Raw genomic sequence first — 115,525 nt, forward strand, 5'->3', positions numbered from 1 at the left:
GGGTATTGTTAATCTATAGCTGCACAGTTCAACATGAGCCCTGAAGAAAGATAGGTGCAGTCACTGATTCTTATCATCAGCTTAATGCTTCTTGAGCAGATGCAATGCTGGTTGCATATTTTCCATACTGCTCTCTTATGTCACAATGTTTCACCTTAACATTAAAAAAAAAAATTATATAAAAAAAAAAATATATATATATATATATATATATATATATATGTGTGTGTGTGTGTGTGTGTGTGTGTTTCTGAAATCATCTGTATGTTAACAAGAATTTAATATATTTCTGTTTTGATTAGGTGCTGCCGAAACGCCTCAAATGACATTTTCACAGCATATCATCTTGCCCCAGATACGTCTGAATCTGTGCTCAGAGTAACGTAATACTCCTGGCCTGTAGCTGTTGGAATGTAGCATTGTGCCAGCAAACGTGGTACCGTAGCACACAACACTTAGAACTTGAAAAGGGAGGATCCCCGGGTCTGAAATAAGTTTTAGGTTAGAAGTTATTTTTCCACACCCAGGTTTAGACATCACAGCTGACAGGAGCCTTGATGGTGATGACAGTGTTATGGCAGATGGCATTTAACTCCCCTGTTAGCCTTAGGCAGAGTTAGACAGATGATTTGAATGAAATATTACTACTAATACTGCAGTGTGTGAATATTTTGAAAGTGCAAATCTAAACACTATAGTTAAATAATGAGTTGAAAACAATGATACCTGGTGATTTTTTATGTTTGAGAGGAAAAAAGAAGAAAAGAAAATCTATGAATTTAAACATTTGCTTTACAGAATGATTGGATTACACACAGAACATATACTGGACATCCATCCAGTATATAACAGTTCTAGCACAGCTAATCACTTCATGTTCATTGCCTTTTGCAGTTGTTAGTTGTACTGGAGAGTTATTGAAAGAAGGAAGGAAAGGTTGGGTGAGAGGCAGTTTGCACAAATACCAGTAGAGGGCAACAACTCCTAAGAAATGAATTGAAATACTATGAATGAGCACAAGTAAAAACCTCTGTATTACTCACACCTCCATGAGACTATTATTATGAGATTATTATATAGAACTATTTGAGTGAATTGTCAACATCTACATTGAACAAGAGGGTTAAGTATGTGAGTGACTGATAGGAGCTAGATGTCTGTACAGAATATTTACGTCAATTGTGCATCAATTTTGATACAAATAACATTGGACTTGACTTGACCTGCACTCCTCTGGTGAAGATCTTGTCTGGAGAGCGACTCTACAGTCTTGTGCTCTGCAGTGTGAGGTAGTTGGTTGTATGGTTTCGCATAATAAACAGCACGGAGATAACTGTACAACCTTCTAGCTTTCCCTGCGGAGTCACTTCTTAACACACCTAACACTGTCCCAGCAGAGCGGTAAGTATGTTGTTTCTCTGGCAGAGGTTCTCCTAGTGGTTAATGACATGACTTGTCCTTTTTAACTGTGATGCCTTTCATCCTCCAACTGTCTAAAGTGATTCTCCTCCCTTTGGGAAAAGTCCTCATCAGGCCTTTGTAAAATCAGCATGAGCTTGTGTACCAATGTGTGTGTGTAATAACTATGACAACTGCACCTTTGTCAGGAGTACCGCCTTCTGCTTGACAGGTACAGTAGTTTGTTGTAAACTAGCAATTAATGGTTCTCACTGCAGCAGTAATACCTTTAAGAGAGGTTGCATTTTCTTCCTATGACCTCTTTAGTGTCACATAAGTGAATGTAGGCAGATAAGATCAGATAAGCAACTTTATGAAGTTATATTTTTTTACACTGCCCCTTTTCTGCACCCCTGAATTTACACACAGTCCCTAGTAAAGTAGAGTATGTATAACATTTATTGTATACAAAACAGTCTTGCTTTGAAAATCTACAGCTCCTTGCCTGTGCTTGGCAGTAATTCATGAGATCCATGCATTACTGTTACAGGTAAAGAAGCTTTGTCTGACATATACTTTTACACATATTACTATTAATTCCATGTTGCCACTTTGTGCAGTCTCGTGCATCAACAACACAAGTTATCACACTAATTTATCCTGTTTTATTTCCCCCCCCACCCCCACCACCACCACCACCACCACCAATCCCCATCCCCCCACCCCCAGTATGTCAGACTGCTGGTTGAGACAGCAGCCATCTGCAGTGCGTTATAACTGGCTCTCCTCCTCTCTTGGAAGGCGAAAAAAAGGGGGCATACATCAGAATTGTGCTGATTTGGCACTGTCAGTTGTAGGGTTTTTTTATCATACACCAGCCAACCCTGCTATCCTGCCCGAACAGACAGCTGAATGTTGCAAGGTGTGCAGGGCAAGGATATTATACATGGAAGAAAGGGATATCTGCCCTGCCTTTTTGTTTCTGTCATACACCAAAGATTGTTTGTAGCAGTGAGTGGGTACAATTGGCTCATTTTCCAGTCTGACAGATGCTGCACACTGTGCATATGTGTGAACAGATTGTTATACGAACATATTCTCATACATCCACATGCACGGGTGCTAGTCTGCTTTTTGACTTTTGAACGATGAAATGCTACAGCATCTGTCAGGAAAAAAACACTGTTCCTTGAAGCAGTCTAAAATGACTCTCTATAAAGCCTGTACACACATACAATAAGTTCTAAAAACATTTGAGATGAATACGGATGTCGTAAATGATGCTATCTTTAGTCACTCAAGACATAAGGGTGAACTACAGCATCCCGAACAGGAGACAGACACCATCCCAGACTGATGATGTCATCCCTATAGAGCACTTCCAGTGCTTTGTCTCTCAGTGGCACTGCAGAGAGCAGCCGCAGGCACACACACAAATACACACACATACACACCTGTCTGTGACATTGTACATTTGTCACTCAGGTTCGGACACTCATACCACTGAGATCTGCTTTTTCTTAGTTTATAAGCCAAAATGGCGCCCAGATAGCCCACCGTCTAGGACAGCCGTGCAGTCACATAGTGTGTTGGAAAACAAAAGACATGAGGGGAGCAGGCAAAAACTCCTTCAATCTATAATTTATTCACAATCAGAATTTGGAAGAAATGTACAGGAATTTGTCTTGGTGACATTAGTGCAGGATGGGGTAGAGAATATGTGCTGCACAAGCACATAATGCACAGGAGCACACATTGAGGGCAAAGGGACAGAGCAGAACAAGCAGCAAGCGGATCACAGCAGATCGTGTAAACACGTTCAGCATGTTGTTTCTATGCTAATTTAGATGGCATGGAATTACAGTATGATGGTGGCTATGGGGAATGTGTAGAGTCCTGAATTGCATGGGAGCTGTGAATAAGACAGAACAGGATCAAAGCAGGAAATAAATTCAGCTGCACAGAGTATGTGTCTTATACCTGCTTCTCAAGTGACTCAGACAAGTGTATATAGGCAGTGTGGGTACATCATGAATATTAATCAGATATTATATATGTATGGTGCATTGTTTTTATTCTAACCTACATTTCTGAAAGCTTGGACCCTCATCTTTATATTTATGAAAAAGAAGCTTCATCTGAAAAAGGTGAAGCTGAGTTTGTCTTATCTTATCATTTTTCTTCAGTTCTTGATTTTAGAGCAGTTTTTCACAACAGGTTAAAACAGGTTAGTGTGTTTTTTCTGTTTCATAGCCTGTGTTTTGTTTTTGCTATTACCCAGAGTGTTACATAGCTATCCATCTGAGAGGTTTTATTACAGGCCCCTCATCCTGTCTAAATGTGTGACACATTGGTGATAATCTGTGTTGTACAACATGGTCAGAACACTTTAGGTGCTTACACATCAAGTGTAGTGTTTATGCTCCATCTTGCTGAACAGACAGCCAATCAGTGGGTCTAAATTAGATTTACTTTCATTTCTGAATTTCCCTCAGGGCCGTATGATTCTGTTATCCAACAAACACAACTGCTGCTCTCTGTCCTCTCAGTGACTAGCACAAATATTTGATTCAAACTGCCTTCAGACATGTCAACTGACTGAAAAAGTAAACGGAAATATAAAAACATCTAAGGTTTGGAAGATATTACACAACATTACATATCTACACCTGTTAAAACTGCATTTTGTAAACACACATCACAAGCATGGAGGTGCATGCAGCTTGAATGTGTTTTGTGCACCATTTGCATTAGGTTGATTTTACAAGACACTCTTGTAATTCGTGAAGCTTACCATGATGGGTTTATTTAGTGTGTTTGATGTCGCTCCAGCTGCAATTTACAGTTGTGTTGGAGAAAAGCTATAAATCCTGTAATCAATTTGATGATGGTATGATTGCTGTACACATAGGAGGAGGCAGTAATGTCAGGCTCTCAAGTTCATGAGACTCCTGGGCTTCATATTTTCTCTCTATTCTCATCCTATTAGAGATTCTGACCCTCCCCCTCCATCCCGACTTTCTGCTAGCCTTTCTGCCACCCACCCTCCCCCATCATCTCACTCTCTTTCACACACATGCACACACACACACACAGTTTCTCGCTTCCGTAGATACACACACATATAAACATACACACACACACGCATGCACTCACTGCACTCTCTTTTTCCACCTCTCTCTTTTCACATAGTCTGTGAGCTATGTGTATGTGTGTGTGTGTGTGTGTGTGTGTGTGTCTGTGTCTGTGTGTGTGTGTGTGTGTGTGTGTGTGTGTGTGTGTGTGTGTGTGTGTGTGTGTGTGTGTGTGTGTGTGTGTGTGTGCATAGAGGGGGTTACTGGGCTAGTAGAGACGTGAGGCTTGGAAAACATGAGAGGAAAAAGGGAAAGATGATGAGCAGAGAGTGTAAAAAAAGGGAGAGAGAAAGGAAGAGGCTTTCAGGGACAAGGAAAGCATGAAGAGACGACTGGAGATCATGAATGCAGCATGGAGAGTAAATGAGTATGTGTTTATGGCGTGTAAGTGTTGGATAGTGTGTGCACCGGGCGGTTTGGTGTGTGCATGCACAAGTAAGCAAGCTTTTTCTCTCTTCTCTCGTTTGCAGCTCTTGTGTGTTTGTGACAGCAGCCCTGCAGAGACAAAAGGTGAGGAGCTGTATAGATGTTGGTGTTACTCAGATGGGTAGGTAGAGAACAGAATAATGGAATCAATACTATTGTCTGTAACCTACCTGCCGCTGGGCTCTCTGTCTGGCCCCAGTGTAGACCAAAAGAGAGAGAGAGAGCCAGAGAGAGAGAGAGAGAGAGAGAGAGAGAGAGAGAGAGAGAGAGAGAGGGCTGAGAAGAAACACACTCATACTCTGTCTGGGAAAGAAAAGAAAAGAAGAGGCGGACTTTCAGGTGACTGTCTTTTTTTAAATTTTCATAGGCTGGATGTATTATTTAGATTAAATATCATATTTGTGTTTTTACGTAGAGGTGACATGCATTTTTATCTGAAACTTTTTATCACAAATTGTTTGCATGGATTTCTCAATTAATCAAGTCATGTTGAATGTGCATGAGTGTGTGTGTGTGTGTGCGTGTGTGTATGTCTATGCTTTAATATCTACGACACTCTGCCTGTGTTTGCACACACTGAAAAGCCTTAATTAGTGTAGACTGCATGTTGACGACAGATCATGTCTACATTTCATGATTGATTTGCACCTTGTTTTAAATCTTGCTTTCCTTCAGTGCCTTATTTCTAAGTCTTTTAGGAAAATTAGCTTTGGAATAATTACCCTTTTTTGCATCAGCATTTAAAATAAGTAAAATTAGTAGCTGTCAAGGAATTGTGATGTTGGACAATGCACATTTACACCAGCTGCAATTATCATGTATGCATCCAACACAGAAATGTTGTTGTGACAATGTGGTTTGCTACAATTAATTAAAAGTTTTTTTTTACTGATACTGAAAATAATTATAGTGATTCAAACAAATCTAAAAATCAAACCTCTACTGCAGACAAATCAATAATAAATTTCTTGCAAGTTATGGCAAATGTCATCTTTTCCCTATGGTCTACTTTAGCTGCCATAACTGTCACATGTGACATTAACTAACATGATCTAAAAATCACATTTCTGTATTCAAAAATCTCGAGGCCTTTGACTCACGGAGTCAACCTGTAAGTAACGTTTTATATGCGTTAGTGCTTTTCAAATCGGTGCAGGATTTGCCGTAAACACGTTGCATCTTCGTTCTAATTTACAGTTAAATGTTTTACATGGTGAAATAAGGCTTCCCTAAAATATGAGTCCAAAAATCGCTTGTCCACAACATATGAACATATTCAGTCAGTCCAGGTAACATGTGTCATTCTATCTGTCTACCAGTGAGTGGCATTGTTTTCTAGAATTTCTAGGCAATTATTTTTTCTTTTAGCACCAAAATATGCATCAGGTTTTACACTAAAGTGTCTTATTCTGCGTCAATTACAGGTATATTGATGTCTTGTATGCCATGCTGATACTGCACTAACCATCGGAAAATAGTTTTACATGGTAAGTAAGAGCACAGGTCCTGCTTTGCTTTAAATACTAGACTGACAAAACATAGTATGTCAGAATAATAAGATGTACTGCATGAAGATATTTTCAATCCTGTAATACCAGAATACGTATGAATTGCCTTTCCCTGTATAATCGTCTAGAATGTAAATTACCTTTTTAGGAGATTGTGAAGGTTTAAAAGTTGTTGCTCGGAAAAGATCATTTATTAGAATTATTGAGTAATGATTCCTTTCTGTGACTTTTTTTGTTATGTTTTAGGTTATTCATGTGTCTCAAATAAATGAAGTGTCCATTACGAATTTCTTTTCCATAATCTACACTATAATACTTCCACTGGGGTTTTTTAAACGGCAGATTTTTAAAGCCCTTTTAGTTCGCTGAACTCTGAAAAGCTATTAGACATTGTATTTTCTCAGTGCTAGCTCAATAAATCAAGTTCGAAATGTCTATGACATTAAACAACAGTTTGAAATTAATTGCTTTTCCTGAATTAATTGTGCGTCCTCTACAATGTGCTCAGCTGCTGTGCAAGATTATTTGTGCCTGCTGTGAAAAATGTTGCTTTGCCTCTGATTGCTTCTTTGTGAAACAAAAGATTAGTGTGGGTGAAATGTAGACAAATATGTCATGATTGTGGGACAATTATGTTTTAATTGAACTGATCGGTTTTGCTTGTGATCTGCAGCAAACCAAGAGACTGGTCGGGTCGGTGCCGCAGAATCCAAATGTCAGATGAGGTCATGTCTTTGTCTGAGTGCAGCAGCTCTGCGGTTTTTTTTCATCTTAGTATGGTTTTGCTGGACATTAACCCGATTTGGTTTTAAATCCTCCCTGTGTATCTTCATTTTACAGTATGCCCCTCTGTCCCTGAGACCCTTAACCTGTGAGGTCAAATCAGGTCACAGGTGAGGTCCTCGGGAACAGGGCTGCATTCAGTGTCACCGTCCCATGAAAAAGGAGCATTTTGTGAAATAGTTTTACATGATAAACATCAGTTTTATTGTTTGAAGCTTCCTTTGTAGATTGTTTGACTATATAACTAGATAGAAGAAAGCCTCTAATGTATGTTAGTATCCAGCTGTATGTCTGCTAAGACTTTCAGAATGTTTACACATCACAAGACAACTTGTCATGTTGGACTATAAGAAGATGACCGCTCCCCCTGCAGCAGTGAAACTCAGGGGGCTAACCCTTTTGGCTGGCTTTGTGTTATAGCCCTGAATAGGGGCCAGTGGGAAGACAGCCGAGGGTTGTGACCCCGTCATAAATGTCACCAACAATAATGGTACAAAATGTGCATGTCTCTGTATTATTTATTAGAAATGTTGGCCTGTTTTTTAAATCCCTCTAGCTAAATAAATACAATTCCACCAAATATTTCTAATGTAAGAATTTATGAAAAAAAAAAAAAACGCATGTTTCTGTCTGATACCCCAAATATCTCTACAGGTGTGAAATTGGAAATGTCACAGTTTCTCTTTAGTTTAGTTAAAGTGTCAGCTCTTAAATATCATACAGTATGCAATTGGCATCTTGTGAAGATTAATCCACTTTCTCTGAATGAAACAGAATGTCATCTTTTGCATAAATATTAAGTGTAAAGCTATGAATGGGCTTGTAAATGCTTGGGTGTGTGTGATAAGATTTTATCAAAATGCCCCATCTGCCACACACATGCTGAATACAAGTAGACACAATGAAATGCACTTATACACACATATTTGGGATTTTCCATGTCCGACCATCTGACAAACTATCTGACTTCGGCGGTCCTGGAGCAGATGCTTGCCCGGTATTGATTGGCTTGTCTGCACGGAGACAGATGAATGCATTAGTACCCAGCTCACCCTGCCACTGGAAATATATTAAGTTCATGTATTAGGCACCCTGTCTGGTTGTCATGGAGATGCACTGGGAGTGAGGGACCAGGGAGGGGTTGGGGGCGTGGGGCTGAGAAGGATGGTAGACGAGTGGGGGATACAGGATGCGATGAGGCAGCCGACTTGATTTGTAGTCCCTCTCTCTCTCTTCCTCTTTTCCTGCCTGTCTGTTACTTGTGTGTCCTCTCTTACCCCCTGAACCTTTCTCCAACATTCTTTAAACACCACTTTTCAAAAATGTTAAACTCAACCAGCAAGAATGTGCACTTTCTCCGTAGCATGCTCACAATTGTGTGGATTTTGTTGCCCCTATTGTTCCTTATATTTCTATTTTTCCTCCTCGTTCTGGATCATCTTCACGCCACCACTTACACTTTTGTTGTCTTGAATATTTCTCTCAGTCTTTTTGTCGACAAGCTCCACACTTGATCCTTCTATGTATGTAAGCATTTAACTCTCTCTTCATGAGCCCTGCTCCCCCCACCACAGCTGCCTCCCTTATTGGCTCACTCCATCTCTGTGCTCTGCAGTAAAACTGGTGCATTGAGGCAGCAGGAAATGGGGACTACAGACAATAGAATGGAAGTGAGCCTGTGATGCTCTTCTTTTAAACACAAACACGATGAAAAAACTTCAGCATGACTCTCAAAATCACATTTAATCTCATGAAGGACACGCACATAAAATTCATATTTAAGGCTTTATTTTTCGAGTTTCTCTTAAAATATAAAGCCTTGGAATGTTTACATTTACAGTTACTATATGATCAGTGTAGAGGCAGGCTTACTCGTGTCTGGTGGTCCAAAATTTAAACACTGAACATTTAATGAATTCTACATTCCACAACTGAGCTGATAATAAAGTAATTCCTTTTCTCAAAAGAATCCCACAGAACACAGTAAGAAACCGTGTACTTCCACAGCTATACTCTCAACTTTCCACCTTGTTGCACTCCCCCACTACCTTGGAGTACTAATAGCTGTACCTTGTAGCTCCAATGCCTTTAAACAAATAAAGGGTTTCCTGACAGCTGAAAAGGCAAACTTCAAAGGCAGCTTTTTGGTGTCAATGATCAGTACACTTTTACAAACACTTCTTAATTTACCCAACCTGTCAAGACACAGCGACCAAAGAAAAGACAAAGCAGAACAAACACACATAAAACAGCCATTGGCTCAGACATACCCAGGCCCTAATTGTTCTCCAATATTAGACTAAATCAATATTGGAAAAACTACTAAATTACTTATAAACAAACATCAAAAAAACCTATAACCTATAAACATCACGACCAGTCTTCTATGGTGTTCTCTTTTTTTCTTCTAGCGTCAGAAGTTACCAGCACTTGACCAACTGTAGGAGATCAGTCTTTACCACTGTCTCATTCTAATTTTAGGAGGCAACAGACCTTTGTTATGGGTCATCAAAATCGTTGGTCTTTGTCTTGATACGAACCTGGTGGACTAGACCATGTTCGTCTTTTATTGTATGGATGATTTTGCCTAGACCCATGAGCCTTGAGGTGCTGACTCATGGGAAAAAATTGCAAATTGCATGTTTCCATTTTTGCTGACTTTGGAGCTTAGACTGAATGTTTTTTAGTTTAACATATCCAAAAGAGGTCTGCCATATATTGGACTTGTCTCCATCTACGCCATGCATCCTCTTTGTGGTAAATTCCAGGAGGCATAGATGGTTGGGTTTTTAAAATAAGAAGGTGATTTGGCTTTAATGCCTCCAAGTCATTTGAATCATTGGAAGATGTCATTATCGGCCGACTGTCTATGACGGTTTATGATCAGCTTCACATAGTAATGTCTGCAAAACCTCTTCATCCAAACATTGATTTTACAGTTTAGCACCAAGTAGTTTCCTGGTGGAACGAATTAAACGCTCCCATAGCCCTCCATAGTGAGAGCCAGATGGAGGATTTAATATCCACTTGATGCCATGCTGGATCAGCCTATTTTCTATTTTGGATTTATTTTTTATGTTCCACTGTTCTAGAGTCCTTTGAGCTCTTGTTCAGTTTGTTCCGTTTCCCAAACCTGACCTTTTCTTGCAATGAAGTGTTGAAGAGCATTAATAAACAATTCTGTGTCCAATGATGCTGCTACCTCTATGTGGACAGCTCGGGTAACCATACATGTAAACATGGCACCATATCTTTTTGCACTTGATCTTAGTCGTTTAATATTTAAATGATCACAGCATTCTAGCTGTGATACTTGATCCTTAGCCAGAATGGCAGGATGTTTGCATTCCTCAGGCATGGCAGCTCAGCTGAGCCTACCACCTACATGGAGAATTCCACGTGTTTGTGGTTGCTCCATTTCACTGGTTCTCCCTTTAGCAGACTAGAGATTTCCTCCTGAAAATTCTTTTGCTGGCAGTCATGAGTTATTTCCACCTCCGCTTTCTTGAGCTCATCCACATTTAGATTTTTCTTAACAAGTTGCTCTGTAGTTCAGCATTCTTATTTGAAGCTGAAGACATTGTCTATGTTCGTGGTTTTCATTTTGGGCAATACGTTCCAATAGCTCCTTTCTCTTTCTGGACAAAGTTAAAAGTGTATCGTTAAATCTGAGGAGCCATGCTACAGCCCTTTTATGGCGTGTCCAAGGTGAGTAGTACTCCGTAAACTTTTGCATTATGTCTGGGTCTTATTCAGCTGCAAGAACATTCACTGTGACATTTCTGCTTTCTGTCCCTTATGTCCCCAAAGAGTACAGTGCAACCTTGGCTTGTTTGTTTACAAACTCCACTAAGCCTTTGAACGTAGCCTTTCACTCACTTTTCTCAGAAATGTCAAAAGCCACATTCTTCCACTTCCAGCCTTAGCTGATAAAGCTGCCCTTTCTAATTCAACCTTACTTCTTTAACTATCTGCTATAACACCCACTGCTATCACAAGACTCACTAAACAGTTGGTTGAACTCAGTCATCAGATTGGTTTCCACCTACTCCAGGCAGCATCATCATCCATTAAACGAAGCATCTTGGTTTTTTTACGTCAGCAGGGCTAATTTGGCCTTTCTTGCATATATCCAACTTTGCAAAGCATTCTCCATGTCCTGTCCTTTTTCCACCCTAGCTGGATCAACTTCCCCTTTATTCTCTTTTTTCTCACCGAATGTTAATCCACGTAATTAGTTTTTACTAATGTAAAGGCAGACTTGCTTGTTATCCACTACAGAGATCGTTGTATGAAAAACACTTAACATTTATTGAATTTCACGTTCTACAATTGAGCTGAAGTAAGTCATCCGAAAATGTTTGTCAAAATAATTCCACAGAACACGATCAGAAACTGTGTACCTCCACAGCTACGCTCTCAACTTTCCACAACTACTTTGTGTCCCGCACTACCTTATAGCTCCAATATCTTTAAACAAAACACAGTTTCCCTGACTGATGACGAAGCAAACTTCAAAGGAATTCTCATCAAAGGCAGTTATGTGACGTCATTGATGACATCATCGACACGCTTCTACATACATTTCTTAATTTACGCAACCTTTCAAGAAACAGCAACCTCAGAATAAAAGCACTTTGCTCTGTGCCCTTTGTTGAGTTTGATGCTCATTTTGGAAAATGAACACATCTGCTTTGTGGCTCGTGTGTTTTAGCTCGATGTTCAGCACATCTTTAAGCTGCTATGAGTGCTTTGTTGATGTTAATGACAGCCTTCGTCTGTGTTGGGGTTACTTTTACACTGAATATGGTGTTAGAAATGTTGACACCTGCTTCAGGACACTGGGCCGCATATTCACCAACAACGAGGACGTAATTGAGGCTGGCCGAGTGGGTGTGTAAATGGAGGCTTTTTTTCACAGAAAGTAAATCTAAACTGAGTAAATTAGCTGTTAAAGCCATTGTTAAACATTTAGTGATAGCATGTACAGGTGTATGTGATATGGTGTGATATGTGTCCCTGTTCCAGGTAACGGCTATGACAAGCAGCTGAAGGAAATTCTGGATGCTGAAATCTTGCCCATTGCAGAAGAGTTCGACAATCAGCTGAATAACGGTAGCTAAACACCTGCTCTGAAAGACAAGCAAATTAGTCTTTAGAGGGTCAGAAACAGAGGGGAGTCAGAAATGAGACATGTCTAAATGATGCCCCATAGCACATGATTCACCAAGATGTGGTGAATATTTCTGTCTTTCTCCTCCTCCTCCTTTCATCCAACAGACACAGTGTATGAGGAGAGGTTGCAGACAGCAGCAGACAATTTCATTGCAGCTGCCTCCAAACTGCCCAGAGGTGAGACGTGGTCTCTTCGCTTTTCCTTCATCTTTTCATCTGTAGTAAGGCCTGTAATGGGTCATTAAGACGGCCTCTGTATTCTCACTCTGTAATAAGAGAGTTAAATTATTGCAGCCTTTAAAATACAATGGTAAAAAAAGCAGTTGAAGTGAACTGACTCCTCCTCCAGCCAGCAAGTCACCTGACTGAAATTAAATTTGATAATGTAAGTTAACTGTCTTGCATTCTTTTCACAGTGTCTGGGTGTGTCCCTCCATGTGGTTAGTGCATTTATTTTTTTCAGAATTTCTATTCATTTTCATGTGTGCTTCATCGTCAGTTTTGTGCAATCAGGTTTCCAGAGTGCAGGTGCAGAGTACAACTGTATTACCTGCCAGTATGATTCCTGTGAATTCCCCCTGGACTGCCCAGGTGGGTGCTCATGTCCAACTTACTAGATTACTGATGCTGATACGTCACATTTTTCAAACTGTAAAAAAACGGTGCACTAATCTAGACTTGACACATCGTTACATAACTATATTTTCACATTCATGAGCATCCACTCTTAATTCCTGAAATGCTCTTAGCAGAAAGACAGGATTTGAAAACGAGACCAGGCAAGGTTTTATTTCCACGCATTATATCACAACCCCCAAGGTACTCTTTAAGTCCTTGGCTTCTTTATGCAAGGTGACAGTTGACTCCCACACACAGCTATACGTATCAACCCTCTACAGCAGAGCCACTGTTTAGCATATCATCACTTTTACTCCACTCCTCAGAGACTGGGCTTAAGTATTATCATTAAGGAGGGCTCAGACTGCAAGAGCTGCCCCCCTGTGAATATTATCTTTGTGTGTGTGTGTGTGTGTGTGTGTGTGTTTGTGTGTGTGTGTGTGTGTATGTATTTGTTCTTCTGCCTCTGTGCATGTGGGTGGCTTTATGTTTATTTCAGTTGAAGAAATTGAGGTAATGGAGTACAACAGAAGCAAAATGTTGTGCAAAGTGCCATTTCAATTACCAGACAATATCGAGGTGATCTGGAGATTTGCAGAAGAGGTACGTATAGCATAAAGTGGGCAAATCAGGGCCTCTGTAATACATTTAAGGATAATAGTTCAACATTTTGGGGAAATAGGTGTATTTACTTGTTGAGAGCAGAGAAGATCAACACCCCTATGAATTGTTTCTGTAAAGTATGGTAGTATATATAGTAGTAAGCTGAAGCTTAAATACCTAAATACCTGAAATGGATGACTTACAGTAATAAATTTGTAAAGCAGGAATGCATTGTGTTTTTATAGTGCTCAGTTGGTCATACATAGTGACTTTACTGTGTCAGAGCCAATCATGGTGGGCCAAACTCTAAACTGACCAATCCATGACTTCTGTTACAATCCATACAATAAATGTTAGCATCTTGTTTTTTTTTTGTTTTTGTTTTTTTTGTACAACATAATTTATAACATGTTGATTAGTGAACTTTAGAGAGATTGAATTACACTGTATTTCCACTCAATCCTAAGGTGATCTAATTAGCTGTTGTCTGTAGCTTCACATATATGAGTTTTTATATCTGACTCTCAACAGGAAAGCACATAAAGCTATAATCACAAAATGTTAAACTATTCTTCTATCATTGCAGACATTTTCTATTGATTAAATCAACCCTTTTTATGCAATCATTGCAATAAATGATTTCTACAGTATTTGTATGTATTTGTTCGTTCAGGTGAAAACCCAACAAGTGGATCAGTTTACAGAGGTGACTGCAGGGCTGGACTGGGTTTATTCTATCCCCTCAACTAGCTTGCAGCATCAGGGCACCTACCAGTGTGAGATCTACTCAAACCAACGCTCCATAGTGAGACTGTACTACTATCTCACAGGTAACAAGATATTAAGCTTCTGGAGGAATAAATGGGAAGATGTGATTGACATTGAACAGTGGGAGGACATTTGAATTGGGAGACACAAAACAACTTCTTCACAAACATTGACAGATTATACCCTAAAATAATGGTCTCTTTCATCACAGTGTGGGAAGGAATGTGGAGGTGTGTTTGATTTAGTCTAGATTTCATTTTATTTATCTTTTTAGATGGTACTGTTCCCTGATATAACACTTAAGTAATGAATATTTGTTCTATAATTAACTTCTTTAAAAGAAATTGGAAGCCACACACACACACACACACACACACACACAACTCATAGTGAAATACTGACTTTCTGAAACAAGATTGGCTAATTGGCTGTTTGAATCTGTACACATATGTGTAAGTGAGTGGATGTATATTCATATTTCACACATATATGCATATTAATATTTGTATGTGTTTATTTTTATCACACACACACACACACACACACACACACACACAGGCACACACACACATACACACACTATCTCACTCAATTATAATTATGGCTATAAAAATCCCTCTGTATGTGCTCATAATCACTTTATTTGCGCATCACATCTGTATATATATAAGCTAATACATATACATAAGCAATAAAAGTAATAAAATGTTATAATGAGCCGTTATAATAAAAACCTGTAATGCACCTATAAATTTCTATTTTTGTCCTCTGAATAACATAATAATCATTACTTCTATTGCTTGTATTGACTTTGTGTTGATCTGCCATCAATAATAGTTTCTTCTGAATACTTTCTGGTTACTTACTTTTCTAAATCATGCATTGACTGTTGTCTCACATATTTTTCTACTGTGGAACTCTTACAATTGGTTCTCTTTCAAAGTCACATCGTAAAATTGGCTTATTTAATATAGTCTCCAATGTTAAAACTTTTAAAACATCCTTGGGTATAAAGCTTTGCAGTACAGCATGACATGTGTCATCCCCGTTTTATGTGTTAATGTAACTGTGCTTTATTGTAATAAGAAATTTTTTTTATTTCATTCTTATTTTCCTGGAAAGATTTGACAAATGATACTTTTTTACCAATTAACACTTATTCATCCTCCATTTTCAGTTCTCAGTTATTTGAGTTCACATTTTCTCTTGTATTCCTTCTCTCCTCCACTCTAAGTGACCCCCCAGGTTGAGGCAGGCCACACAGAGCTGCAGGAGATATTCGACCTGTCTCTGCTCCCAGGAGGGCAGTTACTCCCTGCGCCTGGTGATTCTCCCCACTCTCCCCTCTTCCCCTTGGCGCTGCTTCTCACTGCCTGTTTAACTGCTTTGCTACTGCTGCTGTTCCTCTCCCTGGGGTAAAACAAAGCCATTGTTTGCGCAATATGAGACACCAACAGTAATGGAACCTATAAATATGTATATATTAGTATATATTACTTTGCATTATATTTCCTGCTTTTTTGTTGGTTGTTTTAGGGCTCTGTATTTGTCAACAATGCCTGAGCGAACAAGTCATTCTGAACAACATGCAGAAGGAGAAGAAGACTTCTTAGAGTTAAAAAAGATACATTTAGTGCAATAAAGGAGTTTCATTAAGTCTCAAGTCAAATTTTCAGTAGAGAATACTTATTACCATTCATAGCTTCTAGAAAACTTGCACCGGACAACTTTCACCACCAGAGGGCAGGATGCAACCAGTCCACACCATGTATTTGAGTGCTGGTAAAAAATACTACTATCATTATGGTTTCCCAGTTACTGTAAGTACGTGCTTATTGGGAACTGATGGGAACAAAGGCCTGGAACTGATCACAGCTGCCATTCGTAAGGGTACATCCCTGAACTAAATATTTGTTCCACTAACTGTATTAAATTTTAATGTCCAGTTGCTATTAAATTTACTTTGCCTTTGTAAATATAAATGTAAAACAAGTCAGCTTAACATGAAACATATTCCTACTTTTCTCTATGTATACTATTAAGATAAAATCTGTGAAAGAGTGGCAGTCCTGGTTGCAGAGGTTTACTGTAACTTTTATTGTGCACAAATAATGTCTAGGCTGTGTTTCAGTGACATTTCCGTAAAACGTAATTAAAATTTTTAAATTGAATTTTAAAGTCAACAAATGCATGTAGGTATACATATTAAAGGGGTGTCTTATGGCTGAATTGTAAAAAACAATATGGGATTGCATCACTAGTTGTGTAAAGACGGGAGATGCTGAAGTGCGATTTCTGGCAGGACAGAAAGTGAAAAAGTTGCCATGACTTCAGAAGTAGTATTGGAAGATATTAGGCAGAAGTGGGAAGGATGACCAAAGTGTCAAATCCTAGTTAAAAAGAGACTAAAGTCTGACTAAAGACTATTTTTGGACATCAATCCTTCAGTCAGGAAGCAGGGTTGTGTTGAAACAGGAAGATAAGGTAAAGGTTGAGTAGGAGTTTATGGAAAAGCCTGGTGACAAAGAGCGATGGATGACACCCAGACAGTTGAAGTGATATAACTGAAACTTACATTTCATATTATTAAATAAAGAGAGGATCAAACTCAAATAAGGCAATATGAAAATTAGAAACGTGATTTTTTTTCATGCCTGTGTGGCGGTGGCTCAAACGAGCTTCAGATGATCACAAAATATAAAATTAATTAATATTAAATGAATCTAATTCACAAAAGGTTAATACTTATGTTTAGGTAAATAGACAATGATTTAAAAACTTGCTATTCTATTTAGCAAGGTTAAATGATTAAACTGAAAATTTAATGAACAGAGAACAAAGATATTTGACAAAAAACTATATTTAGATTGAATTTGCATTGAACTTTGTTGTCACATTTATGCAGTGTCACAGAAGCTGTAGTCCACAGAATATTTGGTTGCTAAAATGAACGATAACAACCACCAAAACAAATCTGAATCATATGAGACTATGGAAGTACTTTATTGCGAAACTAGATTTTGAAATAAATGTGTCACAGTACTCAAATGGTATGTCTACCAACCTAATTATTGTTGTATTCATTAGAATTTGCTGTCACTTCTGTCACACGCTGTGGAAATTGTTAAATTTTTGTAACAGATTCTACATTTTCTATTGTACTCAAGTAAGTAATCTGAAACATCTCCAAAGTAGAAAATGTCCGAAATCAGACACCTGTGATGTTTGCTGAAGTGACCCAAAAGAGTAACAATTAATTACTTTGTTTCTCCTCCAAAAGAGGAGATGTGGGGGGGGGCTCAAATTGTGGAGCTTCAGGTGATCACAAGGAAAGAGATGACAGTGTGGGAACGTAGCATGGTGGGTTTTGCACAAATATCATTAAATATTGAATGTACTTTCCAGTTTTTAAGATTTGAAGTAAAGTCAAAATCAAAAGTGCACTAATGCACAATGGGGAGGGTAATGTACACAGGCAAAAGAATGTATTGTCAATTATTTTATTTGCATTTGACGTGATTTATTTAGCCCAGAAAAAACTGACAGATCCTGCTGGCAAAAAAACTAACAAAATAATAAATTAATCTAATCTAAATTAGGGAAACATATAGCAATAAAACACAATAAATACTAATCATTTGGAAAAACAAGCAGTTCTTACATTCACAAAAAGGTAATACTTATGTTTAGTTAAATAGACAATAATTTAAAAACTTGCTATTCTATTTAGATTAAACTCTATTATGATTAAACTGAAAATTCTATGAACAGAGAACAAAAATAAACATATAAAACTATATTTAGATTGAATTTGCAATGATCTTTGTTGTCACATTTTTGTTGTGTCACAGAAGCTGTAGTTCACAGAATATTTGGTTGCTAAAACGAACGATAACAACCACCAAAACAAATCTGAATCATATGAGAGACCATGGAAGTACTTTTATTGCAAAATTAGATTTTGAAATATGTGACAGGCTGCTGACGGCTTCAGGGCAGAGTGACTTACACAGGCATGTCCATATGCACACAAACCTCTCGCTCTCTTTCTCTCATTGATCTCATTTTACACAGTGATCTTATATTCGACATGCTGCATAAAATTAGCTTGAGACCACAGGTTCTTTCTTATAAACAACTGGAAACATACAGTCATCTGCCACAGCATTAAATTCACTGAATAATACTACTGAAATGTTACGCCAGTCCTTCATCTATAGCACACCCTCAGTGCAAACCCTGCAATTAGCTAATGCAGAAATATATGCAGCAATATTTTTTTTATCTTTCAGGATTCAAGGAGCGCTATTTAAAGATTAGGTATGTAGACTTTTGTTTTGGATATATTTTTGATTTCTGTTTTCTCATCACATATCAAGTAAGAGATTGATTGCCAACAAAGACAAAGTCTTTATAAAAATGTAGAAGAGTCTTCAGATTGTCTTTGTCCCTTTGTTGGCAAAGAGATATTTTTTGAAAATACCCACCCAGCATAGACACTGTGAATGAGAACAATGGCTCATTTTCACTGCCCTTCTATGTTCAATGCCAAGGAATTATCACATGACATGTGATCTGAAGCTAAAATTGCACCGGTTTGCACACAAAGAAAGAGATAAGGGTGGGAGATTAAACATTCCCACCTGACAAGAAGCTGCTGAGGGATAGATGACAATGGGGGTGGATGCCATAAGAGTAAAGTTTTAAAACAGACGTACAAGTATGCCAAACATGCAGATCCCCACATTTCTCATTAATAAACACTACAGACACTACAGAATGCCTTATCCACTGGCATTTACTAATGATGAATATAATTCAATTTATTTGCCAGCCTCTTTTTAACAATGACCAAAGTAATCCGTCAAATGACAGTCTGACTGGTAAAGCATAAGTGTGAATAAGTGTTAAACCGACTAGATGGCAGAGAAAAAAAGCACAACCTTCTCTTAGTTTAATCAATCTTGTTACAAAACCAAATGTTATTATTCATCACTGATGTTTATTACTTGAGTATGCACAGGTACCAAATTGTGGTTGTAGGCCACTCATTGTACTGCAAACAGATGCAACTTATATTCTTGAAAACACATTTTCAATATTATGTAGTGTTTTTTTTTTTCAGGAGAATTAACACACGGTGTGATTATCATAGTTATAATGTTTTTTGTGTTGCATTCTTTTTAACTGGATTTGTAGGCAGGAAAAAGTAACAATGTTTGGCATGTCTCAGCATGGAGAGAAAATGCAAACAAAAGGGTGAAAATGGGAAAATAAGATCAAATTTAAAAAAGAAAAAAAGCTGCTCAAAGCATTCGAGAGCAATGCCTCTGAGTACAGAAAATTACTTTGTGGCAACCAGCATCAGAAGTAGGTTTACAGGAAAAAACTCAGGGAGAAGGATAGAGTCAGACATTGTTTACATTATTTACATTTTTTATTATCTTATCTTATAAATGGTTTATGTTATATCAGGAAGCCAGCTGTATATTTATGGTCAAACACTAGACATTCTCAGGCACAACGCCAGCAGTGTGGCTCATTTATGGAAAATTTGTGTTAACCCCTTGGTACATTATCTGTGAGAATGCAGCCTGTGGTATATCTATGGTACATTACAATAAGGGCTTTGAAACATTCTGAAACATCACACTATAGAAACATTTCTATCATGGGAAATGTTTAAAGTCTTTAGATTGTAAATATTCAACTTTCCGTTTCTGAACACATAAAGAATGAAATGAAATGACGTGAAATGAAACGAAATTTTATTTGTTTAAGAATACATTTGTCATTATTTTCTAACTAACCAGAAAATGACCTGCTCAGAAATCTAATAGGTCATTTAAAAAAAAAGTTTGCATTCCAATTCTTTCTATAACTCATTAAAGGGGATTTACATTTTGACACGATGAGAACGATAAAAAGGTATAAATCGTATTTAGTCCTGCTGAGAATTTGAGATGTCGGTGTTTCTCTCTAAAACAATGTCTACTGGTGTAGAAAACACAATGTGAAGAGAGGAACGGATCTACCAGCTTTATAAAGCACTTGTGGAATATCTAAATATAGTCAGACATGACTCAACACTCAGCTTGTCATTTAATGGGCAGATTACATGTATTTTTTCCACAGACTGTTGCCAAAGCAACTAGGGAGGCATTGCCACTTATTTGTGGAGCACGCTAGACTTGATGTAATGTTTCTAGACAAATTTTCTCTCATTTGGACCCCAACCCACTCCCTCTATTTAAATAGGTGACAGGCAAATGAGAGGAGTGTCCGTGAAGGGAAACAAAACATTAGGGTTCTACATCAAAAAAAGGTCTTTCAGCAAATCTCACAGTTGACAGAGCCATAAATGTTTTCTTTCTTTCTGAATTAGGTGTGGATTTAAGGTGTAATTGTGTTGGTTAACCAGTAACTTTGAACTGTTTAAGCCTTAATTACTTAGTTTGTTGCAATACTGACTGCTGTAAATAAGCTATTATCTTTTACAGTGTTGTACAGTTTTTCTACTACAGATGACCTTCGGCAATTATGTGTGACTATCATGATCCGGTCTATAAGCTCAACTTCCTGTTCTGGACTTTTATTTTGTAGTCCTTTTCTCCCACTTCTTGTTATTAGTTCACTCCTCCAGCTTCACTACTCATCACAAACCATTACTGTTTTCACCTGTTGTCCTGCCTAATTAGTCTCAGCTCTCCCCTCATTTTATGGTCAGATTCTTGTTGTGTTTTTTTGCTCTTCTGCCCAGGTCCTGATTCTGTCTGACTGTCTATTCCCCTAGTTTATTTTCATTATTGTCTAGAAACCTCAGTTGTCATAGTATTCTGACATACCGTTTCAGCTGCTGTAAGCCCACTGGCTCTTTGGTTCATTAACCTTGTCCTTCTTAAATATCTTTGTTATGTCACAGTGTTCAGATCCTTCGTTTTCCCAAGTCCTAATTCATGTTTGTTTCCTGGTCCCTGATTTAGTTTAAGTGTTCTAATTCTTTAGTTTTCATAGCCCAGGGCTGTGGTTATTTTCAAAATTATGAATTAGCACTCCTATCCATAGTCTTTGTTTCACCACTTTGGTTCATGTTTGTTTTAAATTTTGGTTCTACGGCTTGCCAGCTCTGCCCTTGTTTATTCCCTTAGTTTATGTTAAATTCTTTGACTTGTTTCCTACCCTTTTATTTCTCGTCAGTTTTTGTCCTCTTCATTAGAGTGAGATTCTGATCCAGTCTTTCCTTGTCTCTTTTCCCCCCCTGTATTTATTTATAAAGTAGTTATCTTGTCACATTTCCTCTCATCTTATTGCACTTGGTTCCACCTTTTAATACAAAACCTAATCATTCTTTTGTGTTGTCCTGTCTACAGTTTATATATTACTGTATTTCATGCAGAAATTGTCTTATTTTGATAAGGCAAATAACTGCTCCTTCCTAAAATGTACAAAATTACACTGACTGGGTATAAAGACACAACATTACCTGTTTAATTGTGCCACAAGTTATTTAATTCACACAAGTCAATTAATTCACACATTTTGGGATTGATGGTCATTTTTGTGACATTCCAGCACAAAAACGTGATTCTGACAAGTCGCAGCGCCGACATGTGACATTTTTGGCACTGAGTGCTCCGTACAGTAACTGTATGAGGAAAAACTGGATTGGATTGAAAACTCTGATTGGGGACTGCTGATATGCAGCTTCAAACTATGTGTATTTGCGCACATTCCTGTAAATGTCGGTATAGCTCCACCAGTATGAGCTCATTAAATGACAGTCATCGCACCAGACTGAAGGAACACCCTTAACTTGGCGTCATAATATCGTGTGCCAAAAATAACTATGTGATTTTCCACCGCTATTCTTTACATTAGTATATTCTCTTACTTCCTCCCATTCAGATTTCTTTTTTTGTTTGTTTAATTTTTTTGTTTGTTTTTTGTTTTTGCTTGCTTGTTTGTTCTCACATAAAGAAGTAAAAAAAAAATTGTTGGCCATAAATCCAAAGTGTAAAATACGTCACCACTAATGAAAACCACAAACCCTGCATGCAACATTGTTGGTTGTTTGTAGTGTGTTGTCATATAGAGCTAAAACATGTAATTATTTGACTTGATTTTATTCATAAATATTCATATCATAAATATTAGAAAGGGTTGTACTACTGGTAGCCTCTTGGTAATATGGTATCTTTTGATATCATGCTGTATTTATTTTAATGTCAGCTCAGGCATTATAATCGAATAAATCATTATTGTGACTCCTGTGGTGAGCTCCACTGCAGTTTGGTGGTAAACATCACACAGTAAACACTGGGGAATTACCGCTTCTTCCCAGACAAAATGAGCTACTCATACTGAAAGAGAGCAAAAACCACGTGTGCCAGCTGAAACTCCTAACTGATATCAGGGAGGAAGCAGGAGGAAGGCGTTGGGAGGAGTGGGGGAGGACTAACTAATTGAAAACAGATTTGAGGGGAAGCGATGTTGGCTTCATCAGATTTTTAGTTTGCTCCTAAAATCTCTTTTTCCCCTTGCTCTCCTCTGTCTAACTCATAAAAAAATAACAACTTTTTCAAGTAAATCACCTTAGAGCTATAAGATCGCAATGGCTGGTTTACAATTTGGGAGGAAAATGTATGTCCCAGATGTTGCTTTTAGAGACCGAACACCAGTTATTACCGTGAAATGTGATGAGCAATGTTGCCGCCGCTCTTGAGGAAATCCAGAAACTTTTACTCATGTGAGAAAACTTTCTTACTTGCCCACATTCAGTTGATCCCACCATAAAAAGTTTTGAGTCACTGAATATCTTCCTGATAGTCAGGCATGTGTAATTACTACCTGGCAGATAGTCAGACCGATTGTGTCTGCTGTTTAGTATTTAAAGTGGACGGTAGTGGCTTGTGGTCATGTATGTATTCATTGTGCACTATTGTAAAATCTTTCACTGCTTCTAAACTACAGCTGGATGAAACATAATACATTGTTATAATCATAATATTTTTGACACATTTGTTGCTATAATCTATTTTTTACACTTAAAAGAATCAGTTCTACATAGATCCTCAATTGACAGTTTCATGAACAGGAATGCAATAAATGCTCTGCAAGGGAGAGCAATATAGAAAAATTGTTAGTTGAAGCTGATTAAAAACCTGTCATCCCACCCAGCTCATTTAAGTGGTCCCTTAGACCACTGTGAGAAACGTCAGACGTGTGCACTGTGCTCATGCCAGCATCGCATCCATCCAAGTTACATGGTTGATTAAAATAATTAAATTACAGCATTTACAGGTCTGTTAGAATACTTTTAATTAAGTGCTTCAGCCCACTTACAAATACAAAATTACAAAAATCTTGTTCATGGCCTGTGTATTATATTAACGCTTTTGGAAGTATAAATATTTAATTTCAACTATGGCAAAACATGAACTGCAAACCAAACCAAGCCAACTATAAACTCCAAATTTGAAAACACAATTCACATTTTTATTATAAAGCTCTGACTTGTATTATGAGTATGAGGCAGTGCGTGAGACTGTCCTACTGTGGTCTGGGAGAGAGTCCTGTAACTCTTTGTACAGTACATAATGATTATTTGCATTTCTACTACTCATAAACTTGTCACAGTATTTAATGATCAATATCTATCAATGAAAATTGTAAATAACTTCCCGTTCGTTTTGCCATTATTATTAAGGGTCAACATAAGCAGCACTTTGCATCATTAGCATGTCTTCACTCCACATTGGCCGCACCGCTTTTCCAGCTAAAACACCGGTGCCGGCGCATAAGGACGCTGTCACAGCCTGTCAATGACGTTGAATAGCTGAGTAAATACGTATGTGAATCGCATCATTGGCTGGAGCGGCCAGTCACTCACTGAATCACATTGCAAAAGAGCACAGAATACATTGTTATGTGTTGAAATGAATTACAGTTTAACAGTGTTTGTTTCAACAAAAATTTATAAAACTTTTTTCAGGTCCTTTTGAGGTCTTCTTTACAGCACACTTACCAAGCCAAACCCACTGTAGTAGGTTGATAATTCTGTTAATGACATGTATGTTTGCTGCCAACCACAAATGGCAAAAAGACTCAATAAGATCTACTTTGAAGAAAAGAACACTGGAATGTTTGCAGCTGTTTAAAAAAATGCTAAATGTTGTAAAAAGATCCAGCAAAATCAAAGAGATTCAGAGGTTCAAGCTCTAACTGTGAAAAATCTTCTAATTGTGAAAAGTTAAATGATCATGTCAAGAATAAAAAGGGTAACTATGGCACTGAGCCCATTTCAGTCCTTACATTTCTGCCTGACCCTGCCTGTACAGATTATTAAGAAATATGATAACTGTAATTGTAGCAAACATGAACAGGAAAGTGGACTGCGTCATCCTCATCTACCAGCCAGGGAACATGAACAGACAGGGCATCGGCTGACTTCTTGGCTTCATCTTGAATGTGAGCATTAGTTGAGCCATGGGCGGGATTATGTGACGCAAGAAGAGGCTCTCGAAGGAATGGGGTGTGAGCTCTGGCATGAACAGGCCCCTTTGGTGGGGGGGGGGGCTGTTGCTTAACAGACTCCGGAGGTCGGCCTTGCAGGGTTTACAGACTGTGAGATTCCCTAGGCCTGACATTTCCAGTAAGGTCGCCCACTGTTTTTCACCAAGACAATGACTTTGTGAGGAGGGTCCGCATCAGGGGATCCAAGTCTTTGTAAGGTGGTAAAGAAAAAGTAGGATGTTGAGAATTAGGTCTGTGACTTGAGATCGCTGGGGGTCTATAACTTTGCATGTGTGATAGTGGTCCAGCATGGAGAAAAGATGATGATCAGTGCCTTTAACTGGGCCCACATACTTTCAGCCAGTTCCACGTTAATGTCCAGGATAGAATAGAAAGCAAATTTTCAGCTTTGACCAAAGTTGAGAAAAATGTATATTTAAAAAGATTTTAATCCATAGTTAATGAATATTTCAGGTATCCCATAACTCATAGCAGACACAGCCACTCTCCAAACATATTGCAAAATCAAAAAATAAAACTGATTTGGACCCATCCAGCCTCTCAAGCCTACCACGCTTCCAAACCTCATGCATCCAATAACTACAAGAGGTTGTCACGGATTGGGCCATTCAAACTGATTGTCGCCACCTAATTGCGTTTTCCTCCTTATACCATGGATGTCAGCACCCCTCGGTGGTCCATGTCTGCCACTCCCAACCAAGCTAGCATCCTGTTTGGACTCGACTAGAGAGTTTCGTAAATTTTGTGTTTTGAAAATGCACTAACACAGTCTACATTACATGTTCAAATAGTTCTCCAAGAACAGGAATCGGTCATAGTGGAGCAACAGGGATTAACTGATTGGGTTTACCAGAGACTTGGCAGGTGTGGCAAGAATGGCAGAGCTTTGCAACATCGGATTTAAGTACAGGCCAGAAAATATAACGAAGGATACCATTGTAAGTTTGTTACTTGTAACAACAATTTGGCACACGGACTCATATGTGGAACCAGAGCTCGGTAACCAGTGGCGCTTTAGAACACCATCATCTAGCAGGTAAGACACAAACTTTTCACATGTTAGATTTTTCATTCGGGACAAACAGTGAGATAAATTTGGATCAGATCCCTACGCTCTAATTAACTGATATCTGTCTACTAAGAGAGACAGCATCTTGTCATCAGGCTGTAAATCAATGTAAACAGATTCATTACTGTCTTTACATTCTGATGGCAAATTTGTGGGATCAGAGATGCTCATGAATGAGTCTCTGAGATCCACCAAGATTCCAAGCTTTCGTTCTTGTGCATGGGTTACAGCACAAACGGGAAACAGGGGGTGAGTTTAGCACAGCAGAATCAGACACAAACATCAGTGCTCGGAATTTCAGTAACATCCAGAGATGGAAAAACATTTCCTCCAGCCAAATCATTTCTGAGTATAAGATCTACTAGCACAGCTCAGTGTGTGTCCGCATGGTCTCAGCAGATGGTAAGTTTGACCCCTTTTTGTCCCAATAGTCTTTCAATAGTCATTTAGAAACCAACTGGAATTCCTGCCTCATGATTTTTTGGCTCCACCCACCAGTCAAGCTGCAGTTTGAGTCCAAGTAGATGTTTGTGCCAGATAGTTAAAATCCCTGTAGGCATTGTAAAGATATTGTGTTAATAGCAAGTGGACAGAAAGGATGGGGAGCCAAAAAGCATTCATTGACTGCAGTCAAATATTTAAAATACTAGAAAAGGTGCAGTTAGGGAATAATTTTGATATAACATGTAAATAGAATGAAGTGATGACTTGTCTTTACCTAGTATTTGGACTCATTCTCAGACAATATAAATGCCTATTAAAATTATATCTACAAACGACCAAGCAGGGATTTCACTCGCACCATCTACAAAACACTCCTAGACAGACAAACATTCTACAGTTAAAGAGGGGCCCAATAGGGAAGTAAGCACATATGGGAGACTCTTGTGTAAAAAACAATAAAGCATTATGGACAAATTGAATTTTCTACCTCGGTTACTTAGCCATTGCCCTGTGGCAATAAATACAATTAATATTTGTTAATAATTGGTTAGATATGATAAAAGATAAATAGGAGGCAATGTTTTTATGAAATAAAATGTTTTGTTTTATTGAACTTTTCTAACACACACATTTGCTTACAGCACAGCATGGCAGATCACAGCATATAGGCACTTTGATTTCAATTAACAGATGTTGTTGGTTCATTACAAATGACTATAAACCCTGTGTCTACTTAAGAAACTTTTAGCGTACAAATATTAAAATTTTTTAATATGCCTTAAAACAAGTTGAGATGCCCTCAGCAGCCTCTTCAATTTGATCTAAAAACCTTTTTACTATTTTATTCAGTGCGTGTTTTACAGATATACATGTTTGTGCTAATGCATGGAAAAAATGATTTAAGCAATCCAGTTGTACAGTACATGGAAACTGTTCGCTATGAACCAAAGAACAGAACTGTGCACATCAAAAAAACATTTTATGTGTTCATCTCTTATCAAACTCTTCAATTTTGTCACAATTTCACAGTATTCTGCAACATATCTCAGAAAGTATGTGTAAACTTGTTTTGTCTTTTTCTTTGTGGTAAAAAAAATTATCAAAGTGCATCCTACATACTTCACATATCACTTAAGCAGGTGTAAGCAGGAATACAGACATTTTTAAATGCTATACCTACTCCATATAATTAAGTGTATACTTCAGTGAGTCTGCAACACTGCAGATTGTGCTGTCTAGGATCCAGTGCAATAACAACAGCAGTAGTGATGTCAAATAAAGATACACAGTGAAACGTGGATGTCTTTGTAAAGTTATGTATATACACATGGACAGAGTTTAAATTATTCAGAAACCTGATTCCTTACACATGCAATTGAATACAAATATAAAAATACAAAAATATCAATTTTCTATTTTCAGATATCATAAATAAATGTTAAATATCTGATGGAAGACCGAAAATACCTCATGTCATCAACTGATAAAGAGAAACTTCAACAAGAAAGTGCAAGCACTCGGTACAGCCCCCAGTACAGTTTAATTTAAGCATGCAACAATATCCCAATAATGATCAAATATTTTTCTTTATTATTGATATTTTTGTTACCTGTTCAAAAAAAATTATTATGTAATATGAGGGCTTTCCATTCCGTTGCCAATATTTATTCCCTTTTTTAAGATTGGTGGCTCCATCAGTTTCTGCAATATGAGTCAAAATAAATAAATGAAATCAACTGAATACACTGAATAAATTCTTTCTTTCTTCATAGTCCATCACAGGACAGATCTACACACTCAGTGTGTAACTTCCAGAGCGTTTTCTACATAACCTGCGGAACCACACCCAGTAGAGCAACATCATAAGCAACCAGTAACATACGTAGGCCACACTGCCAAAGATAAGAAACTTGGTCTCCAGAATCTTGGCTGGAGTTAACCAGTCCAGCTGACTTTCCCTGTAGATTGTGTAGCTGAGCCCACCTAATAAGATGGCTGCCCACACTGAAAGAGGGAGGAGGGGGATGTAGTTTCCTACAATATTACGCCTACCTGATGTCCCCCAGCTACTTTTGTTCATGGTAAGAATTGCAAAGTATTTAGCAGGAAGCAGGCTTGTCATGTACAGAGCTGAGTAAAGAGACATAAACACCATCTCCAAGTCTCTGCGTAAGACACAGGCATACATCGCTTTAACCAGGCCGATCAGCTGGATGCAGCACAGAATCCAGAGGATGTCCCACAGGGTGCCTGTCCAAAACAGCTGGATGATGGTGGCAGTGACAAAAAAGGGGAAAACACCTGAAACGATGGACTCATAGGTCATCCATAGGTGGTGCTTATGCCACCACATTGCATTGTACAGCCACTCGCGGAAGTACGATTTAGTCCAGCGGGTCTGCTGGTTGAGCCAGCGCAGAAACTGAGGAGGTGTCTCTGTGTAGCATTTGGAGCGGGCTGTGTATCTAAAAAAAATATAAAATCGTTTGTATTCAATCTCACTACATGATTTGAAAGTAATTGTGATGTATCTTTCATGACATAGTTATGTTTGGAAATGTCTTACTTTGTGGCATATCCCATGCTCAGCATACGATTGGTGAGATGTCTGTCATCACCAAATGTGCAGTGAGTCCCCAGAAACTTCTGGTTGTACCAAGACTCCAGAAACTGCTGGAGAATATCATTCCTATACAGACCTTCATGAAGAAACAACCAAAGAAATATCAGTTCCAAATTGCAACTCTGCATTAAAGCCATCACTACAGGTGCCTGACATTTGCAATTGTTACCTACCCAAAGGACCACTTATGCAGGACACACAGTTGAAGAAAGACTGGCAGGACCTTTCAATGTTGAAAGCCATCCAGTACCTGAGGCTGCTCATGAAGCTGATGTAAGAGTCTTTCAGGTTGAGGATCATCACATCTCCTCCGACAGCACCATACTTGGGATTACTCTCCAGCACCTTACATAGCTCCACTGTGGCCAGAGGGTCTAGTTTAGTGTCTGAGTCACACACCTGTAGAAGATGAAAGAGAGTCACATCATTAAGACTGAGCTATGCGTTGATGTTCTTTAAGTAAAACAATCATAATGTGATAAATATTTAGGAGAAAATAAAAATAGATACCTGAATATAGTCAACTGATGAGCCAAGTGCTTTAAACGCTGTGTACATCACCTCTCGCTTGCCACCCCACTTCTGCATGATGCACACACACCTCTTAGTCTGGATCAGGTGCTCTACATATTTTTTCTCCGAATCCTCTTCTATTACATTATCAGTATACACTTCCAAGCCTATTGCTGTAGCTATTTGTACATCCTGCTGGGCCTGGGTGGCGTCCCATGCATGGTAGTTGTTTGTCCATACATAACAGCCAGGATCCTGATCTGCAAACACCTCCATGAACATGTCCATCATATACTTGTCATTCTGTGAGTTCCCGTCTACCACCATGATAATGCGCAACAGCTCAGGAGGGTACTTGAGGGCTTTGATGGAGTTTAGGCACTCTCTGAGATAGTCGGGGTCTTCCTGGTAAGCTGATATGGTAAAGCCGATGGTTTTGGTAAAGGTGCAAGGATTTGTCCGGGTTCTCATGCGCCAATGTTCAATAAACGCAAACAAGCTCTGGACCAACACGTGAAGTGAGAGGAGTAGTCCATAAAATCCAAAAGAGATGATTCCATACGTGGAGGTCACCAGCTGAAAACCCTCAACATAAGCCCACACCATCACAGCCAGAACCAGCAGAGCAAACAGGAAAGTGAGGATGGCACGGAATATTGAACCCAGCTTCTTTAATAAATGTTTCAGCTTCATTGTGTCTCTTCTTTTCCAAAAGAAACAGAGACAACATGTTAGTATGGCTTGTACATGCAAAAAAAGATTATTGCATTGTGGTTTGGAAATATTGTACATCAAAGGAAACTAGGTGGATTTTAAAAAAGGTAAAAATCAATAAAACTTGGAAAACAATAAAGCTTCACTATATAATATTTGAAATCCCAGAAAACCAGACTGTTTATCCATGAATGTGTATTACTGACAACTACATTTAGGTCCATATATATTTGGACAGAAACACAATTTTTTCTCATTTGACTTTCTACACTATAATAAAGGGTTTAAAATAAAACAACCAAGAACAAACATATTCACAAATTAAAGTGATACTTTTAATATTTGATTGAAAATCTTTTGCAGTCAATGACGTCTGGAGCTCAAAGACATTACTAGATGCTAAATTGCTTCCCTGGTGATCTACTGCCAGGCCTTTATTGTCGCTGTCTCTAGCTGGTTGTTCTGGGGAAAATAAAACCAATTCAATCACATCTTTATTGTTTCATTTGACATGATTTGTTGTGGCATACAGAGCCAACATGATGAAAACTGTGGCACTGTATAAATTATACTGTCTATGGACCTAACTGTGTCACTCCACTTCATGTGATTTTATAGAAGACACAGCTGACATTCATTCTTCTGGATATTTGGACATAGTGCTTCTAAAAGACTGAGAAGTTTCTTACTTCAAAATTTATTTACTTTGGTTATTTAAACTGAATACAAAATTACAGTGTATAAATGCTTGAAACAGTGCAAGTTAACTGTAAACAACCTATTCCACACTCGCAAACAAGCACAATTTGTTATTGTGACAGAAACTGTATCTGACCTAAAAAAGCTGCTACACTAACCAAAAACCTTGTTCATAATCTGGTAACTTACAATCAATAATAAATAGTCTAAAGAGTTAATAATCGTTTATGCAGCAAAACTGTAAACAAAAATAATACCGCTAGCAGAAATTTTAAATCATTATTCATCAATAACATAACATAATAATATCCAACAATAGCACTAAGTTTAGATTTAATTGCACTGCATTCGTGAGAATTTCTGAGTAAAACCGCAAGAAAAACGCATTTTAGCGTTATTAATTTGAATCCTACCTCGTGAAGTTCCCCTGGCTTTAAATTTTCGAGACATCCACTCTGTGACTTCTTGTCTGGCTACTTGTTGGCTGTATGACTTACTAGAGTAAAGACGGGTTGGAGCCATGTGCATGCTTTTTATGTCTGGGGAAATATAAATTACGCGCGGCCCCACTGACTCAGTTGTGCGTCAGGAGCAAGGCGATGGTCGTTTTTTTTTTTTTTACCATGAGATGTTCAGTCCGGGAACCTTCTACAAAACTATTGGGAAAAAATATCTGAAGAGCCCCGTGTTTTTTCCATACCATGCATATTCGTACATTTTTTTTACCTGTTTTTTAATAATAACGACAATCACAACAATATTTTTATCTGATCCAATTTTCTAATAATTTTTTTGTAGGCTTGAAATAAAAAGAAATGCAGTCCTGGGACTGATATGGTTTTGAGGATATGAGATATTAAGTTTGGAAATGAAACTGGAGTATGTTTGCCAGAACATGTTCAGCCAGATGACAAAATATGGAGGTATTTTTTCACGTTTTCATTAAGAGAAAAAATAAGTTACCATGAAGATTTGCAATCGTGCTTTTACAAGTTAAATGTTGCCCTCTGCTGGCTCTTATCTGACAGTTCAGACCAAACCAAAGAAAAGCGGGAAGTAGGGAGGAACGCAGGTATTTGGTTGTGTGGTGTAATAGAAGAGGATGTAAACGCCGTGTCAGTGTAAGGAGGCCATGTCCCTGTTCTCTGATGCTAATCATTGACTTCAAAAGTCAAAGTCTGTCCTATATGGTACTCTGAGTTTGTGTTAATGTCCTAACATAACTGTGATTTAATCTCTGGAAGGTTTCTCTATGGGGAAATCTGTTGACTGTTCACGAAGGTCCACACCCTTAGCCACAAGAGCTGGCCTGAGCTGTCAACATGCTTCATGTCAAAGCTAAATAGAAGCCACCAGGCAGATGATGTCATGTACAGAGTTCATGCTAGTCAATGTGTTTAGCTGATGAACTGGCTTCCCTTACATTTATTATATTTGGGTTTTTTATAGTGAGCTTGTCCTTCACAGCCCTGACCTGTATAGGTTTCCTATTTTATTATTGTTGGAATCTTGGTCTACTTTGATTATATGATGAGCTAATGGCAAAACTGCTGGCATGTCCCAGGCTAATCCCTGCCTTTGCAAAAGGTTTAACTGCATAATTCTGTGCCCACATCAAGAACATGTCCTGTAAAATGCCAATGCATGATGCCATAACATTTTTGTAAACATGGTTTGTGGAATTATTAAAATCAAAACACAGACATCTGTATTGCCAGAATCAACATTCTGTCCAAGGTCATGTTTTCAAAAAATGTCTAGCATTCAGCACGTTTCATTCCAATAACAGCTATTTTTTTCTCTTCAGAAACCTAGTCAGCCCACAGTCTTTAATTGGTGGTCAAGCAAATGCCTAGTGACTTGCTCCTCCTGCCTCTGCCCCACCCAAGCAACCATAATCCACTTGAATGATTTTGTGATTTTGTGATGTGTGTGAGTATTCCGTGCCCTTACTCACAGATGTTATGGACTAAAGTCCTCGGAAAGGATTTAGGACATGTGATTACTTTTTTAGGAGCTCAATAATTTTCCATCTGCATTAACATGAGACTTACAAAAATAATATTAAGACCTAAACTGAACCAGGACATCGTGGATCTCCAGGCGCTTTAACAAACTAAAGAAGGTTACTGAATAATCAACTGGATAAATTCCACTTTTCCATACCCAGTGATTATGAAGCGTGGCAAGAGTGTGCAACGTGCTTCACAGTTTCAACCCACAGAGAGCACTGTGGCAGCATTTTGTGACCATGGTGATTTACTGTTGGCTCAGTGTAAATTTCAGGTTTGCCTTTTACTGAGGCATTCTTCAGTAAGAAGCTTGTCTCCTCATTCATATTACTCTGAGTCCGAGCTTTGAGTAGAGCGAAATACGGGTCTTGTATTTGGCTCTAGATCTGTCACACAATTTATTACACCCTGAGATACTTTTGATTTACTGACATACTAACCAACGCTATGAATTATGGGACTGACACAAGGTTTTGCAAACACATATTAATGAAACACTTGTTTTACACACTTGTTGAGCAATACACTGGTGTCACAGTTTTAAATTCTTGTAGAAGTTTTCACTACTGTGTGTGAAAATGTGAAGAGAAAAGCAGATGTATATCTGCAGGATGTAATATCACACACCTATAAACCAGTAAAGCTAACACTTTACACAGCTGACTTTACCAGTTTTGCCAGTTCACATTTGAATTCTTTAATATTTTCAGCTTAACCAGACGCCATTGTGTTCTTGATCCAGTAGATGTAATTGCAAACTCTGGTGTACACTCCAGGCTTCTTTCTCTGAGCACACCCATGTCCCCATGATACAACACCCTGGAGCTCTCCATTACAAATCATGGGACCCCCAGAGTCACCCTAAGAAGAAAAAAGGAAGAAATAGGCTGTCGTTCCTGGTGCATTCTTTATATCAAGAATCAGGAAAACTGTATTGTAGGTACGAGCTCTGTATGACCTGACAGGAGTCCTTCCCTCCCTCCAAATAACCAGCGCAGATCATGTTTTCAGTGATTTGGAAAGGATATGCATTAAAGCATATGTCATCACTCAAGAGAGGAGCTTCAAGGCATTGCAACTTATCGGGGTACCTCGCTGGAGAAAGAAAAAGAAATACAGTATAAAGTGCTTTATTGTGTAATCATGGCATGAAAAAGAGGGGGAAAAACTCACAGCCCTCATTGCTGGGGCGCAGATTCCCCCATCCAGAAATCTGGCACATCGTCCCATCACTTGCACATCTCGATGGAAGTGATGCAGGCCGCACAAAGCTGTTAAGAGTCGCAGGTTGACTTAGTTTGATGAGCATGATATCATTGTCCTGCGTGCGGGGGTTGTAGTCAGGGTGGATGATAAACTTTGCCGATATAATATGCTGTTCAGTCCCTTCAAATTCCCAGATGTTGTGCTCTCCCAATCGAATTTCTGCATTTGACCTGAAACAATTAAACCCATTATTAAGAGAGAGATTAAGAGAAGAAGTGTCCAAGCATAAGATAAACCTATTAGTTTAGCCTTACATCATGTTTAAAGAGAAAAAGGCTAAGTGCTCAGTCTTCTTACTTTGGTTTGCAGTGTGCAGCAGACAGGACCCACTCATCAGACAGAAGAGTTCCACCACAGAAGTTGTATCCACTGAAGAGAGACACTTGATAGGGCACAGAATTTTTTGGGCACTCATACCCTCCAACAATCCTGTCATCCTGCAGGGCAACTATTGTATGGAGATTTTAAAAAGTGTAATCTTTAATCATAAAATATTGAATCAAATATGTGCATCAATGCTGTATCATACCTGCCCATCCGAAGAAAGTAAAGTATGAAAGTATGAAATGCTTCATGCTTCTCTCCATCTGACCAGCAGGTTAAAGTGCTGTCCCTCTCTTACATTCAGGTATTTTAGTCCTCTTATCTGCTTTTGCTCAAGGCCTTCGAACGTCAGAGGTACACATTCTAACCTTGAACATGTGTTTTGTTTCCACAGGATCCTGGTGTAACGTGCAATATATAAGATTATAATATAACAAGAAAATCATAAAAATCCGTCAAAAATTCCAAAAGAAAAAGCTCAACAAAAGAAACAAATGCAAAAATAACATTTGGAATTTCCCATTGTCATTTTGAGTTCAGTCAGAACATAAATCAAATCTGATGTGGACAATGTCTGTAGTTTAATGTCCTGCATATTATCAGTAAATTATCACTGATGTCCCCAATGTTTCTTTCCTGGTTGAAATTAATTTGTATTTATGCTGTTCAAATAAATTAGTCACCAGTATACTTTTTCAGATAGCTTCATCATACAGTGCTATTTTGAAATTTAATTTGGTAAGCAGCTTGGCAAACAAAAGTTTCTTCTAACACTCTTGTAAATATTCGGATATATTCAGCGCTGTTGTTAATTTAACATATCAAAACTGACAGCAAACTACTGCAACAACTTGGTGAGGCAAAATAAAAATAGTTTGAAAAAAAACTGAAAAAAACTCTAGAGTTGCAGATAGGCTTACCTGTCCTTGTTAGATTACATCAATAAATTCTGAGTACATTTTCAACAGAAGTCTGCAGTAGCCAATAAAGTGTCCCCTGAAGAAAATGCTTTTGATAGCTTTACATGTGACACCCAGATGTTTGTAAAGTTGCACATGTGCAAAACAGTGGCCATATTGGAATACTTTGGATTAGTTAAGTAACAAGAGAATGACTTCACTTTGAAGACTGCTGTCCCTGCAAACTGGAACTACCACAATCAACATATTGTTCCTGTATTTTTCATCCCAACTCTTAGTCTCAATATGCAGAAAGATAAATCTTTCTTTTTTTCACACCATTTGACATTCCCTGCATGGTTTACCAGTTCTGGTTCCTCTGAACCCATTCCACTGTGCCTAAGATTCCCTCAGGCAAACAGAGAGAGTACAGTGTTAAAGATGTGTACTATAAGACTTGCACAGTGCCAGACTTGTTGGGACACAGCTGGAACAAGCTTATTACTCATATCCTTTAGGTCTCCTAAAGAAGGACCAGGAATTGTGGTTCTAAGTGTTCACAAAGTAAGGAAGTGGTTTAAGTTATTGAGGTTCAGCTTTTTTCCCCTGTATGTGGTGGATTTTATGGAATAAAAAAACGTCACTGAGCCACATGGTTGAAACCCGATGGCACCCATATTGCCTTGAAAAACAAAATTCCTGACCTCTCCACACTCATGAGACAGAGGGGTTTCATTTCCAGTCAGCACCGCAACAAGATCAACAAACCTTCGAGGTTTCACCAGTAACCAGTAGATTCAGTAGATTGCCACTATTTGGGTCAGTCCTTCTGTAGAGATGTTTCAGCACAACAGCTAGTGTACCACTCTTCTCCCTTACTAAAGAAGCAAAGGGTTTAGAAATAATGTGAGCTCACAGTGTTTTGCTCTAAACAGCGACGAAAAATACTAGGTATATTACACTGACGCTGATGCAGGCGTATGTCATTAGTACTTTACTGTCCCACAAACAAAGACACACACAGACACAGATACATTTTGTTGTGTCTTTCAGGTTCCACTCCCACCCTTCCAGCCTGTAGTGAATAATAAACCCCCAAACTCCAAATGCGTATATCCCCCACCACAAAACTAAATTCCCTTTAAACCTCCATGAGTTGTTTTACACACCCAAATTGGTATTTGTGCAGCACACACATAATTGTACGTTTGCATGGTAAATCAAGAACTGTGGCAAGCCCTGGGTTCTGAAGGCTTCCCTCAAACTATAGCCTTGGGATAGCTATTAATATCCCCTACAGACACCAGCAAAATGCTCTGCCTTTAAGTTCTAGTACAAGAGTCTGCAGCAAAATTAAACAAAAAACACATCAGCACAGAAAGAAAAAATGGAGAACCAATTGCTTAAGAGGATTATTATCAAATTTAAAGAATAGACACACTATCTACATTTTAGCTAAAACAGGCATGTCATTTACAGAATAGCACAGTCACACTTGTGTGACTTGCTCAGTTCAAATGAAAAGGTATCCTGTAGTCAGATTGAGTTGGTGTTGGTCCTCATTTAAATAACTCTCAGTGGAGATGTTTCTCAGATGCTGAACATCTAAGTATCAAAAAAAGGGAATAATAACAGAAACATGAGTCCTCCTACACACTCAAATATGAGTGCATGGCACTTAACTCATGCAGGGGCTGGAGACATGGACACAGACACATCAGATATTTAATGTCTCTCATGCTTTTTCTCGCTCTCTCTTCCTTCTCTTTTTCTTCCTCCCCCTCACATCTGGACTCCTGGCAGGACACAGTTCCTGTGTAGGGTGTGTGTATATGCATCCCTTCAGATTCATTTTTAGGGTTGGGCAGGTTGTAGCAGGTCACATTTTGCAAATCTGATCAGTTCAGCATTTTGAGCCTCATTGTGTTTGATTGTGTAAAAAACCTAAAACTAAAGACCAGCACCATCACTAAGGTGCTTTTCTTGTTTTATTGTTTGCCAGTGTGGCTTATTAACCTCCTCCTGGAGCATTGAAGAAATTTCTTATTGCAATATAAATTCAGGATTATCTATTTTGATGTCTAACTTTGAGTTTATTTAGCCAGTGGATTAATCAGATAATCACAGTACACAATTCAGCTGTAGTTTTCAACATACTTTAAATTTTAAATGTCAGTTGAAAATATGAAAATATATTTCTCAAACAGGTATTGTCAGTAAACATTTAGTTATACAAAAGTTTGCACAAAACAGCTGTTTTCAAAGTTTGTGAAAGATTTTTGCATAGGTTTTTGAATCCTCTCTTTTATTTCTGTTGATGAACTTTGCTGTGTTACTGAGATTCTGTTCCAAGATGTCAAACTGTGCCCCATAATAAGAATTATATTTGCCCACTGCTATTTTTGCTTTAATGTCAGTGTTTATACATTTGTAATGTGAACCGAAATTACTGACCCATCATACAAACTTTTTGTAACTTTCCACAGGAAACTCTGCAAAATAAAAGGGAAGAAAAAGAACGATCTTACCAAGTGTATAAATGTGTGGGTGGAAGGGCAGCTAAACCTAGAGTAAAGATGAACAATGTGAGAGAAAATATATGTATGTCAGATAAAATCCACAAAAAACAGCTCAGCTGGGGACATGAGAGCAAACCTTCGCCATATCCACATTGTTGTTACCCTATCTTTCTGTTGACACATTTATTTAGCTGTGAGCCAGTCAGGTTTAAAATGAAATTGCAGGGAATTATTGTTTAGATTTGCTCCAGGGTGAAAGTCTCAACCCCCATGCTCTGCATGAGTCTGCAGCATAGTTGGTTGTACTCTGTGCTGATCAAATGTCATTTTTGCTGTTCTGCCATTCTATCTGTGCTGTAGTACTGTGTTGAAGTGCTGAAGCATAACTGCCCTTTTTGTTATGATGCAGGGCGGATATTTGGCTTTTGATTATTTAATGGTGTGCAATAAAGTGCAGAAAATAACTGAAAGTTGAAAAAAAAACACGCTGTGTATTTGATGTTTGACTATTACAAGGTCGTGTTTCTGTTGCTTAATTTTCACATTTGTTTCTTAAAATGTGCATCTGATACACTTGCACTTGTACTTCAAACGTATTAAGAAATGTCAAAACACATCTTCCAGTAAAACAGGATGAAAACGAATATATTGCAGAACGTAGGTATACTGCATCAGTGGTGACACTCCTTCCAGAAATCACAGATCAGTGCTTTTTGGCTTGTCCCTTCATGGGTCACCACAACGGAATGTGTTCCACACATTGATTTGGCATGAGTTTTTAGGCCTGATGCTCTTTCTGCCGCAACCCTTCCATTTTTATATCTGGGCTCGGGACCGGCACCAAGGTGGCCCTTGGTGGCTAGGCGGGGACACACCAGGTGGGATTGGTACCTGTGGGCTTCTGCATCCCAACCCAATGCTCTACCACTGAGCCACCAGGCCCCTGAAACTTCCAGAACAGGGTAAGCAAAAACATTCACCAGAAGCATTTTCCTTGCAGGTTTGGAAGCTCACACAGGTAACACAATTGTGTCTATTTTCAAGTTAAGAGTAGCAAAGACGAAGTCTATAAAACTCCTTATCAAAAAGTTAATTCATCAACAAATTTTGCTTTGCCTTTCTTTAATCAAAGGCTGAATATAGGGGACATTAAAAATTATGTAGCCTACGTGTCCAGATGCCAGTTTAAACAGTCAACACAGAGTAATTAGACCTAAGCTCAACCACGCTGAAAAACACATTACACAGTAGGATCACTGGTGCTGAGAAGTCACTGCCCAACTATTTCTCAGGTAGTCATCTCAACAACCCACAATTTACGCAATCAGTTGTTTGGTTTCCCTGTGTTTTCACTTTTGGAGTTTCCCTAAAAGAAAAAGGTTCTATCAAGTGGCAAAGCAGACATGCTGTAGCAGTTGTAAAGTTGTTTCAGACTTTAGATTATCAGCACTGATCATTAAAGTTGTTAGTCAGACAGCAGCATAATCTGCAAGGGACTATTTTTTGTTCTTACCAATATTTGAGCAAACTCTTTCACATGCGAAGCACTCTAGAATTAAAGCTCAAAATAGTTTTTGAGTATACAAAATACATTATTTCCAATAATTGAAACAGGAAAAAGAAAAAAAAAGAAAAAAGAAAAAAAAATCAAAAGAAATATAAATGAGAAGCAAATTAGAGGAAATGTACAGGAATAAAAATGATGGGTTATGCAGACAGAGGTTGCTGTCTAGCTGTCTACAGAGGACATGAGCAGAGTTTCTGCAGGTGTAGTTAAAATGGCCGATTTGTGGGTAATTCCTACAGCAAAATGACTGTAGTGGAAAGTAACACTGGGAACCTTAAAAGCTGCTGTATAATGCCTGGGACATGAAGGATGAATAGGGATCAGATTACTAGAGAGGAGGATGGGAGGACAAACAAGGAGATGCTGGCATCTTCAAATAGGTAACCACAGAGATGCTACAGATATGTTAGCGTTGCTGTAACATGTTTAATTGCTCATTTAGCTAGGTTAGTGTGTGCTTTGCGATTGTATCTTCAGTAATGTTACAGTGGTCTGAATGCCTGGTAACCATGTGTTGTTGTATTTTTATAGTAGTAGTAATTAGTCGCTGCTGCAGCTGTTTAAATGGGTGAAAAGTGATATCTTTATTCAAAACTAAAGCCTATTGTTTTTTTTTAATCATTTGACCTGTGGTTTCAACTATTGGCTAATATTAAAGCCTAATTTGAATAACTTAAGTTCCAAAGTTTAGAGCAGTATGGAGGCTGAATTTCTCAGGAAACTTGACAACATTCTAGTTTGACGCAGGTCAGACAGCTAGTGTGGGCCAGCCTATAGGCATCCTGGACAAACACCTTTTTTTCTTTTTAATCACAGTTTTTGCACTTCTAAGAATTTCGCACACAGACATTGATGCAACAGCAAGTAGCTTTTCAAAGTCAAATGTAGACCTGATGATGGCAGTACTGATGACTGCAGAGCTGGGTGTTCAAAATGCAGCTGTAATGGATTTGAAAGAGGGCAGTGCCCTTCAATCGACGAGTCAGAGGCCCTCCCTCGATGTGGGCGGTGACGTCACATATTTAAGGTGTCCCATCTGCGCTCCACGGTTTCCACAGGCTGCTCGGATTTGTGCGGAGTGGACTTTATACTCATCGAACTGGAGCTGTGTGCAAGGTACTGAAGCCAGAAACTTTATCTCAGAGACAAAAAGTCTTTAATATCAACTAGATTACCTGGTATGTCTTGACCAGAAACGATGTCTAATATTTGAAGTTCGTTTCTGATATTTTTTTATTCTTAAGGTGATGAAGGTCTAAGCGGAGTGTTTTTAGTCTGTGGTAAAACTCAAAACGTTTGCATTTTAATTTCAGTTATCGTTATATCGGTAATAGGGCCAGTTTTGCATGTTTTGTGAAACTTGCAGACATAAAGGTTCTTACGTTTTTATTCATCACCAGACTAGCACAGAAACCAGAAACAAAGAGTATCTTCAAATTGTTATTATGTTCATCCGAATGTACTAATTCATTTAATGCAGAAAAATAATAAGATCGTCGTTTTTTATTTTCTTTCCCATTAAAGCGTGTGACAGCATAAACAAATCAAATTTCTATCTTTAACTTTTGCTGAGGGAAACACACTAACCATGCATTAACCTTAACTATTTAGGTCATATAGTGCCAGACTGAACACAATTTGTGAAGTATCATAGACATTGCAGCCTAATGATATTGGATGACAAGCTACACATCATATAATATTACTTTTTGAGATCATGAGAGGTTTTTCTTGAATGAAAATAACGAAATTCTAATCCTTATTATATTCTTATGGTTATTTGAACAAACCGATTCTACATGGACATTTACACTGGAAAACAGAAATGTAATCATAAAAAGCGCATGTTTGAATATAGACAGTTTTTGAGCTCTAGGTAAACAATTGTTGTTGTTTTTTTCTGTTGCAGAATCTAAGACAATGATGGAGCTAATGACCACTACCCCTTTGTATTTGATCAATACAACAGATATCAGTGGAAGAAATAACTCTTTGTATGACGACTATGACTACGATAAGGATGAGCACATTGAGCTAAGACAGTCTCTTAACATCATGTCTCTTATTGTTTACTGCCTGGCCTTTGTTCTTGGTGTACTTGGGAATGGAGTGGTCATCTGGGTGACCGGGTTCAAGATGAAGAAAACAGTTAACACCGTTTGGTTCCTTAACCTCGCTGTGGCCGACTTCCTCTTTACAGCATTCCTTCCCCTGAGTGTGACATACACCGCTTTGGATTTCCACTGGCCTTTTGGCAAGTTCATGTGCAAATTGAACAGCACCGTAAGCTTTCTAAACATGTTTGCCAGCGTCTACATCCTGGTTGTCATCAGTGTGGACAGATATGTGTCTGTGGTTTGGCCTGTCTGGGCTCAGAACCACAGAAGTGTATGCAAAGCGTCCTGTGTGAGTATGGGTGTTTGGATACTGGCTCTGATTCTCAGTGCACCATATTTCATCTTTAAGGACACTGGACCAGCGTATCATAATGAAGAAATTATTAACTGCTTCAACAACTATGCTCTTTCTGATGACTATGATACACTGTCTGTGAATCAGCTGAGACAGTTTCGTCATCAGGCCATGACCCTCACCCGCTTCCTCCTGGGATTTGTTGTCCCCTTCTCTGTCATTGTTTCTTGTTATGCTGTGATTATCCATCGTTTGAAGAGGAGCCGCACCCTGGCAAGCCAGTCAAGTCGCTCCTTTAAGATCATTGCTGCTGTTATCACCACTTTTTTCCTGTGCTGGGCTCCTTATCACATCATGGGTTTAATCGAAATGGTGAATCACACAGCCAATCATGCAAGTGAAACGTTATTCCATGTCATCACTATCGGAGTCCCTATAGCCACCAGTCTAGCCTTTCTCAACAGCTGCCTTAACCCACTGCTATATGTGTTCATGGGCCAAGATTTCAAGGATAAAGTTCGTAAGTCCATTCTGAATGTATTGGAGACTGCTTTCCAGGAAGAGGTTTCTCGCTCTTATACCTACACAAACTCAATGGTCACCAGTCGGAGTAAAGACAAGTCTGTGTCTGATGCAGAGGTATAAGATTTCTCGTGATAAATAAACAAATACTGTACCTGTACATAGCAAATGTAACTGTATATAACAATGTTAGCTTTTGTTTTCTTCTTTAAATATCAAAGCAGTCTAAAAATAATGGACTGAATCGTTTAACCTTTGTTCCAGTTTTATTGATGATGAGCTCTGCGATTAAGCTAATAACAGCATCTAACAAAGAAGCGTCTTAATTAGACACATCTGATAGACAATACTGTTGCACAACAATGTGTACATCAATTTGCAGTGAAGTATATGGTAAAAGCATTTTGATGTAATGAAAAAGTCAAATGTAATTTGTAATAATAAACTTAGGACTTGTAAGACACAGATTTCTGAATATATTCCAAAGGGACACAGAAAGAGAACAGAAAAAGAAAGCAAGTATATTGTAAAAGGTATTTGTTTCTTCATTATGCAGTAAGAAAAAGTTCATAATTGCAAAACAGGTGTTACATTACTGTATGGCTAAATTTGTGCAACTCACAGATATGGCACAATGTTTCTAATAAAGGGTAAGGGAAAGTACTGGTCCACAACTGGGGGCTATGTTAGTTACGTATGCTAATACATCACCTAAATGACAGTGATGAGGGTACTGTGATCAAGAACATGAATTTCTTGTAGAACAATATGGTATGCTGCAAACTAGTATAAAGAATTGTGAAATAGTGTTGTTGGAGCACTACACAATCAAACCAATAGCAAATTAACAACCCCTCTCACATCTCCCTCAACTGGCCACAGATGCAATTATGATTGTACATGGGATAACTCGTGACTATCATGACAGTGTGTGTCACCATAGAAACCTGAGGAAAAGAGCTACAACTGCTACATGTCTACTGCATGATTTAATTACTAAACTTGTTATTCAGCATACAGGTCAGCTAATATAAAACTAATACACAAATATGATAGTGACTATGACATTTTTATGCTTAAAATAGCAACTGCATTGTTTACTCGGCTTAGTTTGATCTTATAATGAGGGAAAATGTCTTTGACCATCACCCTGCGAATATGTATAATCAAACAAGTTTAAAATAATTTTCCACAGTATTATTAATGTTTATATAGCCACACCTAAAATGTGTTTTCATTATTGATTAATCAGCCTTTTTGTTTAATTTTAAATCTATAAATTACGTATTTTGTCTAATTAATAGTATTTCAGAAGTCAGAACCAATTGATTTTTGGCAGTTTTGTTCAGAATATGTCCTGGAGCTCCGTTAGTTACAAAAATTGTTTTTGTCTGTCTTGTGGCTAATTAAATGGGAAAAAATGAAATGGCAAAGTTCCTCAATGTACCGTATGGCTTTATTAATGTAGCAATGTGTGGCATAACATGAGTCTAAAAATGCATTTATTCAGAATGAAATTATGATTTCATCATTCTTTCAGTAATGATGATCATGATCAATGATGACTGATGATAATTGTGTTACCATTATTAAAATGTTATTTGCACTTGACTGTTTTTTTACTTAAATGTTCATTGCAAAATCACTTCATAACACTTAACCTGGATTGTCATATAATAATGAATATTTATATACAGAGAAAAGGTTGTGCGTATTAAAGAATCCACTCATCTGATGTTACATCCATTGATAAATTACTGAATGGGCCTACATGGCACAGCACCAGAGGCCAAAAGAATCCTTTGACCTGAGGCTGTATTGTAAAGTCAACCTAATGACAAGAACGTGGAGGTGGCCCATTGTCTCATATTCAATCCAAGGTAGCACCTACCACAGAGTGCAGTATTAAATGTTGTTTCTATTCATAATATACCTGACCACTAGAGAGAGTTCTTTGCATACCGGTGACTTCTCACAGCAGGAACAGCAGCAAACTTTATTACAGACTGTGTAACATTTTTGCATGGAATATCTGCGTCTGCTGTCAGCCAAATATGCCAGTCTGTTGTTCCTTGCTTATGTGTATGCCAGTCACATTGTCAGGAAATAAATTGTGATTACAAATTTTTAATAAACCTTTTTTTAGTTATTATCAGCATGTGCATTTTTTTTGTAATCCACCCTCTTGCTTGACATGATCTTAAAACAAACACCTGTTTTGGACAGTACTATGCTGCTAAAGGTAAAGGGTAGTCAGAACAGTAGGAACATCATGGACATGATTCTGTTAGTTAATCACTCCTGTAATATTGAAGAAGTCAACATTTTAAGTAGGCTCTGGAACCTCATTCTATAGTTGGCTAACTGATTAATCACTTGTTAAACATTTGGAATATCTGGACATTTTATTGTTCATAATGTATTGGGGCAGCTGTAGCTCAGTTGGTACAGGCAGTCTCACCTCAATCCCCTATATGTCGAAGTGTGTCTGGGCAAGACACTGAACTTTGAATTTGATTCACAGTTAATGTGCTGTGACCTATGCATAACTTTCATAACTCCCCTGATATTCAAAAACATTCTTTAAGAAAGTTCCGATAAAGAGCCCAAACACTCTATGCTGTATTGTCCTGTATTGACCTAATGGAACCAATAATGTTTTACCCTAAAAGTTTTCCTACTTTTTTTCCAAACCTGTTGTGGCACTAAATCTGAAGAACCTGCGTCAAAGTACAAAGAGTCACTAGTCGGTTTTGAGAATCTATAAAATGCCTTGCAAAATTATTCAAAATCCTTGAACTTTTCCACATAGACCAACACAAAATGATAAATGGTTGTAACCAGACTGAGCTTGAGCTATTTTGCAAAGAAGAATGGGCAAAAGTTTCATTCTCTACATGTGCAAAAGTGGACAGGTTGTCAGTCTGTCTTACGGCCAACTCGGAGAGACATACACAGACAGACAACCATTCACACTCCCAGTTACAGGCAATTTAGAGTCACCAATTACACTATCATTTATATCTTTGGATTGTGGAAGGAAAACATCATATCTGAAAGACACCCATGCAAGTCCAGGGAGAACATGCAAGTTTCACACAGAAAGGCTGCAGCCAGCTGAGGGTGCGAACCCACCATCTAGTTGTTACCTAACCACTACAGATGCAGTTTCACGCAGTTGCCTATGAGAGGCCCCCCCTGATATATTCATACCAAATCACACACACAGCATCAAGATATGTGGTGAGTTTGAAATTGAATCGTATTGTAAGAAAGGGAAAATTATTGCATGCTTAAAAAAATTTTATGCAAAAGTAAAGTGAAGTACATGTGAGAGTGTGGATGAAAAGGAAGTTAGTTGGATAAAGGACAGTTTTAATCCTCAATCCCTGAGTGGCCTACACCATCAGCATTATTTTGATATTTTTCAAGATCCGTTTGTGGAAGTAAACGGCAGTGAGTGGTGTTTTTTTCCAGCAATGCAATGGAATGTGTTCATAACATTATAGCGAAATCTGAAATTATTTTGGTAAAATTATTCTATCAGCTTAATGGATACACAAAGACAATTTATTCTTTTCTCCCAATTAACCAGCAGTTAGGAGGGAGTAACAAAGATTTGAGTAAGCTGAAGGCCTTATATACATTTATTTGTTCTATTATGGTGAGTATTTCTAATAGGTAATAGGTAATTAGATCAAGTTATATTCTTTGAATGCACAAAGGGTTGAAGTAGTATTGGACTCTTGGACATATGGCTTTACATATGCAGGCTATAACAACAGACTGCAGTCAGTAAAAAAGCTCTTACATCAGAAAACTATTTACATTAGGAAATCCAAAGAAAATTCAGATACAATCTATTTATTGCTCTATATACATTTCTTAAAAATTGACATGATGATGACAAAGACACTATGTTTTCAACTGTGCCAATGCATCTTCACAACAACAACACAGTTGTGGGCAGAGCTGAATCAACTTCGGCAACCTCTTCACCCTTATTAAAAATGAGGGCATACTGAATTCCACAGATGAACTACATTTTGTCTCCACTACATCTACATGCCAAAAGTCTTGTGGGTAGCTGCAGAGCACCAAAATCAGTGGAATAACCATGGATTATCTACAAAAGGGAGAACAAACCCATCTCCAGCAGGGGCAGTGTAGGGTTCTTAACAGTGCTGGAGCTAGGAGCTTTGCAAATGATTATATTTTTACAGAATGAGACACTTGAATTTGATGAAGAAATCCTCCCCACAGTTAGAGACTGCAAACAAAGTATTTGTTACAGTAAACAACTTTAATTACAATTAACCAGTTCTGAACAGGATTATAGAGGGACTGAGTGATAATGGAAACCATGGTATTGAATTATTTATAGCTGTAGTGGATTTTGTTATTAAACTGTATTAAAGTTGATCAGTGGACAATGCAGCAAATATCTAGCACACTTTTGGTTATTTAGCATAAGACTGAACAGTGGTAACATTGGGATTTCCTTTGCGCTACTGTGCTTTTATTTCCCCCAAAAATCTTCCAACCACTTATTCAGAACTAGTTGAAATTTTGCTTTAGTTGATTAGGCAGTAATCTGAAATGAGTTATTTAATACGAATGCATCTATTGTAAAATATCAACAATTTATCTCTGCAAAACTTTACCTTTCTGCATATTGCTTATATTTTAAAAAGAAAAACAAGCCTGTCTGTGTTAACTGATGCAAAGTCCATGCTCTCACTGAAATTCCCATATGTGTCAATCAGTGGCAACTTGAGGTAGTCGATGCAGGTGTTTGCCAAAGGCAAATGGAGTTTGGAGCTGAAGGACTGATCGTGCAGGAATTCAACTGTTGGCTGAGATGAGAAGCTAACTAGAGGGATGACACCTGCGGCATAGGATTTTAGCCAGCTTTGATGGTCCCACTTGCACCAACACAGAGAAAAACAAGCAAAAAACTGAGAATTTAGGTCAACCACACCCAAGTAAAATATACCACATAGAAAAACGTCAAAAGATGAAAAGACAGTGAAAAATGAATGTGGAAAGAATGAGAGTGTAACAGAAATTGATTGATAGAAAATGAGGGAAAAATTATGAATGCAATATTAGAGAAAATTGAGAATTTCTAGAAAAGTCATAAAATATGGAACAGAAGGAAAACAGTGCGAAAAAAGGGAAATTCAACCTCCCTGAAAACTACACTCAAATATTCTTCCTTTTTCAACTTCCACCACTTCGTCCTCTGCTCTTCCTTTGTCCTATTCATCTTCCTCACCAGTCATTTTACACACGACCATCTTGTGTTGTCTGGTTACACTCTCCCTTATAGATACTTTACAGTCACTGATCTCCTTCAGGTTACAACATCGGCATAAGATGTAGTCCACGTGAGTGCTTCTACTTCCGCTCTTGTATGTCATCCTATGTTCCTGCCTCTTCTGGAAGAAAGTGTTCACTACAGCTTTTTCCATCTTCTTTGCAAAGCCTACCACCATCTGTCCTTCTGCGTTCCTGTCCTAAAGACCAAACACATTCTCATCACCCCTGTTTCCTTCAGCTACATGTACATTGCAATCTGCACCAATCACCCCTCTCTCACCTCTGGGGATGCTCTGAATCACTTCATCTAAGTCACTCCAGAATTTCTCCTTCTCTTCTAACTGACATCTACCTGTGGGGCATAACCACTAGCAACACTGGACTCAGCTTCAGACTCATCAACCTGTCTGATACTCTTTTCACCTCTAGAGAATTCCTCACATACTCCTCTTTCAGGGTAACTCCTACTCCATTTCTCTTCCTAACTGACCCATGGAGGAACAACTTGAATCCTGCTCCTAAGCTTCTAGCCTTGCTACCTTTCCAACAGGTCTCCTGGACACACAGTATATCCAACTTCCTTCTCTGCATCCAGTCAACCCACTCTCTAGCCTTCCTTCCCTGTGATAGTCCCAACATTCAAAGTCCCTTACTGTCAGTTTTACACTCTTGGCTTTCCTCTTCTGTCTGCCTATGAATAAACCTTCCTCCTCTCCTTCTTCGACCAACAGTAGTCCAATTTCCACCAGTAGTCTGTAGATTAACAGCACCGGTGGTGGTCGTTGTTAACCTGGGCCCCGACTCATCCGGTATGGGAGTCATTTTTGGTGTGAAAGTCATGATTCATATTTTTAATTTGGCATGTGTTTTGATGCCCTTCCTGACACAACCCTCTGAATTTATCCAGACTTGGGACTGGCACAAGAAGACACTGGCTTGTGTCCCCTTGTGGTTGCATAAATAATATCCACTTATATACTATATGCTAATTGTCTGTTACACATATGCTGCTGCCCACACTTAAATTTTCTATTTTAGTTAAGTAAATATACTATCGTCTTCTTTTTCACAAACCATCATGGAAGAATATAACGTGCGTGTGAATATAGCTATCTATTTTAGAGAAAGTAGTAGCCCTAGCAACTGAGATGGGATACTTCTGCTTTTATTCAATCTTCACCACACAGGAGAGCTTTTAAAAAGTATTTTACCTTGGTGGTTGATAAATACCACAATAAAACACAAAGAAGTGAGCTACTGAGCTGTGCACAAATGTCCTTGTTTAAGTTAATTACATTTCTGTTTTATAATGTCAGTGGGTTTATATTGTTTTTAAGGTACCCCACAGATTATAATATTCATAAGTATTTCTCAGGTTAATTCACTTCATTGTAACTTTGTTTGTTTGATGTAATTATTTATTTAGAAGTGATCGAACAAGTGGATCCTGGCTCATTTAACTGGATAAGGTTCATAATTCAAACCTGGTTTTAGTATCCAGAATAACCAATGTGTTTTATGGTGTAGAGAAGATGTACACTAGATGTTCTGTACAGCTGTCACCATTGGTACCTGGTAATAAGAAGATATAGAACAACAACAACAAGAAGAATATAACAACTCTATATCTCTATCTATCGCTTATTTTATTGCAGCCAAGCCAAGAGTAAGATGCTAGTAGCTTTATCAGCAAAGTGAAAGTGTGCTGGCAGGCTGTAGCTAAAATAGGGCTGCACTGCTTTGCTTTGCTGTCTGGCTGCTTCTTAAATTAAGTTTTTAATTGCAACAAAACATTATTCTTTTTCCCGAGGAATCTAGACAAACTTCATCCACTGCTTCTACAACTATGCTCTTTCTAATTAATATAAACCTTAATCTGTAAACCAGCAGACACATGTTATCCTGGTTGTCATCAGTGTGTACAGACACATATCTGTCTGGGCCCAGAACCTTAAAAGTGTATGCAAATCATCCTGTGTGTACCTCTTGTTGTCAAACATGACATGGTGTAAAAAATACTGGAATCCTTAAAGCCACCACAGCTTTTCTCAACAGCCAGCTCAGGCCACTGTGTGTCAAGAGTGCAAGGATAAAGTACATGAGTCTATTTTGAAAGAACTGGAGCCTGCCTTCAGTATGTGGACATCAGTCCAAGTAGGCTTAAAACTGAGGTATAATGAAGGCAGTCCTTGAAATAAATATTATAGATATTTTGCTTGTATTAGGTGGTTGTGAATTATAATTTTTGATATTGTTTTAGGGGAGGCTTTTTAGTTTTGCCTGCATATTTGTTAAACTTATATGAATTTACATGAGTACCTTTCAATTTTATCCAACTCATTTGGCTTTGTTAGTGTCTTACTCTTGATATATTGTGCAAATAAAGTAAAGCAACTTCATAAAACTACATCTACAGGACTTTTCACTGTGGTAGAGCAGACATTAACGTTGAGCAATAACTTGGGTTGCCTGATGTGGATGAAATCTGTTTGGAGGAAAACAGAAGTTTTCAGTATGGGAAAGTTGCTATATTATCTTAGAAAAACCCAACAATAATTTCAAAATATGTGTTCTTTTAATTTGTGGTTGGCATTGTTACACAAGCAACAAAAGACATGGTTTAGTTGAAAAATGTTTTGTTCGGTAAAGGGAACATCTCTTCAACTCTCAATTACACAATAATTAACCATAACCATTCACTTGGCTTTATGTTACAGCCACTAGTTTATAGACAATGATTTAAAATATATATTGATAATTAAAAAGATGGAACATTAAATCTTGTATTGAATCTACAAGTATTATTTGTAACCTGCTGAAACAATAACTAGCTTATTTAAGTGCCCATTGATACATGGTGCAACCAGGGGCCTGGTGCCTCAGTGGCAGAGCATTGCGTTGGGATGCCGAAGCCCGTGGGCTCATATTCCTCCCCACCAGGTGCAGCCCTGCCCACCCACAGGTCCAGAGACCTGCGCCCCGATAAAATGGGAGGATTGTGAAACTACTTAGAGAATATCTTTTATTTAATATGGAATATCACTTATCAACAACTGCACAAATAGGTTTAGCCTATAACATATTTGTCTACCCTGTGTATCTTCTTTTTGGTTTTTACATTTCCTCTTCTGGCCTGTAATTTTTTTTCTACTTTTTCTTCTACTAGTCTTTATCCAGCAGAGAGAACTGTTCTACAAATTATGTTGGGCTATGCTTTTACTAAGGATGTGGGAGGTGCTCAGTCATTTGTGATTATCTGTACATATTTTACATACTTTTCATAGTAGAAAAGAAATTTGGAAATATTGTAAATCTAAGTACACCAATTTAATGCATATAATCTATGTTTTTATTATTTCTGTGGATATTGCAGATGTTTTTTATAACCCTGTCTTTTCTTTAAAAACTGTTATTATTCTATTTATATACAATACAATCTTAAAATAAAAGTTCTCAACTCAACAAAAAAATATTAAAAGGCTATAGCCCTTTGGTTTAATTTGTAGCTCAAATTCAGTGCATGTGCTGAAATAATATATGTTAAGAAATAATGACTAAAGCATGTAGAGTGACGAAATGCTTTTTACAATAGGATTTCTTTTTGCATTTTGGTATAAACGTCATAAACGTATGTAGCGTGCGTCGTGATGTCACGGCGTTACCATCTGGGATAGACAGTCCGGGCCTGCACCATTGGGAGCAGTATTAGCGGGACGCTGGAAATGTTAACTGTGTTCTGAAATGTCATCCTTTTTATGGTAAGTAGTTTAAGCCAACTGTTAGAGGTAACTACCCGATACCTTAATGCCTAATTGTACAGAAATCATTTCTTTCCCCCACTTGTTGTGTAGCGTTAGCTAGCAGCGGCTAACGTCAATCTGTACTATCGTCTGACCAAAACATTATTTCACAGTTTTATTTTAACTATAAAGACGTTATGAACTGCTCTTAGTTTAAGTCTTTCTGTAGTTTTGTGTTCAAGAAGAGCTTGCCAGCACCCGCTCCCTCACAGTAACGTTATGCTGTCGTTTACTAGCTGCCAAAACACAATAGAGGTGTGCTAGCAGAATGATCCAGTCGCCCCCTCTTGGTAAACAGTTTTTAGACATACACGGCTGCTCATAATAAATGTAACTGTCAACACAGACATAGAAAACTTGTGCTTTATACATTTTTATCCAATACTATGCATTCCTTGACAATTCAATTCCAACATCTGAATTATTAGTTAATTCAGATGTTGTTGATGTTGATGTTGAAAAGCTCTTCATTTAAAAATCTTCATTTTCAAATCTATTTCCTTTACATTAATATTGTCTGTCAGGCTTATTATTTTATGATATGTGGAAAGAAGGATCAGCTGTTGGACCAGGATTTAAACAGCTTATCATAACTAAATCCGCTGCTTTGGTTGGGTATAGGCAGTTTTCAAACAGTGTCAATATGGAAGAGTTATTTTGATGCAATATAGCATAGCTTTTGGCTTGTCCCGTCAGGGGTGTTCTGCACGTTGATTTGGCATGAGTTTCACAGGGGTTTCATTGATGACATTGGATTCAGCCATAGTTGTGATACTGCAGATTTCTTTGAGGCATCCCCATCTTGATTTCAGACTTTGTTGTGGCAGAGTTATCTTGAACCTTAATTTTACAATTATAAGGGGGCAGTACATACATCTACACATTACATGGCTAATGACATTAACTGTGCTCTCTGTGCAATGTTATGCTTGTATGTGACTCTTGCAACAGATAAGGCTCTTTGAAACACATGGGCAAATGTTTTGTTATCTTCTGCATATTTAATCTACTGTTCCGTCTAGTATACTAATGATGTGCTCAGTATTATGAATTAGTGTTATAAACACAGACAAAGTAAGACAAAAATTAGTTTAACTGTATTTTTTAAGCGTAAGACAGATTCACAGTATGGTGTTTATTTATTTAAGTTTTTTTAAGGTTTTTGGCTTATTGTACTGTATAGAATTTAAAACCTTTTAATTTCATCTTTGAAACACTTGCATTTATTTTGCAGACTTAAAAATAAAAAGATATGCCAACCAGTGTTGGGATCGTTAGACAAAAAAGTAACATGCATTACATGTTACTTGTTAAGTTTTAAAATGCCTCACTTCACTTAATTACTCCAAACAAAGTTTGACAATTTATTCTTGAAGTTAGTGCTAAACTGCGCAAACGTTTTTATAGCTTCTTCCAGCCATGGCATTGTTTTTTCTTTCAAAGTGGAGATTTTTCAAGACTATGTCTGTATGTCAACACACCTTAAGTTTATTTTAACCAGAAATAGCATTCAAGCAAGTGAAGCTACCCCATTAACATTTTCTACATGTTATTAACAACATAAATTCAAATACAGTATAAAGTTGACTTTATACTGCAACGTTGTTGATCTCCTTCAACGTGGAGACCGTGATTCTTCAGACATTAATGCAGATCTATGTTATTAATGCTTTATGAAGTACTGGTGAAGTTAGAAGAAAACTGTTTTTTGACTTCTCTCTCTCCCTTTCTCTCTCTCTGCGTCTCTGTGTGTGTTCATGTCACAGCAGAGTGACACTGCAGGGGGAGAGAAAGGAAAGACACCTGCAGCTGATCCAAACATTCTGACTTTTTAATATCCATGTAGTAATGTGACTTATTTACACTTCAATGAGACAATTTGTGCAAATTAAATTTTCTGTCAGACCTTACACAGATTTTGTTTTGAAAATAAGGCGGCACTGCCCTGTTAATGATCTCTGCTTTCATTAATGTTTTTCACTCAGCTGCGTGCAGGTTACTGCCTGCAGCCTTTGGTTGCGCACATGTGCAGTTGGAGATAGCATTAGAAACTTGGTTACGCATATACATGGCAGTGTAATTGGCATTCTCTGAAAGAAATCTACCTGAAGAAACTGGGTTTCCCTTATACCCTGTGTTATGTATACATGACACTTAAGAAATCATATTTCCAGAGAAATCCAACTGGTTATGTTGTTTGGATAAACACAGAAACATCTTGCCTTTTGTTTAGTGTTTTAGTGCAGTATTTAATTGCCTAGAGTTTTAGGCAATTAATCTCAAAGTTGTTGCTGCCAAGAGCATCCACCAGGACTCAAGGATGAACAGATTTTTATTGCTTAAAAAAATCAGTCACTTTGAACTCACATCCATCCCATTCTCATCGGCAAGATATATCAGAAGTGCTTCTAGGAAATGGTGGATTTTCTTGAACTTATCTCCTTCTTGGCATAAACTAAAAAAAATTATTACAATTGCCATGTCGTGCCCCTTACAAAACCTTGTCATAATAAGACTTGACATGATACACTTAAGGGTCCATGCAATTTACCCAAACACAGAAAGTTGTCTGCGTTAGTGTTCACATATTTTTTGGTGTAGTTGGTGTATGTCTATAGGATTTAAAAGTTTTGCCATATAAGGGCTGACTTGGGCCTAATTACCTCTGATTGACAATGGCATTTATTCCTTGTGAACTACTTCTTTTCTACAACATAAACATAAGCCATGGCTAGGTTAATATTGAGGTCAGGACCGAGAAAATTGCTGGTATGTAGATGCAATAGCTGTGAAGAGGCTCAGTAATGTCCCCCCCCAATTTTCCACTATTATCTCTGTAATTTGAAACAGTACACAGGATTTAATCTTGTGCAACCACATCGTTAATTTCTGACAAGGTGTAGAACAGACGCTCCAAATCAACACGGGCTGTGTGAGAGCACAGGCATAGATATTTAATAACTATGTCTTGAACCTTAGATAGCAGATGATGCTGGGTAGAATCTCACTGAACTGAACTAGTTACAGCTGCGTTGTTTTTGTACTAACATGAGCGGATGACATAACATCATTAATATCTTTAGAAAAATCATACTTGACTGTGAGCAGCTATCATTCTCTTCTTCCAGACTCTAGGACCTTGATTTTTTTTAAATGAAATGAAACGATTACATTCATCTAAAAAGAGGACTTTAGACCAATGAGAAAAGGTCCATTTCTTTTATCTCTTGCCCATGTAACACATTTCTGAGCTTCTGGTTGAGGAGTAGCTTGATATTCGAAATGCATCAGTTGTAGCCAATTCCTGAAGATGTCTGTGCTTCTTGGCTATTAATGGAATGATTTCAGCCTAACTCCCGACATTGTGAAGCTCTCCCAAGTTCTTTAATCAGCTTTGCTTGACCGTCTTCTTATGCGTATGGTAATCCCGGTTGCTTGTGTACCTTTTCCTATCACACTTTCCCTACCAGCAAACCTTTAATGATTTTATATGCAAAAAGTGTGTGTTTTTAATGAATTTGTAACAATTTTATATGAATTGTTTCTATTCATTATGTATCAACCTACAAAGTTGAGAGGCAAGTTAAATGCACAGACATTTAAACTTTTGGCACCAATACTGTGGTGCCAACTTACAGCAGATCTTAGCTGGTCTATACTGACTGCATAGTGATCCAAAATATGTATCCAAATTTTGTAATTTGAGCTTTAGTGGTTTGAGTTCTTATTTGTTTATTTTTGGTTTCCCCAGGTGCTGAAACACATCAGTGGAACACAACATGGAAATCTCAGGAGAGATGTCAACATAAAGCTTGGAAGGACATCTTTTTAGAACCTGTTTGTTGAGCCTGGAAACATCGTTCCCACATGGAAAACAATTTTGCCTGTGACTGCATAGAGTTTTACTTGCCGATTGAAAAGTGATGCCATCAGCTCATGGGCAAAGTATCATCATGGAAAAGCAGAAATCATTAAATAGTGTTGCTTTATCTCAGTTGGGTGGAGAATCAAGTACCTTCATCTGCACGGAGTGTGGTGACGGGTTCAGTCAGTATTCTAACGTGTTGGCCCACATGGTCATTCATGGACCTTTGGAATCATTTTCTTTTGATGGCTCATCCAATGGATTTGAAGTTCCTCGAGAATATGTACTACAAGAAAATGGCACACTGATAGTTAGGAATGGTTTCATGCCATCAAATTCTTCTGTGAAACCAATATCTCCTGAAGTCCTGCCATCACAATTACAATCCCCTATTAAGCCATTGTCTCCATCTCTAAGACCAAAGCCTTCCTCTCAGAGAAATGTGTTAAGGTCAAGACCATCAGACTTAAACCTAGACAAGTCTCGTCAGGGCAATTACCGTTGTGAAATTTGTAGCAGGTCATTTAATAGCCTGCAGAGTTTACATCGTCATCAGCAGTATCGAAACACAGAGCGTGGTTACAAGTGTACTTTGTGCTGTAAGATTTTTGAAGGTAGACAGGACCTTAAGAAACACCTTAAAGACCATGCCAATGAAAGGTTTCATTGCTGTGGTCATTGTGGCATGCGATTCCTCAAATTGGATGCATTGAAAACTCATCAAAAAGAAACTCACCTCTCCCTTAAGGCTACAGTTTTAGGTAAATCTGAGAATAAGCCAGAAAGAAAGTTTGACAAAACATATCCTTGTAAGAAGTGCAAGTTGAATTTTTTCTGGATGTCAGATTTTCAAACACATTCACTGTACCATTGCAAAGGAAAAGAGCCTGATGCTTCTTTTACATCTGAAACTGAAGTTGACATGAACTCTTTGACTCTAGAAGTCACACCACTTGAAAACTGCCAGAGCAATGGCACATCTGTAGATTTTAAGAATGGGGACAGTAAAATCTCTAGGGAAAATAGTGATGATATTGATACAGGCTACTCTTTTACACCATATAGATGTGGTTTGTGTGGGGATCGTTTTGATAAGTTAACAGCACTTAAAGAGCATCATCTTACACATCAAACTCAGGAGGAAATAGATCAGTTAAATCAAGAATCACAGCGATCTTTTAAGCGCAGACTCCAACCTAAAGGTAGGCGTAGAAGAGGGAGTAATCCAAATGGTAAGCTGCATCCTTGCAAGCACTGTCATCGTGTTTTTAATCATTCAAGTAGTTTATCTCGGCACATGAGATACCATAAGGGTACTATGCACACGTGTGTATTTTGTGGTAGACATTTTCCACAACGCTGTGATTTGAGAAGGCATGTAGCCATGTATCACAAAGCTGAATTGGAAAAGAAACCAGGTTTGACAACTCCCCAAATTGGGCCTTCCCTCAATTCTCTTAACAGTCAGAAAAACCTAAGCACTCCTGATAAAAAAACCAAGAGCCCTACTGAAAATGAGCTAATGTCCTCACCAGAACAGATTCCATATGGCAAGTCATCAGGAAAAGTGGGCCGAGTTAACTACAAGTGTCAGGAATGTGGAAAGAGATTTGGACTGTTATGTGTGTACCAACGGCACTTGCGCTATCACAAAAAGGAACCTAACAAATGTCCTCGATGTCCAGCTCAATTTAGGAATTCTTCATCCCTTGAGCTTCATCTTCAAAATCATCCAAGCACTGGAGAAACAGATCATGATAGACAAACATCTCACTCTACTGGTACCAGTGGGGACCCTATCCCTGAAAAGGGCAATGCTTTGGACATAGAGGATGACTATAGAGACCATACTCAAAATGATAAAGGAAATTCTTCAGAGGTTCTTTATGAATGCACTGAATGCACTGAGACATTTTCATGCTTGGAGACATTTCTTCAGCACCAGACTTCTCATGGCTCAGAAAACAATGGGTAACTATCATGTCAGACCCCTCAATAATCGTTATTGCCAACAATTAAGCTCTCAGGAGTTGAATTTTCCTTTTACTTTTTGGAATGCAAATATTTGATTTGTAGGCGTTTATGTAAAGTTTGTAATTACTTTTAAATGCATTTCGTATTTAAGAAATAAGAAAACAATTTGTTTGTGAATCCAAAACTATTGAGAATCATTAAGAAATGCACAGATAAGGAGCATACCAAATTACTTTTTGAATAAATATGAAGCTCAAATTTTCATAAACAGTACAACACAAAATGGGTAAAATGCATGTTAAAAGCTACTATTCTTCCACTGTCTATGGTTAACTTGAAAGGCCCCACTATTGTTCAAGTTATTTCTGTGTCCATTGTATTTTTAGTGGCAACACATAAAACATTTTTTATCTGCTGCATTTTTCATCATGTTTTACTTGCAAAACAAAAGTGATTCTGAAAATTATTAATGTGTCTTTAAAAGTGAATATCTTTTTGAAAGAACAGCATTATCACAGTAATTTTTAATTGTGCCATTAAACATATACAGAGAAAATACTTATGTGCTCTCAGTTTTGGTCCTTAACAAGAGATGAAGTACTGCATAAAAGTGTTTCCTCTAGATGGTAGCTTAGATATCTTGGTTAATGTTTTGGTTAATGTTTTTATGCAATGTAAGCAGTGCAAGTTTTGAACAACAGCACGGAGGTAAATCCTGCTGTTAAAAAAATCAGATGGGCAGTCTCTAATAGCTCTTCGATGGCAGAAACATACTGCCCTGTAGTCTCGAGTTTCCTATATCCTGAATTTTTGGGGGCAAAGTTGGTCAAATCTAATTTGTTTGTCTATTGTATTTTTCTTTTTTGTGATGATTGATGTTTACACCCCTAAAGCCAGAATTGCACTCCGGCATTCAAATGTGGGTTAAATTTGGAAACACTGCCAAACTGTATGTCTGTTATACTTGCATAGTAGACGTTCATGTCCACAAGGTTCACAGAGTTGTGTTTAGGAAACCAGTATTTACTGACGAAGTAGAATAAAACAGGAATTTATAAGTGGTAAGTAACGTTACTCCAGCATAAACAAATAACTACAATCAATCGCTGACTGGACAGGAGACCAAAATGGGCAAGTTTATTTATTTATTTTGGTCATCTGCTATATGCTCCCCTAGCTGTTGTGTCTTTCTCTTAGTGTCTTTTCACATTGGGTTTTTTTAAACTGATGTCGATTTAACACAGTGATTTGGCTAAAAATCTGGGTCTAAAAATGAGGGTCTGAGCAGTGTCAAGGGTACAGGACACCAAAAAAACTAGGCGATACATTCAGTAATGTTCCTACATCTGACAACAAGTGACTTGATGTGTCACCGGCTTAAGGTCAGAGGTTCTCTAATCTGACCCTCACGCCCCCCTTCCTGTTTATTTTCAAACTATCTTTACCCTACCCATTGCTAATAAGCCAGATAAGCTGTGTTAAAAGGATAACACCCTCATCTTAGATGGTATTGTCTTGCTTCTGATTGACTGAACACACCTGATGCAGGTAATCAGCAGGAGATGTTGCAGTAGTATTTGGAAAATAAGCAAGGCAGGGGTCCTTAAGGACCAGGGTTTAGAACCATTGCATATTGAAGGGTCAACACAGAGAGACATAAATACACAACCATTCGTGTGCACACACACCTATGGGCTATTTAGAGTCACCCGGTAATCCAACATTCATGTCTTTGGACTTTGGGAGGAAACAGGAGTACCCTGAGAAAACAACACAAGCACAGGTAGAACATGCAAACTCAACAGAGAGGCCACAGTATCAACGTCGCCATGATACTAACATATAGTTAAAAGAAAGTATATCTCCAGCCCTTCTTTCAAATAGTCACAGATGACCACGTACACTCCCTGCGGCCACAAGTTCCTGGAATTCAAAAGAATACGATTTTTTTTCCTACATTTAATTTACTAACCTGTAACCAAACATTTCTCCCTTGGTTCAGATTCTCCTTTTGTTTTCCCTACCCTGCCTACTTTGTACCACCTCAAGAGGTACTACCCAATCAAGTTCCAGGAACTTGGTTCAGTAGGGGGTGAATGCTTGTCTGGTAGGTGTTTGTGATTTGTTAGGAGCTGGTATTATGACCCCTTTAAATAGTTTTAACAAACATATTTTAAACATCTTCGACGTGTTTTTTTTAAACATTTTACCTAAAGTTGTAGAATTTCGAAATCTATCTTTACAACAGGTCAGATTCCACTCTGTCCTTCATTAGGTCAATTCAGAAGAAATTAACATAACTACTCTCCTTTCGGCTTATCCCGTGAGTTCGGGGTCGCCACAGCGGATCATTGTCCGCATGTTGATTTGGCACAGTTTTTACGCCGGATGCCCTTCCTGACGCAACCCTCCCCAATTTCTACCGGGCTTGGACCGGCACTGCATCGCTGGGGAGGGGGACAGAAGAAATTAACATAAAATGTGCATTATTCAAGAGCGCTAAAGACCCGATTGCCTGAGGTAGCCGAAGGAAATCAATGCCGAAGGAAGCGCAACCCAATGAAGAATGTATATTGCCTCACTCTGCAGCTATATTACATTAGTCATTCGGTACACTTAAAATACAAACGGACAAATTAGGGTTCAGTGTTTTACCTAAGAACACTGACGTGACCAAAAGGAACTAAGAGTCCAATCTTAAGCTTGTGGTTCTTGAAAACTGCTTTAAAAACAGAGCTACCATTGTTGCATAGCAATCTCTAGACCAGACTCTGATCCTGAAAATAAAGGGGATGATCCTGGTGTTTGAAGACTTAAACAGCATGTTTTACAACATGGTACAAAGATTGATTGTGTTTCCCTACAAGCCACAATTTTTGGGGGGGTACATGGCTAGATTTTGCAAGTGCAGTTTATGGGAAGTTTTAGTTCTTGGGTTAGTAAGTTCTTAACTGATCAAGGGTTTTTTTTTCTGCAATTCTTAAGAACCATTGCTGTGATTAATGTTCAAATATTGTTCTTGCAAACCCCTGGGTGGTAAATCAAAAGGATTCCTAGAAAAATATGGCCACTACTATAGCTAGTTTATCCCTTGAGTATTTCATCACTCATAGAACCTGACCAGCCAGTTTAAGAAACTTTTCATATGGGGCAACTTTGGTGCAGGAAGGTAGCACGGTCGTCCACCAATCAAACATTTGTTGGTTCGATCCCCGGCCTTTCCGGTTACATGTCGAAGTGTCCTTGAGCAAGACATTGAACCCCAACTTAGTGGCCCCTGGTGAGTGTTGGCAAGCTGCATGGCAGCTCCCCCATCAGTGTGTGTGTGAGATTCTGAGTGCGAATGGGTGAATAAGAAGCGGTGTAAACGCTTTGAGAATAGGTAGAAAAGCGCTATATAAGTGCAGACCATTTACCATAACTAAAGCGATATATTGGGTAGATGTGGTCCTGTTGCTGGTACCAGAGTGGTTGATCTGAGGATTTTTAGTGTAGTCCAGTTGCTTCAATATGTTCCACTATGTGATGCCACTTGCTTCCTACCATGGAAGATAGCTAATGTCAGTCACCCACGTGATTAATCCCATTAGTTCTTACACATTTTGCTCATGGAACTAGATGGTGCTCTATTGTGATTACAGGCTCTGACTGACACGTCCACATTGTGGTATTACTCTTCTGACCAAGGGAAGCTAGACAAGTTGAATGGCACAATGAGGTTTGACCATTCTTTGACAAGGGTAGTGATGCCTACACCTACCTTTTGTACTTAGCCAAGACGTTTTAGTCACTGCAACATAAAACGCACATGCAACTCGCATAATTTGACAGATTAGGAAACTTGGCATCAGCCATGGTGTGCACCCAAATATGATCCATTACGTCATTTTTGGAGCAGTCGGCAGAACTAGAGCTATGAAGTGACTATGGCTCATGAGGTAGAGCAGATATCCACCATTTATAAAGTTATGGTTTGATTGCTGGCTTCTCTTGTCATATGTTGAGGTGTGTCGAGCCAGTTGCATGGCAGCTCCCCCAATCAGTGTGTAAGTGTGTGGGATTATGAGTGAATGGCTGATTGAGAAGCAGAGTAAGGTGCTTTAAGTGCCATTAAGGTAAAAAAAAAAAAGTACTATAGACGTAAAGACCATTTACTTTTTGCTCACCAAAGTAGTAGGACATTACTGGGAATTACAATAGGCATATGTTTTGTGTCCAATGCAAAGGTCCGCCCTAGGTAATTGACTACAACAGAAGCAAAAGGCAAGGTTGTGGTTACACCAGAAGGAAATGCCTTAGAATGAAACATTTGGCACCTGTCAAGAGTGACTGATATATCATACAAGAGGCAGTCAGTGGGTTTCCTTGCTGTCTCTTGCTTGGCAGAACTGCAATACATTTGTAGGGTTAAGTACTCATTGTCAGCAGAGTTCAGTGCTTAATAGAAACAAAGGGCCTGGATTGTAGTACTCAATTTTGGCCAAAATCATATAAGCTACCGACAGCTGACATTGATATGGTGATCTCTGGTATTCACTAGCTACCCATCAATGTATTAAGAAAGTCAGATGGCATATTACAAGGAGGTGCCAAATTAATTCTTATAAAAGTTGCTCAATAGGCACATATGCTGAAATGGTCTCCATATCCATTTGTGTCTTTCTCTCCCCTAACCATTTAAGAGCATTCCAATTTGAGACTTTCTCTGACCTCAGCCGACTTCCTGTTGGGTTTTTATACAATGAATGGTATAAAATGTTTGTCAGGTGACTTTTCCAGAATTTCCCATTTTGGCTGGAACAAATGGAGCCAACCATAACAATACCAATATGAATATGTTTCTGATGCTCCACTGTGCCATGTGATTGAACAATACCAAATGTGGCCACTATGTCAAAATTGTGACCTTTTAGACCCGTTTTCGAGGACTTGCTCTAAACCAAAGTAGACCAAAACATTTGGAAGCTAACAACTGGTCAACAGCAAGTTTAAGTGTGATGTATTCATGCTGACTGCAATTAGGACAATCTGACTTTTGAAGTTCAGGACATAAGGGGTCAGTATAGCCTACCTTTGGATCCTCAAGAAAAGGGTAGTTTCAAGGCTACCCCAGCCTTTAACCTTTGACTATACAGCAATAGCGTTTTTTTCAAAAACAAATAATGGTGAGCTGCATTTTGGAAAAAATGGGTGGGTTATGGCTGGGTTTAGAGTTCAGCTTGAAGAATGGATCCTAGCTATAGTACTTGTTTTTTTTCCTTTTGTTTTTTGTTACTGCATGAAAGAAAACAGGGTTAAGGTGTTAGAGGTTATTGCAAGAAAACATCAATTGATTCAATCATACAAAAGTGTGATATAACTAGTTATTCTATATATGTAGATTTTTTTTTAGAATTTTTTGACTGTCAAGTTTAAAATATGAGAGATGCATATGAACTGGCTTGGTCAGAAAGTTGTTCCATATTCATGTGCATAGTGTTTATAATAGAAAAATATATTTGGGGACCTGGGATCAGTTACTCTGTTCTGCAAATTCTCAGGTAAAAGCAAAGGAAGACTCGATAGGTACATAAATGCACTTGTCAGATGAAGTAAACTATATGCACCCAGAACATCAGACATGATCAGAAAATTATGTTCATCCATCAGATATATATACATATATAAAGCTTTGAGTTGATTTATTTTCTTGTCTTCTGTATTTTAAGGGGGTCATGTTCTTATATGCACCTCAGCCAAAGGGGTTTTCTAGAAAATCGGGATAGGGAGATGGCGCCATTTTGTGGTAAGTCTTGCTCACAAAATGGTTGTGTGCTACTTATTAACCCTTTAAAGGCCAACCACTACAAGACCAGCAGACAAGTAAGCACATCAGGTTGAGGACCACAGTTACTTTGATGGTAGACTATTCATCCAGCAACAGCGTGGTACCTTGCTGAAACTGCACAAAAGAGCACAGAAGGCCCACGTAGGATTGCATTGTTCAGCACTGTCTGCACAACCAGTGGTGCCTGTCGGTCGCAGCACGTATGGAGTGCAGGAGCAGCTGCTACAGCATAGAGACAACCGCGGCGCAGTCGCCCGGAAGGACTCGCGCTACCGCCTTGTCAGGCTCTGGAGGTGTCAGCCATAGAACATGGAGGGGCGGGCTTTCCTGGAGTCTCAGCACCTTGTTATTGGTCGTTATTACACGGTGGCACAACGTACGCGCAGTTTTCGGTACATTGTCTGAAAATGCGCAAAGGAAGATAATGGAGGCGGATCGGAATATAGCGCCCGTGTACATAACTGTGTAGACGACTTTCACACAGTGCAGCTAGGACAGGCTTTTTGACGGAACGACCTCCATCGACTCACAGTCCACAAAAGAAAAATAGGTATCCTGGCGGTATTTTGCAGGAAAGACGGAAGGCATCGAAACGGAGGACAGTCGCTCTTTCTGCGTATATTGGATAAGAAGGTCGAGCTTTAATGTCTTTGGAAGAGGTCGGTTAAGTGTTAGTCATTATTATAGCGAAGACCATGTAGCCGATAGACCACAGAGGGAATCAGGCGGTGCATCACACGTCAACAACAACACGGATCACTTATCTGGTAAGGGGTCCAGCTGCCCAGAAGCCATTACCTATTGGTCATCAGTGCTAGCTAGCATTGTACTAGCTGTCACTGTGGTAGCTAGCTAGCTAGCTTCATCCAGGACATTGACGGATGTCTGCGCGAAATTATCTAACACGTGGCTGCACCGCTGCTGTATATTTGTTTGTGCTATCCTTGTCGTTTTGTTTCCGTCTTCTGTCCACTGTCATGACCGACTAAACGTACAGCATCTAACGTTAACGATAACACAATCAAGACAACGAGAACAACACACAACCCTCAGACGTTCACACAGCTGTTTACTAAAAAGTCATTTAAAATGTGAAATTCTGTCCCAAGTTATTTAGAACAAAGTATTTGTAAAGAAGATTTTTCTCATAATGGTAGACAGCCTACACCTGGTGTTTGTCATTCATAAGACCCTGGCTTGTACACCAATTGCTTTAAATTGTTTACATGACATTCTTAAACAACTTAACTAAGTTGTCACTCTAAGTCAAATTTATGCCGAGTAATCCAAATCTAAACACAGACTATTTTACATAAAAGTTTTATAATCTCAGATTTGTCTTTCCGTTATCAAGTCAATCCATATTCCTTGGCAAAGTCCCACACATCAATTTTGAGTAGTCTATATTTCACCAACTTAAGCAAAACGTTGGATTATGTAAATGTTTCATCGATCTGTAAATTGTATAATGGATTTAAGGGTTTCTCTGTCCATATACGTAGATAAAATAAATAGTCAGAGTCAACAGTTGACTTTTTGCTACAATAAAAAATCATTTAAAAAGTTTATGATACAGTTACGGCACAGTTAAGTTCAAAATATTGATCAAATGTGTCCAGGTTTTACAGGTGATAGGTTGAGTGCCATTAAAAGTGAACAGATTTTCTTGTAAAATTTTCTGAATTATTGTAAAAAGCTTCTTTTAATGGGTGACCAGTAGTAACTTAGTAGGAAAAAATATTTATAATATGTGTGTGTGTGTGCACACACACACACACACACACACACACACACACACACACACACACACACACACCTACCTAGTAAAGTGGCCTGTATATGTGTGTTGTTTTCACAAGAAACATAACTCAACAATAGATTTTAATTCTTGTAACTATGAGCTGGTAATCACAAATGAAATTCTTGGATAACAAAAAGTTTTTTTTATTTTTTTCATTAGTTACTAACCTGTAACCCGTGTACAATATTAATTGCCAATGTTGTAATTTGGTCTGTTGTTGTACCAAGGTTGGCTTGAAGCTAATTGATAGATAGCACCACAGTTAGCTTAAAATCATTGTTTTCTGAACTCTCATGTTTGCCAATGAACAGAACATTCAGTAAATTAGAGGGAATTAATACATATATAAAGTGCTTGATGCTCTGGGCAATTTTAACTAGACGCAAGAAATTCCACTAACATGGCATATAGTACTCGCATTACACAGACAGCTGTTGTGCTTTGCTGAATCACGGTAAGCCTCCCTGTTGGTAAAATTTGGGGAAAAGTAAAATGTTCATTTTGGTTGGTTTCAGCTCCACCACAAATTTTGCTTTAAGTGTTTATTATTGTCTGTCAGAATGAATTGCATAACAAGTGCATCCAAAATGTGCATGACCAGAATTAGGGCAGTGTGTATATCATGAAGTCCTAATCCTAATGGTATGTCTGAATGTTACAGGTATGTGGGCCTGCTTTGAAAATAATGTTAGCAGGTGTTTTCTCCTTTGTTATATACGTCTTCTCTAAGGGAATACTATCTATGTATATGGAAATGGGAAACTGTAGTTTTTCCTTATGTATTGGCGGTTATATATCCTTTCCTCATGTAGTTCTAATGAAACTGAAAAAGTAGGCTGTGTATTAGCTTTTAGCAAGAATAAGAGAGAGGATGGGAAACCTACATACCTAATAATACAAACAACTACTTAAATTTATGTTACACAAACACTTTGTGGTCATGCAGAATGTATGAATTAACCTTTACTCAGGACCTTTACTCAGCAGGAAGGGCATCAAACTGTCAATGACAGACTGTCAATGACCATTTGATGTTACATTCCTCTGTAGCCTTGCTAATGTCTCTGTGCAGAAAGAATTTTGCAATTGTTTCATTTTTCTAGAGTTGTCCTTACTGCTTCTAATTGTTCTTTAGTGATAAAAGTTGCATGGCCACATGTTCATCCAACTCTTCTTTGTTAGACCTGGGAAGTGTCCTTAGCACTTCAACTAAATTATCATGCCACAAAGCTAATTTAAATAACTAAATCTGTACTGTTTACTAAATCATTGGATTTAGTGTGAGATCCCTCAATCAAGAAGAAATTGTTTGCTAAGCTGCACAGAAGGCCCTTTTTTTTATATTTATTTATTTTTTTTAAACATGAAAATGTGGTCAAAATCCCCAGTGGGTATAACACATTTCATGAAGCACACTGGGCTGCAGGAGTCTGTAATTTCTAAATGCTATTCAGGATTTATTTTTTGTCCTTTTGGCTTATCCTTTGAGGTCAGGGTTGGCGCGGTGGATCATTTTGTCTGCATGTTGCAATTTATATGCCGGATGCCTTTCCTGATGAAACCCTCCCCAATTTCTAGCAAGCTTGGGACGGGCACTGCGTGGTTGGGTATAGGGATGGGTTGTAATAGCTTGGATTACTTTATTGTCAAATACTTATTCACTGCACTCAGGTTCACTATTCTTTGTCACTGTTAAGCATTTGACTGATGACTGTATCAGCAGTCATATGCATCCGAATATATTGCCCTAACTTGTAGAATTTTCCTATTTTCTTGAAGTTTGTTGTTACTTGAAGTTTGAACTCCTTTCGGCTTATCCCGTGAGTTCAGGGTCGCCACAGCGGATCATTGTCCGCATGTTGATTTGGCACAGTTTTTACGCCGGATGCCGTTTCTGATGCAACCCTCCACAATTTCTACTGGGCTTGGACTGGCACTGCACAGCTGGGGATGGGAATGGGCTGTTATCCACAATATAAAAAAGTTGTCCTAATTCCTATTTGATGAATTATCTCTTCAGGGTTTTCCCTAGCATAGAGAGGTTTCAGCCAGGGATTCTCAAACCCAGTCCTGCTTGTTTTTCAATGTACCCCTGCTGATTACTTGAATCAGGTGTATTTAGTCAACGAGAAACTGAAAGATGCCAATTCAGTCTTTTCCCAACCACCCCTACCCTACCCACTACTGATTACCAGGATCAAGTGCCTTATGTCATAGGATACAAATTGGAAGCTACCAGTTCACTTTGTCTGCCTAACTTCATCCTAAGTTAAAGCCTGTTCACATATAAACTCCAGACAATGTCAGGAGAAGTCAGCATGTTGCGATTCACACGTGTAAAAAGCTGCAAAACATTGTCCAAGTCTGAAGAATTCTCGTGGGAGAAACTGCTTGAATACAGTGCAGGGTCAGCACACTCTAGAGGCACAACTTCATAGATTAAATTAGGCTGTTGGAAATAGTGTTGTTTACAGCACATCGGAGCTCTGCAGTCGTGCGGTAGAACCATCAACATGCTCACTATAAATCCTCAGGACAATTTGGGACAGAGCAGCATTTAGCACATGGGCTCAAGCTCATAATACAGAGTGTGTACTAAGGTGCTTGCAGGATTCTAGAATGTGTGAAAGAGGCTTGGGATGGTGTCTTTTAGCTTCTGATTGATTGAACATACCCAAACCAGGTAATCAGCTTTGGGTAATTGGACAAATAGCAGAGCATTAGACTTTAAGAAACAGGGTCGAGAACCCTCGGCTCGGTATAACTGTTTTTGCAGAGGACCTTTTTTCTTATTGTAAAATAGCATTTAGCATTCCTAAATCACAAATGACCTACACTCTGCTCATGATTCATTGAAACGGTAATGAATGTTTGCTTCAGACAGCTGAAGCTGTCAGGATGCTAATACTTGGTGGGGTTTTTTTCATGTAAACCCTTTTCACAATGCCAAACTGTCATTAAGACTTTTGAGCACAGAATAATTTCCAATCAGCTGTTTATTGCTCTGTCATACCCTAGTCAGTCATGCCAATGCTGGTTGTTAGGCAGGTCATTCCTGTTGCAAGTTTACCTTTTGGTGGTGTTTGAAATCATGCTACTTTATTTATTACTTGGTGTAGGTCAATTTTATTTAAAAAATGCAAACGGAACAGACACGAAAGGCAGACCCCAGTGACTGGACTTGAGAGAAATTAAAGGAAGCTGGAATTTTTGCAATTCTGTTGTAATCTAAGTTCGGTGAAAGCCACTTGAGCATCCTGATTTCAGTAGAAACCAAAGCAAAAATTTAGTATGCAACCTGACACGGGTGTACTATAAGTATTATAAAGAACATGAAGGACAAACTGAAAAAAAAGTTTATTCATTGTCAATGGAAAGCCTTAAAAGCTGCAGCTGGTCCAGATTTTTTTTTTCCATTATCTGTAAATTCCTAGTAAGACAGCTATAGTGTATCTGTTTGCTACTGTTTGCACAGGAATCATGATGACTGTGATTTGTCTTCTTTCAGTTGAATCGCTGGATTCCTTTTGTCTTGGTTTCACCCAGTGTGGTGTCCTCAGTGACGGTTGTCCATTGACGATGGATGGCAGCTGTTCTAAGCCTAGGGATTTTCCTCTGTCTCTAGCTTGTTTCTGACATGAACTGTTAGGAGAATGTTAGGAGGATCAGGTCCTGACATTGTCTGTAGTTTCCCTTTTAGACATCTAGCCAACATTTGGAGATGGTTCGTGTGAGAAGTGTTCTCACTTGCAAAGAAATACTCTGTAATTGGGCAAAGGGTGGTGCTAGGGCACTTTGACTAGGGGGCAGAACATGACGCAAAAACAAAGCTGCGGAAGAGACAGGGTTTTGCTTTGTAATCTGGCCGTATACCAAAGAATCTAGTGCTGTTCTTTGTATTTGTTTAAAAATTTCCAGGTCTGGCCTTACCAACAGAAGTTCATACATTTTGTTGGTTTTCCTGTTCGATATTGTTATGTTTGTTTGAATAAATGAGTTCTCACACCTTCGGGTGTCTGTATTTGCCCAGTTTTGTAGCGGTCGAAAGAAATGGACGTCATCAAGACACTTATGGTAAATTCTCCAGAGTATTACCTCCTCTGTTCACACATGATTTCAGTTGGAGATAATCCAGACTTTGAACTACGGGGCTGGCTGGGTAAAATCCGAGTAATGTCAGGGGCAACAGACTTGGGTGTCTGCGTTCACACGTACACCCACCCCAGACAAAGTCTGGAAAATGTCTGAATTCCATTGCATGTCTGAAAGGGGCTTCTGTGTGAAGGCTGCAAAAGCTGAATTTATGCCCTGTGCTGTGTGTCACAAAACAGACCCAATGTTTAAGTCGTCCTTGCCTGACTGAGGGCCCCATGCAGGCATGGCATATGCCTTTTTTGTTTGTTTGTTTTGTTTTAAAATTTGTTTTTTTTTTTTTTTTGTTTTTTTGATTGTCAGAGTGAGCTCCAATCCGTTTACTTTCTTCTCTACCTCCTTCCAACTTACACCCTCCCTCCAAGCTAGACAGAACCCTGCTCTTCAGCATGCACACATGAATGAAAGTTAGTCACACTACTGTTTGACTTATCAAGTTGAATGTGTGCTGCAAGAAAAGCTATTTAGAATTTTTAGATTACCTTTATACTGGCCCATCCTTTTTGTTTAGTAACATCTGTGCTTACTTGATCACATGTTCAGACTAGCGTTAAGAAGTAATGGTAATTTATAAAGGACAATCAAAAGTTAATGCCTTTTCTTTACCCATTGAGTTTTTACTCTGTTTACTACAGAAAAAAGGAAATTAAGCTGGATTTACCCTCATTGCAGACAGTGTTGCAAAACCCCTGCACCCGCAATTATGTCAATCTAACCCACACCGGTCATTTCTGCCTCCTTGTAGTGCATGCTTCTTTGTTGTTCATGATTGCCTAACTGTTCAAAAGGAACCTCAACAATGGATGTTGAGTCATTAGTGAATGTTCTGAGTTATCCAGGTGTAGTTATCTGGAATTTGAGTCATGAGACAAGTCCAGTTGACTTAACTCAACTTCCAAACACACCCAATCTCTTCCTTTCTTTCTTTCTTTTTTTTTTTTTTAAATAAAACCAAAGAAAAGTAAACAGGACAGGTTCAGGAATGAACTCAGAACGGTAACTGATTTAGGAATTTGTTGGAAACACCTGTTAGTGATGGGAAGTTCGGCTCTTTTCAGAGAGCCGAACTTCGAACAGCTCTTTCGACTCCTGAACTGCTCTTAATTTAGGATTTTTTGTAGGCCTTTATTTTAACTTTGCACAAATTAATGATTTGTGTGTTGAAAACCCTTTCGTGTGCAGTGGTTTTATGAGAATCCTTATAATTGCCTAATTTTGTGCATTTATTCTGTTACAAAACCGTTCTTAAAATTTTAATCAAACATTTTATTGCACAAATTAACAACAAAACAGCAAATAAATCCATAGAACAGAACTAGAACCAAACTCAAGCAAACAGTATTAATGTCCTCAGAGCAGGTTGGCATTAAAAAAAAGTCAATGCCTCAGCTTGGATGGACCGATCCTATTTCTTCTCTCTGTGAGTATCTGTCCTGTTTTTTGAGAAGATTCTCTCTGAAGGAACAGATGTTGCCACAATACGCAGTCTCCCCTCCATCACCTTCACCAGGTGTGGAAAGACTGAGGCCTTGGCTTGCCACCATCTCATTGAGTCTTCTGATCGTTGGATGATGGGCTCCTCAAGATAAGACCTCACCTCCATTATAGCATCAGCTGTAGGATTTCTTCTTGTAGCTTCTCCTGTAGCTCTTTCATCAAAAAGCCTCCAAACAACAGAGGTTTGTGGTTCCTCATCCACCTGGCCTTCTAATGGCGGAGCTGGCTGGCTGCTAGAGGTGCATTTTGCTGCTGTTGCACTAACTCTCTGAAGTGCCTCATCAACAGCTCTGTTGTCATGAATCCAAGTTTTTTTAAACCTAGGATCCAATAATGTGGTTTCTGAGAGGACAGTGTTGTACTCTATACGCAGAAATTTCCAGTCCATGGCTGAACAGAGATTTGCAACCAATTCCTTCACTTTCTGCATGGTTACAGTCTGTTGGGCTGTCACCTGCTGCAAACCTTTGCAAAGCAGGACCATTTTTAGGCCCAGACATAGCTGAGGGAGAGTAAACAGCAACTTTTAAAATTAAGCATTTTTTAAAGTATGTGGCACATTATACTGTATTGTTTCTGCAATGTATAATAGTTACTGACTGGTGGTAGTGAAAAAAAATGGTTCAAGGTACCTATCTGCACTTATTTCCACAGTCACCTCCTCAAATGGTTGCAGGATGGTGCAGACCTCTTTCACCAGCTCCCATTCCTCTTGACATAGAGCATCAACTGGTGCATTGATGAGGGCCAGGGTGGAGATGATGGCATCTTTTGTTTCAAGAATTCGTTTCAACATATGGAACTCAACATTTTGAGTTCCACCTGGTGGCACACTCTTGTTTGGGCCTCAGTTCAGACATCCCCATCTGGCACTGTGTGGACTTTAGCCTCTGTGTTGCAACTGTGCTTTTGTGGAAAAACTCCCCAACAGCCTTCACCTTATCCACGGTTGGTTTGACCACCTTCAGGGCATCTCTAATCATGAGGTTTAGTGTATGTGCCAGACATGGGTGGTGGGTCCACTTCAGAATTTTTATTGCTTTGGTGATGTTTGCAGCATTATCACTCACACAACACACCACTTTGTCCTCTACTTTCAACTCTTTTGCCACTCAACTAGCTACTCTGCCAGGTTTTCTGCAGTGTGTCTGTCTGTGAATTCAAAGCAGTCCAGAAGGCAAGATTACATTTTGTAATTTTCAAAAAAGTGGCAAGTGACACCCAATAAAGAAAGAGCAGGTTGTTCTGGAGGTCCAGCAGTCAGTTTTCAGGCAAACTGATTTAGCTTTTTTCACCCTTTCTTGCAATAATGCGCGTTCTGTGTCATATATTTTAGGTATTGTTGTTTGGGACAATGTTCTTCTACTGGGTAGAGTGTATGTGGGATTTAATGTTTTGACAAAACTTTTAAAACTTCTGTCCTCCACAATGGAAAAGGGTTGGAAATCAGTAGCTATCATTTTAGCCAACTCTTCATCAATGCTGTGCAGTTTGGATGGGGTATAAACTGGCTTATCTTGCTTTGAGTTGCAGTAGGAGAGGTTATACCTGCATGTGTGGGGAAGCCAGTAGATGCTGCTGCAGTTGTTTTTTTTGGAATGGGACACACCAGGATCTGTAGATGGTGCGCTAGCTTGCCCGCTTTCTTCTAACTGCACTGTAGGATGGACAGTTCTCAAATGTCTATGCAGGTTTGTGGTGGAACCTGCTCTTAAAGTAATTTTCATCATGCAGTGAACGCACTCTGCTTTGTTGTTTCCATTGTCTTTAAACTGGAGCCAGATGCTGCTTCTCTTTCGAGTTCTTTCACAGTTTCAACTACGCCAACAGTACGCTAACTCACACACACTCTCCTCACCGCTATCTGACAGACGGTTAACTTGCAGTGGATCGCCGCGCCACTTCTCAGCACCCCCCCTCTCTGTTTTTACATAATGGTATGATCCCATATCCTCCCATCTGATTGGCCGCGATGTCATTGCTGACCAATCAAAACAAAGTTCTGCCTTGAGCAGAGCTCAGGCTGAGCACTGAAGTAAGCAGCGAAAGGAAAAAACTGGGAGCGGGCTCTCACTCAATGCGAGCCGGCTCTTCTGATTCACTACAAAGCATCGGCTCTCAGAGCCGCATCTTTTGCGCATGACACATCACTAACACCTGTGTTAAATAGCTACTGAGTTTTAACTGACGCTGCTCTCTGGAATACCCCTGATAATGTCAGTAGCCTTACCTAACAAAACAAGTTAACGGTAAAGTGCTCTTGCTGTTTGTCACTATAAACAATGGCTTTTGGCTTGTCCCTTCATGGGTCGCCACACATGTTCCACACGTAGAATTGACATGTGTTTTTACACCGAATGCCCTTCCAACCACAAACGTACCATTTTAACTGTGCTTGGGACTGGCACCACCAGCGTGTGGCGGGATTCAAACCACTGTCACGTCTGCAGCTTTCAAAGTGCCCAAGCGCCAGCCCTTGCCCAATTACACAGTATTTCTTCGCAAGTGAGAATGCATCTCACACGGACTATCTCCAGATGTTTGCTACATGTCATTAAGGGAAACTCCAGACAATGTCAGGATCTGATCCTCCTGACATTCTTTAGAGTTCATTTCTGAAGAAAGCCTAGAACAGCTGCCATCCATTGTCAATGGACACTAAGAACACCACACTGTGATCAAGCCAAAAGGAGGCCAGTGAGATAACTTGGAGAAGAAATTTGTGACCATGATTCCTGTGCAAAGAGAGACCCTATAGGAAAAAGGCACTGGAGGGGAAAAGTAGTTGCCTACTTTACTTCAATGAGATTATTTTCAACAACGATGGAGGAGAAATCTACTCTCCTGGTTTCTGACTTATCCTTAGCAAGACAAAAGCTGTCCAGCAGGGAATTCACTAAAATGACGATGTAACCTTTTGGTGTCTTACTAGAAAATTCCAGATAATGCTAAAACAAATCTGGATGCACTATGCATCCCAACCCAGTGCTATACCACTGAGCCACCAGGTCCCCATCTGTGCGTCACTACAAACACCAAGCTAATTTCCTGCATACAGTATGTGGCCTAAACACACACTAAGCTACTAGCAAGCTTTTTAATGTTAAAAGTATCGGTAAAGTTAAAGTATTTTAACATTGGCTGCGGGAGGATATCAGTTGAAAAGGTTTTTCCAGTAAATATGGGAACTTTTAGAACTCAAGTTATACAGTTGAGTTTGAGGAGATTAACTTAGCCAGCCAGCTAATTCTCTGCATATAAAGTAATAATTACTTCAAGGTTACATAGTTGATGTCTAATTTATTTGTTAATTTATTATTTGCTTTGTTTTTTTTTCTTTGTTTGTTTTTGACCATCTTCTTCTGTTTGACGAAACAAAACTAAAATGGTTGTAGTTTGCTTCATCATTGAAGATGGCAGTAGTAGTTAAGTGGGGTCAACTGCTGGCAACTGTTTCCAGGTTCAACTAGTGCATCAACAACGTCTCAAATAACCTCTGCACCAAATTTCCATTTCCATCTGTATGCGCAGTTCAACACATCATTATAATTTTGCCACACTAATTGCAATGAGATGCATTGCTTTCGTTTGGTGCTAGCACAAAAAGCTAAACAACATTAACCAACTTTACTGCTGGAGACACTTTGGAAACTTTGAAAATCAATGATTTCAGAAGGGGGCTTTTAGTTTGTTCTCTGTTTCAATTGTTGGTAGACTGTTAAGATCTGTCAACTCAGCTAGCATGAATGAATGCATTGCACATTTTCAACATTCCTAATTTGACAGGTACAAAATTTTATTCTAGTGTTGGCCTAATCAATGTCCTACAAAATGTGTTTTATTTTACAGGCAGCTAAAATTGAGGTCTGTCAAGATTTAAATAGCAGCATATATTTTAACACCAGTTACAAAAATTTGGAAATTGTCAAGCATTTTCACGTTTAATTCTGCTTGTTTTCAGTGGATTCGGAGCATACAAAGGGCATGACATGATAGAAAAACATTCGTAGAAAAAAAAATGTCTTTACAAGCACATCAAAGACGTGTCAAAAAAAACAAAACTCAACATTATCAACACGCCCATTCACTTGTTTGATTTCCTCCCGTCAATTGTAGATTGAGCAGCATGATCTATCGATACACAGGCTCACACACATAATCCAAATTTTGTACTAGGGCCCTCAAAATAAACGCTGGGTATTCTCTGGAGCTTCTTACTCAGTCGTAGCATTCTCACATACATCGCCTCTGGGTAAAGTGCAGCCTTCCAGAAAAAGGCTTGAGAATCCAAATGTTTTCTCAGGCTTGTTGTATTACACAGGCAATAAAACATGTTTTGGGTCTATCCTTTGATTGCCCCCTGGGGCAGGATAGCCTTGGCTGAATCATACCCAGCCTTGAGCCAAACAGAAGACCAAAGTAGCACTGTACAGCAGAGTCAGAGATAGACTTTAATACTAAAAATTACCATTATTGAAACTAGTACATAATTTGTTGCTATGATCACAAGGTATATCCTCCCCAGCTGCTTAGGTCTTTCTGATGATAGTGGAAATTAGTTATGTCACCTTTTGCAACATCACCTCAGAACAAAGTTCTGTTTGCGGTGCCCTTGTAGGGGTCAAGCATTCAGGCCAATGACTACCATTCTCTAGTCATTGTTCCAATTGAAGTACTAGTCAGTTGAGTTGCCTATTAGTGCTTTTGCATTACATGATCTCGACTTGACTGACCTTTTCTGGCTTTTCATAGGGCAGCTGAAAATAAGGAGGTTAAGGGGCTTATCTAGTAGTCAGAGTTGACAGTTTAATCACTAGCTCCTGTGGTCCATAAGTGTTTGTGGGAAAAACAACTGAACCCCAAGTTGCTACTGATTTGTCTTGTAAGACGCTTTGGATAAAATGGTCTGCCAAATCACTGAATGTAAATTTCCACATGACCTAAGGATATAAAAAGGTAGTGCGAAAACTATAATTAGTCAATGCCACTACTAATTCATTGCCATTGAGCAGCTACAATTGTCTCATCTGTACTCTTAGGGATTGCGTCACTGATATCAAACCTGCTTCCTTTGGTTCTAGTCTCAGTAGTACATGTAAATGAATACTAATAAAGTTCCTTCTGACTTCCTTACATTAAAAAATCTCTTTACATCTTGCAGAAAATCACCTTCTAGCTGACTTTTTCAGCTAGAAGCAGAGAAATATTTGAATATAACTCAAAGGTAATTCTTTTTTTACAGCAGATTTTTTTTAAATACAATTTTTTGCTGTCTTTAGCCATTTCTGAAAACCAGTTTACTACCTTGCTGTGACAAACAGCCACATACCTTGAATCAAGACCAGCATTCCTTCGATATCCCCCATTGTTCCTGTATATGGCAATGAAGATGATGTCTCAGCAAGTTCATGTGGTGTTGCTATGTCCAGTTACATTGAGAGGGTACTATATCTGCTGGGGAAAAGGTACCTGATCCCAAGAGGGAGTAGAGTTAAGGTAAACGGAGTGGGTACTGTGCTGTGGAAAAGCATGTTTGAAGCTCCTCTTCCTGTGGTAAGCGTATTGTCGCTTCCTGTTTCTGCACACTTTTTTTGGGTTTATTAATCAGTTTAAAGACTGTAAACTGATTAATAATAGCTCTTTATATACAAGTGATTTCTCTGCACAAGGTTTACTACTCAAGACATTACACATGCTCGTATTACTAATGTCAAATATATATCTAGCTAATGTAAAAAATTTTCAAATTTAACCTCTTTGCTTTGCTACTTTAGCAATTAGCTGTTAGCAATGGCTTCTCTGTCTTCCTCTGTCTCTCCTTCTTTCACTTGCTCAGTGTGTCTCATGTTTAGTTTTACCTATGCCTCCTTTAGTGATAATGGTATTTATAACAAGTGTAAGGTTTTTACAGCTTTGGAGGTGGAAATGGAACCGCGGCTATGTACCATGCAAAATAATTCAGCTAGCCAGGCTCAGAGTGGCTGGTGCGGACTGACCTAGCATAGCACCCTGTTAGCTGTCTCCCAGCATTTGCCGAACAGCCGGGAAGCCAGCCCGGTTGGGTGACTGTTTGTAAGAGCTGTAATTCTCAACAGACAGAAGGTTCATTACTATTTGGTTAACATTTCCAATCAATTTTCCCCTCTCAGTGACATCCCCACTGAGAAACCAACTCTGGTAATTGGCAGCTCTATAGCCAGAAATGTGAAGTGACTCCAGTGGCCAGTGTCAAATATCTTCCTGGGGTCAGAGCAGGTGACGTTGAATCATATTTGAAACTCTTGGATGAATAAACTTTAATAACGTGAGATTATTATCCACACAAGAGTTATTGATGCCCAATTACACACCCATGCCAAATCTGACCAGTGACCAGTGTTGTCATTCAGCCGCTGGCTGTCTAGGTGGTGCAAAGCAAACAACGTGGGCTACATAGATAATTAGAAATGTTTTTGGGAAAAACCTAGGCTGAGTAGGATAGATGGCATCCATCCTACTTTAGATGCTGCAGCTCTCCAATCAAAAAATATGGCTAGTTTTATTGGACAATCAAAAGTCTGACAATCCAGAGTTGAGCCCAGAATGCAGAGATCCAGTCCTACACCCCTCTCTGCAGTGTCCTTACAGCTGTCAAACAAATTTGTGAACAAATTTTAAGGAAATGATTCTTCCATCATTTGGTTCACCATGTGTCAATACAATGGAGGCTAGCCACATTACTTCACTGCTGTACAAGTTGATTATCTTATTAATAATTCTGCAGCTTCACTACGTACAATACTTGATACTGTTGCCCCTCTGAAAAAGAAGGTAGTAAACCAGAAGAGGTGATGGTATAGTTCTCAAACTCGCAACTTAAAGGAGGCAACACAAAAGTTAGAAAGGAAGTGGCATTCCACTAATTTAGAAGAAACCCATTTAGCCTGGAAAAACATTTTTAAAAACTATACCAAAAAGATCTCGCTGAAAACTTAAATTACCTCATCAAAACTTACAACCTGTCTGTTAGACCTCTTCCTATTCCAACTGGACTTCTCAATTATGCTTTACCCTTAATAGACTCATTCATATTAGATGTCATCAATCTATTTTTGGAAACAGGATATGTACCAAAGCCTTATAAAGTAGCTGTAATCAAACTGCTACTTAAAAAACTTTGTCTTGACCCAGGTTTTTTAGCCAATTACATCTATCCGATATCCAATCTGCCCTTTATTTCTAAAATCCTTTAAAATGTAGTTGTAAAGCAATTATGCAACCACATGTACAGGAATAATTTGTTTGAAGACTTTTAGTCAGGATTTAGAATTCGTCATAGTACAGAAACAGCCTTGGTAAAAGTCACAAACGGTCTTTTCTTGGCATCCGATAAAGGAGTCATCTCTATACTTGTTCTGTTAGATCTTAGTGTTGCATGCAACACTTGATCACAACATTTTAGACATTAGACTGGAATAGATAATTGGGATTAAAGAAACTGCACTGCATTGGTTTAAACCTTAATTATGAAATAGATTCCAATTTGTTCATATTAATGATGAATCTTCCACGCACACAAAAGTTAGTGATGAAGTTCCAAAAAACCTCCTTTATGCAACATTATTATAAAACACATTTTCTAATACATTTTCATTGCTACACCAATGACACCCACTTATATCTATCTATGGAACCAGATGAAAAATTCAATTAACCAAACTTCAAGCATGCCTACAGGACAGGCCTGGATGTCCTGCAATTTCCTACATTTAAAATCAGACAAAACTTTAGTCATAGTATTTGGGCCTAAAATCTCAGAAATATGCTGTCCAACCATATTGTTAGTTTAGATGACATAACCCTGGCCCCAATTACTACTGCGAGGAATCTCCGCTATTTTTGACCAGCATTTGTCCTTTACCTCACATATAAAACAAATTTCTAGAACCAGCCTTCTTCCACCTACGGAACATTCCCAAAATTAGGAGCATCCTGTCTCAAAGTGATGCCGAAAAAACTACTCCATGCATTTGTAACTTCGAGGTGGGAGTGGGACTGTAATTCCCTACTTTCAGGATGCCCCAATAACTCTCTAAAAATCCTGTAGTTAATCCAAAATGCTGCAGCAAGAGTGCTGACTGGAATTGGCAAGAGTTCATATTTCACCTTCAAAAGCTTCTCTGCACTGGCTTACCATAAAATCTAGAATAGAATTTAAAACCCTGCATATATTGTATGAGCCAACCAAGGTTTCCTCTGTTTTTGTTGATGATGTGTATTGCCTACTGTACTGTATTTTGTGTGTTATGTTTGTGTACTGATGATGTCATTAGTAATATTATATAGCTTTGATGGTTGCCTTTGTAGTTTACCTTTTAAGTTTGTTGTCCAGTAGTCAAGGGAGCAATGCATAGCAAAGGTGTGTTGCAAGAGGCTCATTCAGCTCAGCTAGTGAAGGGAGCAGACGTGACACAGTAACTGAAGCACAGGGACTGACTACAAAGTACGGGGGGAACAAGGTAACAAGGTAAAAGTGAAAGGTTCAGTGTGTAGCTGTGGAGGCATACGGTTTCTTTCTTTTCGGTTTCAAAGTTTGGCCATACTTTGGAAAACGGGTTTAGCTATATTTTCAGAAATGAGTCCTGTGGATTTAGCCATACTTTGAGATGCTTGTTTGATGAAACTGTTTGTGAACGTGTTTGTGACATTACTGTACTTAAACTTGTATGTACAATTGCTCCGTCATCGGCTAAGTTGAAAAGCAAATACAATAAATGTTCAATGTTCGTCATACAATGATCTCCGGAATTAAGAATTTGCTGGACAGCTTCGAGTAAGATTGCCTCTACATATATAAAGCTCTAAACGGTCAAGCTCCATCATATCTAAAAGACCTCATATTACCATATCATCCCAACAGACCACTTCAATCTCATAATGCAGGCTTACTTGTGGTTCCCAGATTTTCCAAAGTTATACTGGGAGCCAGAACCTTTAGCTATCAAGCTCCTGTGGAAGCACCTCCGAGTTCAAAACCTGGTCTGGATCTGCCAACCTGCCAGATGTTTTGTTGGTGCTTTTGTTGCTCTTATCTTTTCTCTCCACTTTCCACTCGCCCCAACCCATCAAGGCAGATGGCCTCCCACACTGAGCCTGGTTTTTAAAGGGAGTTTTCCTCTCCCATGTTGCCTAGTGCTTGCTCAGTGAGGATTTGTTGGGGTTTTCTCTGTATATATTAATAGACTTTATTATGTAAATTGCCTTAAGATGACTTTGTTGTGAATTGGCCCTATATAAATAACGTTGAATGGAATGTTGCATTGTATCTTTTCATTGACCCCTTGATCTAAAACCAGAATCTGAGCCAGAGCCTGCTCATCATTTTTGTACATGCCACAGATTGATGATAGGATGTAATAGCTTAATTGTTCCATTTTTTTTTTTTTTGCACTAAAAGTATCTTAATTTGTTATGATTTTCTAATGAGTCAACTTGGTTTTTCCTTTTAATTTGTCACTTGACTATCGTTATTGGCACCACAACTGCATCTGTGGATTAGCCCGGTTCAGTATATGAGAGGGCTACATTCTTATAAGCCAAGGTTTTAAATGTTTTTTGGGGGGGTTTCCCCATGGGTGCACACTTGGCTTCCAGGTGCTTGTCTGCAGGGCACCCAAACGTCTGTTAATTACCAAGGTCTCGTCCTTTGTACCATTTGAGTTCCAGGAGTTGTTGTTCCCAGCAACATAGTTGTTAGCCTTCAAGGGACAAACAAATGCACCCAGTACTTATAAGGTTGGGCTGTGTTTGGATTTTTTTTTTTTTTAAACTAGTGAAATGCTCAGTAACATAGGGGCAACTGTGGTTTAGGAGGCAGAGCAGTTGTCCACAAATCCTAATGTAAAATACTTGTGGTATCAGTAAGGTAGAAAAGTCCTATATAAGTGCAAGACCATTTAATAAGTGAAACCTATGTATGTTTTTACAGCTTTTCATACAGATGTGACTCACATCATTCTGGATATTTACATATCCAGCAAAAGGTCAGATTTTTCTTTTCAGTTATTTGCATTTTGGTATGATACTGATGGTACTTTCTTTTCTAATTCTATGTTTGTGTGTTTTCAGGATTGGATAAAATAAACCTGATCATCAAGTCATGGCTCATGGGTGGGATTCATACTTCAATATCCACCCACCTCTATCACCTGATTCAGGAAGTTTGAGAAGGAAGTCAGAGTCAGAAGGAGGTCTTTCCAAGCATATAGAGAACTTCACTGGTCATCATGACTTTGCCGGAGCAGAGGCTTCACATGAAGCCCATGCAACAACCTCAAACTTTAACACAAACTCTTACTCAAATCCCAATATTGAAAATTCCAGTTCAGACTGTGTTTATCAAAGCTACTACACAGAAACACCATGGCAAGCAGATGGGGAACAAATGGAAAAAGAGTACTTGCCGGAATGTGGAAATGGCGATATCTCAGACTTTGCAACAGATGGATTATCAACATCGGGGTCTTTTCCTTCAACTTTTGCAACAGATTTACAAGAAATTAAGCAAGACTGCGGAATAGTAGCTACATCATTTCTTGAGGACTATTCAGATGTCAGTAGCTGCTCTGATGCAGATGTCACTGAAACAAGACCCTCTTGTAAATTTATGGCAAATACTTCAGTTCAAAAACTTAAAACTGGTGTTACAACAAAACACAGTTTACCAGAATGGCTATTCAGTCAAAGTGGGAATGCAGTGTTTCCAACTGAGAGCCTGTGCCCCAATATGTCAGAGACTAATATAATTTTGCCAACCTCGTCAACTGTAGAAACGAAAGAAAATATAGCAAAATGTGCACAAGAGGAGATGGAAAGTCCAGAAAAAAGTGTTAAATCAAGTCCAGAACATGATCAGTCCTCTGCTACATCTAATGTAATGTTAACTATTAGTACTGAGACTGTAAAGAACGGAAATAATAGTGATGGTTGTGAATATCAGAAACCAAAAAAGGAAATGGAGAGAGTTCTTACACCGGAAAACTATTCAGACATGACAATAAGTGGTTATAAAAACTTATCTGATGGTATAGAGGACTACCCAGGTGGCATTCAGGAGGAGCAGATCACTGCAATTACTCAAAGTATCTTGACTAAATTTCGCAAAGAACAAGATTATGTAGATGAAAAAGCTTTAAGAAACGAAATTGAGGAGTCATTGAGCCCTAAAGATCAGGGATATGGTAATGTCAACTCTGTAGATTGTCAAAAGAGAAATGCAACAGACGATGAGCCAGCCAAAACTGAAATCCTTCAAAGGGAAGCATTAGAATCATTTGATCAGCAGAAATTTCTAAATCCCAACTTCATGGGTGATCAAGATCAAAAAATTGAAATTGAATGCGAAGAGACAGAGTTAAATACAACTCAATCTACAGGTCTGCTGGGTATCCGGGTGTCTAAAGATCGTATTCATAAACTTACAAATTTCACAAGTCCTTTAAAAAGCAGTCATGATGTAGATTCTAGTTTGCAGTTACCTAAACAACAATTTTACAAAAGTATAGCTGGTCATTTGAGTGATTACAGTGATAAGGACGAGCAAAGTGTTTCTAGTCATGCAAAATCCTGCTTACAATCGGTCAGCTTTAACGCAGGCATACTTCCTTGCCTAAAAAAAGACTGGACAAGTACAGGAGAGAAGACAGTCACTTTTTCAACTCCTGATTGTAATGGAGTCACTAGCGACAATCTTTTCACTGATACTAGTGACATGAAGGGACAAAGTGCTATTGATCTTCCAGAATTCATCTTGCAAGCAGACAGCTCAAGCACAGACATAAAACCTGATTTAGAAAAGGAATTGACAGAACCATCAAGGAGGACAAATGCAACATCCTCTACAGTTCAAGAATGTATTGGCCCTGCTGTGACTAGTGGCAAAAATGAGCCGAGTGTTTCTAGTCATGCCAAATACCACCTACAGCCAACGAGCTCAAGCACAGACATAAATTCCTGTTTAGAAAAGGAAATGATAAGTCTGCTTGAGAAAGAAACTACAACCTCTTTTACAGCTCCAGATTGCAGTGGTTCTGGGGAGTTCGGATTACAGACACAGCGCCCAAGCACAAACATAAATCCCTGTTTAGAAAAAGACTGTACAAGAACAAAACAGAAGACAACCACTTTGTCTCTAGATCCAGATTGTAATGGCCCAGGTGCCACTAGTGACAAAAACAAATTAGATGTAAAGACAGGCAGCATAGGCATAAATCCCAGTCTAAAAGAGGAACTGACATATCAAGCAGGGAGGGTAAATGCACCCTCTTCTGAATATAGTAGTTTTGCACTAACTAGTGACGATAACAATGGCAGTGTTTCTAGTTACTCAGAATCCTGTTTACAGCTTAATACCTCAAACAGAGACATAAACCCCTGTCTAGAAAAGGACACGAGTTCTAGAGAAACATCTTTTTCCACAGAGAATTCAACAAACCTCCTACATCAAAGTTCAGTGGCTCTGGAGCCACAAACACTTGAACTAGATGTTTCTGAAAATGCAAGAGAGTCATTTGAAATTTTGGAAACTACAGTGGAGGATGGGTCAATGCTTGGTATGCTGTATGGTGAACCTTTGTCGAGAGAAGAGTCTTCATGTGATACAAATGAATCAAAACCTGACACAAGTGAATATAAGGAAATGCCTGAGGCCAAATATGATGGGAGCACCATGGAAAATTCAAAAGGGCAAGCACTCCAACGAAACCCTTCTGGACAAAAGAGAAAAGATCTGCACCCTGTTGTAATATTGAAGACATTGGAATCAATAGATGGAGTGAATAACTCATACCACTGTGCAGGTTGCAAACACACAACAAACAGCATTGATAACCTAATTGAACACCACCATTTTTGCCATTCAGTGCCCAATTTTCAGTTTTGCAAGACTTGTAATCTCTACCTGATAACAAATGAAGAAGCAGAAAAGCACTTGTGTGGTGTAACCGAAGAATCCCCCAAGCTCTCCTCTGCTTCTAGCCCACAGAAAAAAACATGCCGTGGCAAGCACAAGTGCAATAGGTGTGGACTCCTATTTTCTAAAATTGTTCAATTTATCAGACACATGCGGATTCACACTGGCAAAACACCGTTTAAGTGTAATAAATGTGGACTGTATTTTGCACAGGCTGGTACTCTACAAAGACACCTGCGTATACCCGGTAGATGCAAGCAGACAAATCATCATGTTATAACTTCTAATGTTGTTTCCAACAAAGTTAAATCAATGCTACCACCTGAGGACTTGATACAGTACAGAGCAAATTTGCCTGAATGTAATGTAAAGCTTGTTGACATCTCCAAGACTAATCTGTGCAGTTTATGTGGTAAATACTTCTTAACTGCAGAGAAGACTGAAAAGCATGTCTACAACATACACAAAAAGAGCATGGCAGTTTCAACAAATCAGTTTTCCACAAAAGTTAGTGGTGAGAACACTCCAAAAGAAGAAGATGGGACAAGAGGAAAATATAAGTGTCCCCTTTGTCCAAGACTTTTCAAGTACTCCTACAACAGGGCTCGACATTTGCGTGACTGTGTCAGAGATTCAGTATATGGTGGCAAAGAAAAGGTTGGTGGTAAATATCGGTGTCCTTTGTGTAGCACAACCTTCACTTTATCATCCAACCGATATAGGCATATAAAAGCATTTTGCCTCAGACAGTGTCTTAGTCGGCTTGCAAAAGAGAAGGCAAAGTCTGATCAAAAGGCTGAAGAGAAAAAGTCTAACGAACTTGAGCAGAAAATACCACCCAAGGAAAATGAAGAGATAAAAATGCCTAAGGCAAATGAACAGAAAAAAACAACAGACGCTGGGACTCTTCCACGTTACAAATGCAGTCTTTGTCCAGCAGCTTTCTGCCATGCTTCTGGAAAATACAAACATATGAAAAAACATGAGCTTTTTAAACTCACTGGAAAAATGTTCAGGTACAGGATTTCAGTGTTCTCGACTATGTCCAAACCAGCTATCTTAACAAGTACAAAGAATGAAAAGATCAAGGATAACTTGAATTCAACTGAAACAAATAGTTTAACACTGAGCTGTCATTTTTGTGGAAAATTTTTTAGCACTTCACAGTCACTAAAGAAACATGAGCGCAACCACAGAGGTGAAAGACCATATCGCTGTCTGGAATGTGGTAAGGGATTCAAGAAACGTGCCCATCTGTTTGGTCATAAAATTGTTCACCAGAGGAGGATACAGTGCACAGTCTGCAGAAAGATACTTCCAACTATTGGAGAATTGATTCAACACAGAAGCTCACATCTTAAAAGAGGAATGCTTCAATGCCCAGATTGCGATCTGCAGTTCCAGTATCCTGCACATCTCCTTAGGCATCTAGATGCCCACAGAAATAGAGAAAATAAGGCACCTCAACTTGAAGAGAGTACACAATTAAAACCACAGCAGCCTGTGAAATCTGTGAAAGAGGAATCTGGACCCAAGCAAGTACAGTGCTCTCTGTGCAAAGAAATATTCAATGATGCCCAAATACTAAGAAAACACTGTCTTACACACATTTCTGGATCCTCGTCGAACCAATGTCCATTTTGCAAACATAATTTCAATAACCGTCGGTATTTGCTGCGCCACATGATTAAACATACTGGAGACAAACCCTACTCCTGTGAAAACTGTGGAAAACAGTTTTATCGTCACTTGTATCTTAAACTTCATAATGAGAGTTGTTTCCCTGCTCAAGTCGGACATCCCGTCACAGTGGAGTCTTACACTAAGACTAAGAGACCCTATCATTGTTCTTATTGTCCACGGACATTTTGCAAGAAAAACCGCTTGAAAAATCATCACCATGGCCACAAAGCAAACACTCTGCTTCTATGCTCAAGATGTGGGCAGTATTTTGGATTTAGAAAACTAAATCAACATCAGAAAAACTGTGGAGAGACTGAAGACCCCCTCGCTGATTCTCCTAATATTAAAAGCACTTCACAGATAAACCAAAATATCCATAACATCTCTTTGCAAACTAATACCTCCAAGGTGCTGCAGCTTAAATGCCCTCATTGTACACAGAGGTTTAAGTATAGATCATTACTCTTGAGACATCTTGTTTCACATACTGGTTTGCAGCCCTATGCATGTATGCACTGTGGCCACAGATATGGAAGTCAGACAATGTGTTTGCAGCATGAAGCTTTCTGTGATGGCGTTTACAAAGAGGGGCTGTCAAAGGTCAAAAGCAATGCTGCAGCAAAACTTTCAAGCATGCCTATCATTGAAGAGGCAACACCAAAGCCCCAGGCAGAAGGTGAGAATGAATACAAGTGCAAATTCTGCACAAAGACATTTATAAAATCACGAAACCTGAGACATCACATTTTGACACACAATGAAGTGAAGCCTTATCGGTGTAAGGCCTGCGACAGCTGCTTTTCAAGGTATGATCATTTGAAAGTACATCAAACTCGCTGTAAAGGGAAAAAACAGCGCTTGGAAGTCTGTATTCCCAAAATCAGTTTAGATGACGTTGGCAAGGGTTGGCAAATTAAGTTTGGCAACGAGCCTGCCAAAAAGCAGGAGTCATTTGAGTGCAAAGTCTGTCTAAGAAGCTTCCCAACTCAGTCTAGACTTTCTCGACATGTCACTATGTTCCATGTTACAAAATTATTTAAATGCGCACGCTGTGGCTCTTCATTTGCTCATGAAAAATCTCTGAAAAAGCACAGGAAGATGAACAGATGCAGGAGAATCTCGAATGAAGCCAATCCTCTACAAAAAGGACCTGATCCACTAACAGAAAATCTGACAAATCCACTTCAAGGAGTGAAAAGTAGAATTCTTCAGAGGATCAAGCCTTGTTTTAACAAAAAATACAAATATGTATGTAGTTATTGCCCACGTGCTTTTGGAAACAGTTGGCAGCTGGGTGTGCACACGCGCCTGCACACAGGAGAAAAGCCATTTGCCTGTGACTATTGTGGTCAGAGTTTTATAAGAAAAGACTATTTGCAGCGACATTTTGCAAAGTGTACCAAGAAACAACTTAATCAAGTGCTTTGTGACAGATGTGGAGGGTTTTTTTCCAAAATGAAGCTTGAAAATCACAAAAAGAATTGTACTGTAGTCCCAAGCATATCGGAGTCAAAATCTTGCCAAGACGAACAATCAGTCTCTCAAAGCCCACCAAAAGGCTTTTCTTGTGCGTACTGTAATTCTCGTTTTTTGCTGTTTTCACAGTTACAAGAGCATTTTTTAAATGCACACAAATTAGAAACAATGGTTCCACTTGCATCTACTGCACCCCTACAGCACCACCTGTCAAACATGCCAAACATTAAAGAAGAGCCTTTGGATGAGAGTTATGACAAACTGCATAATGAAGATGCTAATTTAACTTGTAAATTAGATACAGATGTTAATAGTGAGGTAACTAAACAGTTTTTCTGCCCAGAGTGCTGTATATCTTTTGCCAGTAAATCTGGGCTATCTGCTCATCTTCGTGGACATGCAAGGAAGTATCCTTTTAAGTGTAAAACATGCAAGAAAGGCTTCTGGAATAAAAGTCTTCTGCGTAATCACTACAGGAAATGCAGATTTGGCCCTACTTCAGAGAGGAATTCTACACAAAATTTGGAAATACCTTTGAAAGCGGAGATAGATTTTGCACTCAATGACCCTGTTCTTGTGTTTAAGGAAGGCTCGAAAACAACTGGAACTGCTGTTCTGCAGACCAATGTCCCATGTAAAGATGACTCAATGGACCGGTCTTCACAAAAGTCAAAAGAAGTTCAGAGCAGCTCAAGTAAAGAAAAAGCTGTGCAGTACCAATGTTCAGAATGTGATAAGAGCTTCACAGATGGCTTATTGCTCATTAGTCACCTTGAAGATCATGGAAGAGAAGAACAAGAGAAAAAGCGCAACACATGCTCTAAGTGTGGGCGGGTATGCGATAGCCAAAGCAGTCTTGATAAACACATGAAAATGCATGGAATTGATAAGAAATACCCTTGCCCCGACTGCTCTAAAATGGTTTACACTTCATCTGATCTTGAAATCCACAGAACATGTCATGACACAAATAGACCTTTTGCTTGCAAACTTTGTAATCAAAGGTTTTGGACAAGGCCATCTTTGTGTAATCATTATGGCGAAGACCATCGAGATGATGCATTTTTTTGTCTTTTCTGTAACAAGGCCTATTCAGTCAAAAAATCCCTAACACGGCATTATAGAAAATGGCATCAAAAAGAGCAGAAGGACCTTGGGGGTATTGTACAGGGAAGGAGCAACATAGAAGAACAGTCCATAGGTCAAGTCAGTACAACTGGTGAAAGTGATGAGGATGAAAATAATGGCAGTGGGGAAAGCGATTCAGACTCCGCACCGTACTTCCCATGCCATGTATGCGGCAAAACATTCACAACATCAGAGAGTCTTGAAGATCATCAGCGGTGTCACCTAGGTGAAAAACCACATGAATGTGAAGAATGTGGTAAATGTTTTTTCCAGGCATCACAGCTGCAGCAGCATCAACGAATGCACAAGTCTGAATTTCAATGTCAGGCATGTGGCAGGGGTTTTGTGTCTCTCTTTGCACTACGTAAACATAAGCACACCCATGGCAAGAGCCGCCCATACCGCTGTTCTAAGTGTCACCTTAGTTTCACAGGTCCCTCACAATTGGCAGAACACATGTCTACCCACCGTGAAGAGAACTTCCCATGCGATATATGCAATCATGTGTTTCTTTCCAAGAGTAGTAGAGCTGAGCATCGGAAAAGCCACTCCAAATCAGGTGACCAACACCCACATTCAATTTTAAAGGAAGAACATGAAAAATCTTCACCTTTAAAAAATGCATCCATATTAACCAAAGAACTGAAATATCGCTGTGGTGTTTGTAGTGAGCGGTTCAGAGACCCAGAGGAGCTTTCAGAGCACGGTTGCATGGCGGCCAAAGAGCGGCCATACTCTTGTTCAGACTGCAGTAAACATTTTCTGCATGCATCTCACTTAAAAAAACACAAGGCCACCCATCAGCCATCATGGTCAAGTAGTGAATATCCATGTAATAAATGCAACAAATGTTTTTCCTCCTCTCAGCATTTCCTTAGCCATCTCAAAACCCACATTGACACTGCAGCATCATTTAAGCTTAACTTGGAAGAAAGAGATGAAGGACCATCACACAATTTCATATGTCCAGTATGCCATCAGTTTTTTGCCAGTGCTGCTGAGCTGAGTTGCCATTTTCCCACACATCCTGATGGTACATTTGAACGCAAAATTTGCAAAAAGTCAGTTCCCTCTGGAAGCAAGGTTTACAAACTTGAGCGGCATCATCTGACTTTAGCTACTGAATTTGAATGCACAGAGTGTGGCCAGAACTTTTTGGAAAGTGATGCTTTCCACCAGCACATCTGTTCTCATCAGCAGCACACAATAATGGAGAATAAATACAAAGATCCATCAGCTAAGGTATCCTCTTCAAGTTACTCTCAAGCGGGAGACGATGAGGAGGTTGATGTTACTGGAGAGGACTTGTACAATTGCCCTCATTGCTCAAGGCAGTTTACATCCAAAAGTAGTCTCTTGGAGCATCAAAATAAACAGCACTTCAATGAGAAGCCATTCAAATGTGAGCTTTGTGGGAAAACTTTTGCCTTGCGGCGGTATCTCAGAGAGCATGAGCGAAGGCATCAAATTAAATTGACTTCTCAAAACACAAGTCAGTCTCCAGAAAAAAAATTCAGATGTACCCAGTGCCACACCAAATTTAATACAACACAAGATCTGTCTGTACACATGAGACTGCATGCTGAAAAGGAAGTTGGAGAGTTCCGCTGTGATATGTGCTACAAGTCTTTCAGCCAGTGGCATCTTTTAAAACTGCACCAAGAAAGTCATGTTGGTGAAGTTGTATATGAATGCACAGAATGTGACAAAGCCTTTGCCTTTCCTCATTTATTGGAGGAACATCAACGGACTCATGCTGGTTCCTCACATTAATGATGTTATAGATGTTATCTACCTTTTCGTTGAATAACTAAAGGATCTTAAAATCCCATGCCTTACACATAACTGTGTACCTCCATTATAACAATGTAGATCGGATTTGTATTTTTTCCCCTTTTTACAGAATTATAAAGCTCTTGGCTCATGTTACTAACAGAGCATCTTCTTCTCAGTTTCTATTGATATTGTGTCTAGAATTATTTCTAATACTGGAATTTGTATACAGTAAATTAGCCACATAGTTTCTTGACCATTTTGTAAAGTGTTTATTTTTCTGTGATGAACACAGATAAAGCATGGTTGAACACCTATAACATTTCTCAAAGGCTGAAAATTCTCAACATCTTTTTTGATGTTAGACATTTATTTTGAAATAAATTTTTGTCATGTCTGTAGGCAATGTATAAATTACTTCAGCTTGGTGGTTGCAGTCTAATGTTTTTATGGTATAATTATTTGTGTATTGTAAAATAATTTTTAATTTTGAGTTTATCATTCCCTGTATTTATGTCATAGGTTGCCCTTTTATTTTGATATATGTTGTTCAGATGTTCTAATTGAATATTCTTTTCACAACATGAGTTAGTTTACTTCTTAATTGAATTTCTTACAAGTCAAGAAAATAATTTTGGGGCCTTGTTTGTAATTCTGTGTACTTTTAGGGAAGCTGTAGCAAACTAAGGAAATGTAAGCTTGTTGCAAAAAGCCTTACTTCCTTTAGCTGTAATAGTTTATTGTAAGTACCATCAAACCAAATAAAAAGTAAAATGCTGTTTGTAAAAAAGATGTCATAAAATAATGTATTTGTTATATTTGGATAATTGTGCTGCCTAATATGTAATGTAATTTACCGGGACTAAGATCTTAGGTTTGAAAATTGCTAGGATTGATAATATCTTAACAGATTTTTAGTATTTACTGTTAACATTTAAGTTAAATCCTTGAGCACTTGGGTTTTAAAAATATAACAGATTTTACTAGAAACTGCAAAAATTGTTGGAGTTTGCATGTTCTTCTACATTGCTGTAAAAAAACCACTGTATCTGGTCAGGTCTTCAAACAAAAGTCAACAAAAAATATGCCCTTGGAAAGCTCAAATACTAATTATTATATAATTGTGTTTATTAAAACAAAAAGACATGAACGTTATCAAATGAGGCTTTCACATGAGAGTTGAACTATTCAAGAACAACAAGCAACACTCCAGTTGACAATGACATAATCTTATAACTGAGAATCTTCACATAGCTTTAAAACCCCTACCAGGCTGACATATTTCAGCTAGTTAGCTTTTTGAATTGTAGTTTTATCACTGTCCTGGTTGGTATTAACATCACGTTTTTAATGCATTTAATACAATTATCATTGATTGCTAATGTTCCCTTTGTTAGATATTGTTTGAACATCTTACAGTTTGGTATAGGCGCCAGCCTTTTGACAAGGTAGGTCTACAGAACATAGACTAGTTACAGTGGCTTCTGCAGATCTTGACATGCAACAGAGGTCTTCCAGCATGGACATTATAGGTATGCCACATATCTTGGCCAGTCAACTAGTACATGCCCCTAGGAAACATTTCTACTATATAAAGAGTTTGTATAGTAGGTTTAATCAAAGGGCTAATTTTCTCCCATGATATGGTATGCAGGTTTGACTAAATTGCCTGTAGATGTGAATGAAAGTCTGATTGTCTCTAATGTGTGCGCTGTGATAAACGGAAGGTTAAAGGTGGTAAACATACACTCCAATAAGAAAACAATGGGTTTAAACACTTAAATTGTAACAAACAAATGTTAAGTGAGATAATACTACATATTTAGTAAATAAACAAAAAGGAAATAGTCAAGTAAATTAGAAGTACCTTAAAATTGTACTTTGGTATAGTTGGTGATAAAATGTACTTTTTTACTTAACACCTCTATGCGAAATGTACACTGGCTGTTGCCCAATGACCGCTGAGCCTCGGAGAGATGTAAGGAATTTTTCAAGCTTTGTTGCACAAAGCTGTAACTGTAACTTTGTTAAATACCACAGACAGTTTGTATAGACAGTACCTACACTTAGGTTTAGAACTTGTGCATATGTAGGCTTTTATTAATGAGGCTCCTATAGGTGGAAAGTTGATGATATTCTTCCTGGCAGACCCTCTCCAATCCTATTCAAAAGCATCTTTGAGCTGCCATTTCAGGTCTCCCCACAGATGTTCTATAGGTTTTTGGTCCTTTTATCTGGGCTGTAGCTGGGCATACAGAGACAGATCCATTGAGGTGTTAAAAAGGATCGCTGTGTCTGTTTCTAGACATTATCAAGTCTGTCAGAACCTGTGGGAGCTCCTATAACGTATCGGCGCCTCTAATAGACTATGCAGGGAAAAAGACAATGCTTACTACTTACTAAGACCTCCTAGTTTCATGAATGTTTTATTTTATAATTTGTCATTGCATTGAAGAAATCATTTAGGAGAGAGTAACGGGTGAGATGAGAGAGACCCTGCTGAGCTGAATGAGAGAGAGTTGAGGAGACTTGCTTAGACTTAGCTCAAAAATACTAAAATACTAAACTCAAAAATACTAAACACTGAAGTAGAAAAAGTAAAAACATTTTAAATGGCTAATTCCACAACGCTGAATATGATATTATTGGGTTATTATTCTGCATTAATGTGTTCAACATTTCAATGACTTACTGCTGGTTAGCCTGTGAATTTTATACAAGGGATCAATAAAGAAGTCTACTGATGCAGTGCAGTTATCAGCAGCGTCCAAACCTCTGCTGTCAGACATTGCATCTCATTTACCTATTAGTTAGCGTCATGTCAGCAGAGTTCTTTCCTTCTTCATTCTCTGTGTAAGATTCCAGCTCAGTACACTTTATACGTATTTTGATGCTTTGCAGTGTGTGCTCTGTATGCATTTTCTGTGTATCTGTCAACAATCTCCAGTGTATTTCTCCCCTTATAGCACACTTGTCATGCTGATAGAATTTTTGGCAAAAAATTTGCATGATCCAATTTGCCCAAGATGATAAACATTACTTTGCGTTGTTTTGATTGTTTATGGCCACTGTAAAGTTCTTGCTTTCCCCCTGTAGCTTTAGCTCTACAATAACAGCAGAGAACTTGACTTGCGGAAAACAGAGTATGCATACAAGAGCGTTGCATCAGTTGTCATTGATATGACCGTGGGTCATTAGTGTTAGTGTTATTATTGTTGGTGGTGATATTTGTTTCTCTCTGGGTGCTTAGTGTGTATGGATGTGTCTGAAGGATGGGCCACAGGTGGTATCCACGGATTGGCCTGTTTAAATTAATTGCTGTCACAGGTTTGGACCAGCTGTGACTACAAGCTTCTTATGTCCCAGATGACAGCAGTCTTTCTCTCTCCACCTCTGCCACTCCCAACCAACCCAGTAGCAATGTGTCCTTTGCAACCGAGCCAGCTGTAAGAGCCGATTCTTTGTAATGAACTAGAACAGCCGATTCTTCAGCCATTTGGTTCTCCGCTTCGGGGAGAACAAATTCTTCACCACTCCTGCTCAGCTCTAGGGTCGAGACTTTATTTTAATGGGATCATCAAGCTTCAACTTTGTTGCTGATACTCTCTGCTGGGGGTGTTCATATGTGTATTCCTATTCATGTTTAGCTTCTCTGGTTTCTCTTTTTTTGGTCATATTTAGTTTTTCTAGTTTCTTATAAGATACTCATGTTTAGCTTCTCAAGCCTCCCTTTATGTTGATGTTTAGTCACTCTGCCTTTGAGCTGGTCTAAGTAGGTTTTGCCTAGGTAGACCAGCTCCCTTCTTGCAGTGGTTTTTAGTTTGGACTTGCGTATTTGTTCTGTTGTCCATTAAACCTGCCTATTTATCACAATCCTTGTCTGTCCTGCTCTGGGATCCTCCACTTGTACAAAACAAGACCACGTGGGTGGCTGCACATTTCACAGTGCCATTGCAACATAGTATAATGTTTTACAATAAATACTGTAGTTTATGCAGTTAACGTTTTCAAGTCTTTTATATTATTAAACTATGTGTTGTTAAACAGCCCCAGTTAGACAGGTCGCTTTCAGGGCAGCGTGCAAAATGCTTCAGTGCCTATGTAAAACAATTACAAAACAAAACCCGCCCTGTGTGATTACGCCCTAAATACTATTATTCATAGCATTGATGTTGATTCAATAGCCTAAGAGATAAGAAATATGTTTTTTGTTTTTGTATTTTTTTAGGTCTCCTTGACCTTTCCTTTTTGAAGTGTGTGTGTGTGCGCGCAAGCACACACCATTCTCAAGTACTTTTAGAACAGTAAAATACTATGTTATCTGATATAATTAACATATCGAGGTGTAAATGGCATTAGATGAAAGTTGAAATTCTGAGCTTAAACCCAAATGGCTTCAAAAGACTGCAAAACAAATTAATTTGCTTTGTAGTTCCAATCATTTTGAGGCGTACTATTGTTCCCATACCTTGTTCCCATTCTTGTTAAGCTGTCATGTCTGACTTTCACTTGTTCAGCCTCTCAGCTCTCCTGCTTGTGCACCTGTTACAATCCAAAGAAATCCAATATTGCAACTGTATTATACAAGGTTATAATTTCTTAGTATTTCTTTCAGGTGATAATTCTTTGTTTATAATTGGGGTCATAGTAGGTTGTTGGGTTGTACTGGAGTGCATTATATTAAGATGTGGTTCTAATGCTTTTCTAAAGTTTTGCCATTTATTTCAAATAGAGTAGCTACAAACCAGCAGAGCTACTGTATTGGATTGAATGGGATTGTATGAGATTGTACAGGTGCACCTAATGAAGGGGCCAGTGAGTGTATACCCCTATTGTATTTACAGAAGCAAGAGTGCGTCAGCTGTCTGCATGCAAGATCCACATTCATCCTGGTCAAACCAATGCACATAAGGAACCCAGAGATAACCAGGAGCCCAAAACTTATTGTTGCTCCAGGTGGCTTAATAAAATGCCGTTTTAAGTGGTTTGCACTGTTTGCACCAAAGCATTTCATGAACTAAACTGGGTCTTACAGTGACAGTTTGGGATTACTGACTTAAAATCTAATCAAACCTAATAGGGCTATAAGTACTAGCCATGGCTACTTCATGGTGTCTGTGCCTGCGTGGATCTTTTATGTCAGTAGATTCTGCAGTTGGTTAATTACAGTACGTCCTGGTTATTTAACAAGTACAAGTGCAACTTATAGTCTACTGGACGGTTACATTTCCATTACATTTTCTGTGTACCTGAACAGGAAAATTAGAGCACATCAAATATTATGAAGTAATTAAAAAAATGGTCACTGACTGAATGAGGTCTGTAGCTGGACCCTTTTAGGTCTTTCGTGGGATACAGCGCTTCACACGACTTGCACTTTGGCCACAGCGTCAAATCGCAGCGCAGACGCCGCGACGCAGAGCAGACGCACTTGGCGTAGCCCTGCACGTTCCTGGAGGGCTCGCGTTAACTGCGCATGCGCTGTGTGAATCTGTGCTTGTCGGTGTTTTCCGCGCCTGCTGCAGTTGCTGGTCTCAGCTCGGTGCTCTTCCTCCTCCTGGCACAGCATCACATTTGTTCACCCCAGAGTTGAGCAGAGCCGCGTCTCCCATGAGACTTTATGCCTATGTCTGACGAGCCATTTCTTCTCCTCCCACCCAGCCATTGTGACTATTCATTCAAGAATAACGTTGACGCTCCTATGGCTGGTGAGTACATGGAGAGAGATCAGTGGGTTTTGGTACAAAAGCTGCTCCATAGGTCATGATTGCTAAGCTTGCTAACGTTAGTTAGTCCTTCTCCGGCCTTCCTCGGGAACGTGGTCGGCAACCCACCCACTCCGCCACCGGTTAGCTTTCACTAGCAACCCTGCAGCGATATTTGAACGAGCCATCGGGGTAATGTCTGGCTTAGTTAGGTGCCAAGCTAGCAAACGTAGGTTCGATGAATAGCGTTAATGCTCATATGAGAAGCTCGTTGCTCCGAGGTTGGGGCTCAGCGGACGTGTGTATCCTTAGCTTTTTATTAACATTGAAACAACATCATTATTTTCGTTAGCAACGCAAAGCTAACATAGCTGAAGATCTGTAGCAAGTGTTTTTTGGTTTTTACAGCTGTGTTTATTAGTCGCTATATTCAGGTCCACCTTGTGTTTGATGGCTTTGTGGCTCGTTGTTGAGGTCTTGGTCAGAAAACGCAAATCTCATAAGGCTCTCCTCCCCCTTAAATTTGAACCTCAGCTGGTAGGGTTTACAAATAAGTTTTGAATAACTTTATTTCCCTAAACAGGGTTCTTTTTTAAAAGGGACATAACTCTAGATGAAGGTTAAATAAACTGTGTGGATGTCACTAACAATATGTGAGAACTACATCACTACGCATAGCTTTTAATATTAATTAAATATATGATCTTGCCCTATCCTTAGGCTACCCGTTGCACTATAAGGCTGCTAAATCTTGACTGACAGATCCTTGTAATGCCTCCCTAAATTTTGGACCTTCTTGTAGTGAGCTAGTCAGATTTTGGACTCAGGAGGAGTGAGCATCATATCCACAACTGATTAAATCATATTTTGTCTTTCCCAATTTTATGACCCTTTTCTTTGAAACGACACAGCATCTTTGTCACACCCAACATAGCCAGGATGAAATCGGTGTTTTTTTTGTTTGTTTTTTTAGTTGACTGTATGATTATTGCTTTTTTTAATAAAGTTATTATGAGTGACTGTATCTAAGTTGGTAGACCAGTCGTCCATGAACTCTGGAATAAGTTATTCGGTTCCTGGCCCTCTTGGCTACATTGGGCAAGACACTGAACCCAAAATTGTCTCTAGTGTATGCTAGTGTAAGTCACTTTGGATAAAAAGGTCTAATAAACGACTTATTGTATTTATTTCTTTATGATTTTAATCTCAAACTTCCATAAACCCCCAAACTTCTACTATTAATGCAGATGATATTTTACATCTCTTGTATTTTTATTACTAGTTGGAGGTTTAAGAATTGTTCCAGTTGTAAAATACATGATCTCTGAGATTTAGCTTTTAACTCTACATAAAGCTGCAGTTTTAGGGCTAATTTCTCGCATATGCATATGATAACAAATAACTGCACTTCTGATAGCTTCTTCACAATAAACTTTGCATTTGCCATATGAGTGGGCTTTTTTAATGTGACACAGCTATGTCACATTTATACCATTTAAACACAGACGATTGATGATATGGCATTGACAACTAATTTCTTAGTTTGAAAATACAAGTCAGAGCTTTACTGGGAAAAAAACATTACCTTTGAATAAATATTTGGTCAACAAAGAATAAGGTAGGACAAGAAATTGAACACTGCATTCATGAAGAATCATTAGAATGATGGGAAACAATCTCATATTTCAGCTGTGCAGTGTTTGTAATAATGTTAAGTTTTACTTTGATGTAACTGCCACTTGTGGTGCATTTAAAGCTTTTGTGCATCCAGTTTGTTGCCAAATACTTTTCACTAAATTAAAGGAACACTGTTGCTGTCAGAAATTCCAAACCATTTGAGATAATAATGATAAACCTGTAAATTGTCACAAACAAGCAAGTGCAACAAAAGTACATAGAACTAGTCAAACACAAACTATGCTATACTATGCTGCTATTCAAAGTCTTTAGAAAGCGAACATATATCTACAGCTGTGGGACATGATCTGGTTTCGACAGAAGAACCTGACCAATAGCAAGCAGTGGACTTTGAGTCTTCAAGTTGGAAACCAGGACATCTGTAGGGTTTAATGTGGAATTAAACATGGGAGAACATGAAAGCAAAGGCAGCATTGACTGATCAATGCCTTTCTGCTATATTGCTTGTTGGTTTAAATTTTGGGCATTTATGTTGCATTGTTCAAGTTGAGCTGTGTTGGATGATACCTCGCCTTTTTGTAATGTCTCATTGTACAAATTTCTTTGCCTGTTATTTACTTGCAAACATTTTTTTTCTGCAAAGAAGACAACTTAGTTTTCTTGTGCCTTTATTAATTTCCACTTTTGGAACAAGTTTGTATATTAATCAGTGAAATTATTGTGAAAAGATTTTGAAATGTACATAAGTGCTATTAGAACAGAAAGATTAAATCAAATTTATCTTTAAATGTGTGAATAATATGAAGAGTGTGTGTTTAATACCATTGTGTGCGTTGTGTTACAGGAAACTGCCTTGCTTGACCAAAACACCAGGATTGCCTTGTGGCTGCCATGATGCTTGGGCTGCAGGGAAATGCTTCGTCCTCCAAAGTGTATCGTTGTGTGGCATGTTCAGCTACTTTCACCGGGCTGGCATCATTGCTAGTACATCAGGCAACTCATGCTAGTGCGCTCTCCAAGGCCTCTGCCCCTCCTCCGCAGCCTAACATTAGCCCACACGAAACACTGTTTGCAACCACAGATGCATCCACTGCGCACTCCAGACCACCATCAGTCTTGCCTGATAGCCCGTCGTCTTCTTTTTATATCTGTGATTGTGGAGAAGAATTTCAGGACTTCAACCTTATGCTGGAGCACAAGCGTTCACATGTCTCTCAAGTACAGCTCCTGCAGCCTCTGAATCATAATATTGTCATCTCTAGTGGAGCAGGTTGTGATAAAATGTTTCCTACCCAGCAATTATCACTGAGTCCAATGGCAAACCAGCCAAAAATGGTCCTTAGTTGTCCCTCTATCTCAAAGTCCCCACTTGTTGAACTACCCACATTAACAGACCGTAAAGCAGATGCTGGCTGCGAGGATGACACTTCCATAGTAACAACTCGAGGCCAGTGTACACCATCTAAAAATGACAGTAATATCAAATGTGACAAAATTTCAGCCAAAGCAGAGCAAGGGAAGGAGACCTTAGACAACATGCATTCCCAGGACACAACAAATTGTCTTCTCAGCAGTGAAAAGACTGAGAATTTGCCCAAAAATAATGCCCTAATGAAACTGTTGGCATCAGCGTACATGAAACGCTTTCCACCTCCAAAGGCTCAGACTCAGAGTGATAACACCGTTACTCCTAAACAAGAAGTTGTCCCTGTTGATATAACAACGGGAGCAAAAACAGAGGTGTCTCCAATCAATGATCTTTCTATTGCACAGTTGAGGCGCTTGCTTTCAAAACCTGGTATAAAGACAAAAGCTCCTCCTATTAGCAGAATTCTTGAGTCTAGTAAGAAGAGAGTTGTCTCTCTGACTAAGACTTTGTCACCAGTTGTGGTTCTTGAAACACGTCAAAAGCTAATGGATCCTGTGGGTAATGGCTCATATGGGCGATATCAATGTGGCCGCTGTCGTAGAGTCTTTCAAAATTTGGACAGATTGACAGAGCATCATTTCTTGCACAAAAAGGAAAGAATTAAATGTTGCCGTCGCTGCAAACAGCTGATAATTGGGCGTCTACCTTTACCTGACAATCATGTATGCCCTCAATTGGGAAACAGGGCCAAACAGCCATCAAGCTCATTTAAACACAAGTTGCCATTTTCCCAAAAAATAGTGCCATTCCATAGCCTTGGCAATACCAAAAAAGTTTTCTTTTGTCCGCTGTGTAAACACAGCTATGCACGGAGGTGGAACCTCAAAATGCACAAGTGTCAAGGCCCAAGGTCTGCCTTCTCTCTACAAGCACATAACCCCATTCAGAAAATGCTAGTACTGAGATCAGACAGTAAAACCAAAACCGATGCAGAGGATAAAGCTGCATCTCAAAGTGCCAAGAGCATTGCTGTGGGCACTGAAGTTACTGGTCGTATTAAAGTAGAAGTGACCTCTCTAAATTCAGAACAATCTACCATTTCACAGTTGGCCTGGACTCATCCAGCAAAAAGCTTCTCGCCATTCTACACCAAATCTTCAGTGCCAGAGCAGCATAAGGATGCCTCTCTGAGTGGGGTTTCGCTGCAAAAGGAAGAAGAAAGCAGCCTGGTTGCAGCAGATGTTGATAATGAAAACAGTAATGAAGGGCAGTGGACAATGCCCTTGGATGATGAAATGGAGATGCTTAACACTATAGAGAAAACAGGTGATGATAGAGAGGTGAAGTCTGTGTCAGTTGAACATGCAGAAATTGCTCCCCCTGGCCTGCGCTATTTTGTCAGAGATGGTGTAAAACGATATCCTTGCAACAGGTGTCAGAAAACCTACAGTCGACCATCTACATTAAGGCGGCACCTACGGCTGTGTGGGTTCAGGCCTCGTGGACCTGTAACCGCAGCAATAAGTAATAGTCAGAGTGTCATTCCACTAAATGCAAACAATATGAAACCTATGTTTGCTTGTTTTGTCTGCGGGAAAACTTTTAACCGCAAGGATAACATGATGGTTCACAGAAAGAGGTGTCAGTTGCAGCGAACAATGGCAGATGGCGACAGAGGGACTGTGCAGCAGGGTTTGACAGGCAACACAACAGACAGTCAAACACAGGAAGATGAAGGAGGCAAATGGGGAATTATGTCATTGCCCTCTGTACTTCCGAGGAGGGTGACATGTGAGTGTGGAGTTGGGTTCACATCTCCAAGGCTTCTCCTGGAACATCTGCAGAAGCATGCACAGGAATCATACACATGTCCAACTTGTGGAGAGACTGTTAGTTCCTGGGCAGACTATGAGGTTCATCTGCAGATCCATATGCATCCTCATCACCAGTTACTGAAGGGACTACAACCCCAGCGATCACAACCTCTTCTACTGCGATTTCAGCAGCAGCCAGCTCAGCAGCAGCCAGCTCAGCAGCAGCCAGCTCACGCAGAGGCACATCACCTTCCACCGAAGCCGCCATGTCCAGAGCAGCTTCCAAATCCTACAAAAAAGCAGCAGCGAATTGTATGCACGCGATGTGGTAACACGTTTGCCACTCGCTGTTCTCTTCGAAAACACATAACCTGGAATCGATGCAAAGGTGTACGAGTTACAAATCCACCCACAAATCCTCCAAAAACCTATCGCTGTTCCCACTGCAACTCCAACTTCCCGAACACTATCAGCCTTCTATTTCACCAGAGGAGTGGGGCTTGCAAGCCTGCCATCAAGCCTGTACGTTGCCCTGTTTGTCTTCGTTGGTTTGGCACTGTGGACGGTTTGCAGAAGCACTTGCTTACACACAAACAGTCTGAGTCCTATCGTTGTGATGTCTGTCAGGGTACTTACCCAAACCTTAAATCGCTCAAAAACCATCGCAGAAGGATTCATCGTATTTTAGTTGGAGGCACTAAGCCATTATCTCAAGAACAGCTGACTTCTTAATAACACTGAAAGATGTCTGATGTTGGAATGGTGCTGTGAGAATAGAGCGCGTTTTATTATAGTCTGCTCTTTCCATATTTGCCAGTAGTACTTTTTATTTTATTTTATTTTTTACTTTCCAGGAGTCATTTCAAGATTGTATAGCTACATACGGTGATTTTTTTTTTTTTAAGTAATTCTTAAGAGTGTGTCATAGCTTGCCACTGTAAAAACAAAAGCCTAATCCCTATATTACAAACTCCTTGTCATGTTAATGTTTCCAAGTATTTGGTAATCAAACTTTTATCACAGAAGTTGTGGTGTATCTTGGTGTTGTTCCTGGTGTTAATAAACATACTAGTATGCAAAACGTGTTACGTTGTTTTGTGTGATATGGTCGGATGATCTGGTTCATTTTGGAGGCTTCAGAGTAAAAGGTGCAACATCATGGTTTACCATACTTTTTATACTGTTATTTTAAAATCTGCCAATTGTTACAATTGCCATGTTTTTTTTTTTATTTAGACTTGATTGATGATTAACTGAAAGTGTTTTATATCTGACTATTTTGTGTGGGGTTTTATTAATCAAACTAAGGCACACTGGGTAATTCTTTATCCTGCTTTTTAAGTCAATGTTTTGCAGTAGTATAAATGTTTCAACAAGCAAATAGAATTGTCAGTGTGAGAAAACTAATACTATACAAACATAACATACATTTTTTTTAATTCTGTTAGGTTTGTTAAAAGTGTATTTAAAGCACTTTTCTTTAGTAATAATAATAAGGGGGTATGCAAACTTAAGATATCAGATATTGTCTACATAGGCAGCATTAATAAGCAATGTTGCTCGTTATCCAGAGGTTTGGTAAATGGCTGATGAAGAGCTGAGCCTTGTATTGACAGTCACTGCTTAAATATGTAGGTCTGCAGTGGTAAAGATAAAGTAGGTTATACAAAAACCCAGAACAGAGAAAAACTGCACAGGCTGGGATGGAAGTGTATGGATACAGTTGTTTAGCACCTTCTAAATGTAGACAAATGTTTTGCAATACTCTGTCAAAGTAGTCAAGGTTTAATCAGTTTGCTGTTCAGCGGCTTTCATCTGTGTTATAGTCCTCATCTGCAAGTGATTTGAGACTGTTTTGACTGACTGTTTCCACAGACGAGAAAACCTCGTTCAAATTTAAAGTTAACACTGGACCTGTCCCTGTGAACTGTGTCAAAAGCAAATAAGTAGAACCTGGCTCCTGTTTGTCCGGTTCTTGTTAAACTTTTAGACTCTATGCTAATAACCATGTTTTTGTATGTTTCTGTCAGGAAACTACTCCTAATTAGCCACGTAATAACGCGGGAGGTAAATGCAGACCTCCAGTCGGCAGGTGTCGTTAAAACGAAGCAAAACCTGCACGCAGGAGGTGCCATACGTAGAGGAAGAGAGGATTCCCTCTTGTTTTTGGTATGGTTAACGGGCTATTTGCGAGATGTTAGTGCTAAATACCGGCAAGTCAGCCCGCTAGTGCGTGTCTATTAAAACTGGATTCGACGAGCTGTTTGTGGTTTGTTGCATGGGGCATTTCAGAGCACGGACCTGGCGATACCTCGATTTTCACATGAAAGTAAGCTAACGTGATTGCTTATGAGATGTGTAGTTGGGGCCAACGTTAGCATGTGGGCATGTAGCATAGCAAAGCATCCACGCATCCAACAAAATAATGTAACAAATCATAAAATTGAAGTGGGTATATACTATTTCAAGTGTTGGGCTGTAACTCAGAAATCTTGTAGAATAAATATACCATCACATTATTTTGGTTGGGCGATTGCACAGTATCTATGTCACAACCTGTGTTGTAAATTAAAGCTAAATGCTGAAATGGGAGACTTACCGTGATTTATACACAAATTAAAGCAGCCTCATACTAGCTTAGGTTCCCGTAAGCAACTAAGCTAACTATTTTTAGCTTCTTAAAGCATGATGGTGACCACTGTTAAATAAGGTATGACTGAAATAAATATACAGACACTTCACTTATATTCTGTTAACCCAAAAATGTTCCGCAATCAACAGGAGAGGAGCTCTAGAGAGCTCATCATCAAGAGTGAACACACCCATGCCTAGTGTAAGAATGGAGAGAGCAACGCAACCCCTCCCAAAGGCTCTGGATGATGATTCAGGAAAAGAACTGATTTATGCTGCCCAGTTTTGTTTCAGCTGCGAGCAAATATTTGCAGATCGTCAATCCTTGGAGGAACATGTGTGTTCTGCTGCAAGTTACATCTGCTCCTGTGGAACTGAGTTTGCTGAATACAAAGACATGCAGAAACACAGCACTACTCATGAACCCGGGCACCAAGTGCTTGATCATGAAACAATAAGGAAACGCAGAATTGAGAAGTGCATAGAAGAGGAGAGGCAGCTGAAAAGATTACAGACGGGTGAGGTTGTCTGGAAGATACACAAGTTGAACAGTGTCCCATCCGATTCTTTGCCAGTGAAGCCTAAGCTGCAAGCACCCATTACATTAAGTCATATGCCAAAAGTTCCTGTGCAGTCTGCCCGAATTTCAAAAGTGCCTGAGTTGTACCCCTCTCTGTCACAAGCATCTTCCCTACCACATCCTGTAATTTCTGGAACAGATATGAAGAATATTTTTGAAGATGTAGGTGCACCAACAGTGGATCTTTGGACACTTTACCACCCAGTTGTGTTATTGCAAACAATGCACAAGTTTAACAAGAAGAAGCCATATTCTTGTGGTAAATGTGGGCAATGTTTTCTAACGAAAACATCTCTAATTTCCCACTATAGCTTCCACGTCACAGATAAGATTTCTGGTTGTATCGGATGTGGGCTGCTGCTATCCAGCAAGAAAGTAGTGCCTCGCTTCCATGTGTGTAACTCGCCTAGCAATGCTACCAAATTCAGATTCATTACTGCTAGTCCACTGAGTTACACGAGGCAAAATGAAGCCAGTACAGTAAGGAGTCAGGACCAGGGTGCTTTGGGGCCTCAGCCCACAACATCTCTACAGTTGAAAAGCCATATTTCCATTGCAGCCAGTAACGGCAGTCAGACACCTTCGATCACTTCCACCCTGCCCTTGAAATATGAGAAAATTCGAACATACAGTAAAAACAAAGGCCGGTCTCATGGCCCTTCATTTCTGCCTTCAAAGACTCAAAATTCCAGTGCATCTAAGCTTCATGTTAATGCTAATGTGTTGAGTCAAAATCTTGCAGCATCTGTTAATAGCAGACAGGCCCTTTCTGTCACCCCCTCTGGGCACTCGATGTCATCCACAAACTCTCTATTGAGCAACCCTACACAGATATCCTCAGCAAAAAATGGATACACATGTCGAGTCTGTCGATTTCCTTTTGAAACTACTCAGCTCCTTCAGAGGCACAAGTGTTCCAAAGCACAGGAGTTTATGGCACAGAATGTCCGAGGTGGCAGGAATTGCAAAATAAAAAGAGTGACCCCAGTGGCCAGTTCAATTCCTGCTCATATGAATGGTGAAAGAAAGCTTGGCGTGACCGCATTTGGTAATGTAAAGAAAAAACAACTTCTGGCCGTCACTCTGAACAAAGAGCACAGGGTTGATATGGATGATGACTGTTACATTGTTGAAAGTAGGCCAGATAAACCTGCTGAGATGATTTACCAAGTAACATCTTCTGTTCCTATTAAAACATGACAGAATTTGAGCATACATCAAGTTTCCATGTCAAGTTTTAATTTGGTTATGGACCGAATGCATAAAGATGGCAGTCTCCTGGTTGAAGAGCCGCTACTTATTTAGGCCGATTCTGCAAGCGGAACAGTGGGGGCCTGGTGGCTCAGTGGACCCACCCAGGGACCAAGGGTCACCTTGTTGCCAGTTCCAAGCTCGAACAAAATGGGAGGGTTGCAGCAGGAAGGGCATCTAGTGTAAAAACTCATGCCAAATCAACACTAGAAAAACATTCTGCTGTGTCCAACCCTGAAGCAACGAGCCGAAAGCAGTTGATCTTTGACTCCAAGCAGAACAATGCTCAAACTGTTGTAAAAGTTATGCCAGTGTAGCTAAATGGTCAAAACAAACAAATCTTAATTATCTTTTGTCAGGACAGAAAACACCCCGATATTTGCTCTAGTCTAAAAAGTCTGAAGTGTGGGCTCACTGGGTTGGTTAGATAAGTTGTAAATGAATAATTATCAAAAATGTACATGGTTTGCCCATACTTAGTGGGAAAACAGCTACTATATTAGATTTAAATTTTTTTTTTTAAATATCTTTTAGTATGGTCAGAGTATGTTGTAAAACCTAGGTATCGCACCTCAATACCTTGTATGTTCTTTACCAGCTTTGTGAGAGTTCCATATGTACAGTATATGTTGTAATAAACTATATTTTCAAACTGTATTTATGGAATAAAGCATCACTAAGGTTAATCGCATGATACATTGAAATACTTAAATGAAATATCAGTTCATTGTACTGATATAGTACAGTAAATGTGTTGAATTGAAGTTTCATTGTAAGAAGTCAAATACAATATTACAATGAAGATATTAGAAGATTAGATATGTAAAAAACGTTTGGCAATAATACCATTGTGGAAGTAAATAGTGGAGTATTTGAATTGGTGGAAGAAAAATAACACTGAAATTATAAGTTTGTTGGAATCTAGTGATAACTATCATAAATATTTGTTGCCTCGTTGATTTTTTTTTTTTTTTTAATTCATCTTGATTCTCAACCACAGATTGAGTAGTTTCCAGAAGAGGGGGCCGTTATAAACCAAACGTGAAGCGATGCTGTGTGTCCATTAATGATGATGTAAATAGTCATGGCTAATCTCCAAGTACATGGATGAGGCATTCGCGTGCTGTTTGTGTATTTGTAATGTACTAATTATATTGGCGAATCGGTTGGTAATCATCTTGGGTTTAATAAGATGCAATGTGCTTGATGTTTTAAGAAAGGACACTGACTTAATTCGCAACCAAAACTAGCAGCTCATCAGTGGTGGGTAGTCTACCTGCCAACAAACGACATCGGGTTTTCCAGCATTCACTCTCTCTGTTCAAAATTTCACGTTTCATCATAAATAGATTGGTGTTGTCCATCCCACATTCTTCGTTATACTGCAGAAGAAGCCACCGTTCGGAAATTTCCTACAGTTCGTGAAGTAACCCTTCTGTGCGCTCGGTGTGATTGACACTTTTCGTGGTGCTTTGTGCATGGATACCGAGCGGCTCACTGCTGCAAACTGCTCAGAAAAGAAGAGAGAGGCAGGTCCACATGAACATCTCAGCTTCCCGATTAATACACGCCTGTAAAAAAAGTCTGTAAAAACGACAGAGCATATGCTGGTTTGGAGCTAGCCAGTGCTAGCTTGTTGAGCAGCGGTCAGTGCATGGCTACGCAGAGACCAGTCTTGACTCTCCCACGCAGGCAAGCAGATCGTGTTTACTACCACCCATCGTATTTCATGACCACAGTTGATATGCGTAGGCGCTATGAGCTTTAAAGAAAGGCAGTGCAGCTGATACTGTATTTAGCAACAATACCCATGTGGCCTGTAATGTTAGTGATCCGGGGCTAGCCATCTGGCCTACCAAAAAGATAACGCCTACATTGTTGGCTATGCTGTTGGTAGCTTTTCATGAAAACCGATAGCGGGATGCGGACGCTGCCGGTTCGGTCTCATGTGTGAAGTGACCCACTGTGGCCTGCCTGAGTTCTGTTACGTTTGTGTGTGAGCATTGATATTGAAAAAATATTTGCTCTTGTTTTTGAGTCAGAGACCGAACATTAGTTTAAATGTGTGCGCAGTGGCGATGAAAGGGAGGCTGTCACCGTCCATCCACAAATAATAGGGATTTGTTTTTATTAAGTATAATTTATTTATTCGCGTATTTGCACTAACGTTACACATCTACTGCCTTTTTAAATGGCAACAAATTATTTCAATCCCTCGAATAGCAAAGACCTCTACAAAAAGTTGTAACTTGTGCTCTGTGCTGAACAATAATGGAAAAAGTTCACTCAAGTAAAGTTTGAAGCGTTGCGATCTGAAACTTCTGCAGGGAGATTTTTACTGAAGGGAACATGTTATCAGAAAAATGCCATTTTGCAGAATAGCTTCTTTTATAGTGTGTTGTTTTTTTGTTTTTGTTTGTTTTTACAGTTTTATCTTTATTTTTACTGGGGTATATATGAGTGAATCATATTCATTAAAAAAATAACAATTTTGCCACTGTTTGTATCAGTTACAACCTCCTTGTCATTGTTTAATTCGCAGACTCTTGTCATGGGGAGTAAAATGTCCTTCAGCAGAAGAAGCAATGACCAAAATACAGTCTCTGAATTAAGCTCTGTGACAACTCATCCTTGCAATCCCATCCATGGTCCTTCAGACTGCAAGCAGGTAGCTAGTGATACATTTAGACATGTCACTTCAAAAGATATGCTGCCTGTTATAACATAAATTCTGTTGACTTTTTGACAGTGCATTTAATTTTAATATTATGTTGCTTATGTCCTATATGCATAGTGATCAAATTGGGAATGTGGCTGTATATTTGTATTTTACTAGTAATAAAAAATTTTTTTTATTCATTCCACAGATACCTGAAGATAACATATGCAGTGAAGAGGACCTGGACTTTAGGTGGAAAGAAAAAATGAAAGCAACACAACTGACTGAAACTGCCACTGAATCCCGCCCATTAGGGTCCTTGGAGTCTGATCATTGTGTCAACTCTGAGACAGGCAAAGCAAATATTCAACAGAGTGAACACAGTTCTTCACAGCAAGGGATGGAAGCAGAGCATCAAAAAACACCTGTGAGTGTGTGCAGCTCTACTACAGACACTCAGGGACAACCTGCAGAGGTCCGCAGGAAACGCGGTCGCCCTTGTAAAAGAAAACCACTGTCAACTGAAGGCAAAACAAATCCAAATACTGCTGGTCTTGATGCAGTTCAACATGAGGGGATCAGCACAACAATATCTTTGCCATCTTGTTTGCAAGACCACAAGAGTGATGATGTACCCAACACTATAGGGGTACATTTAATTGATAACTCTGATTCTAAAATTGGCTCTAATGGCGAAGCAGAAGGTGGTGGTCATTTGATGCCAAAAAGAAAAAGGGGAAGGCCAAGAAAAACAGACAACCCAGCCTTTAAGAACATGGCTGTTAAGCCTGCTGCTGTCAGTGCTGCTGTTGCTTTTCCTCATGCTAATAATGTTAGCGGCCCTGCACGGAGACTGAGGAGTAGAGGAGAGCAGCAACCATCAACAGTAGATGGAAAGACTGAATCTAAAAGTAATAAAGTGCCCAAACAAACAGAATTAATCGATACAGAAAGAAGTACTCCAGCTAATGTTCAAGCTGTTAAAAGAAGAAGGCCTAAGCTGTCTGATCAGCAAGTTCCAAATAAAGTGTCCAGACTGGATGATTCCCAGGAGGCCTCATTAGTGTTGAGCAATGACACAGACTGTGAGGAGAGAGCAGTGACAGATAAGCAGGTGGAACTGAACACTGACAAACAAGAGACTGATACAGATGGAAAGCAAGGTCAAATTGCTCCACAGCCTGGGGAGGAAAAAGAGCAAAAGGAAATTAGGGAATGTTCTTTACCACAAAGAATATTGCATTCCCAGGCACCAGCTGAGCCTAAAGTTATTCCTTCTCAGGGTTTGACCAGTTTGAATAGAGTAAACCTTCCTCAATGTGATGATCTTCAAACAAAACAGTCAGTGGACACACATGGCAGCGAAGAGTCGCAATCAAAAAGCAGTCCTAACCATTCAAAAAATATCAACATCCTACAAAATACAGAGCCTCCTTGCACAGATGTTTTAAAGTCCTCTGAAGAAACACCTAAACCTGTTGGAAACACCCCTGCTGTTAAAACTGAAAATATGGAGATAGAGCTGGATGGTTTCAAGCCTGTGTCAAAGGCAAATAACCATAAATCCTTACAACCCAGTTCTAACACCACAGACAAATCTGGGGTCCCAGACACTAAGAAAATCTTTTTTAGGCGCAAGAGAGGCAGCAAGAGGAGGAGGAGAATAAGTAGTGTTGTGTTACATAGAGAGGAACCTATAGAAATTAATCAAGGCAGCATTGACACTCAACAAAAAGCAGACTGTGGTGATGTTGACAAGCAGGGCAGCACAAATGCCAACACAAGTGTCATCTGCACAAAGAAAGGAGGGAAAAAACTGTTAAAGTGTGGTTACTGTGCTCGTACATTTAAATTTCTGTCTCAGTTTCTTATCCATCAACGCATTCATACAGGAGAAAGACCTTTCAAATGTCCTGAATGTGGCAAAGGTTTTAGCAAAAACTCAAACTTAAATCTTCATCTAAAGACACATAGAAAGAACAACATATATCAAAAATGTCCATTTTGTAAGCTCAAATTCTCTTGCTCTGAGTATGCCTCTCACATGAAGTTGCATGCACATGAACTAGACCAGGTCTATGAGCACAACAAAGCTGAAAAACGAAACAGAGCAAACAACCAGGAAAAAGGTCAGGGACTTTATACACCAGTTTCTTCAGAAAAGAGAGAAAAAAAAGTGTGTCAATATTGTGATAAAACATTTCCTTTTCAGTCTGCCCTCATAAGACATGTGCGTGTCCACACAGGGGAGAAGCCTTATAAATGTGATATATGTGGCAAAGCTTTTGGTCAGGCATATTTCCTTCGTGTCCACGAGCTGACGCACTGGTCTGTGAAGCGCTACAACTGCACACGCTGTGAAAAATCATTCACACATTATAGCAATGCAAAAAATCACACATGTAGGCCTACGGGAAATGAAGATGAGTCAGAACCCAGTCGGCGTGTAAAGCCTTTACTAACGTACACATGCCACATCTGCAAGAATGTTTTTGACCATCTGCAGGAGTTCAACAGTCACATGAGAGACCACACTGGTGCAAAGCTTTATCGCTGCTTGTATTGTGATAAGCTCTTCGGTGTGCTGTCTGAATTTAATGCTCATCGCAGTGAGTGCAGAGGAGAGAAAAATGCATCTAACTCTACAATAACGGACAAAGGAACGATGTCTTTAATTCAGTACACAGTACCTGCTCTTAGGTGTTCATCAGGACAAAATTTAGCTTCTCTCACAACCACAAATTCTGAAACACTGAAAAAACAGTTGCAGAGTAGCCGCAAAAAACGCTTAGCTAACCTAAAGAAACCATTCCAGTCAAATGCTGCAGCAGCTCATCATCTCTCACACATAGTTTCAAAGTTAAACAATTTAGATAAAAGATCAGACCCCAGGAAATATCTGTGTCCGAGCTGTGGGCGCTTGTTCAGACACATGGGCAGACTCCGAGCCCACATGCTCACTCACGCCACAGGTCAAAGTTACACCTGCAGCTGTTGTGGTAAGACTCTTGAAAACTGGAGAAAACTGTGGCATCACCAGAGAATCCATCGACAGAGACGTGGACGCTTCATTTGTCCTCATTGTGGGCGAGGATTTCGTTTTGTGGAGCCTTACAAGAAACACATGAGCGAGCATCCAGAGTTCCAGTGGATTCCCATTAGGCCTAAAAGAGTGTTTCTGCCCTACCAGTGTGAACAGTGCAGATGCAGCTTCAAGACCCTAGACTTGTTGTTCAGTCACCAGCTCTGCCATTCCTCAATTGCAGACATGCACAGGGACTCTGGTTTCGATTTATCCATTGATGATCAGTCCAACAAGAAAATGTTATGTCCCCCCACGAACCATATATCACCATTACGTGAAGAACCTGAGGAAAGCATCTTTGCATTGTCCCCCTTATCCAAAAATCTAGACCCAGTTCCTCAAGAGTCACCTCTAGCACCCATGATTTCATTTGTCCAAAATCAAAGTGTTGGTTTGGCTAAAGCGGCCTTAGAACACTGCAGCACACATTTGATCCAAGATGTGGAATCCAGTCAGGGTAGAACAAAGAAAAATGCACTTGGAAAACCCATTACACCTTTGAGGACTGTGAAAAGACAAATGGCCCAAAAAAATAGCAAATCAAATGAAGGGTCAGATGTAGTAAGTTGTGTTGTGTGTGGTGATGCTTATCCTGCCATTTCAGACCTTTATCATCATTATCTGCAGCATGCTAGAGGTCAGTTGTAAAAGTAGCTGTGATGCCTCTGTATGTACATTAACTTTTTTACACAGTTTAACATGAGTCCAGCTGTCATAGAAATCATAGAAACATCTTCTGTTACACTTGTTAGGAACAAAGGTGATTTGGAAAGTTGTTACAAACATTTAATCAACCAATTCATCAGTTTCCAAACACTGAAGTTAATTAATTAAATTAATGTCCAAAATGAAGCACTTATTGTTTTCATGAAATTAATTAGTTAGGGCTCTTTCTGTACCTACTCTTAGTTATTGATCTTAGGCCAAGGTGGCCTGCAGCTCAGTGTTACAATGAAATGTACTTAAGTAACTGGAGTACTCGGAGAGAAATCAGCTTTCTTTCTCTTCCACCTCAGACTTATTTTGGGAGCCTGGCGCACATGTTTTAACTGTATAGTGACAGAAAATGCTGCTTTCTCACTTTTCTCTTTTTGTGCGAGTGTTCATGTTGCAGCAGAGCAACAGTGCAGTAGAAGAGAGAAAAAACAAGTGGAGAGAAGCAGCTGATCTACAACAGGAATTGTCTGAACGAGAAAGTGACTTATTTAGATGTCTGCAGGGCCCTTTGCGTTGGTTAAATTTTTTGTAAGACTTTAGACGGACTTTCTTTTATAAATGAGGTGCCATTACCCTGTTAATGATATTTCCTTTTTATTCAACCTTTCACTTAGCTGCGTGTTCCTGTCTGCAGACTTTTGTTACGCACATGCACAGTTGGAGAAAGCCGATAGAAACCTGGTTACGTGTATATGTGGCAAAGAAATCTGTGTTCTCTGGCAGCAATCTACATAGGGAAATTGGGTTTCCCTAATCACCTACCCCAGTTTTGGAAACCAGCTTTTCCATTTGCATGGCACTTAAGAAATCAGCTTTGTCAAGAAAGTCAACTATAAGCTACTTAACTCCATTTAAATGAGTGTCCCAGATGTTTTCAGCTTTAGGTGTAATAGTGCCTAACCAGGAAGACCCCTGGAAAGATATAATTGGTTATAAAATGAGAAAGAAAGAATCTATAATGATTTAGTAAAATACTATTTTAAGGTCTTTGTTGCATGTATCATCCTGCAATTTTTAATCACACTTTGGAACGTACACTGAACATTTAGCATGGGACAAATCCACCAACTGACAAAACTGTCGGGTCCACGCTGAATTGTTTCATAGACTTGTTATTGGTGTGAAAGCTTTGTTACTTGTTTGTTGTTACAAAATTACTTGTTTAAAACAGTAAATCAGCAGTATTCAAAGATAAATTGCTTTTGGTTTGTACCTTCAGAGGTCGCTACAGCAAAACACGTTCCGCATGTTGACGTGGCATGTTACACCGGATGCCCTTCCAGCCGCAGCCCTCCCGTTTTGTCCAGGCTCGGGACCAGCACCAGGGTCGCCCTTGGTGTCTGGGTGGGGCCACATCTAGAGGGGTCACAGCTGGTGGGGTGAGTTTCAAGCCCACTGCCTTCTGCATCCCAACCCAATGCTCTACCGCTGAGCCACCAGGCTCCCAACAGGAGTTTATGTATTAATTCATTATATTGTCCCTGAATAATACAAACAATTACATCAACAATAGCTGTACGGTTTAGTAAATGCTCACCTCATTGTGAAACATTCATTCAGTGTATGCCCACTGTGAATTTCAAATTATATCTAAACAATTAAAATTGTTACTCAAATGTATCAGCAGAAGGGGCTTTTCTGTTCATACAGGTATACAACTGCATTTTGTGTTGACATTATATTCTGCACATTTTGTCAGTGAACTTGCTCTTGTGGAATTTAAGTATAGTGGCTGAAATCGAGTTATGGTCTCTATTTTCTAGAAAAATGTGACACAAACATTCAGGACCTGCCATACTGACTAGGTTTTTTTGAAGATTCATTGCTGTTGAGTGCTTTTATTTTTTTTTGTATATAAATATATGCTATAGTTTGTCTTTCAACAATAAAGGTCATTTTCATATTTAATTGTTTTATCATCTTACGTTAAGACTTGTGCCTATACAAAATTAATTTTGCATTTATGATCATTTTTCTAGTGACGGTATGAAAGTTACTGCAAAACAATGTTGATACTGCATTTAATACTTGGTTCCAAAATGAATAATTTGAGGATAATGTTTAGTATTCTGTCAAGATATTTAAAAAATTGAGTGTTGACATTTCCTCATCCTACAGGACCTAAATGTAAAATAATCATACTTTTGATATAATTTTTGTTTATCTAGGAAAAGCCTTGGTTAATCCTATTGCAGACTTGGTTCATCCCATCTTTTCAAAACTTTTTATAGATCGCAGCTGCGCATATAAACTGTTCTATCATAATGATAATATACTTCGTAAACATGTTAGATAGGTCTCAATGCCAGGAGTTATGGGGAAAACAATGAAAAATAAATATAATGGAAAATAATTTTATTAGCTTAATATCTGAATGTGTACACGGTGACTTTTGGCTCCATTGTTGGTATTTTAAAGCCCATGGTGTAACACATGGGATCCACTGCCCATTTTGACAATCATCCATTTAGTTGGAGGACATGGTGTTGCGAATCCAGGTGTTGTAGTTGCAGACCTTGGTGTAGACTCCAGGCTTGTTCCTCTGGGCACAGCCATAACCCCAGGACACCACACCCTGCAACTGACCGCTGCACACCACAGGGCCACCAGAGTCACCCTGATAGGACACAGATAAAAAAGATGTGAGCTGACGGCTACTGAAGTTCTGTGTGTGAAGACATGACATGACTTTGTGTGGTACCTGGCAGGAGTCCTTTCCTCCCTCGAGGAATCCAGCACAGAACATGTTGGCGGTGATCTGTCCAGGGTAGGAGTTCTTGCAGCTGCTGTCACTCAGGATGGGGGCATCAAGACACATCAGACGATCAGGGTAGTTACCTAGAAAAGAAAAAGTTAAAATATGCAAAATTATTTACAATAAATATATTTACAAATGTTCTCTTTGTTTGCAGTGTTCTTCTACTGACTTGAAGAGCTGCTGGTGTTTCCCCATCCAGAGATCAGACAAGTGCTGCCTGCACTGGCACAGCTGGAGGGCAGGGACACGGTCTTTACGTAGCTGTTCAGGGTGGCAGGTTTGCTGAGCTTGATCAGCATGATGTCATTGTCCAAGTTGTAGCTGCTGTAGTTGGGATGACGGATGACCTTAGCAGAGCTGATGAACTGCTCTGTGCCCTCGTTGACAGCAATGTTGTGCTCACCAAGACGCACCTGGATGCGGCTGCAGAGAGAATTAAGTATGGCCGTTTGAACCATAGTTCACTATGAATGTTAACACAACTGTGGTGTCAGTTCAAATGAACATCGAATGTCTGTACTCACCTCTGGTAACAGTGAGCAGCAGACACCACCCAGGTGCTGGAGATCAGGGAGCCTCCACAGAAGTGGTAGCCAACGTTCAGAGAGACCTGGTAGGGCACAGAGTTCTTTCTGCACTCGTAGCCTCCAACAATCTTGTCGTCCTCATCCGCATAGGGAGCAGCAACTGAAATAAAGATCTTACTTTAATTCATGTCTTGCAGGAAAGCAGTGTTCAAAAATATCTTAAGTTACTGGTCACATAGGTGAATGTTTATACAAACAGTTTGCAAGAATTAAGGTCTGTTTGGTCGTCACACTCACATGCCACTGCGAACAGAGCCAGAAGAATGAAAACCTTCATGATGGTTTCAGTCTGAGTGTCGATGTCAGCTCAGCTGTACTGGAGGCCTTTTTAAACCCATCCTGTCTCTCTGCTCTCTGATCAGCTGAGGACACGTAGCCTAACTATTTTAATTATTTACCATTATCTTCCTGAGTCCAGTGTGTGAAAACGCATCTGGAAGACGTGAGGCCACGTGTATGATAATATATCATGTTCTTCCACTAACAAAATGAATATTGATACACACATCTTTAAATATACAATAAGAAGCTTGATTTCATATATTTAACAAAACAATACAATCAGTTATACTGTTACCTTCTGATTGTGTCATTCATGTTGTTACTTAAAGTATTTTTTACATTTGAAATATTAATTATTTTTTTAAGTCATAATTAACTGAAATAAATTTACCTTATTCATAGAGAAACTAATTTCACATAAGCTGTTTGTATCATATATTACATATACAATTAATTTCTGAACATTGATTAGTATCGATATAGAACATCTTAAAGAAAGATCATATCAACAAATATTGAACTTCCAAGTTGTTCCTTTGCTAAAAGGCTCTTTCAATAATATTGAATGGGACATGGGATACAACTGGAGAGACATTTGATTTCATATACACAAAAGTAATCAAAAATCATTTATACACAATAGTTGCCGTCAGTATTTTCCTCAGAATATGAT

General features: G+C 39.0%; 9 protein-coding genes across 14 annotated transcripts; 5 read left to right on the plus strand and 4 right to left on the minus strand.

Moving 5' to 3' along the window:
- Positions 1 to 8,443: 8,443 nt before the first annotated feature.
- Positions 8,444 to 24,850, plus strand: spaca6 (sperm acrosome associated 6). Its single transcript, XM_067511683.1, has 9 exons — positions 8,444 to 12,142; positions 12,278 to 12,364; positions 12,530 to 12,601; positions 12,841 to 12,864; positions 12,938 to 13,015; positions 13,542 to 13,645; positions 14,319 to 14,475; positions 15,648 to 15,828; positions 15,950 to 24,850. Exons 1-9 carry the CDS (start codon positions 11,929 to 11,931, stop codon positions 16,053 to 16,055), a joined length of 1,023 nt encoding a protein of 340 aa, XP_067367784.1. The 5' UTR covers positions 8,444 to 11,928; the 3' UTR covers positions 16,056 to 24,850.
- Positions 24,851 to 26,617: 1,767 nt separating this feature from the next.
- Positions 26,618 to 31,522, minus strand: has1 (hyaluronan synthase 1). The gene is made up of 5 exons (XM_067511877.1): positions 31,422 to 31,522; positions 29,593 to 30,298; positions 29,256 to 29,481; positions 29,026 to 29,158; positions 26,618 to 28,924 (listed from the first exon to the last, which is right to left on the minus strand). The coding sequence occupies exons 2-5, from the start codon at positions 30,286 to 30,288 to the stop codon at positions 28,249 to 28,251; spliced, it is 1,731 nt and encodes a 576-aa protein (XP_067367978.1). The 5' UTR covers positions 30,289 to 30,298; positions 31,422 to 31,522; the 3' UTR covers positions 26,618 to 28,248.
- A 1,969-nt stretch (positions 31,523 to 33,491) lies between these two features.
- LOC137131029 (trypsin-3-like) lies at positions 33,492 to 34,965 on the minus strand. The gene is made up of 5 exons (XM_067511801.1): positions 34,816 to 34,965; positions 34,584 to 34,734; positions 34,194 to 34,456; positions 33,979 to 34,115; positions 33,492 to 33,881 (listed from the first exon to the last, which is right to left on the minus strand). The coding sequence occupies exons 1-5, from the start codon at positions 34,871 to 34,873 to the stop codon at positions 33,732 to 33,734; spliced, it is 759 nt and encodes a 252-aa protein (XP_067367902.1). The 5' UTR covers positions 34,874 to 34,965; the 3' UTR covers positions 33,492 to 33,731.
- Positions 34,966 to 40,476: 5,511 nt separating this feature from the next.
- fpr1 (formyl peptide receptor 1) lies at positions 40,477 to 44,140 on the plus strand. The gene is made up of 2 exons (XM_067511576.1): positions 40,477 to 40,711; positions 41,505 to 44,140. The coding sequence occupies exons 1-2, from the start codon at positions 40,489 to 40,491 to the stop codon at positions 42,650 to 42,652; spliced, it is 1,371 nt and encodes a 456-aa protein (XP_067367677.1). The 5' UTR covers positions 40,477 to 40,488; the 3' UTR covers positions 42,653 to 44,140.
- Positions 44,141 to 51,470: 7,330 nt separating this feature from the next.
- On the plus strand, positions 51,471 to 58,048 carry si:dkeyp-84f3.5 (uncharacterized protein LOC334144 homolog). Its single transcript, XM_067509263.1, has 2 exons — positions 51,471 to 51,609; positions 55,403 to 58,048. The coding sequence occupies exon 2, from the start codon at positions 55,575 to 55,577 to the stop codon at positions 57,489 to 57,491; it is 1,917 nt and encodes a 638-aa protein (XP_067365364.1). The 5' UTR covers positions 51,471 to 51,609; positions 55,403 to 55,574; the 3' UTR covers positions 57,492 to 58,048.
- A 5,360-nt stretch (positions 58,049 to 63,408) lies between these two features.
- Positions 63,409 to 101,391, plus strand: znf1035 (zinc finger protein 1035). 4 transcript variants are annotated; one of them, XM_067509259.1, is made up of 3 exons: positions 63,464 to 64,084; positions 80,735 to 80,789; positions 80,875 to 93,649. In XM_067509259.1, exon 3 carries the CDS (start codon positions 80,906 to 80,908, stop codon positions 89,774 to 89,776), a length of 8,871 nt encoding a protein of 2,956 aa, XP_067365360.1. In that variant the 5' UTR covers positions 63,464 to 64,084; positions 80,735 to 80,789; positions 80,875 to 80,905; the 3' UTR covers positions 89,777 to 93,649. The 4 variants fall into 4 exon arrangements, with proteins under 4 accessions (XP_067365363.1, XP_067365360.1, XP_067365361.1 ...); XM_067509262.1 differs by lacking the exons at positions 80,735 to 80,789; positions 80,875 to 93,649 and adding an exon at positions 97,964 to 101,391 and having other exon boundaries at positions 63,409 to 64,084; XM_067509260.1 differs by lacking the exon at positions 80,735 to 80,789.
- LOC137130225 (zinc finger BED domain-containing protein 6-like) lies at positions 64,093 to 78,309 on the minus strand. The gene is made up of 3 exons (XM_067510062.1): positions 71,978 to 78,309; positions 71,426 to 71,535; positions 64,093 to 71,290 (listed from the first exon to the last, which is right to left on the minus strand). Exons 1-3 carry the CDS (start codon positions 72,495 to 72,497, stop codon positions 70,676 to 70,678), a joined length of 1,245 nt encoding a protein of 414 aa, XP_067366163.1. The 5' UTR covers positions 72,498 to 78,309; the 3' UTR covers positions 64,093 to 70,675.
- A 1,042-nt stretch (positions 101,392 to 102,433) lies between the features above and the next one.
- si:dkeyp-84f3.9 (zinc finger protein 841) lies at positions 102,434 to 111,360 on the plus strand. 3 transcript variants are annotated; one of them, XM_067510756.1, is made up of 4 exons: positions 102,434 to 102,631; positions 103,084 to 106,456; positions 107,307 to 107,432; positions 107,632 to 108,600. In XM_067510756.1, the coding sequence occupies exon 2, from the start codon at positions 103,127 to 103,129 to the stop codon at positions 104,711 to 104,713; it is 1,587 nt and encodes a 528-aa protein (XP_067366857.1). In that variant the 5' UTR covers positions 102,434 to 102,631; positions 103,084 to 103,126; the 3' UTR covers positions 104,714 to 106,456; positions 107,307 to 107,432; positions 107,632 to 108,600. The 3 variants fall into 3 exon arrangements, with proteins under 3 accessions (XP_067366857.1, XP_067366855.1, XP_067366856.1); XM_067510754.1 differs by lacking the exon at positions 103,084 to 106,456 and having other exon boundaries at positions 102,436 to 102,631; positions 107,632 to 111,360; XM_067510755.1 differs by lacking the exon at positions 102,434 to 102,631 and having other exon boundaries at positions 106,172 to 106,456; positions 107,632 to 111,360.
- Positions 111,361 to 113,565: 2,205 nt separating this feature from the next.
- LOC137130506 (trypsin-3) lies at positions 113,566 to 114,948 on the minus strand. Its single transcript, XM_067510757.1, has 5 exons — positions 114,808 to 114,948; positions 114,508 to 114,670; positions 114,153 to 114,406; positions 113,927 to 114,063; positions 113,566 to 113,842 (listed from the first exon to the last, which is right to left on the minus strand). The coding sequence occupies exons 1-5, from the start codon at positions 114,845 to 114,847 to the stop codon at positions 113,693 to 113,695; spliced, it is 744 nt and encodes a 247-aa protein (XP_067366858.1). The 5' UTR covers positions 114,848 to 114,948; the 3' UTR covers positions 113,566 to 113,692.
- Positions 114,949 to 115,525: the final 577 nt, after the last annotated feature.

This window comes from Channa argus, chromosome 7, assembly GCF_033026475.1.
Source record: "Channa argus isolate prfri chromosome 7, Channa argus male v1.0, whole genome shotgun sequence".
In the NCBI taxonomy this organism is placed as follows: Eukaryota; Metazoa; Chordata; class Actinopteri; order Anabantiformes; family Channidae; genus Channa; species Channa argus.

Excerpts from the sequence above, each read along its gene's own strand:
- LOC137130506 (XM_067510757.1), bottom strand. The coding sequence starts at position 114,847 with ATGAAGGTTTTCATTCTTCTGGCTCTGTTCGCAGTGGCAT. Across the intron at positions 114,407-114,507 it reads GCTGCTCACTGTTACCAGAG|CCGCATCCAGGTGCGTCTTG; the intron begins GTGAGTACAGAC and ends TTCTCTCTGCAG. Across the intron at positions 113,843-113,926 it reads GAGGAAAGGACTCCTGCCAG|GGTGACTCTGGTGGCCCTGT; the intron begins GTACCACACAAA and ends GTGTCCTATCAG.
- LOC137130225 (XM_067510062.1), bottom strand. The coding sequence starts at position 72,497 with ATGATGAAAATTACTTTAAGAGCAGGTTCCACCACAAACCTGCATAGA. Across the intron at positions 71,536-71,977 it reads CTTTATTGGGTGTCACTTGC|ATGCCATCATCTCCACCCTG; the intron begins CACTTTTTTGAA and ends TTGAAACAAAAG. Across the intron at positions 71,291-71,425 it reads TCCTGCAACCATTTGAGGAG|TTGCTGTTTACTCTCCCTCA; the intron begins GTGACTGTGGAA and ends TAATTTTAAAAG.
- si:dkeyp-84f3.5 (XM_067509263.1), top strand. The coding sequence starts at position 55,575 with ATGCCATCAGCTCATGGGCAAAGTATCATCATGGAAAAGCAGAAATCA.
- fpr1 (XM_067511576.1), top strand. The coding sequence starts at position 40,489 with ATGATGGCAGTACTGATGACTGCAGAGCTGGGTGTTCAAAATGCAGCT. Across the intron at positions 40,712-41,504 it reads GAACTGGAGCTGTGTGCAAG|AATCTAAGACAATGATGGAG; the intron begins GTACTGAAGCCA and ends TTTCTGTTGCAG.
- LOC137131029 (XM_067511801.1), bottom strand. The coding sequence starts at position 34,873 with ATGGAGAGAAGCATGAAGCATTTCATACTTTCATACTTTACTTTCTTC. Across the intron at positions 34,735-34,815 it reads TACTTTCTTCGGATGGGCAG|TTGCCCTGCAGGATGACAGG; the intron begins GTATGATACAGC and ends TCCATACAATAG. Across the intron at positions 34,457-34,583 it reads GCTGCACACTGCAAACCAAA|GTCAAATGCAGAAATTCGAT; the intron begins GTAAGAAGACTG and ends TAATTGTTTCAG.
- si:dkeyp-84f3.9 (XM_067510754.1), top strand. The coding sequence starts at position 102,581 with ATGGGGCATTTCAGAGCACGGACCTGGCGATACCTCGATTTTCACATG. Across the intron at positions 102,632-107,306 it reads ACCTCGATTTTCACATGAAA|ACTCTTGTCATGGGGAGTAA; the intron begins GTAAGCTAACGT and ends TTTAATTCGCAG. Across the intron at positions 107,433-107,631 it reads GTCCTTCAGACTGCAAGCAG|ATACCTGAAGATAACATATG; the intron begins GTAGCTAGTGAT and ends TTCATTCCACAG.
- znf1035 (XM_067509259.1), top strand. The coding sequence starts at position 80,906 with ATGGCTCATGGGTGGGATTCATACTTCAATATCCACCCACCTCTATCA.
- has1 (XM_067511877.1), bottom strand. The coding sequence starts at position 30,288 with ATGAAGCTGAAACATTTATTAAAGAAGCTGGGTTCAATATTCCGTGCC. Across the intron at positions 29,159-29,255 it reads CTGCATAAGTGGTCCTTTGG|GTCTGTATAGGAATGATATT; the intron begins GTAGGTAACAAT and ends TTCTTCATGAAG. Across the intron at positions 28,925-29,025 it reads AGCATGGGATATGCCACAAA|ATACACAGCCCGCTCCAAAT; the intron begins GTAAGACATTTC and ends TATTTTTTTTAG.
- spaca6 (XM_067511683.1), top strand. The coding sequence starts at position 11,929 with ATGAACACATCTGCTTTGTGGCTCGTGTGTTTTAGCTCGATGTTCAGC. Across the intron at positions 12,143-12,277 it reads AATTGAGGCTGGCCGAGTGG|GTAACGGCTATGACAAGCAG; the intron begins GTGTGTAAATGG and ends TCCCTGTTCCAG. Across the intron at positions 13,016-13,541 it reads ATTCCCCCTGGACTGCCCAG|TTGAAGAAATTGAGGTAATG; the intron begins GTGGGTGCTCAT and ends TGTTTATTTCAG.